General features: G+C 38.5%; 3 protein-coding genes across 12 annotated transcripts; 2 read left to right on the top strand and 1 right to left on the bottom strand.

Moving 5' to 3' along the window:
• Positions 1 to 7,861: 7,861 nt before the first annotated feature.
• LOC104608821 (agglutinin-like protein) lies at positions 7,862 to 90,601 on the top strand. Of its 4 annotated transcripts, none has more exons than XR_016078659.1 (9): positions 7,979 to 8,358; positions 38,684 to 39,035; positions 39,136 to 39,262; positions 39,439 to 39,796; positions 39,902 to 39,991; positions 71,297 to 72,025; positions 72,114 to 72,271; positions 76,659 to 76,959; positions 89,792 to 89,996. XR_016078659.1 is itself a non-coding variant. In XM_010274915.3 (9 exons), the coding sequence occupies exons 1-8, from the start codon at positions 8,335 to 8,337 to the stop codon at positions 90,174 to 90,176; spliced, it is 2,223 nt and encodes a 740-aa protein (XP_010273217.1). In that variant the 5' UTR covers positions 7,979 to 8,334; the 3' UTR covers positions 90,177 to 90,188; positions 90,286 to 90,601. The 4 variants fall into 4 exon arrangements, 3 of the variants coding, with proteins under 3 accessions (XP_088747867.1, XP_010273217.1, XP_088747869.1); XM_010274915.3 differs by lacking the exon at positions 76,659 to 76,959 and adding an exon at positions 90,286 to 90,601 and having other exon boundaries at positions 89,792 to 90,188; XM_088891743.1 differs by lacking the exon at positions 76,659 to 76,959 and having other exon boundaries at positions 89,792 to 90,601.
• A 5,247-nt stretch (positions 90,602 to 95,848) lies between these two features.
• LOC104608820 (WPP domain-interacting tail-anchored protein 1-like) lies at positions 95,849 to 107,259 on the top strand. 2 transcript variants are annotated; one of them, XM_010274912.3, is made up of 4 exons: positions 95,849 to 96,465; positions 96,579 to 97,786; positions 100,748 to 100,945; positions 106,889 to 107,259. In XM_010274912.3, exons 1-4 carry the CDS (start codon positions 95,895 to 95,897, stop codon positions 107,120 to 107,122), a joined length of 2,211 nt encoding a protein of 736 aa, XP_010273214.1. In that variant the 5' UTR covers positions 95,849 to 95,894; the 3' UTR covers positions 107,123 to 107,259. The 2 variants fall into 2 exon arrangements, with proteins under 2 accessions (XP_010273214.1, XP_010273216.1); XM_010274914.3 differs by having other exon boundaries at positions 95,849 to 96,450.
• A 4,026-nt stretch (positions 107,260 to 111,285) lies between these two features.
• Positions 111,286 to 120,925, bottom strand: EMB2739 (embryo defective 2739). 6 transcript variants are annotated; one of them, XM_088891033.1, is made up of 6 exons: positions 117,363 to 120,925; positions 116,716 to 116,771; positions 114,999 to 115,276; positions 114,817 to 114,909; positions 114,327 to 114,406; positions 111,286 to 112,258 (listed from the first exon to the last, which is right to left on the bottom strand). In XM_088891033.1, the coding sequence occupies exon 1, from the start codon at positions 120,430 to 120,432 to the stop codon at positions 117,382 to 117,384; it is 3,051 nt and encodes a 1,016-aa protein (XP_088747159.1). In that variant the 5' UTR covers positions 120,433 to 120,925; the 3' UTR covers positions 111,286 to 112,258; positions 114,327 to 114,406; positions 114,817 to 114,909; positions 114,999 to 115,276; positions 116,716 to 116,771; positions 117,363 to 117,381. The 6 variants fall into 6 exon arrangements, with proteins under 6 accessions (XP_088747159.1, XP_088747158.1, XP_010273211.1 ...); XM_088891032.1 differs by having other exon boundaries at positions 114,805 to 114,909; XM_010274906.3 differs by lacking the exon at positions 114,327 to 114,406 and adding an exon at positions 117,089 to 117,232 and having other exon boundaries at positions 111,287 to 112,258; positions 114,805 to 114,909.
• Between the last annotated feature and the right edge of the window lie 10,830 nt (positions 120,926 to 131,755).

Here is a 131,755-nt window from a genome sequence, read left to right on the forward strand (position 1 = left end):
GATTTTCAAAATAAAAGTACCAAAGTAAAAAGCATTTTATGTACTTTATACTTTAGTACTATTAAAAATACAAAAGTATAAATCTATCCAAATAATGCATTAGTGATGTAGCAGTTGTTTTTGTTTTGAAAACGAAAGAAAACATACATATTGTTGAGGTATGAGCACTCCAAATTCTTTATCTATCATTTATCTCAACCCATTGCTGCCCATGTCTCCCTATATTTGGATGGAAAATGGAAAATCACACTTTTTCTATAACATTAATAGGAGCTCGGATCTTCTGCCCACAAAAGTCCTATACACGTATACCCATATACACTACGCTGTACATTGGAACATCTTTAGTCTTTACATGTTACCGTAGTGTTCTGTGGGTAGATGTGTAGAGCAGTAGAGGATTATTGTGGGCAGGAGATTCGGAGTTCATTAATAGATATGAAAACGAATGCAAAGGGGGAAAATAAATTGGCCCTAGCTTACAGGCATTCTTCTACCCCTTGGAGTCCCTTTTCCAATGGAGGCAAGTCTCAGTTTTACACACAACAATGTCAAGTCCACACATCAGCCCCCCACAAGGGGGTGCCTCACAACATCCCACAATACACCTTGGGAACATCTCCTGATCATGCCTCATCATTTCTTGTACTATTATTGGGAGATATTCCTAATACACAGCTGGGATGTGCTGTGGGACATTATGGGGCTTCTCCTTGTGGGAGGCTGATTTGAATTCCTGCAATAGTGTAGTTGGACCAGGCTTGGGTTGGGCTAAAGTTGGGTTTTGGTTCAGGCCAAGTTTGGGCTACCTAAGGGTTAAGCCCAAATTTAACATCCAAGCTCAGTCCATATAAAATTATAAATTTGGTCAGTTCATTTTCAAATTGAATTAATACAAGTTGCATCATGCATGTATGTTTTGACTACGATGTAGGATTTTTCATTGTTCTATACTAAATAATATTAAGGCCCCCTTTGGTTCATGGGAATAGGGGTCTGGAATTGGAATTAGAATGGGTTATTCCGTTTCCAATTGTTTGGTTGGATGGAATCGGAATTCCATTTCCATTCCCATTTCCATTCCTGCTGGAATGACACCTGTCCTATCATTGGAATGAAATTCCATTCTTGCTAATTTCAATTCCCATTTTCATTCCTGTTTGAATCAAATCAACTATGGAAATGGACTATTCCAATTCCGATTCTAAAAGATTTCGATTCCGATTCCAACTGTAAACCAAACAGATCCTAATATTTTTAGAGAATCAAATTTGGCCATGTAATCGTTTTTGAGCCACATGTCTTAGCATGATATGAGATGCTAAAACTTCCAACGGCAAGCTTTGATGTAAATGTTATATCGTCCATATGCATGTTGACTTGGACTTTCAACTTCTTGCATTAATTATGGTGCAATAGGAAGCTATTTGCAAAATAAGTTATTTTATTTTATTTTTTCACATTTGAGGCCACAAATTTGTCTATTAAATGGGTTGAATTTATATCTCAAATAATAAATGAATCCATTTCTGAGGAATTTTATTTTCACAAATTTTCTTAGAACTCCACCCCCACCCCTCTCTTTTGCCATCCATTTTATATGAGTTCAAAGTTCAAAACATAAATTACATAATATATATAATGATAGTATGACAAATTAAAGCTCATGTAGAAATCGCATCAAAAATTAAGAATAATATTAAGAACTTGATCAAACAAATGTGATGCCCTAAAAGCTCAACAAAAGACATTTGTGTTATACATTTACATTTAAAAATTCAAAGAAAAATTTTGGATTATTTAACATATTTTGACCCCACTTTCTAAAAATCCATATTATTGATGTAATGCCAAATATTTTCCTTACATTCAACAACAATCCTGTTTCCCCATTTTTTTTTTTTAATTTTGGTATATGTCAAACTTCTTTCTTATCCAGAACTCTAGAAATTTTATTTCAAATACTCTCTTACATGGATGCAATAATTTCTAATTATCTTAATAATGCTACTTCTCAAATTGAGGTGATTCAACCAATTAGGCAAGTTGGACTATAGCAATGAAAATTAGTTTTTTGGTTAGCTTTGAGGGTATGTGCATGAGGGAGGAAGAAGTAGCAACAAGTGAACCCATGCAGGATTTTTTAATGGAATAATCACCTTAATGTCATGTGGGGGATGTGGAAAGAATTTATAGGAAGGAGATCCGAGCTATAGTCTCTTTGGTTGGTTGGTGGACAACCTTCCATTTTTTGCATACACAAACATGGTTATTTTGAAGAAATAGAACTCCAAAATTAAATACCCATACATATCAGTATTTATTTTGATGAAACAATAATTCTGAGTTTCAAGAGCCTTCTTCATATTAAAATAAACTCAAAACAATAATCTGAGTTTCTTAACAGCCATTTTCAGAAGGGGCCATAGCCAATGAACTCTAGTACCACCAGAAGAAAAAAAGAATTGATTAACTATTAATTTCATTGGTGAAAGGTGACATTATACACATATTGGAGGTGGCGGTGGGGTTGGAGTAGGTGGGAAGCTTATCTCGCCACCATCAAACGTTTGGTCGGCAGACCTTCTGGTTTTTATCCACATTTTCTTTTATCAATTAGTTTTTTTCACAGCCTCTTTCACAAAAGTTAGCCCAATCAGTGACCAGACCTTCATTTGAAGATGTCAAACTCTTGGCCATCCTGTATTTAAGATATTTCTCTAAAATAATAAATATAAATATATGAAATGTTTTTTATGTACGGCCAGAACACACTGTGACGTCAGTGTGAGGTGTGCTATGTGAAGAGCAGATCTATACTATCCTAATTCTTATGCATTGGATGTTTGTCACTTTGATGATAAGACAGGATGTTAGTATTTACATGCTGGAAGCCTTGTTTAATGGCCAAAGTGGCCTTGATCAATGCTTTGTGAAAACGTTGGGATTCAAATATTATGTTTAGTAATTAGTACAGAAAATGGATCGGATTTTGTCTTATTAGAATTCAAGTTCAATTTCTTTAAGTTTGATTTGGATAACCCTTTGACCAAAGTTCGATTGAAAGAAAAATGTATATGACTTGCTTATTAATTGAATTGATCCAAGTGTGTATGTAAAAGGTCATTATTTTGGCATTTAGTATAAGGTTCAGGATTTGGGATTTAGATAAATTTATTTTTCATTTAGATTATGTTTGGTTTGAAGGAAAATGTAGGGAAAGGAAAGGAAAGAAAAAGTAGGAAGATCTTTACAAATCTTGTATTGGTTTTCCTGTCTTTCCCTTTCTTTCTCTATCTTTTCCTTCAAACCAAATATAGCTTTAAAGTATGCATTTTTTGGTGAAACAAAAATCCTTAACCGGCCCCTTATACAAGATGATGATGAATTCAAATGGACTCCTCACGAAGTAAACCCCACACCCCTTCCCTTAATGCATTGGGAATATCTCCCGTACTTGTCATGGGGAGATGTTTCCAAATCACAGTGGGGATGGGTTATGGCTTGTAGCTAGCTGGTAAGTTGTTTCACCATTGTCCTATTCGATATAATTAGATTCAATTCAATTTAAATATACGTGTTAATATATAAATAAATTTATATTTTATCTATTAGTAACATTGATTTAGGTGTTTTGTTCTTACTAAATTTTCTAGGCTGAATTTTTATATAAGTAACTAGCGGGGACCCGTGCGATGCACGGGATTTATTAAGCGAAAGCTAAATAATAGAAAGGGTCATTTACTAAAATACCCCTTATAGTTTCATGGATTTAATAAAATCTACCATATAGTTCAAATTTTACTAAAGCACCACTTATAATTTGCAATGGATTTAATCAATCTTCCATTAGATATTAGTGGAAAATGACATTGTTGACCCTGATGTTCATTTAAATAAATTTAATCAAAAGAAAATAAAAATAAAAATAAAAATACCATTTTTGCCATTTATAAGACACGGACGACCACTCTATTGGCTATATTTGGTTAATTTTGTTTTCTATACAAAAAAAAGTATTAACGGTATTTTTGGAATAAAAAAACATGGGCCAAATGGCAAAACAATCACTCCTTAATGAAAGGTTGATTAAATAAATAAGTTGTAAAATATATGGGATGTTTTAATAAAATGAAAACTATAAAGTAGGTTTAAGTAAATATATAAAACTATAAGATGTGTTCTAGTAAATGAACCTAATAGAATCACATGAGAGTATACAATTGTTTTATATTTTCAACTTTTTAAATAATTAATAATTATTCATATTTTATATACTACTTTTAATATTTTGTTATAATACAAAATAACAATAATTAATTTTAGTTAGGTTTATTAATCAAACTGATGAAACCGATCAACTCGACCCAAATTGGTCGGTTTCCTAGTATTTTAGGTCGGCTTTGGTTCAAAATTTTCCCAATTCAACCAAATTGGATCAATTTCACTTTGGCCATTTATAAACCAACCAAAATCAAACGACCTAACCATGGATATGTATTAATATTTGTATTTTAAATATAATTTTTAATATGGAAAAGTTGAAAATTTCCCATATTTCTTAGTCTAAAATGTTTTATATCATAAATCTAATTTTTAAATTTATTTTTTAATAATTACACTATAATTTTTAAAATTAAATTAAAATTTTAAGTTTAAATCTTTTGAACCAACTGACCAAACCAAAAAATCGACCCAAATTGATAAAACTTGAGTGGGTCAGTTTTCACAAAAGGTCAATCAGTTTCGATTGACCAACTACCCAACTTGACTAAATGAATTTGGTTGGCCAAATAGCTTACAACCGAGCCGAACCAACTCATGACCACTCATAGTTTCATATAAATTAATAGTCTCATCCCTGATAAATAACAATAGTTTAATCTCCAATAATTATTGAAAATTTATAACAAAAATACACAATTATTGAAAATATATTGATAATGAAAAAATACAATAATTACAAAAATACAATAAGTACTAAAAATATATTAACTTAGTCAATAAATATTATAATCTCAAATAATAGTTTAATCTCTAATAAATATTAATCAATAAGTTATAACAAAACTATAATAATTATAATAAATACAATAAATTAAATTTAAAAAATTCACTAATAGTAGTTTAATCTCCAATAATTATTGAAAGTTTTCCATTAAATAACAAAACAAAATAAATTTATACATAATCATTGAAAATATATTTATCACAAAAACAATAAATAATTACTGAAATACAATAAATATTAATTTTAGTATATATAATTATATGATAAATACAGATTAAGAGTTTAAAATTATTATTAATAAATATTAATATTTTTAAAGTTATTTTCTCGAATTATTACTTGATATAAGTGAAATTAGTTATTTACAATATTATCTAAAAATATTAAATTATTATTAATTTCAATATTATGTTATAATTATTTTTTAACTTTTTAGAAATTTTTTAAATTTATTACATAATTTCTTTATTTTAACTATTTAAAATCTAGTTATGTTAAATATTCAGTTATTTAAATACTTAAATAATATGTAAAATATTTAAATTTTAAAATATTAGTTATTTATTGAATTTAATTATCCATAAAATCATAATTTATTCTATTATTAATTAATTTCATTATTAATTTTGTAATATATTAAATTATTATTAATTTAAATATTATGTTATAATTATCTTTCTGCTTTAATTTTTTTTAATTTATTACATAATTCCGTTATTTTAACTGTTTCAAATCTAGTTATGATAAATATCTAGTTATTTAAATATTTAAATAATCTATAAAATATTTAAAATTTTTTGTTATTTGAATTTTATTTATTTAAAGCTATTACATATTATTAAATGTTTGAAAAATATTTAAATCGATGATCTGACAAAACATAATTTAAATTGTTAGTACATAATTTTGTGATATATTTTGCAAAAATATAAAATTATTTATTAGATAATTTCGTTATTTTAACTATTTGAAATATAATTATGATAAATATTTAGTTATTTAAATAATATATAAAATATTTAATTTTTTTTGTTATTTGAATTTTATTTATTTAAAGCTATTACATATTATTAAATATTTAAGGAGCATTTAAATTGGTAACCCAGAAAAACATAATTTAAATTGTTAGTACATAATTTCATGATATATTTAGTAAAAATATAAAATTATTTTTTTATGTTTTTAATAAATATTTTAGTTATTATATAATTTTGTTATAATATTTAAATAATTCTTAAATTTTTTAATCCAAACTTTCTTTAGATAGATATAGATAAAAAGTAGGGGAGAGGATAAATAGGAATTAGGGATAATTGTGGAGAAAGTGGGGGAGGTAGTTTAGGATAAATTTTAGGAGAAGAGATTATTTAGGTTATTGGGAAAGTGCATGTCATTGGCTGTTTCAAAAATGACATGGAATAAAAAAACAAAAAATTCAAAATAAAAGGAGAAAATTTCTTGACCGCTTTGTTTATATATATATATATACATATATATATGTATGTATATAATATTAAAGTTATTTTTAGTTCACTTTGGTGTTTTTTTTTTTTTTTTTTGAAAATCACTTTGGTGTTGTTTGTCAAGTCTTTTATGAAGATCTTCCAATAGCTTAGGTGGCCAAAAGATGTGATGAGTTTTTGGGGTATTTTCTTTAAAGATCTATATCATTTGGTAAGTATGCTTATCTACCATGGTCTACAAAGTTGTTACATGAAATACTTTAGATGTAGAAAGACAAAAAAAAAAAAAAAAACTTGATTTTAAGCTTCTAGATATTTGGCCATTTTGGGCTTTTATGAACTTTTTAGGGCAGAGGTCTATTTGGCTTCTTATTTTTCATTGTCAAATGGAGAAATATCAAATTTTGGTCTTCCAAGCTTTAAAAAGACCAAAAGACCACATGAAAAGACTTGCCAAATGTCCTTGAGCTTTGAGGTCTAGAAAGACAAGAAGTTCCATTTGAAAATTCCAAAATTTTGGCCATTTTAGGCTTTCATGAGCTTTTTAGGGCATAGGCCTTTATGACTTCCCTTTTTCCATTGCTGAAGAAAGTCCAAAATTTTAGTCTTCCAAGCTTTAAAAAGCCCAAACAACCACATGCAAAGACTTGTAAAATGCCTCCTTTATTAACTATATTATATTTTGATCAATAAAATGTCCAATCAAACCCAATTTGATTCGAATTTGACATAAATGGGATGGGGGAATCTACTATACCGAATAGAAATGGTATAGCCTTGGGGTGTAAGAGAGCCAAGCCTATTCATGAGCTATTTGAGCTCACTAACTAAATACTTGAATTCAGTTCGCATTGAGTTCAAGTTGAACTCAACTCGGGTTGAATAATTACTTGAGCTAAGTTCGAGTTTCACAATACTTTGCTCAAATGGTTTATGAAATCCCCATTTAAGAGATTTTAATTCCCATTCTCATTCCTATTTAAACCAAACAGAATATAATAATGGACCATTTTAATTTCGATTTCAAAGAATTTCGATTCCGATTCGGACTACGAATCAAACGGACCCTTATATAGTAATTTATTTAAAATCAACTCAAGTCAAGCTGTTCCAGTCGCTCACAAGATTTATGTTAAAACGGATTCGGTTACGACCGTGTCCAAATTCGGCTAGACCCATTTACATCCCCTACAGATGCCGAGCAATACCGCTTGATTGTCAGATTTTGGTGTGTTAGGTCCCTCTGTCAAGTGGCAAAGCAAGATAAGAGCTATCACGTGGAATTCGCCGAACCTAGACAGAGACAGCGACCAGCAAAACAACGCCAACCACCAACTTCTAACTTTTCAGTGTTCCACCCGGCACTCCAAATGAGAATTCCAAATGAAGTCCAAATGCCCACTAAATTCACTCCAAATGAAATTCAAATCCAAGTCCAGCCAATCAGGTGGCAGTAATAGATCGACTATTTTAGACCACAACATGAGATATGCCACTCCACGTGGCATATGGAATTACCATTATCTCTACCCAATCACTTCTGCCCACTTCTGCCACGTGGCACTGCCTTCAACTCGATCCACACCCCCTCTCTCACAACTCTAAGCTTCTCTGGAAACCTCTGTTAACAGTTTTACCGTGCAAATCGAAAAAAAAAACCTACTGCGTTCTGTGTTCCTGCGCCTGTTCATGTTTTTATTTGTGATTTCTGTGTCCAAATTCGGCCGTTTTAGTTTCTGGATCGAGAAGAAGAAGATTGGTTTCTGTTAATATCTGTGGGTTCGGCGATGTTCGAGTCGGATTGCGAAGGTGCTGTGGTACTGGATTTTGGCAAAGAGATTTGGTACGTCTTCTTCAGAAATGTTTGAGTGGAACGAGGAAGAGGTAATTCTACTACCTTCCTTTGTTTTTTCATTTATTTCCTTTTGAATTTTAGATGAACAAGAAACAGAACAACACAGAGAACCAAAAAAAGAAAAAACGAACACAAAAACCACTACACAAAAATATAGATGAAATTACTAAAGTAGTTTTGAGTTAGCTCCATTTTGGTTTCCATTTTCCTTTTTTTTAATGTTCTTGATATATTAGATCTTATTATCGTCGCAGTCGTCGTTGTTGTTGTTGATTTATGTTAATCTCTGGGGCATTTCTTTGTTGAATTTTGGGGCGACCAAATATCTGGGTGTTTTGTTATTGACGGGTGATCGTGAATTTGCTATTGGTAATGAAAATATCAGACACAAGTGGTAATGTTTCAAGGGATCTTGTGTTTTTCTGTGGTTGCCAAAACATGACAAACTGTCTAATGGGAAACCAAACTGGACAAACTGAAGAGGAAAACAAGAAAGGTGATATGGACGCGTTTATTGGGAAGAAATATCGCCGCCGACAGCAGCAGTGATTTGGTGTTCTCATCGGATTCTAGCTAGTACAGTCCATCTTATCTTATCTGTTTTCAATAAGGATTAGTAGGAAGTCTGATCTATCTTAGGGAGTCTTATCTATCTTAAGTAGGGAGTCTTATCTATCTTATCTGTAAGTGGTATAGATTAGCAGGGAGTCTTCCTATAAGGAGGACTCTTATCTCTTGTAATCTCCTATTTAAGGAGCTGAGAATATTGAATAAAATCATCAAAAATTTCAGTCAAGAAAGAGCAAGGAGAGTTGGTGATCTCTTGAACAAATCACCATTAAGGCGCCAAGATAGGTTCCTCAAGAAAAGGGAGGAACAAGGGAAAACAGGAGGTTTTCCCCGTGACGAGATCCTATTCGCGGGCCCTTAACAATTTGGTATCAGAGCCAAACGTCATGGACGATCTGGAGCAGTTGACGTCCAGGGTCCACGAACTGGAGCACAGGCTCGTGGAGAACAGCACGGAGGTATGCAAAATCAAGGACGATGTCCGAGAGTTACGACGCTTGATGGATTTGTATTTCTCTAACAAGGAAAGGAATCCGGAAGGGGCGGCAACCACAAACAGCCGCCGACCAGACTTGACGGAGTCGTCCGATGAACAACAGGTCGTCGCCCCGGTAGCCGCGGTCGTTCCCAAGTACAGCAGACTAGAGTTCCCTTCTTACAACGGCACCGGAGACCCTTTGGGGTGGCTTTACCGATGTGAACAGTTCTTTCGCAACCAGCGGACGAAGGACAGAGACAAGGTTAGCGTAGCTGCATTCCACTTGACGGAAGAGGCACAACTCTGGTTCTATCGATTGGAACAGGAGGAACCTGGGCTTAGTTGGACCCAATTCAAATCCTACTGCCTCCTCAGTGCCCAACCTTTCTACCTTGTTTGTTTCATATGATTTACTTCCTGGACGTGACAAAATCACCCTAGCCGATGGTTCTCTTGCCTCTATCTCCGGCAAGGGAATCATCAAGGCTATAGATTCCTTGTTCCTACCTTCTGCTCTTCATGTACCTAGACTAAATACAAACTTGTTATCTATAAGTAGTCTAACTAAGTCATTAAACTGCTGTGTAACCTTCTTCCCTTCCTATTGTGTTTTTCAGGATATGGAGTCTCAGAAGGTGATTGGGAGTGGCCATGAGGCGAATGGAATATACCTGCTTGATACTCCCGGACAGTGCCCTGAACAACCTAGAAAAGTTGCTTTTGGGTCTATATCTATAGAGTCTATCAGTCGAGTCATGCTATGTCATTTTCGTTTGGGTCATTTTTCTTTTTCTGCATTGAGTCATTTATTCCCTGAACTATTTAAGGGAATTAGTTTGTCCAGTTTTCATTGTGAGTCTTGTGAGCTATCAAAGCATTGTAGAAACAATTATCCCTTGAGTAATAAAAGATCTTCTTCTCCTTTTAATATTGTGCACTCTGATGTGTGGGGGCCTTACCACTTACCCTCTATGAGTGGCTACAAATATTTTTTCTTGTCATTGATGACTTTTCTTGGTTTACTTGGATATTCCTGATGAAATCCCGTGATGAAGTTCCCAGACTTGTGAGGCAATTCCATGAATTTGTCCTAACCTAGTTTGATACCAGGATTAAAATTTTCAGATCTAACAATGCAAAAGAATATTTTGAGAAGAACTTGTCCTGCTATCTCTTTGACTTAGGGGTTATTCATCAAAGCTTCTGTGTTAGGACCCCAGAACAGAATAGAGTTGCTGAAAGAAAAATTAGACATATTGTTGAAGTTGCAAGAAGTATCTTGTTTGCCTCACATGTTCCTACAAAGTTTTGGGGTAATGTTGTTCTCACTGCTACCTACCTTATATGCCATCTAGGGTTTTTGGGTTTAAGTCTCCTTTCAGTCTCGTTCATCCGGACAATGAGCTTTTTTCTATTCCTCTTCGTGTCTTTGGTTGCACCTGTTATGTACATATTCCTAGTGTTCAAAGACATAAATTTGAACCAAAAGCCCACAAGTGTATCTTTCTTGGTTATTCCCCCACACAGAAGGGTTACTGTTGCTTTGATCCAAAGACTAGTACTCGATATGTCATAATGGATGTCACCTTTGATGAACTTTCTTCCTTTTATGGTTCCTCTATGGAGGGACATTGTCCAAAGGGGGAGGATCAAGGGAGGATCAATCATTCCACTCTTCCTGTCCAAGTGTTCCTCCCCCTTTACCTCCCCGTTCTCTCTTTAATCCTAGGATGTATCAAAGGCAAAGATCTAGAAATGAGCAGGTTGTTTCCCCTACAACACATGAGCCTCATGCACTTCCAGTTACAGATGAGACAACAGGTACTGTTTCAGCCCCTTTGGAGCCATCCTTCCCAGACCTTGATATCCCCATTGTTATTAGGAAAGGAAAAAGGAAGCGTATTGCACATTGCATTTCCAAACACCTTTCTTATAGTTTGCTTTCTCCTTCATATTGTGCCTACCTTTCTTCTGTTGCCTCTAACTCAATTCCCAGGTCTATGTCAGAAGTTCTTAATATTCCAGAATGGAGGGATTTTATGAGATTCGAAATTGATGCCTTGCACAAGAATGACACTTGGGAAGTGGTTGATTTGCTTGAAGGGAAGGATCCAGTTGGCTGTAAGTGGGTATTTACTATCAAATATCATGCTGATGGCACCATTGAGAGGTACAAGGCTAAGATGGTTGCAAAAGGTTATACACAGACATATGGGATTGATTATCTGGAGACCTTTGCCCCTGTTACCAAGATGACTTCTGTGAGAGTTCTTCTATCTTTGGCTGCTCACTCTGACTGGCCACTTTATCAATTGGATGTAAAGAATGCATTTCTAAATGGAGAATTACATGAGGAGGTTTATATGTCTCTTCCTCCAGGGATGTATGAAACAGATATGAAAGGAAAGGTATGCAAGCTGAAGAGATCTCTTTATGGACTAAAACAGTCCCCTAGAGCATGGTTTAAGAGGTTTAGGGCTGCCCTTGTTAACTTTGGCTATGTACAGACACAGTCTGATCATACTCTCTTTATGAAGAGGAGAGGGTTCCTGGCAATTTACCTGATTGTGCATGTTGATGATATTGTTGTGACTGATGATGTTTCAGGAATTAATGATCTCAAATCTTTCCTTCATACAGAGTTTGAGATCAAAGATCTGTGGTAATTGAGATACTTCCTTGGCATAGAAGTTGGTAGATCCAAAGATGAGATTCTTATCTCTCAGAGGAAATATGTTCTTGATTTGCTCTCTGAAACAGGGAAGATGGGTGCTAGACCAGCTGCTACTCCTATTGATACGAGTCATAAACTCTTTGCTTCAGATGGAATATTGTTAGAAGATAAAGGAGTCTTCCAGAGACTCCTTGGAAAACTTCTTTATCAATGCATGGCTCGGTCAGACATTGCATATGCTATCAGTTGCATCAGCCAATTCATGCATGCTCCCCGGGATACTCATATGGCAGCAGCAGAGCGAATCCTGTGTTATTTGAAGGACTCCCCTGGAAAGGGAATTCTGTTTTCCAAGCATGGCCATATGAAACTTGAAGCCTATACAGATGTTGACTGGGCTGGAAACATTGATGACAAAAGATCTACTTCTGGGTACTGCAGCTTGGTGGCTGGTAATATCGTCTCTTGGAGAAGCAAGAAACAATCTGTTGTTGCTTGATCTTCAGCAGAAGCAGAATACAGAGCCATGGCGCATGGAGTTTATGAACTATTGTGGTTAAAATCATTGATGGAGGAATTGGTGATTGAGCATGATAAGCCAATGATGTTATACTGTGATAATCAGGCCGCCATCAACATTCCTCACAACCCAGTACATGACAGAACTAAACATATTGAAGTTGACAGACACTTCATTCGAGAAAGAGTGGCTTTTGGTGAAGTATGTCTACCTTTCATCACCTCTGAAGGACAGTTAGCAGATTTTCTCACCAAGGGCATTCCCAAGGCTAAACTTCAGCATGATACTGGCAAGCTTGGCATGATTGACATCTATGCTCAGCTTGAGGGGGAGTGTAGAGAAGATGGGCCGAATGGCTCATAGGCTGTTTATCCTTTCTTATCTTTTATGTTCTTTGCTGTAATGGGCCTTATTTTGGGCCTATTCTTTCTATGTTATGTTCTTTTAATTTCTTGCCCAACTAAGGGCCTCTTTGTAAATTGTTAAAGTTTAACTTAATAAAATAGTGTTAGGGGTGTAAGAGTGGAGATTAAGGTTCGAAACTCTCTTACTCTGAACCCTTATTGCCGCCATCTTCTTCTTCATCTTCTCTTCCTTAGAAGAATGATTTCTGTTATTTTATTTTGATTTCTGCATCTGTTCTAAATAGTCCTTTATTCTCAAAAGACTGTTTTTCTTCTAAGTCTTCCAAGAACAACAAGGGCTTCCTCCAGAGAGAGTTCAGGACCATTGGATTCCCATCGTACCAGCCCTACTGGTACCCATACTATCAGTGCCAAGAAATTGAGCGCTTAGTGCAAGACCTCCTACAAAAGGGTTCATACAACCCAGTAACAACCCGTATTCTTCCCCCGTTATACTAGTGAAAAAGGACAGTTCATGGCAGTTTTGCGTGGATTACCGGGCATTGAATTCCATTACAGTTAAGGACCGGTTTCCCATTCCCTTGATTGATGAGATGTTAGACAAATTGCGGAAGGCCCGGGTTTTCTCAAAACTGGATCTCAGGTCAGGGTATCATCAGATCCGAGTCCACAGTGGTGATGTGCATAAAAAGGCTTTTAGGACTCACGATGGTCATTACGAGTTCTTAGTCATGCCATTCCATTTGTCCAATCCACCATCAACCTTCCAATCAGTCATGAATGTCATTTTCAGGCCCTATCTCCGTAAGTTCATTTTAGTATTTTTTGATGACATTCTTATCTATAGCTCTGATTGAGAGCAACATCTCCTACATTTGTCGTTAACCCTGGATGTGCTAAGGCAAAATCAGCTTTTGGCCAAGCTCTCCAAATGTGTCTTTTTGGGCAGGGGAGAGTGCATTATCTTGGTCATGTGGCGGAGGAAGGGGAGGTGAAGCCTGATCCTGAGAAGGTAGCTAGTATAAAGCATTGGGCCTGGCCCACTTCAGTTAGACAGCTGCGGGCCTTCCTAGGCCTAACCAGGTACTACAGAAGATTTATCAGGAACTATGGGCTGATGGCAGCACCACTGACCCAACTTCTCTGGAAGGAAGCCTTCTACTGGACGTCGGAGGCACAACAAGCCTTCAACTCCTTGAAGACAGCAGTTTCCACTCCGCCCACATTGGTCCTACCAGATTTTGAGCAGCCTTTCGTGGTGGAATGCGACACATCTGGTGCCGACATTGGAGTTGTTTTGATGCGAGAGGGTAAACCCCTGGCTTAATTCAGCAAAGTTCTCTCCCCTCGCGCCAAGGCCCAATGCACCTATGTTAAGGAGCTAATGGCTGTCGTCCTATCAGTCCTTAAATGGCGCCACTACCTTCTTGGACGATGCTTCATCATCAGAACTGATCAACAGAGCCTCAAATATCTGCTGGAACAGCATCTCCTTATGGAAGAACAACAAAAATGGGTGTCTAAGTTGCTGGGGTTTGATTATTTGATAGAATACAAAGCTGGAGCTTCTAATCGGGTAGCAGATGCCCTGTCAAGGCAAAATGAGTTACAGTTGATGGCGGAATCTAGACTCGTCTACCTGCTACTGGAGGTTCTTAAGCAGGAGATATTGAACAATGAAGATCTGGGGGCTATCAAAAGGAAGTGGGCCGAGGATCCAGTCAAAATGCCGGGCTACACTGTGAGGGACTCCCTCTTATACTATAAAGGAAGACTGGTTCTACCCTCATCATCTCCTCACATAACGGAGCTTCTACAGCTGTTCCATTCCTCCGTTGAAGGCAGCCATTCAGGGGTACTAAGGACCTATCGTCGCATTGCAGCACACTACTACTGGAGGGGAATTAGGAGGGTGGCCAGCTGCCCAACCTGTCAGTAGCAGAAATATGATACTCAACAACCAGCTGGGCTCCTTCAACCCCTCAAAATACCAAACCAAGTCTGGGACGATGTCACCATGGATTTCATCACAGGTTTACTGCCCTCCCAAGGCAAGACAGTGATCATGGTGATAGTGGACAGACTTAGCAAATATGCCCACTTCTCAGCCTTGTCGCACCCATTCACAGCAGCACAGGTAGCAGATCTGTTCGTGAGAGACATCACAAAACCGCATGGAACACCAGCCTCTATCGCCTTTGACCAGGATCCTCTATTTATGGGAAGATTTTGTCAGGAGTACATTAAAATCCAAGGAACACACCTGGCTCACTCCATGAGCTATCATCCCCAATCTAATGGGCAGACAGAGGTAGTTAACAGATGCATCGGGACCTACTTGAGGTGCTTTGCTGGGCAGAGACCAAAATAGTGGTTGAAATGGTTATCCTGGGCAGAACTATGGTATAATTCCACCTTTCATGTGAATACCAGGATGACACCCTTCAAGGCCTTGTATGGGAGAGACCCCCCTGCCATACTCCCCTACGAGGCAGGCTCCACAACAGTAGCTACAGTAGATGAGTACCTCACCAGCCGAGATTTAATCTTGCAAGAGCTTAAGAACAATATGCAACGGGCTCAGCAGGTCATGAAGGGTACCTATGAAAGCAAACACCGCCCCTCGGAATTCCAGCATGATGACATGGTTTACTTGAAGCTTCAACCCTACCGACAGACCTCAGTAGCCAAGCGAGCATGGCAGAAATTGGCTCCCAAATATTATGGACCCTTCAAAGTTCTTGAAAGGGTCGGGTCAGTTGCCTACAAGCTAGAACTACCACCGTCCTCCAAACTCCACCCCGTCTTTCATGTATCCCTACTCAAGAAGCAAGTGGGTCAAGAGCACAAAACTCAGACAACCCTTCCAGCTTTCACTGAGGAAGGAGTCATGATCATGGAGCCCCACAAGCTGATAGACTTCCATTGGGTACGCAAAGGAAAGTACTACATAGAAGAGGTCCTAGTTGTGTGGAGCAACCTGCTGGAAGAAGAAGCCACCTGGAAGGAATACTCTTGATTGCAGCAGGAATTTCCCCAAGTCAACCCTGAGGACAAGGTCGGTCTCAAGGTGGGGGGATTTGATAGGCACACAACTAGGCCCATTACCACTAATTGGCCCAGCAGCATGGTACCCATACAACCTTACCCTAAGACCTATGTGAGGGGACCACGTCAGCTAGTTAGTTACAACTGAGAGCATATCCCATGTGATGTAAGGGGCTACAAGTAACAGAATCGCAATAAAGAAAATCACCTTTTTGAGCACCAAAAATCATTTTCTCTTCTCTTTCTTCTGTAGGAGGCCTGAGCTCCCTCGAAGAAGCTCCTGAGGTAGGCAGAACCCTACCATCTTCTCTGATTTGAACTGAGTTGACATGGTATCAGAGCAGGTTTTTTTAACCTGTTCTTGATTGAAATCTGTTTAGGCCTGTGAGATCGACCCATCTATTTCAACTTTGGATCTCTTAGGTTGTTGTATTGATCAACACAACTCTGTTGTTCTTTCTCTGGAAGATCGCCATCAGTAATAGGGTTTCTTCTCTTTCTCTCAATTGGCTACTTCAAACACTGTGAAACTTCAGATCTGAAGTTGCCCAGGTCAGATTTATATAGATCTTATAATTTATTTCTGGTTCAGATTACATTTGAAGGGTGTTTTGCCCTTCTTCTTGTTCGACACTCCAGGAAACTTACCTTTTTTGCACTGTTATCAGTTCGAAAACTGTGCGACTGTTTTTTTAATTGGATTTTGCTTCCTCCTTGTGCTGTGTGATTGGACACACATATTCCATCAAGTTTTGGTTTCTTATGGACCTTCGGCTGCTCTACTTTCTTAGGTTTTTGTTTATTCATTGCTGAAATGGCCATGGAGAAAAGGGATATTCTACCAGTAAAGTTCAATGGGACAAACTATGCCTTCTGGAAATTCCATTTCCAGTTCTATGTTAAGGGAAATGGCCTATGGGGATTTGTGGATGGTTCCACATGTTAGAGTCGACAGTACAGGGGTATTTTGGTCTTTTGGTCTATCTAATTAGAAGTGAAAGGGTCTGCTTTATTCAAGTTTAAGTTATGTGTCCCATCTCTTGTAAGGGACAATACTGTCTTTTGTAATTCAACTTATTCATTATAAATACAAAGTGGGTCGACTGGGAAGAGTGACTTTTTCTCTTCTGGCCAAACCCTTTTTCTCTTTCTCTTTCTCTTCTTCTTCTTCTTCTTCTGGAACTGAATAGGATTAATCTACCTATTTTACATGGTATCAGAGCAATAAAAAACCAGTTGGTAGGATTAAATCTCATCGCCCTTCGTCTTTCTGGGATCGTCGCCGACCATATCAAATTTTTTTTTAAATATTTCCTAGACAGATTGGAAGTTCGGTAAGGGGCCAAAAAAGGAGTAGTCGTTTTTTGTTCTTGGAGGTAAATATGCCTCCAGTTGCTGTGGTGGTGGTCATTGTGATGGTGTACTAGAAACCCTCTATTCGATGGTACGAAGAGGGCTGGTTGTGGACAGGTGTGAACAGAAATCCTTATTCAGCTAGTAGTGGACTGTGGCTGCTTCCTTTTAGTCTGGATTTCATCTATGTAGTAGTATGAATTGATAGGTATGCATATGAGCCTCTTTTCCTTCTGTTTATACCTGGATATGTGAGTTGAAAGTAGGGTTTTCGAATTCTGAGTTCATGACAGCAGCAGTGTGGTTGTAATTATATTTTGTTGAGTAGTGTGTGGTGTGGTGCTGAATAGTAGAAGGTGACTACTTTGTTTATAATAGTGATTTCTTGGTGAAGTGAGGTGAACCGGTTAAGATGGAAGGTGACTACTTTGAATGGTGAGAACTATGTATTGTGGGCCAAATCTGTGGAGGTGTTTTTAAAAGCCACAAAACATGTGAGAGAGGGGAAACCCCCCTCTGATTCTCTAGGGTTTAGTGATTGGGAACAGGAGGATGCACAGATTATGACATGGTTGTGGAATAGCATGGAACTTAAAATCAGTGTGAATTTTATGTTCCTAGATACAACTAAGGAAATCTAGGACCATGCTAAGAAACTTTATTCAGGCCAAGATAATACCACTAGAGTATATCATCTTTACCAAGAGTACTTCAATTTGAAGTAGGGTAACCAAAGCTTGGAGGAATACTATGCAAGTATGAGGAATATTTGTAATGAGCTTAATGTATATCATATTTTGATACCAGATGTTCAGGTTCAGCAACAATAGTGAGAGCAACTTGATGTGACAAGGTTTCTAGTGGGTCTGAAGGCTGAATATGAACTTGTTAGAGCACAAATACTTGGGGGGTCTGTTCTCCCCTCTCTGGAGGAAGTGTTTGCCCGTCTTCGAAGGATATCTATTGATTCTACAGAGCCTTATTCTCTCTTAGACAGATCTAGCTTTGTGGTGACTAGAGGGGGAGGTTGTGGAAATAGTGGTGGTGGAAGTAGTGGCCGTGGGTTTCCAGGAAACCGAGGTGGCCCTACGTTTAATCGTTCTGGTGGTCGCGGTGGAGATCGAGAGTCAGGGGGAGGTCATGGCAGGGGAAGAAGTAATGGAACTAGAAAATGCACATACTGTGGATTAGAGAGGCACATTGTTAATTTCTGCTATGATTTACATGGTCCACCCAACACTTGGGCTAACCATGTTGTGACTAGTGGCAGTGGTACAGTTAGTGAAAATCAGCAAACTGATTAGACTCCATCCACATCTACTGGTTCTTCTGGGAAGGAGATGGTGAGTGTACCACGTGAGGTATACGAGAAGTTCCTTCAAACATCCTCTCAGCAGAACATAACTACTCTTGCCCATTTAGGAATGGTTTGCTTGGCTTCCAAACCTTCACACTGGATCATTGACTCTAGAGCCTCGGATCATATGTCTGGGACTCCAAATGTGTTCTCTTCACTTTCTTAGTCTTCTACATCTCAAACAGTTATCCTTGCTAACGGATCTACCTCTCCCATTTGTGGTGTTGGTGATGTTGATCTTACTTCCTTATCTTTATCCTCTGTTTTATATGTCCCCAAGTTCCCTTTTAACCTTATGTTTGTTAGTAGATTAACCAAGTCACTTAATTGTTCTATAACCTTTTATCCCTCTTCCTGTGTGTTTCAGGATCTCAAGACGGGGATGAAGATTGGTGGAGGGCATGAGGCAGGTGGATTGTATTACCTTGATGGTGGTGGCCCGCCAGTAGCATTTCATTCATCTTTTACTCCTCTTAAATGGCACTGCATACTTGGTCATCCATCTCTCAAGTCATCTTCCATCATTGGATTGTGAGTCATGTCAGCTTGGGAAACACCATGGAGTCTCTTTTAGCCCAATAGTGATAGTTGTGTCTTAAGTCATTTTTCTTTAGTTCATTCAGATGTTTGGGAAAATAAAGTGGTGTCATACAATGGTTATAAGTATTTTGTAATTTTTGTTGATGACTTTTCAAGGATGACATGACTTTATCTTATGAAAGATCGCAGTGAATTGTTCTCTATCTTTCAAAAGTTTTATGCTGAAATACATACCCAATTTGAAGTTCATATTAAAATTCTTCGCTCCAATAATGCAAAAGAGTACACCTCAACACTATTTCAACAATACATAGAGCACCATGGGATAATTAATCAAACTTCTTGTTCCTACACCCCACAACAGAACGATGTGGCTGAACAGAAAAACTGACACTTGAAACTGCTCGGTCCATTGTGCTTAATATGAATGTCCCTGTAGAGAAGATGGGCCGAATGGCCCATAGACAGTTAGTTCATGTTATGTTATGTTATGTTATGTTTCTCTCTGTTGTGGGCCTTATTCTGGGCCCATACTCTGTATTATTCTGTTTTTTGTATTTTCCTGCTCTCTCAAGGGCCTCTCTGTAATTTGTCAAAGATTAACTTATTAATAAGATGTTTAGAGTGTTAGAGTGGGGTTATGTTCGAACCTCTTACTCTCTAACACTCATTGCCGCCAGCTCTTTCTTCTCTACTTCTCTTGTTTGTTCTCTTTTCTGGTTTGCATCTAATCTCAAACAGTTCCACACATCAAGTGGGCTGTTTTTCAACTTGGTATCAGAGCAGGCCATTGCTTGGCGTGTCCCTCATGTGGTTCTAGTTCAGCCAACTACATGAGGAGGTTCTAGGGCTGAAGTTTACAGTCATCCGCCTGGTTCTTGGAGGTCATTGGAGGGTGCCCAAGTTTCTATACACTTGGAGAAGGGTTCGGTGACCAGGAGGAATCAGAGAGCAAGTTTTTCAGCCTGATTTGAAATCAGAGAAAAGGGATTCCGAAGCTAGATTTCGAAGCTAGCTCAGAGAAAGTGTTCGGCCTGGTTTGAAGTTCAAACCAGAGATACTGTAAGTTGTTTTCTCAGTTCTTTGCTGAGTTATTTTTGTTATTTGGGAGGACTGTTAAAGCATTCAAAGCACACCTCCATTCGGCCCACTGTTGCTGGACTGATTTCTGGGTTATTCTGGAAGTGTGGTTCGGCTGTTATTGGGCTTCCAAACTGCTAAAAACTGATCTAAATTAAGTGGTACAAGCCTCTACTTTAGTTCAGCTGCTTCTTGGACTTAGACAAAGTGTTCTTGAAGTGATTTCTGCTTGTTAACAGTGAAGTGTTGACTGTTGCATACATAGTGTTTGTAAAAAGTCCTCTTAGGTACTGTGGACTGTTTTTCTTTGTTCTCCTTGGGAAATTATTGTTGGGAACCAAGAATACATATTGTTTGGAGGCCTACTACTTTTTCTTGAAGGCTGAATCAAGGTTTCTCCTCTTTGAAAGTGCTGCCACCGAACTTGGTTCTCACGGCTGTCAGTTCTGAACTGAGTTTTGTGTGTTGTTGTGTTTGCTATTGTTCAACTCAATCTGAGTTCCTTGAAATCAGATCACTTTTAAGGGCCTGCTGAAACCCTAATTGAAGTTGTTACATAATGGACTTCTCAGAAATTGAGAACAAGAGCACTGCTGAATATGGACATAATTTGGGAACTACAACTGATTCCTTGTTGGCTGTAACTACAGTTAAACTGGATGGAACCAATTATTTGGCCTGGTCACAATCCGTAAAAATTCATATTTGCAGTAGAGGAAAGTGGGGGTTTATCTCTAGGAGCAAGAAAGCTCCCCCAGAGGAGGATCCCTCTTATGAGAAATGGGTGCAGGAGAATTACACAGTGATTGGGTGGCTTGTGAACTCAATGCAGCCACAGATTAGCCAACATTACCTGTGGATGAACTCGGCTAAAGAAATCTGGGATAGTGTTGCAGAAACTTACTCCCAGAAGTTGAATGTTGCCAGAGCTTACAAACTAAGAAGTGATGTGAAGAATCTAAGACAGGGGGAGAAGTCACTTGCAACATACTTCTCAGCCCTAAAATCTATATGGCAAGAGATTGATTTGATAGAGGCCGTGACATGGGATACCCTTAAGGATGCTGAAACATATAGGAAATTGGTTGAAAGGAATAGGGTCTTTGAGTTCTTGACAGGACTGAATTCTGAATATGACATTACAAAGCAAAACATCTTGTCCAAGGAAGATGTTTCATTGTCTCAAGCATATGCCTTGGTCAGCAGTGAAGAAAGCAGGAGGCAAGTGCAGGTTCAAGGGGTCAGTATCAATGATCATTTTGCAAATATGGGAATCAAACCCAAAGGGGTTACAGGAGCCCCCAGTGGCACAGGAAAGGAGGTAGTGTGTGAATATTGCAAGAAGCCGAAACACACTAAGGACAAGTGCTGGAAATTGCATCCCAGTCTTGGCCCTATCCGATTCCAGAAGAAGAATGACAGTAGAAAGACAGGAAGTGCACATACAGCCACAAGTACAGATACAGAGTTTGAGTCTGCAAGTGCACAATTGGCAGCCATGAAAGCTGATTATGAGAAGTTTGGAAGGATGATCAGCCAGCTTGAAGGTGTAACTTCATCATCCAACCCTTCTGGAAGTCCAGCCACCACTGCATTTGCTCACTCAGGTATAAGGGCTTCTGCTAACCATGCATCTACCTCAGGTAATCCCAAGACCCCTTGGATCATTGACTCAGGTGCTTCTGATCACATGACCAACCTTTCCACTTTGTTTGTGTCATATGATTTGCTTCCTGGTCGTGACAAAATCACCTTAGCTGATGGTTCTCTTGCCCCCATTTATGGCAAGGGAACTGTCAAGCCTACAGACTCTTTACTTTTATCTTCCACTCTTCATGTACCAAAGTTAAATACCAACTTGTTATCTGTAAGTAGCTTGACCAAGTCATTGAATTGTTGTGTAACCTTTTTCCCTTCTCACTGTGTGTTTCAGGACCTGAAGTCTCGGAAGGTGATTGGGAGTGGCCATGAAGCGAATGGAATATACTTTCTCGACACCCCTGGCCAATGCTTTGATCATCCCAAGAATGCTGCTTTCGGTTCTACTTCTTCAGAGTCTGTCAGTCAAATTATGTTGAGTCATTGTCGGTTGGGTCATTTACCTTTTTCTGCTTTAAGTCATTTGCTTCCTAAACTGTTTAAGGGAGTCAGTGTGTCCAGTCTCAGTTGTGAGTCATGTCAGTTGTCAAAGCATTGTAGAAAAAATTACCCTGTGAGCAATAAAAGATCCTCTTTTCTTTTTCATATTGTACACTCTGATGTGTGGGGACCTTACCACTTATCCTCTATGGGGGGCTACAAATACTTTATCCTGTTTATTGATGACTTTTCTAGATTCACTTGGATATATTTAATGAAATCCCGAGATGAAGTCCCGAGACTTGTGAGGCAATTTCATGAGCTTATTTTGACTCAATTTGGTACCAGAATTAAGGTTTTCAGATCTGACAATGCAAAAGAGTATTTTGAGAAGAGCCTATCCTTGTATCTCTCTGACATGGGGGTTATTCACCAAAGCTCCTGTGTTAGAACCCCTGAACAAAATGGAGTTGCTGAGAGAAAAAATAGACATATTGTTGAAGTTGCAAGGAGCCTTTTATTTGCCTCACATGTTCCCACAAGATTTTGGGGTGATGCTGTACTTACTGCTACCTATCTCATAAACCATATGCCATCCAGGGTTTTAGGGTTTAAATCCCCCTTCAGTCTTCTTCATCCAGATAAGGATCTCTTCCCAATTCCTCTTCGTGTGTTTGGTTGTACCTGTTATGTTCACATTCCAAGTGTGCAGAGACACAAGTTTGAACCAAAAGCCCACAAATGCATCTTCCTCGGTTACTCCCCCACACAAAAGGGTTATTGTTGTTTTGATCCAAAGACTGGCACCAGACATGTCTCTATGGATGTTACCTTTGATGAACCTTCTCCTTTTTATGGTTCCCCTCAGGAAGGACATTGTCAACAGGGGGAGAGTCTGTCACAAGTTTTTGCTCTTCCCCTTCCTGTCCCAGTTCAGTCTCCTGACAAATCTGTATCCTCACAAAATGAATCGAAGGAGGATCAGCCACTCCATTCCTCTTGTCCTAGTGCTCCTATTTCTTTACCTCCTCGTCCTACCCATAATCCCAAAGTGTATCAGAGGCAGAGATCCAGGAATGAGCAAGTGGTTTCCCTTACAACAGATGAGGCTCATACCCTCCCAATCACAGATGAGATACCAGGTACTGCTTCAGCTCCCTTGGAATCCCCCTTCCCAGATCTTGATGTCCCCATTGCTGTTAGGAAAGGAAAGCGGAAGTGTACTGCACACTGCATTTCCAAACACCTTTCTTATAACCTACTTTCCCCTTCATATTGTGCCTACCTCTCTTCAGTTGCTTCTAACCACATTCCTAGGTCTATATCAGAAGCTCTTGGGATTCCAGAATGGAGAGATGCCATGCAGGCTGAAATGGATGCTCTACATGAAAATGGTACTTGGGAGGTGGTGGATTTGCCTGAAGGGAAGGATCCAGTTGGATGCAAGTGGGTTTTTACCATTAAATACAGGGCAGATGGGACTATTGAGAGGTACAAGGCCAGACTTGTTGCAAAGGGCTACACACAGACATATGGGATTGACTATCTGGAGACTTTTGCCCCTGTTGCTAAGATGACATCTGTGAGGGTTCTTTTATCTCTGGCAGCTCACTTTGATTGGCCTCTCTATCAGTTAGATGTAAAGAATGCATTTCTGAATGGTGACTTACATGAGGAGGTCTACATGTGTCTTCCTCCAGGAATGTATGGGAAAGATATGCAAGGAAAAGTATGTAAACTGAAGAAATCTCTTTATGGCCTCAAACAATCTCCTAGAGCCTGGTTTGAGAGATTTAGAGCTGCACTTGTTAAATTCGGCTATGTTCAGACACAGTCAGATCATACTCTTTTTGTGAAGAAAAGTGGGTCTCTAGCAGTGTATCTCATTGTGTATGTTGATGACATTATAGTGACTGGTGATGATGTCTCAGGCATTCTGGGCCTTAAGTCTTTCCTCCGTACAGAATTTGAGATTAAGGATCTGGGGGAGTTGAGATATTTCCTTGGCATAGAAGTTGCCAGATCCAGGGATGGGATTCTTATTTCCCAGAGGAAATATGTCCTTGATTTGTTGTCTGAAACTGGAAAATTGGGTGCAAGACCAGCTGCAACTCCTCTTGATATGAGTCACAAACTTTCAGCTTCGGATGGAACTTTGTTGGAAGACAAAGGGGTCTTTCAGAGACTTCTTGGGAAGCTTTTGTACCTGTGCATGACTCGGCCAGATATTGCGTATGCTGTCAGTTGCATTAGCCAGTTCATGCATGCTCCTAGAGATACCCATATGGCAGCAGCAGAACGGATTTTGTGCTATCTGAAAGGCTCTCCAGGAAAAGGAATTCTATTTGCCAAACATGGTCATCTGAAACTCGAAGCCTATACGGATGCTGATTGGGCTGGAAATATTGATGATAGAAGATCTACTTCAGGGTATTGCAGTCTGGTGGCTGGTAATGTTGTCTCTTGGAGGAGTAAGAAACAAACAGTTGTGGCTCGATCCTCCGCCGAAGCAGAATATAGAGCCATGGCACATGGAGTCTCGGAATTGTTGTGGTTAAGGTCATTAATGGAAGAACTTGGGGTAGATCATGACAAACCCATGATGTTGTACTGTGATAATCAGGCTGCCATCAACATTGCTCACAACCCGGTACAACATGATAGAACCAAACATATTGAGGTTGATAGACACTTTATTCGTGAAAGAGTCTCCTCCGGTGAAGTGTGTCTTCCATTCATTACTTCTGACGGACAACTGGCAGATTTTCTCACCAAGGGCATTTCCAAGGCAAGGCTTCAACATGACACTGGCAAGCTGGGCATGATTAACATCTATGCTCAGCTTGAGGGGGAGTGTAGAGAAGTTGGGCCGAATGGCCCATAGACAGTTAGTTCATGTTATGTTATGTTATGTTATGTTTCTCTCTGTTGTGGACCTTATTCTGGGCCCATACTCTGTATTATTCTGTTTTTTGTATTTTCCTGCTCTCTCAAGGGCCTCTCTGTAATTTGTCAAAGATTAACTTATTAATAAGATGTTTAGAGTGTTAGAGTGGGGTTATGTTCGAACCTCTTACTCTCTAACACTCATTGCCGCCAGCTCTTTCTTCTCTACTTCTCTTGTTTGTTCTCTTTTCTGGTTTGCATCTAATCTCAAACAGTTCCACACATCAAGTGGGCTGTTTTTCAACTGTCCCAAAGCGTTTTTGGAGTGGTGTTGTCCTAACATCATGTTTCCTCATCAACTGGATGCCCATGTCCATCCTTGGAAGTCAATCCCCTTTCTCAGTATTGTTTCCCACTCTGTCTCTGTTTCCTCTTACCTCGAGAGTCTTTGAATGTGTTTGTTTTGTTCAAAATTTGGGGCCTGGTTTAGACAAGTTAGATGCACGTGCTACTAAATGCATCTTCCTTGGATACTCCAGAACTCAAAAAGGGCATCAGTGCTATAACCTTAACTCTCATAAGTCATTTGTGTGTTCGGATGTCACTTTCTTTGAGCCAGTCCCATTTTTCTCGAGTACTAAGGTCCCTTCTCCTTCCCCCATGGTTCCACTTCCTATTCCAGACTTCCAGTTGAGGACCCTCTTCCTGTGGTTCCTGTTCCGTTTGCGGATCCCCCTCCTGTGGTTCCTGTTCTATCTCCTCCCTCTTCCGTGCAGGTTATTACTGAGAGGCCACCAACTCGATAAGTGTATACTCACAGAAGAGCACTGGCCCCTCCTCCAGTTCAGTCCTCGTTGACAGATCCTGTGGTTGCACCTCCTCCTTCAGACCTTGATCTTCCTCTAATACCATGATTTCCTCCTACATAGGTACAATATCCACTTGTGGATTTTCTATCATCCACAACACCTGCCTAGTCAGCATCTGTGTAGACTTCCACCTTCAGATGATTGTGTTTGTTGAATAGTAACCCTATTCCTAGATACTTTTTCAAATACCTAAGAATCCTCTCTGCTGCCTCCATGTGTGGTCCCTTAAGGGAATGCATGAATTGGCTTAGGACCCCAACTGAGTAAGCATGTTAGGGCGTTTCGTGGACAAATAAAGCAACCTTCCTACTAATCATTGAAACCGTTTCACATCTTTTAGTGGTTCACCATCACAATTTCCCAGTTTGTAGTCAACATCCGTAGGGGTGTTGGCTGGTTTTGCACCTAATGAGAGGCTAGGAATTCCTTCAACTTTTGTATTTCTGTGCTCCAGTTTCCTGTAATGATGATATCATCTACGTACACTATCAATACAACCACTTGTTCTTGACATCTCTTCACAAAGAGAGTGTGATCAGACTGACATTGCTTGAACCCCACTTGTTGAACCACCATATGAAATTTACTGAACCACGCTCGAGGAGATTGTTTTAGACCATAGAGAGACTTTCCTAGTTTACACACCTTACTTTCACTTCCATTGGCACAAAAACTAGGGGGTTGAACCATGTACACCTCCTTCAGATCACCATTTAAAAAGGCATTCTTTATATCTAGTTGGTGCAATTTCTAGTCAAGGTTTGTAGCCAATGATAGAAGAACCCGTATTGAATTCATCTTAGCTACTGGAGCATATGTCTCATCATAGCCAACACCATAAACTTGGGTGTACCCTTTAGCTACCAGCCTTGCTTTGTACCTTTCAACTGTCCCGTCTACCTTGTGTTTCACTATAAACACCCACTTACACCCCACCAGGTCTTTCCTTGTTGGAATATCGACCAACTCCCATGTTTGATTCTTATGGAGGGCATTGATCTCCTCCTTTATAGCATCTATCCATTCAGGGTATTTTAAAGCCTCTGCCACATTTCTGGGTATGGGAATACTATCAATTGCAAATAGGAAGGCACGGTGAGAGGGGGAAATGTGGTCATAGGACACATACTAGGTAATGGGGTGTTTGGTAGTGCATGACCTAACCCCCTTTCTATGAGCAATAGGAATGTCAAGGTCATCCACAACCAAAATGGGGGCTATGGGATCGATAGGTGTTGGACTTACCTCCTGGGAATCAGACAGTGTTGGTTGCTTAGTGTTTGGTGGCTCCACATCTTTGCCACATTGCTGATGTCTACCGCGTTTGACATTGGAAGACACGAAAAGGAGTGAGATCCAGAATAGAAGGAAGGGAGACTTGACGAACTTGGGCTTGCTTCTCCTCTTCCACATTACTCTCCCTTTGAGGAGAAGCAGGGAAGAATGATTTAGACTTAAAAAAAGAGACATCCATGGAGACAAAGAACTTATGACTAATGAGACCAAAGCATCGATAACCTTTTTGCGAGGAAGGATACCCCAGAAAGACACATGGAATAGACCGAGGATCCAACTTACCATGGGACGGGGACAAGTCATGGACAAAAGCACGATAATCAAACACCCTCATGAGAATGGAAAATAAAGGAGATTGAGGAAACAACAACTGATGAGTGGCCTTGTAGTTTAACTCTTTGGAGGGCATGCGATTTATGACATAAGCAACAACAAGTACAACATCAACCCAAAATCGTTTGGGAACATTCTTATGTAACATCATCCCTCGGGCTACCTCAAGGAGGTGTCTGTTCTTTCTTTTTGCAACACCATTTTGTTGTGGTGTTTTTGCACATGAGCTTCTATGAATGGATCCATGGGAAGCAAATAACTCATTTAGCTCACCACAGAAATATTCCTTCGCATTATCGGATTGAAAAATCTGAACTTCAACATGGAACTGTGTAAACATCATCCTTTGGAAATATCTTACGATCTTTGGGACTTCGTCGCTGCTACGCATGGGAAAAGCCCATGTATAGTAGGAGAAATCATCAATCAATGTAATAAAGTACTTATACCCGCCCTCCGAAGTTATGGTAGTAGGCCCCCACACATCAGAATACACAATATGGAAAGGGAAACTTGATCTTTTATTACTTGAAGAAAATATTGTTCTACATTGCTTTCTCAATTGACACATTTGACAAAGGAAATCTGACACTGAACATGACTTAAATTAAAAAGGAAACAAAGACTTTATTATTTCAAAAGACACATGACCTAACTGATTATGCCACAAAAAAATTTGTCAGACTATGAGACTCTGGAGATGACACTGAGAAACCAGCCTTGTTGTCGAGAGTGTAGAGACCATCCACTAAGCTTCCTCTACCAATCGTCCTCCCAGAAGTTAGGTCTTGAAAAATACATGAATCAGGAAAAAAGGTTACATTGCAGTTTAATGAATTTGTGATACTACTAATAGAAAGAAGGTTGATAGGAAGCTGAGGGACATGCAAAACATTATTCAAGTTAAGTCCTTGAGGAAGGGATATTGATCATTGGCTTGCAATGGAGGAAAATGATCCATCTTCAAGTCTCACCTTATCCCTTCCTGACAAAAGGTTATAAGAACTGAATAGGTTTGGCTTACCGGTCATGTGATTAGAAGCCCCTGAGTCAATGATCCAGGGGGAATCAGTGGCTGTGGAGACATGGAAGGCAAAAGCTGCATTACCTGATGCAGACACAAATGAAGTAGAAGGGTTACCGGTAGTTGATCTGTCCATCTGGCGCAAGGCCCTACCATATGATTCCAAGTGACTATGGAAGGAGTTCATAATGTCTTCCTTGGGGTCAGAACCAATGAAGTGTTCTCGAGTAGTATTAGTTGGCACCCCAACAAATTGAGTTTATTGGGTTACCATATTTGCTGCATTGTGTGTTGTATTAGTCTTCTTCTGACTCTATACCTTACCCTGTTCTTGGTTCTTTACAGCCCACTTTGGTCTCCCATGGAGCTCCCAACATGTGTCACGTGTATGTCTTGAAGGACGGTAGTGGGTGCAGAACAACTTATCCTTATCATCAGCTTTCTTGGAACCATTTTTCTTTCCCATATTATTTCTACCCATTGCAGCTAATGCTACCTGTCACTCTCCCTCAGTTGTAATCATCACACTTCGCCTACTTTCCTCAGATTGAACAAGGGCATACACCTCTTGAACCAAAGGCAACTCTTTACTTCCTAAAATCTGAACCCTAAGGGGTTCATATATTGGGTTTAGTCCCAACAAGAAGGCGAAAACCGCTGCTGAGAAACCGTCTTCTTTTAGGCTCTAGCATCATCCTCATGTTTCCATTCTATATCTTGATAATGGTCCAATTCCTTCCAAACTGAGGTAAGGGCTGAATAATAGACTGGTAGATCTTAGCATAGTGCCTTTGCTCAGAATAGGTGGTTTTGGCCTGTCCCCATATCTCATTTGCAATATCTGCCCACATAAAGTTCTTTTTCACATCAGATTCCATGGCTGCAAGAAGCTAGGGCATCACCATACCGTTTTCTTGGTCCCACCGATCATGTTCAGAAGTCCCACTCTTGGGTTCTTTCACCCTTTCATTTATGTAACCAACTTTTTCCCTTGCTGTTACATAAAGTTTTACACCTTTGGCCCACTCCAGGTAGTTCAGACCATTTAAAGGGGTAATCGGCATAGGGAACATCATACTTTCAGTCCCCATACATGCTGTACCACGGGTTGATGTAACCCCAGATGAGGCAGAATCATCATTCGCCATTTTCAAAGGCAGGTCTACAAGTCAAAAACAAAACTGCAGGTGCACAAGACCAGTCCTCACACTAGTACTACTTCTAACTGTCACAATTAGGGCAAAACTCCACACACTGCTTCTGAAAACATGTACACACTACTAAAGGGCTACTTGCAGCAAATAAGTCCAGAAACAGTCCAGAAAGAAGAAGTATACTGCTGTAAACTCTACACTTCACACACCAATTTAAACACAGCACATACCTGGACAAAGGGGATCACACACCCCTGTACAGCACCTGTACGAAGGTGCAAAAAACACAACTAGGCCTTCACAATATCAGCCAAAGGTAAAAAAGGAAGCTTCACAGCATCGGCCTCCTCCAACTATGGTTACCTTGGTGCTACGACCAAGGAAGAACCCAGAAGAAGCAACAAAAGGTATTTCTGATCAGTCCGCTTAGATTCTTTTTTGTCTTCACAGTCCAAGAAATCTGGTGCCTGGGTTGAATGGATACTTCTCAGCGGAAAACACAACTCCTATTGCCCAGAGTTGTGCTCTGATACCAATACCATGTTATCTTACAAGAAAAGAGGAAGAAGAGAGAGGAGAGAAGAAAGGAGAAGAGAAGAGGAAGAAAAAAATATGTGAGTCAAAAGAATAGTGCTGGTGACGCCCAGCATCTATTTTATCTTAATGTGTTATAACAAAATAAAGAATAAAGAAATTACAAGTATGTCCCTGGTGGTACACCCTAAAAATAAAGAAAAACAACCAAATTACAAGTAGGTCCCTGGAACCCCACACTAACACCCTGTTCTGCTCACAACAACCAACCCGAATCTGTCAAGGCCAGAAGAAAAGAAAAACAACCTGGCTGAGAATCACCCTTCACTATTCCTGATCAAAACTTGCACTCCTTTACTTTGCCAACCAGTCTAGGGTGTGAGAATAGGGAGAGAATGGATCTGTACACACAGATCAGATTAAACACTAGAAACAAGAGAAGGAGGATGCACAAAACATGTCACTCGGGCATCCCATGACTTGCTGGAACACTCCACAATGGTGAACACCACCTGCAGGTCATGAACAGAGAAGAAACCTTACTAAGAAGGTTTACATGGTCCATGAACAAGAACTGGAAGCATCTCCTTTGATTCTATGACCAAGGACAAAGAAAAAAGTGAAGAGAATGAAAGGTTGCTTCGATCAGAATCATCAGATCAGGCTATAATGCTGTTGTTCCATGTATGATGAAGAAATCCAAGAAGAATGAACAGTGCATAGTAGAAAAAAGAGTCCAATCAATCAAATCTGGTGCTCTAATACCATATTTTCAGCAGCAGAATCTTTAAGAAAAGGGAAGAAAAGAAGAAATAGAGGGAAAGTATTTGGAGTTAAAACGAATAATGGAACAGCAGTCCTTAATATTTATACTAGGACAACCATAAAAGAGGGAAAAAAGACAGATCTGCCCTTGACACTAAAAACGTGGCTTAAATTTACATAAACAACAATTATCTTATTAAATAACTTAGACATAATGAGCCTATCTCCCCAATACCTTCCCACACCTCTATTAGAATACCATCTGGTCCTAACGCTTTTCCCTTCATCCTATTTAGCGCCTCTTTCACTTAAGCAACTCTGATTTTACGAAAGTATATGTTATTTCCAACACTATTAGTATGACTAATCCCTCCTTTGGTAGTGCCTCTACATGTTGTTCATTTTATAATTTTTCAAAATAGTTTATCTATCTTTCCTTAATTTCTCCATCTATTATCAAGACACTTTGATCTTCCTCTTTAATACACTTAACATGGTTTAAATCTTTGTCTTTCCTTTCTCTCATTGTTGTTAGCTTATAATTTCCCTTTTCTCCTTCCTTAGCACCTAGTTTATGATAGAGTTCATCCTTCATTGTGTGCCTTTAATTTACCTTTCTTTTTAAATTCCTTTCTTATGGTTCTATATTTTTTCGAAGTTTTCTCTATTTTTAGATTTTTGTTACTCTTTATAACATGCTCGTTTAAACCTGATTATATTTTGAACCTTTTCATTCCATCACCAAGTTTCTTTAGCACTTTTCCATTTCCCTTAGATAGTAGCTGTGAAACACACTTGCAATAATTCAGAAATAGAGAAAAGAGAAGAAAAGAAGAGGAGAGAAGTTTCAACAGAAGTTTGAAGGAGATGAGAGAAAAGAAGAGTTCAATCTCTTTCTCTTTAGCCCTATAGGTCTCTTTTACTTCTTTTAATTCTAATCTAAGTACAATTCCATGAGTGCCCTTAATAGGGCGGTCAACACTAAAGAAACAATAAAAACAAGTAAAAGGCCCATAACTAAGGTCCACTACTTAAAGAACATAAACAAAAAACACGACTTAAATAAAATAAAGAAACTAAGGTGTAAAGAGACTGGGCCGAATGGGTCCTAGTATCTTCTTTTGTAATATTTTTTCTATTTTCCTGTTAGCTAATGGGCCTCTCTTAATGGGCCTGTTATTTCTTTTTGTTTGATCTCTTTATGTTACTGCCTAGCTGGCCGCCCACTTAAGGGCATACTTGTAATTATTTTAACATTAATTTTTAGTAAAAGGGATTAGAGAAGGGAGGGAAGGATTATTCGAACCTTACTTTTTCTTCCTCCACTCTTCCCATCTTCTTCTCTTGTACTGCTGTTCTTATTTTTCTTCCTCTCTTTTCTCTCTAACTTTTCAAGTTTACACCTATTTTTGAGGACTGGTTTACATCTTAAGGCCCATTCGGCTCATTCTCACTACACTCCCCCTCAAGCTGAGCATAGATATCAATGCCCTGCTTGCTTACATAGTGTTGAGGCTTTGCTTTTGTAACTCCCTTAGTTGGAAAATCTGCTACCTGCTCTTATGATGCAATAAAAGGAAGGCACACCTCCCCTAAAGCCACTCTCTCTTGTATTAAGTGTATGTCTACTTCAATGTGTTTAGTTCTATCATGCTGAACCAAGTTGTGAGCAATGATAATAGTTGCTTGGTTGTCACAGTATAACATCAGTGGCTTATCACACAAGATATCCATCTCATCAAGGAAATATTTAAGCCATAACAACTAAAAAACCCCATGGGCCATAGCCCTGTACTTTGCTTCAGCTGAAGATCTAGAAATCACTGATGGCTTTTTACTTCTCCAAGCTACCATAGCACGATAGTCTGATGTGGACCACTTGTCATATATATTATTTGCCTAATCAGCATTTGTATATGCTTTTACTTTCATATGATCATGTTTAACAAATAGTATACCCTTCCTGGGAGTTCACTTTAGATAGCATAGTACCCTTTTGCAATAGCCATATGTGTATCTCTAGGGGCATGCATGAACTGGCTTATTACACTTACAACATATGAAATGTCCGGACGAGTCATACATAAGTACAGAAGTTTCCCCAATAATCTCTGAAATACTTCCTTATCATGTAAAAGTGTCACCGACCTAATTCGTACAAGAGAAATCACAAGAGAACATAGTAGAATTCTGGGGTGCCTAACTAAATGAGTTGACCCCCACCCCAAAGAGCCTAAATATATATTAATTATATGTATTTACAAAGGAGCCCTTGAAGGGCTAAAGGAGAAAAAGAATAATTACAAAAAAGGGCCCATGGAGGGCTGAAAGATAAAAAGAAGACAAAGACTATAGTACAACAGAGACCATAGGACTATAGTACATCAAGTGCCTCCTCACTCCCCTTCAAATTGATGCTGAGACATAAGCATCAGTTTTCTCACACGATATAGATGTCTAGATCTCATCATAGGCTTCGTAAGTATATCAACAATTTGCAAGTCAGAAGCTATATGTGGAAGAAAGATAGAGCCAACAAGAAATAGATCCCTAATAAAGTGACAGTCCACCTCAATGTGCTTGGTTCTCTCATGGAACACTGGATTAGATGCAATCTTGATAGCGCTTGTGTTATTAGCATAGAGAGTAATAGGAAAATGGAGGTGAACACCAAGATCAACAAGGAGGGAGTGAAGCCAAACAATTTCACTGCACATTGATGACATAGCCCTGTATTCGGCTTTTGTAGATCACTTAGAAATTGTTTGGCTTCATTCCCTCCTTGTTGATCTTTGTGTTCACCTCCAAGATCAACAAGGAGGGAAGGAAGCCAAACAATTTCATTGCACACTGATGACATAGCCCTGTATTCGGCTTCTGTAGTTGACTTAGAAATTGTTTGTTGTTTCTTGCATTTCTAGGAGATAAGGGAGTCACCCAAAAAGACACACCACCTTGTAGTAGACCGTTTGGTGTTAGGGCCACCTGCTCAATCTACATCAGCATAAGTCCTCAACTGAATAGGAGAGGAAGAAAAAAAGAGTAGTCCCTAAGATAAAGTGCCATGAACATAACAGATAATTCGGTGGACAATAATCATGTGGGGTTGACATGGGGGTGAAACAAACTGATTAACTACCTAAACCACATGAGAGATGTCTGGGCGAGTCGTGGTGAGATAAATGTGGGACCCAACCAATTGTCGATATAGAGTAGCATCAAGCAAGGTCCCATCAGATTTAGACAACTTGACATTGAGTTCCAAAGGTGTATTAACTTATTTGGTGTCTATAAGACCAGCAAGCTTAACAAGATCAGATGCATACTTGTGCTAACAAACAAAGTAACCTTGGTTACTACGATGTACTTCCAACCCCAAGAAATAAGTAAGAGAACCCAAGTCTTCTATATGAAAGGAATTGTGAAGAAGAGACTTGAGTTCTTGAATTCCATCCTTATCATCCCTTGTCAACAACATGTCATCTACATACAACAACAAGATAGTAATGCCTTGAAACCTTTGATGGAAGAAGAGAGAATGATCAGAGGCACTCTGATGATAGCCAACAGCAACTATGACATCTCGGAATTTCTCAAACTTGGCTCGAGGAGCTTGTTTGAGACCATAAAAGGATTTTTTAACTGATAACCAAGGGAGGGATCACTACTATATCTAGGAGGAGGCTTCGTGTATACTATCTCCTTCAGATCACCATGAAGAAAAGCATTCTTCACAGCTAATTGATAAATGGCCCATGAATGCACAACAGATAAAGCTAGAAGGATACAAACTTGACTGTATAAACCCAACGACTTCCAATGACTAAAACATCTAAGGGAGAATTACCAAATCCCAAGTGTCATTCTCCTGTAAGGCATGAATTTCTACATCCATAGCATCTCACCAATGAGGACTGGTGGTGGCTTGTTGATATGAGCAGGGAATATTTGTGACAATAATACAATAGACAAGGACCTATTGTTTGAAGGAAAACCATAGTGGTTAGGAGGTCTAGAAATATGAGAGGAATGATGAAAATATGTGGTAGGAATAACAACAGAATTTGAAGGAACATCACTTATAGGAGCATTAGTGGGAGGATGATCTAGGTCGGGAGGAAGTGGGGTTGTAGGCGTAGGATCTAGGGCACATAACCTTTTGCGAGAGAAGACGAGGAAGTCCTTCACACCAGCAGGAGGAGAAGTATCCTGCGAGTTAAAATTCTGCAAAACAGAAATAGATGGAGCAGATAGCTTTGCAACAATAGCAAAAAAGGAGATATGCTCAAGGAAAACAACATTCCGAAAAACCCGAATATGATGAGTAGATGGATCATAACAAAGAAATCCTTTATGATCTGGACTATATCCCACAAAGGCACACATAACAAACCGAGTAGATAACTTGGAACGTTCACGAGACAGGAGATGAACAAAGCAAAGACATCCAAAAACATTGAGGCTAGATAAATCTGGTGGACGACCAAACAATTTCTGGAAAGGGGACATATTAGCAAGAGTGGATGAGGGAACGCAATTAATCAAGAAAACAATAGTACTAGCGGCCTCTACCCAAAATGAAGGAGCATGAGATTCTTGGAATAGGGTTCCCGTAACATTGAGCACATGGCCACTCTTACGCTCAGCCACTCCATTTTGTTGAGGTGTATCTGGACAACTTCGTTGAACTTGTATTCCACGACTTCTCAAGTAGGATAAGAAGTCTCTATCAGTGTATGTTGCCCCTGAATCTGAATGGAGAATACATATATGAGATTGAAACCGGACTCATATCATAGCATGCCAAAGCTAAAATGTAGGATATACTTCTGATTTATATCTCAAAAAGTAAATCCATGTATACCTGGTACAATCATCAATAAACAAGACAAAGTACTTGTATCCAAGTCGATAAACAATAGATGAAGTCCAAACATCACCATGTATAATTTCAAATGGTGAGGTGGCATGCTTAGATGTGTGAGGAAAAGATAAAGTGCGGCTTTTACTCAAACGATAAGAAACACATGAGGTACCAAAAGTATTTAAAGATGGAATTTTATTTTTAATAGAACCAGAGTCGAACAAAAAGTTCAACTTTTCAAAATGAGGATGTCCCAAACGTTTATGCCATAAGTCCCAAACATTATTTCTTTGCCCAATAAAAGATTCAGAAGTAGATGAACTAAAATATGCTAATGATGTTGGTGCTTTAGAATTCTCGAACTCCAATGCAAATAAACAGCCCAACCTACACCCCTTCCCTTTTACCTTCCCAGTATACTAGTCCTAAATCAAACAACAATCATGAGAAAATGTAAGAGTATATCCTCCATCAATAAGTTCACCAACAGAAATCTGACTTGTAGTGAGGTTAGGAACAATAAAAGTTTTGGTAAGAGGTAAACAGGCTATAGATTACAGCTTAAGGGATAGGTCATTGCTACCAATGATATTCAGTTTTTCACCATTGGAAGTAATGATTTGTTTATGATGGGTTTTAGAAATGATATCTGGGGGTTTAGGGAAAGCCCCTTTCGTGTGATTAGTTGCTCTGGAATCAATGATCCAAATGTGAGATTGAGAAGAACAGTAACCAGAAAACTCACTAGATAGACCAATAGCAAAAAATGTAGAAGAAATAGAAGAGGATACCAGTTGCCGAATTCTGTCCTTATCCATAGATGCAGATGTAGAAGCCTCACCCTTGGAAGAGGAAGTATCATGGTTTGACCAATTGACCCTTAGTCACCTGATATGCATGCACCCTTAGTCACCTGATACCCGGTTGTTGAGCACTAGAACCTAAGGGTTGACCATTTCGATAATTATGCCCTATGGTAGACTCTTGGGCATATTTCCTCGTCTTCAATAGGATGCTTTCCCATGGATACAGATATTTGTTTCATTAATTCAGTCATAGAATCTTTAAGGGCATTTATATCTGAACTAAGGGTTTGTATCTTCTCTTCAAAAATTGCTTTTGTTTCTTCTTGGGCTTTGGTTAAAGCTTCTTGGTTCTTAGACAAGGCTTCTACCCTAGCAGAAAGTTCAGCATTGCTAACCATGATGATTGGGTATTAATGAAATGTTAATGGGATGAAAGTAAAAGGATGCAATGCCAATACAGACAAAATATCACAAATAAGTAATCAAAATTCTAAACTAATGCAAGGCACTCTTAGAAAATCTAAAATTCCAAAAAGAAACTATGCTAGGTTCATGCAAGAACCTTCCTTGGGCTTCAACTAGGGATGAAAAGACTCCATTAAGCCTCTCCGAAAACCCTCCCACTGGGCTACATAAGCTGCTAACTAATCATATGATCAGTTCTCCATACACACTGTGTATGGGCCAAGAAAGGAGAAAAAAAATGTTAAGGTGAGAACCTGCTCTGATACCAAGTTGTGGAACACACCTATAATAATCCAGAAAATAGAGAAAAGAGAAGAAAAGAAAAGAAGAAAAGAAGTTTCAGCAGAAGTTTGAAGAAGGAGATGAGCGAAAAGTAGAAGGGAAGAGAAAAGCAAAGAGTTCAATCTCTTTCTCTCTAGCCCCATAGGTCTCTTTTATTTCTTTTAATTCTAATCTAAGTACAATTCCATGAGTGCCCTTAATAAGGCGGCCAGCACTAAAGAAACAATAAAAACAAGTAACAGGCCCATAACTAAGGCTCACTACTTAAAGAACATAAACAAAAGACATAACTTAAATAAAATAAAGAAACTAAGGCCCATTCAGCCCATTCTCGCTACAATAGTTAAGAACATATTTGTTTTCTGCCAAGGATGTGTTATATAAAAGTTTTTCTAGGAAGTTCTAATACAAATTTTGCAATCTTGCTTTATGTTAATTGCATTTGGAATCCAGAGTTCCTACTTTTTAGGTCAAAAGTGTAGAGATATGGGGCTCTGGTTGTACTTTAGTTTTATTCAGGAAACAATATTGAAAAGTATTATTTGAGTATGGATCTGGTTAGTTGGATCAATTATATGGTTTTCTATCTGGGTTTGATGTAATATCTAGCCAAGTTAAATAATATCGCATATGGGTCATAGAATCTGGGTTAACATGTGTTGTTTGACTTTGGTTTGTGTATGGTCTTCTATTCTCTTTGAGTATGTGGTGAGTGAGAGGGAGTAAGGGGTTTCATTTTGTCTTCCTCTATTTACTGAACTAGTAGATTTGTGCAGCTCTCTCCTGTCAATGTAGGCCATCAAGCAAAACCATGTTAAATTTTTTCCTCATTTCTTTTTTATTTTTTTCTCCTCTAAAGGCTTATGCTTATATTTTTCTTTAAAGTTATGATTTTTTTATACTTCATTTTTTGTCTTGTTTCCTCTATAAATTCAATCCAACAGTGCCTCACTTGTTAGGTTAAGTGTTTCCAATTATATTGATACATAATACACTTCTGTTAACCATTCAGCTTGCAGACATAATATGGGGTGACGCCAGTGAGGATGGTAACCAAATTGTGCCCTACCCCAAGGAAAGTGAAGAGAAATCAGTGGTTACGTTTGGAGATGACAATAAACAACAGAATGAGGATTATAGCACTATTAAGCCTGCAGAGCAAAACATATCAGAAAATAAAAATGTTGTTCCTGACTCTAAGCAGGGAAGCAGTTCTGACTTTGAGAAAAGTGGCCTATCAGCTCCTGGGTTGGACATTGATTCTTGGCCTGATTTACCTTTATCAATTGGTGTGTGCAATAAAGCGTATTCAGGCATAGATGCTCAGGAGTCAATCGGTGAAATTACAAATAATTCAGAAAGAGGTAATACGATTCAACAGTTCTTTATATTGTTTAATTGGAATGCTTTGGAATTAAGTTAAATTTGTCTGAAAATATTTGTTCTCTCTCTCTCTCTCTACAGCTGATGCATCTCAGGTTGATAATGAACCCGAACTGTTTGGGACTAATGAAGATAAAGAGAAGAATAGCTTTCTTGGTTATGGTTGGGATAACATTGGCAGCTTCGATGATCTTGATAGAATCTTTAGGTAATAGATTTCTATATGCTTTTTTCTGAGCTTTGAATGAGTTCTCATATTCATGGCATACGTTTTGCTTGTTAGTACTTTGACTGAAAGACAGAGTAACAATAGTTTTATTCTTCTTTTGCACAGTCAAATGGCATATGTCTGACCCATTATTCTCACAAGTGATGATTTTGCAGAAACGATGACTCAATATTTGGCCGTGGAAGTCTTGTTAATGCAGATGAGCTGTGGCCATCTTCTACAGATGTAATTAGCAGCCCAGGAAAATCTTTTCCCCTCTCTGCAGGATCCCCAAGTTCAGGGTTGGGAGCATCGAGGAACACGCCAGAACAGTATGGAATTAATATAGAAGTTTTGCCACACATTAGTGAGTCTCTTACCCATGGAAATGAGAAGATAAATGATCCTGTGGCCTGTGGTTTACAAAATGTACATCCAAGTGAGGATGGCATTCCTGAGAAACAGCACAGCTCATCTGCTGATGCAATAGTTGAATCTGCTGGAGGAAAAAGGAAACTTTCATTGAAGGAGAAGGTTTGGAATTTCATTGCAAATCATGATAAAATCAAAATTTGCATATTCTGTGATTCAAATGTTCTGGACAAAGCATAGGAAATTCTTACTTGTTTGCTTTGACAGACAACTCCTGTAGCAACTGGGGAAACAGCAGCATCTAGCTCTCAGCTTGCTAGTGAAAATAGTGCAGCGCAGAATGATTGTGCAGACAAGGTACTCTCTTGACTAACTAATCAAAAATAGAAAAAGGCACCCTCTTGAGTCTTGAATAAAAGTACAGAATCCACAATCTGGCTTGGTTATTTGTTCAAGTCAGTATTTATGCTCCTCAAGGACAGTGGGGACTCTTGGTTTTTTGCTATTTGAATAAATAAAATTTTATCTGTAATCAGAAATCTTGAATACAAAAGCTGCTCATGTGCTAGCCCAAAAGGACAAATTTTTTTATGATGTGCCATTGGTGGAATAGTCCATCTGACTAGATGGAAAAATATATTTGTAATATTTTTGCTTGTTTAGTGATATTTCATTTATCAAAAAAAAAAAAAAAGACATTGGGTACTCTGCCTAGATGGGAGTTCATATTATACAAGTACTGTAGGACAACTGAGTGAATCTTGCACTTGATTCATATTTGCAACACTAGACATAGGATCTCTTTATGTCTCTATGCTCTTATCTACCTTTAATCTTGGAATATTTTCTTCATGGAAAACATATGAATATATAATATGCTTATTTTATGCCTGTTCACATATTTTTATTAAGGAAAGGTACCTTGTATAGTACTTGTCAAATATACCACAAAGTACTTGTAATTGTCAAGAAAATAAAATATGCTGAAAATGTTGATTTAAAATGACATGATGTAAGAGATATGTATTCTAATTTAATTATTTATAAGTTCATGACTATTTATCTGTGTTTTCATTTTAAGTAGTGTGAAGAATCCTGATGTTCTACCTTATTTCTATAGTCCTTGTCGTACACTATCATGTATTCTTTCTTTCTTATTTTCTCTTCTTTGCCCTGCAAGGGCGTTTCTGTAAATGCTATATATATTCTGACTCTCTAGGGTGGGGTTGACAGATTCCTGTTTTCACCCTAAACTGGTTGTGTGGCATGGTATCAGAGCAGGTTACTCCATAAACTGTGTTTGTTCCATGTTCACTCATTAACCTCTCAAACCTTGCTGGTTTCTGGACTCATTGACTGAAGCTAGGGCTGTTTCAGTCAACTCTAATCCTGGTTACTCTGTTCTGTGATTTCAGCAAGGGAAATCTTCATAGAACTCCTTGGAGAAGCATCTGTTCAAAGTGAAACTTTAACTGGTGTGTTGCCCAGACCTGGTTTACCTACTCAGAAAATCTCATCATGATTGGACAAGTATTTGGGGAGTTCTGATCTCTCCTCTCTTGGATGGAAGTTTCTGGAAATCTGCATATCAGGTTGGTGAATCCAACCTATCTGCTCAATAGGATATCCTTTGTTTCTGAGAGCCCTAGTTTTAGTGTTGCCCCAGGGTACTCTCACTCCATAAACCACTCAGTTGTATTTCAGATTCAGTTCTGGAGAGTATTTTCTCCCTCCAGTTCAACAGTCCTGAAACTCTGCTGGCTTGGACAGTTATCACTTAGAACTATCAGATTGGATCTGTTTTGGCATTTTCTTCGAAGGATTTTGGTTCCTTCATAGCTTGGCATATCTCTGTGGATTGCATAACTGAGGTGAATGACCATATATACCTGCTGAACCTGATCTCTCTGCTATTTCTCGACTTGTGGGCAGAACATGAATTAGTTCACATTGAGCCATCTGATTCAGCGGAGTGTGTTAAGTATCTACAGAAGCACTTTGAGAGGAGGAAGGTGAACCATTTCCTCATGAGACTGAGACCTGAATACGAGATTATTCAGTCCAATATTCTAAGTAGGGGTACATTACCAGATTTAGATTCCGTGATGGGAGAGTTGCTGAGAGAAGAGACTAAACTTATGGCTGCTACAAATCTGGAAGGAAAGCAATTTGAATTTGAGGCTGAAACAGTTTTTATTACACAAGGGAGTAAGAAATCTGGTGGAAAGGATATGTTTAAAACCCAATGTTATGAATGTAAAGGTTTGAACATATTGCTTCACACTGCAGGAAGAAAAATGTTTGCACATATTGTAAGCAACATGGTCATATCATTCCAGATTGTCTTGTTCATCCCTCCAAAGGTAGTATGAAGAAGAATCAGACACAGGCTTACCAGGTATCTGAAGGACAGATGGCTGGTGCACCCAGTGCACCTAGTGTCAAAGGTGAATCTTCTGCTCCTATGAACAGGGAAGAGATATGGGAACTTGTATCCTTTGCTATCTCATCTGCATTTTCTGCTGTTGTCCTATTTGGTGAGTTCTTTGGTTATTATTCCTCTTCCTCACATGTTTGGATAATTGATTCTGGGGCTACCAATCATATGACTGGAACCTACCCCAAACCTTCAAATAAATCTTTGGAGACCCATCATAATCATATTGTTATTGCCAATGGTGAGAAATTGAATATCAATGGGAGTAATGACTTGTGTTTGAAGCTCTCACCCTCGTCTTCCCTTTCCCTTACCAAAACCTTCATTGTTCCCAAACTTATTACTAACCTTATTTCATTTGGTCAATTGGATGATGAAGGTCACATTCTAACCTTTTCTTCTAATGGTTGTTTGATTCAGGACCGGTGCACTAGGATGGTGAAAGGGAAGGGGCATAGACTGGGCCACTTGTTTGCACTGGACTTCGAGGGATCTCAATCAGCATAACCGTATGCTTATTTTAGTTCTTCTTCATTTAATTCTGGTTTGGGTCAAAGAAATAACATTTGGGATCTATGGCATAAATGTTTGGGTCACCCAAACTTTGAAAAACTTAAATTTTTGTTTGACTCTGGTTTCATTAGAAGTAAAATTCCCTCTTTGCAAACTTTTGATACATCTTGTGTTACTTGTTTCAGTAAGAGTCATACTTTACCATTTCCTCACAAAGCTAAACATGCTACCTTACCTTTTGAAATTATACACAATGATGTATAGACTTCCTCTGTTGTTTTACGTTTGGGGTAAAAGTATTTTATATTGTTTATTGATGACTACACCAGGTACACTTGGGCTCTACTTCCTCAGACACAAGTCAGAAGTTTTTCCAACCTATCGGTTGTTTCACAAGGTTTTTAAAACCGACTGGACAACGAACCGGTCAAGGGTCTGGTTCCCGGGTCGAACGGTCGGCTCGTTCTGACAAAAAATAAAAAAGGTCAAAACCGTTGAGCGGTTCGAATGGTTTAACTGCCCAGGTCAGCGGTTTGCTTACCAATTCAACGTTTTTTGGCAAAAATCCGGTTTTGGGGAAAAACAGAACCGGTCAGGTGGCTCGTTCCCGGTTTTTCCGGTTTGACTGTCTGGTCTGGCCCGGTTTTGAAAACCATGTTGTTTCATGCTATGGTTCGAGTTCGGATTCAATCTAGTTTTCGTATCCTACCCTCAGACTTAGGGGGAGAATACAATGATGGTGAATTTCTGTCCTACCTAAGAAATCTTGGGATACGAGTTCAACAGAGTTGTCCAGACACTCCTCAGCAAAACGGTGTGGCAGAATGCAAGAATGGGCATATTCTCAGTGTTGTGAGAACTCTTCTTCAGGAGTCTCATGCACCATCTTTGTTTTGGGTGGAAGCAGCTAGCACGGTTGTGTATCTAATTAATTGTGTACCTCATCTGTTCTAGCTAACATGTTTCCTCATCAAAAACTATTTGGTTCTCCTCTCAATCTCTCTAACCTTCATGTTTTTGGATGCTTATGTTTTGTACTTCTTCCCTCTTGGAAACATTCCAAACTCAGCTCAGTCAGTTATATGTGCCTTTGTGGGGTATAGTCCCAGCCACAAAGGATTTCTTTGTTATGATCCTTCTGCTCATCACACCCATATCTCTTGGAATGCCATTTTTCATGAGCATATTTCTTTTTTTAAGGAGTAACCAAGTTATTTACACCTTCTGTCTCTGTTTTGTATGACTTTGACTCACTAGATGCTCCGTCTTCAATGGCTTTGAAGGATCTCCTCGTCTTCTATCGCAAGCGAGTTCGGATCCAACACCTACGCCTACAACCCTCCTTCCTCCTGGTCCAGATCCCCATTCTGTTATGGACACACCGCCCGGCAGCGCACTGCGGCACAGTCATAGGCAGCAGCACGCACAGCAGGCCGCACAGCAGTAGGCACCGCCCGGCAGCACTGCACAGCAGCACGCACCGCTCGGCAGCGCACAGCACGCACCGCACGGCAGCAGCACGCACCACACAGCAGCAGCACTAGACAGCAGCACGCACCTCACGGCAGCAGCACTGCGAGACGCGCGCACCACCCGACAGCAGCAGTAGGGCGGGTTCCACATGACAGCTCATCAGGGTGGGTCCACACTTATCTTACCACATCAGCTCTGCCCGCCAACTCGCCGCCAGCTACACCATTCCTCATCCCTTATACTTATCCTTATCTTATCTTATCTTAAGTAAGAGTTGTGTTACCTTTAGGAGTAGGTAATTAGGAGTTTGAGTTTAAGTTGGATTACCCTAGCCTAGCCAAATTCAACAAGGAACCCCCTTTTGTAATCTCCTATTTAAGGAGCTATGAGTTGAAATAAAGGGATTCAGTTTTCCAGTCAAGAGAAGAGTGAGGAGAGTTCGGGTGGTCTCTTGGACAAATCACCCATTCGGAGAGTTCGGGTGGTCTCTTGGACAAATCACCCATTCGGAGAGTTCGGGTGGTCTCTTGGACAAATCACCCATTCAGTTTCCACAATAGGGTCTGCACGCAAGGGAAGGCGCAAGGGAAAGCAGGGCTTTCTCCCCGTGGACCAACCTGTGACGAGATCCTACGCGCGGGCCCATAACACATTCTTCCACCGATAACCCCGTAAGTGATACCTCTATTCCTTTACGGCATTCTAATCGTGTTTCTAGACCCCTTGATTACTATGGTTTCCCTTCAAACCATAGTTCAATTTTTGCTGTCTTGCCTTCAATAGATATTCCTCGTTCTTACTAGTAGCCATTAGCAGTCCCCACTGGGGAGATGCCATGGATGCAGAGATTCAAGCCTTGCATGAGAATGACACTTTCGACTTTGTTCTAGCTCCTAATGGCTCTATTATTGGGAGCAAGTGGGTATATTCTATCAAGTTGAAATCTGATGGCTCCTTAGATCGATACAAAGCCTGTCTTATGGCTTAGGGTTATATACAAGAGTATGGCATTGATTACGAGGAGACATTTGCTCCCATGGCCAAGATCACTACAGTTCGTTTCCTTTTAGCTCTCTCTGTTGTGCACTCTTGGTCTATCTATCAATTAGATGTGAAAATGCCTTTCTACATGGACATTTAAAGGAAACAGTTTACATGAAACCCCCTCCTAGGTACTGTAGGGATTCGTCTCTTGTCTGTCGCTTGAAGAAATCTCTCTATGGGCTGAAGTAGGCTCATCGGGCATGGTTTGTGAAGTTAAAAGACACTGTGGATCCGGGTATAGTCAGAGTGATTCTAATCATTCTCTCTTTGTTAAGAAAAGGCCTCAAGGTATTACAATTCTCCTCTTGCATGTGGATGACATGTTGTTGACTGGAGATGATGTAGAAGGAATTCAAGACCTCAAGTTTCTTCTTGATAGATCCTTTCACATGAAGGACTTGGGATCTTGTCAAGTCCAAAGAAATCATTGAGGCTATTTCATTTGACAACACAAATATGCTTCGGATCTTGTCAAGTTAGCCGGTCTTACTTATAATGAGCAGGTTGATACTCCCTTGGAGTTGAATGTTAAATTATCCAAGTCAAAAGGACCTTCCCTCACCGATGCCTCTGTCTAACGTCAATTGGTGAGGTTCCTTATATATCTCACTATGACTCGACCTGACATCTATTGTGTGGTTCAGGTTGTCAGTCAGTTTGTATCTACTCCTCATTAACCCTGTTTGACTGTTGCCCGTCGAATTATCCGTTATGTTCGTGGCACTTTATCACAAGGACTATTCTTCTCCTCATCCTCTCCTATTCTTTTTGAAGGCCTATGCTGGTGCTGATTGGGCAGGTTGTCCCGATACTCATCGCTCCACTACTAGGTGATGTGTTTTCATGGGTGCTTCTCTTATCTCATGGAAATGCAAGAAACAACAGACTGTCTCCAAGTCCTCCATAGAAGCTGAATACAAGGCAATGTCGTCGGTATGCAGTGACATTGTGTGGCTTAAATCCCTTCTTATTGACCTTGGTCATCCTATCTCTACACCTATCCCTTTGTTGCAGACAACCCAGTGCTATAAAGGTTGCTTCCAACCCTGCCTTTCATGAAAGGGCGAGGCACATTGAGATGGATTGTCACTTTATTCAAGACTTGTTTCTTGCTGGCTCTATCTCCCTTACTTATGTGGCCTCAGATATGTAGATTGCTGACATCTTCACCAAGGCCATGACGACATTGACGAGATCCAGACATCTATTTCTTGTGGGCAAACTAATGCTAATGCACTTGCATCAGTTTGAGGGGGAGTGTGAAGAATCTTGATGCTGTACCTTATTTCTATAGTCCTTGTTGTATACTATCATGTATTCTTTCTTATTTTCTTTTCTTTGCCCCACAAGGCCCTTTCTGTAAATACTATACATACATATATATATATATTCTGACTCTCTAGGGTGGGGTTGACATATTTCTCTTTTCACCCTAAACTAGTTGTGCTCTCTTGTTCAAACCGGTTGTGTGACAAATAGTATACATGCAAATTTTATAAAGGAAAAAATAGGTGCTCACCTAGGAAACAAAATTTTATGAAGGAAAAAATAGCAATGCTCTTTACTTACAACATTAGTTTTTTCTTAAAACATGGAAAATCATCATATCTAAAAGATAATAGCATTTTAAGTGATTAATTTTAATATTTCAAACACAACATTATGATATTTCATCATCATCATCCAAGCCTTATCCCAACTATATGGGGTTGGTTACATGAATATTGTCTCTCTATTCTGTTATGCCATATCCATTGTTAAACTATGGGTGCTTAAATCGTTTCTTACTAATTTGACCCGTGTCCTTTTTGATCTACCCTAGCCCTTCTAGCCCCTTCAACCTACAACAAATTACTTGTTCTTACAATTTTTGTTGGTGGTTTTCTATGCACATGACCAAACCATCTTAGCCTACTTTCTATCATTTTGTTACCTGTTGGGGTTACTTCTAGGTTCCTTCAAATGACCTCATTTCTAATCCTATCCTTCCTTATTTTTCCACTTATCCGTCTCAGCACAAGAATTTTTTCTACACTCATTTTTTGGACATTATTGTTTCTTGACTATTCAACACTTTGCTCCACACAGCATAGCTGGCTTTGCAACCGTTTTATAGAACTTTCCTTTTAATCTAAGTGATATTTGCCTCACATAAAATTCTAGATGCAACCCTCAATTTTTTGCATCATACTCTAATTCTATGGGCGACATCCTCATCAATCTCTCCTTTGTTATGAATCATTGAACCAAGGTATTGAAAAAGGTTTATCTTTTGGCCTCCAATCCTAAGTGTACCTTGATTTCTACTCCTATTATTATTAAAATGACATCATATTTCCTTTTTAATCCTACTTATTTTAACACCTCTTGTTGCATGTTAGAAAATAACTGTTGTTAACAGTGCGAGGGCATTTTTGTCCTTTTATGTATATTTGTATTTGGGCACCTATTCAAAGGAACATTTGTAATTTTGCTTGTGAAGTAAAATGAAAAGTCTCTTGGTGTGAACAGTAACACACTAAGCATTCTCGATACTTTCTTCTTCTTCTCTTTTCAACATCTCTAAACCTTCCAACTTGGTATCAGAGCATCACACGATCAAGGAAACTATTTGTTGTTGGTCATGACTCACAGACAAACCAACTAACGTCAGCACACCGCCAGTTGATGTCAGCAATCCATACAGTCGGTGGCATCCTTATGGGTTTTTGATGGTCGTTGATTCACCCTGATTTTAGGGGAATTTTGGTATAAGTTTCATGGTGGTTTGAAGTTGATTTGGATTTTTCGGATGAAACTTGGCAAAAAATCCAGATCTGGAGTTTAGGGCTTGCATGCTCATATGATGGGTTAGTTGCTACTGAAACCTCTTGTGTTTGAGTCGTGGTAGACCCCTAGGACTACATGTAGTCCTGAATTTTTTGGAGCCCTAAAACATTTTTGGGAAATTTCTTTCCATGTTTTGCCGCTAGTACCAACTTTTCCTAGTTTTTTAGATGTAACTCGTGTCTAACCTTGAGGGAAAGGTGTTTGGGAGTTCAACGAGTCTTGGAATACTATGGTGCTGGTGAGAAATAATTTTTTTTGGAGGTGCTGTGATTGATGGACTGACACAAAGACGTCTGCATACCTACCTATGTTCTCCTAGGAAGCAATGACAATGTTGGAGGGCAGATTACTACTGTAAAACTTGATGGAACAAATTTTCTTAAATGGTCTCAATTAGCCAAGCTTACAATTGGTGGAAGAGGTAAGCTTGGATTTATTACCCGTAAGGAAGCTAAGCCGGATGCTTAAGGGAAATCCTCTTGCTTTGGCATCTACTCACGACACCTCTGATGTGATGGAAAAATTAAGAGGCATCTTACTCCAGTTTGAAAAGAGCGGGTTGCCTACATCTACCGGTTCAAATGCTTTTTCTAGTGCCTTTGCAAAATCATGTACTGCACTTGTGTGCCATGCCCCACCCTCTAGCTCTTGGACAATTGACATGGGAGCCAATGGTCATATGATTGGTATGCCTTCCTACTTTACCACCTATAGGCTTTTTTTAGGGAAAGGTAAGATTACCGTTGCTGATGAATCCCAGACCCCAATATCGGGTTTGGGTGAAGTTAAACTTACCAATAACCTTTCTCTGAACTTTGTACTCCATGTTCTACAATTGCATAGAAATCTCTTATTTGTTAGTTCTCTTACAAAGTCTCATAATTGCTCTATAACATTCTTTCAATCTCATTGTGTCTTTCAAGGCCTGAGTACAGGGAAGACGAATGGTAGTGGACATGAAGCCGATGGAATTTTATCTTCTTGATCAGTCTCCAATTTTTGGGTTGTTGTGTTAGTTTGAGTCTTGTCATGATGAGAAACCCAGTCAATTGAAATTGTGGCATCACCGTCTTGGGCATGTGTCTTTTGGTTCCTTGAAGATTTTGTTTCCTAGTTTGTTTGAGTCCTTATCTAGTTCTGGTCTGCAATGTGAAGTCTGTAAACTATCAAAACAATGTAGAACCTCCTTTTTTGCAAGTAAGAAAATAAGTAATGTTGCTTTTCATTTAATACATGCTGATGTTTGGGGATCTTATTCTATTCCATGTATAGGTGGCTATAAATATTTCATTCTCTTTGTTGATGACTACTCGCAGTATACTTGGTTGTATTTGATGAAGAGCCGAGATAAAATTCCTTTAATTGTGAAAGGCTTTTTTAGTATGGTGGGGACTCAATTTGAGAAGAAGATCAAGATTATTAAATTTGACAACGCCGAGGACTACTTTGAGAAGCACTTACAAACATTCCTTGAAGAAAAAGGAGTGATTCCATATGCATGTTCCAAATCGGAGAGGAAAAACAAACATGTGATTGAAGTTGCTAGAGACTTGTAATTCCTTATGCATGTTCCAAATCGGTTTTGGGGGGATGTTGCTCAAACAGTTGTATATCTTATTAATAGACTTCCCTTGTGGACCTTGCATCTCCAGTCTTCTCATTAGCTTCTTTTTCCTGATAAGGATACATTCCATTTTCCTTCCAAGGTTTTTGGGTGTGTCTGTTTCGTCCATGACACGAGTCCTTCTAGGTTGAAATTTGATCCAAAGTCTATCAAGTGTGTCTTCTTGGGATATTCTTCAGTCCAAAAGGGGTATCATTGTTATGACCCTTGTTCTAGAAAAAGGTATGTATCCAAAGATGTCACATTCTTTAAGTCTACTCCCTTCTTCTCCGTCTCTCGTCCTTCTCTTCAAGGGGAAAATGCTAGTAAAGATCGGACTCCCTTTTGTATGCCTATTCCTGCAACTGATGTTGTCAATCCTTCTCCTCTTCCTCCTTGTGGTGGTAGTAGTCCTCCTCCTGTTGCCTCCTCCTATTCCTCGGTCTTGGCATCAGTGGTTCGTCAGACGAGAAAAGATGATGACTCCAAGGATTGAATGTCCATTACAATTTGACCTCCCGAACTCAGGTAATTTGGATTTTGAACTTCTTCCTCTTTCCGATGCCTATGTTGAATCTGTTGTTGAGCCTCCTATTTTAGATTTTGACCTTAACCTTCCTATTGCAATTCGTAAAGCAAGACGGACATGTGCTAAGTATCTTATCTCAAATTATATCTCTTATGATACTTTATCACCCTCTTATTGTGCCTATATCTCTTCTATTGCTTCTATTTTTATCCCTCACAATGTTACTGAGGTAGTGCAGTTCCCTCATTGAAAGGATGCTATGAACCAAGAAATGGAGGCACTTGAAAAAAAATAGACATGGGGAATTGTTTCTCTTTCAGAAGGCAAAGTTCATGTTGGATGCAAGTGGGTTTACACAGTGAAGCGTAAAGTTGATGGCTCAATTGAAAGGTATAAAGCTCGACTTTTGGCAAAAGGGTACACTCAGTCTTATGATATTGATTACCAGGAAACGTTTGCTCCAATAGCCAAGATGAATTCAATCCGAGTTATCATGTCTCTTGCTACCACTATTCTTGGCCCTTATATCAAATGGATGTTAAGAACGCCTTCCTTAATGGAGACCTTTAGGAAGAAGTTTACATGGAACTTCCTCCATAAGTGAACATCCCTGGGAGTGAAGGAAAGGTTTGCCGTTTGAAGAAATCCCTTTACGGCCTTAAACAGTCCCCTAGAGCTTGGTTTGATAGATTCAGGAAAGTTGTCTTAAAAATTGGTTTGACAGTCCCCTGTTTATTTGGAGAGCAAATGGAAAAATAACTTTGTTGATGATATTGTTAGCACAGGGGATGATATCTCTGGGATTGCTGAACTGAAGTCTTTCCTTGTTACTGAATTTTAAATTAAGGATTTTGGAAATCTCCGATATTTCCTAGGGATTGAAGTCACAAGGTCAAAGAGGGGCATTTATATTTTGTAGAGATAGCTGATAAGCTATTAGTGTGTGTGGGGTTCCAACCGTACATTTTACACCTGCTGTTTATTTTATTTTTTATTTAGAATAGTTGGGCCGGCTGGGCCTTGTTTGTCGTTCTTTTATTTGTTTTAAGTAAGGGTATTAGGGTAACTAGTCATTGTAATAGATTACAATATAAATACAACTTAGTGGGTGGCTAGAAACATAATTCTGCTGAACCCTTTCTTTCCTTCTCCTTCTTCTCTTCCTCTCTTTCTTCCCTCTTCTATTCATGACCGTTCTTTCTCTTTCTTTTCTACTGATTTAAATCAGAAAACAACTATTTGTGGGTTTAATTTATTCAAGTTGGTATCAGAGCCAAAACTAGAGCAGTTTAGGGTTCTCATGTGAGCCTAATCCAGTCGGCAGCATGAGAAGTTATTGAATCTGATGTCTTGCATCTTCGCCTGATTCTTGGAGGATCACTGGAGTTTCGAATTGTGCCAAAGGGGTTACACGACCTTTGGAGAGTGCTCGGTGACCAGGAAGGGTCAGAGAAGTAAGGTAAGTCAAAGATTAGGGCTTAATCTAAAGGTTAAAGGTGGCGATCAATTTCTTTCTGAGAAAGAACTCATCTTTATTGAGATCGACCTTAAATGGAGCAGTTTTTAACCTTCTGGAAGCAGTGGTTAATAGAATTGTCTCCCTTTCCATTTCTTTAGGATTTCTTGACAGAGATTGACCTTAAAAGGAGTAGTTTTGACAGTTTTTTGACAGTTCTGATTTAAGTCTATTATTGCTGTTAGTTTTCTGGCAGAGATCGACCTTAATTCAGTAGTTTTCTGATATATCTGCTAGTTTCTCTGAGTTTTTTGTGAAATCCCACTGTCAACTATTGCTCCCACTTTTTTCTGCGACTGTGACTGGTTCTTTGGCAACTACAGTAATCTGATTTTTGATTTCTGGGTGTTTCTTGTCGACTGAGGAGTGTTTCTTGGAAGTTATTACTAATCTGAAATTGATTTCTGGGTAATTCTTCCTGACTGAGGAGTGTTTCTTTGTGGTGATTCTCGGCTGTGAGTTTCCTTTTTTTTTTCCGATTCAGCAGAGACCTTTTTTTACATAAAAGAGGCTTCTTTGATCAAAGTACTGACTGTTAACATCCTCTTTAAAATGGAGAAGGTTGGAAGTGAATTCAAGACTCCAGGGGAAGGTATTTTAGGGGCTAGAAGTATGACTGAAAGTTCTTTTCAAATTGTAACTGTTAGGTTCAATGGAACAAATTACTTGGAGTGGGCACAATCAGCTATGATGGCTATTGGAGGTTGAGGTAAATTAGGCTATGTAACGGGGGATATAAAGAAACCAGCTAAAGAAGACACATCACTTGCCAAATGGGTTCAAGGGAACTATTTGGTGATGGCATGGCTATGCAATTCAATGCAACCCCACATTAGCCGAAATTATTTATGGGCTAAAACGGCTAAGGAAATCTGGGATAATATGAAAGAGACCATTCCCAACCCCTTAATGTTGCTAGGGCTTATGAACTCAAGTGTGAAGTGAAAAATCTCAAGTAGGGGGAGAAGCCAGTCTCCGTTTACTTTGCTACTTTGAAATCTCTGTGGCATGAAATTGACCATTTGGAAACCATTGAATGGGAGAGTTAGAGAGATGCAACTTCCTGAAGCAAGCTTGTTGAAACAAACAGAGTTTTTGAATTCCTAGCAGGTCTGAATTCAGAATTTGACATAGTAAGACAACAACTACTTACCAGGGATAGTGTGACCTTGTCTCAGGCTTATTCACTAGTGCACAGTGAAGAGAGTAGAAGAAAAGTAATGTTACAGGTTCAGCCCATGGAATCAGCCCTAGCAGCAACAAAACAGAAATTTGGGAGAGATCAGGAAAAGGAAATAAAGAAGGAAGATAAAAAGGAGATGTTTTGTGATTATTGTAAGAAGCTCAAGCATACTAGGGATACTTGTTGGAAGTTGCATCCCCATCTTGTTCTAGCTAGATACAGAAATAAGAAAGGAAGTGCTAATATGGCAGTCAACACTGACAATGCATCGTCTTCCAATAAAAGAACCACATCTCTAGATGCCTTAGCTGCTGTCTGGGCCGCCTTGACACAATTAGAGAATGAAGCTAGTATTTCTGGGTCATCATCTCAGTCTTCAGCTGCCACTCCTGTCATTCCTACTTCAGCTTTTGCTTCCTTAGGTACAAGAGCTACAGCATATCACACTTCAGCCCCAGGTAACACTAGACCCTTCTGCATATCCTCTGGCAGAGACAAAGTGTCTATTGTTGATGGCTCTCTTGTTCCTATTTCTAGCAAGGGAGACATCAGACTGTCGGATGTCATCTCCTTGTCCTCAGTTTTGCATGTCCCTAAGCTTAGTGCTAACTTGCTTTCAATTAGTAGTATTACTAAGAACCAAAACTATTCAGTGACTTATTTTTCCCAATCTTTGTCTTTTTTAGGATCTGGAAACAAGGAAGGTGATTGGGATTGGCTGTGAGACAAATGGAGTCTACCTGCTTGAGCATCCACAGGGGAAGGAAAGTGAAGTTGGGAGATTGTTTGTTTCTCAGTCTTTGGGTCAGATTATGCTTTTGCATAACAGATTAGGTCATTTATCTTTTGGGTCTGAAGAGTCTGTTTCTAAGTTTGTTTGAGTCGGTCCAAGTGTCTGGTTTGAGGTGTGAAAGTTGTGAACTTGCAAAACATTGTAGGTCAACTTTTTATTTGAGCAATAAAATAAGCAATATTGCCTTTGAAATTGTGCATACTGATGTTTGGGGGCCATATCATACTCCTGCCATGGGGGGGGGGTGTACAAATACTTCTTGTTATTTATTGATGATTATACCCATTTCTCGTGGATTTACCTTATGCACTCTCGAGATGGGGTTCCTTCACTGACCCAAGCTTTCCATCAGATGGTATTGACCCAATTTGAAATCAAGATCAAAATTCTCAGATCTGATAATGCCAAGGAGTATTTTGCAAAACCCCTGGCATCATATCTTCTAGACCATGGAGTTATTCATCAAAGCACTTGTCCTCGTACACCTCAGGAGAATGGGGTTGCTGAGAGAAAAAATAGACATATTTTGGAAGTAGCCAAAAGCATTATTCTCAACTCTAATGTTCCCATACGCTTATGGGGCAATGCAATCCATACTGCTGTTTACCTTATTAACCGAATTCCTTCACGGGTTTTAGACATAACACTATTCAACCTTCTGTATCCAAACAAGGACTTGTTCACTATTCCCCTTAAAACCTTTGGGTGTACTTGCTTTGTTCAAATCCTGGGACCTCATTGCTCCAAATTTGATCCCAAAGCTGCTAAATGTATTTTCCTTGGGTATACACAAAATCAAAAGGGGTATTGCTGTTATGGTCCTGTTTCGGGAAGGCCTTATGTGTCCATGGATGTCACCTTTTTTGAGGATATGCCCTACTATCATAGGGCTTCTCCTCAGGGGGAGAGTCGTGAGGAAGGGATTTCAGCCCCGGAAGTTCCATTACCTATCCCAACTGTTGAGGGGGAGTGCCGTGAAGAGGGTTGTCAGAAGTGTAGGGAGTTGAGAGTGTATCACAGACAGTGGTGGAAGTAGGTTGATTCTCGTTCATAGCAGTCCAAGTCGATTCCAACACCTCCTACAGCTTCAGATCCAGGCATTACACCCATTGTTGAGCCCACTGTTGCAGATGCTTTGCTTAACACTGTTGAGCCTCAGCCTCTTCCTTCAGATGACCTTGATCTCCCAATTGCAATTCGTAAAGGGAAGCGTCATTGTACTTCATCCACTGCTCATTGTATCTCCCAGTTTTTCTCTTATGGTTGTCTCTCAAAATCCTACAGATCATTTCTAGCATCTATTGCTACCATTTCTATACCCAGAACAGTGCAAGAGGCCCTTCTGATACCTGAATAGAAGGAAGCAATGCAAATAGAGATGGATGCACTTGTTAAGAACAACACTTGGGAACTAGTTGACCAGTCTGAGAGGAAGAAACATGTTGGATGCTATAAAGAGACTGTGCCGAATGAGCCCTAACAGCCTCTCTTGTAATATCTTTTATTTTATGTTGATGGGCCACACTTAATGAGCCTGTTATTTATTCTTGTTTATTTTCTTTATGTAACTGCCAAGCTGGCCGTCCACTTAAGGGCATTCTTGTCATCATTAAATTTTAGATCTTAATAAATAGGGTTAGAGGAGAATGGAGAATGATTCGACTCCTTCTCTTACCTCTTCTCTTCACCATCTTCTTCTCTTATACAGTTATTCAGACCTGTTTTATTCTGCTAACCACTAAGTTTAAACTTGATATTAGAGGACTGATTTACATCTTGGTATCAAAGCAGGTTTAGTTCCTCTTCCTTTTTCTTCGTTCCTGTACACTCTAAAATCAAGAGTGTATGGAGGGATAGGTTCTCTATAGTATAGAGAATCACTTGCCTAGTTGGTAGAAGGGTTTGGAGAGTTTAGTTCTGGCTAGATTTTGCCAAGAAGTATTGTTGTTCTACTGCTGCCCGAAACCCTAGCCGACTAGAGATTTTCAAGGTTACCAGGAAAGGTGATGCTCGGGTGTGGCGCTCTGTGCTTGGAAGGTGTCTTGTGACTGCTAAAGGAGGGCAGTTCAAGTTTGGAAGAGTTCGAGTTAGTCTGGTAGGTGCAGCAGCATCTTCTCTCTTCCTCCCATCTGCTGGATGGAGTAAAACCCTAGTTTTTCAAGCACCCAAGTTCTGGTTTGGCTTAAAGTAAGTTTACATAGTCAAAATTTCTATTCTTTGATTTCCGTTTGATTAATGGAGACATACGGAAGTGAGTTCAAGCAGGTGTCGGTTTCTGGACTTGCCTCAGTAGTTTTCGTTTTGACTGGTGTTACCACAATTAAGCTAGATGGGACGAACTATCTTGCTTGGGCACAGTCTATAAAAATCTATGTGTTCAAGCAGGTGTCGGTTTTTGGACCTGCCTCAGTAGATTTCGTTTTGACTGGTGTTACCACAATTAAGCTAGATGGGACGAACTATCTTGCTTGGGCACAGTCTATAAAAATCTATGTTTGTAGTAGAGGAAAACTCGGGTATCTCACAGGCAGTAAGGTGAAACCCGAAGAGACAGACCCTGAATTTGAAAAATGGATGCAAGAGAACTACACTGTTATAGGATGGTTAGTTAACTCTATGCAACCCCATATAAGCCAGCACTATCTCTGGATGTCTTAGGCTAAGGAGATATGGGACAGTGTAACTGAGACCTACTCACAGAATCTGAATGTAGCCAGAGCGTACAAATTGAAAAGTGATGTGAAAAACCCGAGATAGGGGGAGAAGAGTGTAGCAATCTACTACTCTATACTAAAATCCCTATGGTAGGAAATTGATGTTATGGAGACAGTGGTATGGGAGAGTTAAAAGGATGCTGAAATGTATAGAAAGCTGGTGGAGAGAAATAGGGTGTTTGAGTTTCTCACTGGACTCAACCCTGAGTTTGATATTATCGGACAAAATATTTTGGCCAGGGATGAGGTTACTCTTTCACAGGCATATGCTATGATAAGTAGTGAGGAGAGTAGGCGGCAGGTTCAGTTGCAGAGTCCACCTACAGAACATTTTTCACACGTGGAAATGAAACCAAAGGGCCCTACTGAGAAGAGAGAGCAGGTGTGTGAATATTGCAAGAAACCACGGCATACGAAGGACACCTACTGGAAGCTTCATCCTAGACTTCTCCCTGATAGGTTTAAGAACAATAATAACCCTAAGAAGGGCAGTCAGGTGGGAAAACCCAAGACTGCTAATGCTGCTACAGTACCTGAAGGGGGAAGTAAGGAGAGTGAAGAGAAATCAACCATTGAACAGTTGGCTGCAATGAAGCTGGATTTTGAGAAGTATGGGAAGCTCCTAAATCACCTGGAAGCTACAGTTTCTTCAGCTCACTCTTCCAACAGTACATCATCTTCATCGCCTTTTGCTCACTCAGGTACTCGTGCTTCTGCAAATCATGCTTCAGCTTCAAGTAATCATAAAATCCCTTGGATTATCGATTCCGGTGCATCGGACCATATGACCAGCCTATCTAACCTTTTTTGCTCATATCACCTTCTCTCTGGGAAAGAGAAAATATCCCTTGCCCCCATTTCTGGTAAAGGTGATATAAAGACCTCTGACACCCTGTTCTTATCTTCTGTTCTTCATGTCCCTAAGCTTAACACAAACCTCTTATCTGTTAGTAGCTTAACAAAGTCCATGAATTGCAGCATAACTTTCTTTCCCACTCATTGTGTTTTTCAGGATCTGCAGTCTCAGAGGATGATTGGGAGTGGCCATGAGGCGAACAGAATATACTTGCTGGACACACCGGATCAAGCTTTGGGACCACCTCATGGAGTTGCCTTAGAGTCAGTCGTGTCAAAGTCTGTTTACAAAATTTTATTATGTCATTTTCGGTTTGGTCACTTGTCTTTTTCTGCTTTGAGTCATCTGTTCCCATATATGTTTAAAGGAGTGTCTTTATCGAGTCTTCATTGTGAATCATGTGAGCTGGCAAAGCATTGTAGACATTCCTATTCAATTAGCAATAAAAGATCACTTTCTCCTTTCCATATTGTTCACTCTGATGTGTGGGGGCCATATCACATGCCAACCATGGGGGGTTACAGGTACTTTATCCTTTTTATTGATGATTATTCACGTTACACTTGGATTTATCTCATGAAATCCAGGGATGAAGTACCAGCTATTGTGAAAATTTTTCATGAACTCATCCTCACCCAGTTTAATACTCATATCAAAATATTCCGCTCTAACAATGCTAAGGAGTATTTTGAGAGAACCCTCTCCACTTATCTTGAAACTTTTGGGGTTATTCATCAAAGTTCTTGTTCCTACACTCCACAACAAAACGGGGTGGCAGAAAGAAAGAACAGGCATGTGGTTGAGGTTGCCAGATCCCTCTTGTTTGCATCCCATGTTCCTGTAAAGTTTTGGGGAGATGCTGTTCTTACCGCTACCTTTCTGATCAACCGTATGCCCTCCCGGGTCCTTAGCTTTAAAACTCATTTTAGTCTTCTCTTCCCGGATGAGGATCTCTTTTCTCTTCCTCTTCGTGTTTTTGGGTGTACTTGCTATGTGCATATTCATAGTCAACAAAGGCACAAGTTTGAACCTAAGGCTCATAAGTGTGTTTCTGGGATATGCTTCCACATAGAAGGGGTATTGCTATTTTGATCCAGTTCGTGGCACCCGCTTTGTATCTCGGGATGTCACCTTTGCCAAGTTGACTCCCTTCTTTAGTATTCCTTCTGAGGGGGAAAAATCTGATGAGCCCTTTGCTGTGTCTCCTGCCGTTCCTCTTCCCATCCCTTGTGAGTCCGATCATGGGGTGTCCACCTCTTCCACTGGACCTACCTCTGATATCCCTGCTCCTCCTCCTCCTTCTGCTCCTGCTCTCCAAAGGTGGTACCAAAGGCAGAGATTCAGACATGTGTAGGTTGTTTCCACTCCTTCAGAAGAGCATCTTGCCACTCCCATCATTCCTGAGGAAACAGGTCAGCCCTCTACTGACCCATCTTTGACTGTCCCAGACCTTGACCTCTCTTCGCAAGGGCGAGCGGAAGTGTACAGCCCATTGTATCTCCAAACACTTATCTTACAGACTTCTCTCCCCTTCCTACTACTCCTTTCTTGCCTTTGTGTCTTCCCATGTGATACCTAGGTCTGTACCAGAAGCATTATCTCAAGCTGAATGGAGGGATGCTATGATGACTGAACTTGATGCATTGCATAAGAACCATACCTGGGATATTGTGGACTTGCCGGAAGGGAAGGAACCAGTGGGTTGTAAATGGGTGTTTACCATTAAGTATCATTCTGATGGCTCTGTTGAGAGGTTTAAGGCTCGGTTGGTTGCTAAGGGTTACACCCAAATGTATGGCATTGACTATCTTGAGACATTTGCTCATGTTGCTAAGATGACTTCAGTCAGGGTTTTACTTTCTCTAGCAGCTACTTTTGACTGGCCCCTACATCAGTTTGATGTTAAAAATGCCTTCCTGAATGGAGACCTGCATGAAGAGGTCTATATGTCTCTACCTCCAGGAGTGTATGGGAAAGAAATGAAAGGCAAAGTGTGTAAACTACACAAATCTATTTATGGTCTCAAACAATCTCCTCGGGCTTGGTTTGAGAGATTTTGGGCTGCTCTTGTCTCCTTTGGCTACATTCGAACACAATCTGATCATACACTATTCTTGAAGAAAAATGACTCTCTGTTTATGTTGATGACATTATGGTCACAGGTAATGACATTGAAGAGGCCAGCAAACTGAAAGGATTTCTCAACTTTGAATTTGAAATCAAAGACTTGGGAGATCGTCGGTATTTCTTGGGCATTGAAGTTGCTCGATCTAAGGATGGTATCTTCATATCTCAGCGCAAATATGTCCTTGATCTTCTTGCTGAAACTGGTAAACTTGGAGCTAAACCCATCTTCACTCCCATTGATCCTAATCATAATCTTTCTGCCACAGATGGTGAACCTTTATCTGATAAGGGAGTGTTTCAGAGACTGCTTGGGAAGTTGTTATACCTTTGCATGACTCAGCCAGATATTTCCTATGCAGTAAGTGTTATCAGTCAGTTTATGCATATTCCCAGAGATACTCATCTAGCTGCTGCAGAAAGGGTTCTATGCTACTTGAAAGGTACTCCAGGGAAAGGTATTCTGTTTGCTAAGCATGGTCACATGAAGCTGGAAGCCTTTACTGATGCAGATTGGGCAGGATGTATTGATGACAGAAGGTCCACCTCTGGTTATTGTGCTCTGGTTGCTAGGAATATTGTGTCTTGGAGGAGTAAGAAACCATTAGTAGTTGCTAGATCCTCAGCTGAAGCAGAATACAGGGCAATGACTCATGGTGTGTCAGAATTACTATGGCTACGATCCCTTCTAGAGGAATTGGGGGTGGACTACGAGAAACCAATGATGCTCTATTGTGACAACCAAGCTGCTATCAACATTGCACATAATCCCTTTCAACATGACAGAACTAAGCACATTGAGGTTGGTAGGCATTTCTAAGAGAAAGAGTCTCTTCAGGAGAAGTTTGTTTACCATTCATCACATCAGAAGAGCAACTGGCTAATATCTTGACCAAGGGAGTTCCAAGGGGGAAATTGACACACTATATAAGCAAGCTGGGCATGATTGACATCTATGCTCAGCTTGAGGGGGAGTGTAAAGAGACTGGGCCGAATGAACCCTAACAGCCTCTCTTGTAATATCTTTTATTTTATGTTGATGGGCCACACTTAATGGGTTTGTTATTTATTCTTGTTTATTTTCTTTATGTAACTGCCAAGCTGGCCGCCCACTTAAGGGCATTCTTGTCATCATTAAATTTTAGATCTTAATAAAATAGGGTTAGAGGAGAATGGAGAATGATTCGACTCCTTCTTCTCTTACCTCTTCTCTTCGCCATCTTCTTCTCTAATATAGTTATTCAGACCTGTTTTATTCTGCTAACCACTAAGTTTAAACTTGATATTAGAGGACTGATTTACATCTGATGCAGATGGGTGTTTACAGTGAAATATAGTGTTGATGGCTCTGTAGAGAGATACAAGGCCAGATTGGTTGCAAAGGGCTTCATGCAAACTTATGGCATAGACTATATGGAAACCTTTGCACCAGTTACAAAGATGAACGCAACCAGAGTCCTACTATCTATGGCTGCAAACTTCTCTTGGCCACTATTTCAAATGGACGTCAAGAATGCTTTTCTAAATGGAGATTTGTAGGAGGAGGTGTACATGGAGTTACCTCCCGGCTTTTACAATACAGAAGCAGGAAAGAAAGTTTGTCGACTAAAGAAGGCTTTATATGGGCTGAAACAGTCTCCGAGAGCTTGGTTTGATAGGTTTAGATTGGCATTGGTGGCTACATGTAGGCTCAATCAGATCACACTCTCTTCTTTAAGAAGACAGACTCCTCTTTGACCTTTCTTGCTGTCTATGTGGATGATATTGTGGTGACCGGAAGCGATATTAATGAGATAGATGCTCTTAAGCAGAATCTTCACAAAGAATTTGAAGTAAAGGACTTGGGAGAGATGCACTATTTCCTGGGAATTGAGGTAGTTCGATCTTAGCATGGCATTTTCATCTCTCAAAGAAAGTATGTCCTTGACTTATTGGAAGAAACTAGAAAGTTAGGAGTAAAGCCTGTTGACACACCCATTGAGTTGAACCATAAATTAAGTGCAGAAGGTGGAGAGCCTCTTGAGGACAGGGTTATGTATCAAAGGTTGGTTGGGAAACTTATTTATCTCTGCCTAACACGACCAGACATTTCATATGCTGTCAGTGTTGTCAGTCAGTAAATGCATTCTCCTAGGACCACTCACCTTCTTGCGGTGGAAAGGGTACTTGCTTACTTGAAGAGATGCCCAGGGAGAGGCTTACTTTTCAAGAACAATAGACACATGAAGATAGAGGTGTATACAAATGCTGATTGGGTTGGATTCATTGATGACAGAAGATTTACCTCTGGGTATTATGCATTTGTTGGGGGGAACCTTATTTCCTAGAGAAGTAAGAAACAAAATGTTGTTGCTCGCTCTTGTGCTGAAGCTGAATACAAGTCCATGGCTAATGATGTTGCAGAAGTGTTATGGCTGAAATCTTTGCTGGATGAACTTGGAATTGACTATGAGAAACCTTTGATGTTCTATTGTGATAATCAAGCAGCAATTAACATTGCCCAAAACCCAATACAGCATGACAGGACTAAACATATCGAGGTGGACCAGACATTTTATCCAAGAGGGGGTTGCATCTCAAGAAGTGTGTCTTCCCTCTGTTACCTCCGACATGTAGCTAGCTGATCTCTTTACTAAAGCAGTCACAAAATTCAGGTTGGAGACACATTTACGCAAGTTGGGTATGACAAATATCTACTCCCAACTTGAGGGGGAGTGCAGAGATAGCTGATAAGCTATTAGTGTGTGTGGGGTTCCGACCCCACATTTTATACCTGTTGTTTATTTTATTTTTTATTTAGAATAGTTGGGCCGGCTGGGCCTTGTTTGTCTTTCTTTTATTTGTTTTAAGTAAGGGTATTATGGTAACTAGTAATTGTAATAGATTACAATAAATACAACTTAGTGGGCGGCTAGAAACATAATTCTGCCAAACCCCTTCTTTCCTTCTCCTTCTCTTCCTCTCTCTCTTCCCTCTTCTATTCGTGACCCTTCTTTCTCTTTCTTTTTTGCTGATTTAAATTAGAAAACAACTATTTGTTGGTTTAATTTATTCAAGTTATTTCTCAGAGGAAATATGTCCTTGATTTGCTTCAGGAGGTAGGAAAATTGGATTTTAAACCGGCCGAAACTTCAATTGATCCTAATCATAAGTTGGGAGTTGATGATAGAGATGTCCTTCCTGACAAGGTGTGCATTAGAGACTTATCGGTTGCCTTCTCTACTTATGTCTGGCTAGACCAGATATATCATATGCTATAAGTGTGGTCTGCCAATACATGCAAAAGCCTAGATCATCTCATATGCAAGCAGTGAATAGAATACTTGCATATTTGAAGGGATGTCTAGGAAAGGGGATGTTGTATTCCAATCATGGGCATCTAAAGGTAGAGGCCTATTCTAATGTTGACTGGGCAAGTTCTATTGATAATAGGCGGTCTACTTCTGGTTATTGTACCTTAGTGGGTTGTAATGTTGTATCTTGGAGAAATAAGAAGCAATCATTTGTGGCTCGATCTAGTGCAGAGGTAGAGTACTGAGCTATGGCACATGGAGTCTTAGAATTGTTGTGGCTGAAGAATTTGTTGACAGAAATGGGAGTGCAGATTAATACTCCAATGACGTTATATCGTGACAATCAAGCTGCCACAAACATAGCCCAAACCCTGTACAACATGATCGTCCAAAACATATAGAGGTTGATCGACATTTCATTAGAGAAAGAGTTGCCAGTGGAGAGATTTGTCTACCTTATGTGACGTTAGAAGACTAGTTGGTTGATTATCTTACTAAAGGTGTTCCCAAATCAAAGCTCAACAACAATATGAACAAGCTGGGCATGATAAATATCTATGCTTAGCTTGAGGGGGAGTGTTAAGAGTGTGAGCGCATTTTTGTCCTTTTACGAATATTTGTATTTGGCTGCCTATTCAAGGGCATCTTTGTAATTTAGCTTGTGAAGTAAAATAGAAATTCTCTTGGTGTGAACAGTAACACACCAAGCATTCTCGAAACTTTCTTCTTCTTTTATTTTCTTTTCAACATCTCTAAAGCTTCCAACTATAGGGGTGAGCAAAAAAACAAGTAGAAGGTCACCATGGTGGTTGCTCCATATAAACCTCCTCAAGAAGGTTACCATGAAAAAAGGCATTCTTGATATCGAGTTGAAACAAAGGCCAATGATACATAGTATCTAGGGATATCAAAACGTAGACTGAGCCAATCTTAGCAATAAGAGAGGTCTCTGTGTAGTCAATCCATATAACTATGAGTAACCTTTTGCAAGCAACCGAGCTTTTAACCGCTCTACACTACCATCCGGTAAATAGTTGACAATGTTTACCCACTTACAACCTACAACATTCTTGCTAGGTGGGAGAGTGGTGAGAATCCCATGTATGATTATGAGCTAGAGAAGAGAGTTCTTCCATTGCTTGGCACCACCTTGGAGAGGTAAGAGCTTCTTGAACATTCTTAGGAACAAAAACAGAAGATAGCAGAGAAACAAACTGTCAATGGAAGGTAGAAAGATGAGATACAAAAACAATAATTAGAAATGGAATGAAGAGTGTTATTGCGTTTACCTTTCCACAAGGCAATAGGAAGGTCAAGGTCAGATAGAGGGGGTGAGGTGGTCGTTCAATTGGAAGCTACATCGAAGGTGAAGGCTTGGTCACAACTAGAACAAGAGGAATGGACCCCTCAATAGGAAGTAGAAGTGGAGGTGGAGAAAGAGGAGATACATTCGACACAGAGAAAAACAAAAGACTCAACAGACGTAACATCGGGACAAACAAAAGAATGTTGGGAACTAGGGTTATGACATTTATACCCTTTTTGGGTCCTAGAATAGCCAAGAAAGACACACTTAGTAGATCGTGCATCTAATTTATCCATTCTAGGTCCAAGATTATGAACAAAACACACACCCAAAAACCCTTGGAGTGATAGGAAAAGGAGACAAGGTGGGGAACAAAACAAAGAAGGGAGAAGGACTTTTAAGGATAGGCATGGGCATCCGATTAATAAGGAAGAAAGATGTAAGCACATCATCACTCCAAAAACATTTGCATACATTCATATGGTGCAAAAGGGACCGAGTAGTCTCTAAGAGATGGCAGTTCTTTTTCTTATCCACCCCATTTTTCCGAGGGGTGTAAGTACATGAGGTTTGATGGATAATGCCATGTCGTTCTAAATATTCCCGAAACAGTGTATAGAAATATTCCCGATCATTCTTAGAATGAAGAATCTTAATGTGTATACCAAATTGAGTGTGAATTTTAGCATGCAACTTTTGAAAAATAGAAAACAATTCATTCATTTCTTTCATAAGATAAATCCATGTCATCCTTGAATAATCAGCAACAAAAATTACAAAGTACTCGTAACCATTGTATGCCATTATTTTATTTAGACCCCAAATGTCTGAATGGACCAAAGAAAAAGGATTCAACATACGACTATCAACCCTAGGACTAATGGGAACACGATCGTGTTTCCCATACTGACACGACTCACATTCCAAAGTAGAAATATGACTCAACGATGGAATAGGTTAAGTGCCTTAATAGATAGATAATTAAGCTTGCAATTCCACTTGAGAGGAGAAATGGACGATTGAAGAGTTGTTGACAAACCACCACCATCAAGATAATACAGTCCACTAGCTTCATGCCCTCCACCAATCTTCATCCCCATCTTGAGATCCTAAAAAACACATGAAAAAGGGTAAAAGGTGATAAAGCAATTAAGAAACTTGGTCAATTTTCTAACATAAGGTTAAAAGGGAATTTGGGAACATACAAAACTGAAGACAAGGATAATGAATCTATGTCAAAATTACCAATACTACAGATGGAAGATGTGGAGCCATTAGCAAGAGTAACAGTGTGTGATGTAGAGGACTAAGAAAGAGAAGAAAACACATTTGGAGTCCCAGTCATATGATTGGACTTCATATTCGATAATACAATAGGAGGGTTTTGGTGCCAAATAAGCCATACCTGAGTGGGCAACGGTAGTTGTATTCTACTGAGAGGTAGCTTGGAGGAACCGTTCATAATCATCACGTGGGACACTCATCATCTCTTTCTCGGAGACAATTGTAGATGTAGAATGTATCTAATCAACTTGCTGAATTTCATCTCTCGTACCACCACCACCACTAGCCACAACATGATTTGCCCAAGTTGAGGATGGGCCATGTAGATCATAACAAAAGTTGATAATATGTCCCTCCATTCCACAATTACACTTCCTCGGACCATTACTATATCCTTTACCACGAGGTTCCCTTGAATCTCAACCTCCAATGCTCCCACCACCACGATTGTACATGGGACTACTACCACCATCACAACCTAGCTGAACTCCCCGAGCTCCTCCTCTACCTCCATGACCTCCCCCTCTTTTCACTGCAAAAGCAAACCTATCAGAGATGGCAGACCCACCTAGTATACGTGTTCTCACCGGTTCATGTTCAAACTTCAACCCTACTGAAAATTTGATTACATCAAACTGCTCTCTCTGTTGTTGCTGATTTTGGCATTAGATGTAAGGGGATGATGCACATTCAACTCATTTTAAAGATTCCTCATGCTAGTATGGTTCCAAATCTCCTTGGCTATATCTAAGTTCACACAACCCTTGATAATCAACTGGGGGTTTTTCTTCTTTTACATGCTTCACGTTCTTCTTAGCCCTAAGAAAAACTTCTACAGACTTGGCCCAAGGCACATAATTCTCATCATTTAGTTTAATAGAAGTCATCTACACATTCAAGTAATTAGGGGGAATCATAAAACTAGATTATGTTCACTGCTTTCTCCTATAGCTGCTATGATAAAAAGAACTTTTCACTTACTAATATGTCACATCACCTCACTTATTAGCCACCACACTGCACACTAATGGCTAGTTATTGCTGTAAACATCTGTTGTCACAGTTTTCAGCAATAATAGTCACTGCTGTTCTTCACTTTCAACATCATAAAACCACCTGAATACACCCCACACACATGGCACTAGGTCTGCAACCAATCAATACCTCACACTGTAACACCCATGCAACTCACCTATTTGAACCACACAAATCTGTCCTGCACTAGTCTGTCCACTACACTATCTGAAACAACCCTCTTCAATCCATCAATTAGATGGTTTTCTACCAACCACCTGAAATGATTGCTGCACCACTAACTGGAGGCATGAAAACCTCCAGAAGAAGAAAATGATCACTCCTTCCCATTCTAAGTAATTAGTTCAATCAAACTTGATAGTAGTGATATGAAAGGTGTTGTTTGGCAAACTTCCAGCCCCTAGTACAAATCCTTCGTCTTTGACATTTGATTCACTCTTAGTTGTCTCCATGATAGATGCTAAGGTAGTTTTTTCCCAACCGATCAACTATTAACAATTGTTGAGATTTTAGTAGTTAATGATTTTATTTTTTTAATTTAGTGTTATTGGGCCCAAGGTCCAATATTTAATGTTTCTTTAAGTTCTGTTTATGTTATTGACGGCAGCCAACCTATTAAGGACATATTAGACATTATCTTTTTTTAATCAGTGAATATATAAACTAATGAGTGGGGCGGCTAGACATTGGCTTCTCTCATCTCTTTTTCTCATTCTTCTGTTCTCTTTTCTCTAAGAAACCTTTCTTCTTCTTTTCCTTTTATTTCTGTTACAAATCAGTTTATTTTTCTTAGCTTTCTACTTGGTATTAGAGCTTTTCCTAGGGATTCTTGAGATTCTCCCATGCATCCCTAGATCATTCAACCGCATGGGGAGATAGAGAGCTGATCGAAGACTTCAAAAGGGCCCAAATCTTGGAGTTTTTCGTGGACCTAGAACCCTATGTGTTTGATCTTGGGTTGATCATTAAAGTCAGGAAGAACTAGAGGACGAAGAATCTTGATTGTAGCAAGATTCTTTGTTTTTTATCTAGGAAGAGGTGCTTAAATTTTTTTTTGATTCCTTGAAGTTTTTTGCAGGGGATGATTCAATTTATGGAATTTTCTGAGTAGACAGAAATATCTTTGGGTAAAGGGTTTTAGTTGTCAGATTTTTTTTTTTTTTTTTTTTTTGAGGTTTCCAAAGGGGATCAATCTATTTCTAGAGGTGTTTTCTTGTTTACAATTGAAGTTTTAAGCTGTTTTGGGAACTATGACATTGTTGGACAATATGTTCTTTCCCATGATAGTGTAACTCTTTCCTAGGCATATGTTCTTGTGTTTGGAGAAGAGAGTAGGAGTGTTATGATGAGGAATCTAATCATTGAGTAGCCGGCTATAGTTAGCATAGTAAAACCTAAGCCTGGTCGGGATAAGGGTGATAGTGAAAGTAAAAAAGAGGACAAGAAGGATTTGATTTGTGACTATTATAAGAAGCCTAAGCATACCAGAGACATTTGTTTGAAGCTTTACCCACATCTTATACCAGTTCGGCTTAAAAATAAGAAAGGGAATCTTATACTAGTTTGGCTTAAAAATAATAAGGGGAATGCTAATATGGCAGTAATTGAAGACTCATCTGGACCTCGTACACTAGCCTTAGAGTAAATTGTATTAGCCGCAGCCAGGGGTGAGTTGGAGAGATATTGGTAGCATTTGAGTAAAAAAGATATAGCTAGTTTCAGTTCTTCACCTGGTGGGCAGCAAGGTACAAGTAGCTCAAGAGCTGGTCATACTACTTCATTTGCTCATATAGGTACTTCATATGCTACTACAAATTATGTCTCCACTACAAGTAAGGGGTGACCTCCCTGGGTTATAGGCTCAAGAGCTTCTAAACATATGACCAACATTTCCATGCTTTTTTCTTCATATTCCTAGACTACATACTAATCTTTTACCTGTGAGTAGTTTAACTAAAATTTTGAATTGTTCAGTAATATTTCTTCATGGTCATTGTGTTTTGCAAAGTCTAGAGTCAAAGAGGATGATTGGGAGTGGTCATGGGGTGAATGTAACCTACCTACTCGATGTGCTTCCTTGTTACCAAAATAATCAGTGGGTCAAATTATGCTTTGGCATAATTGGTATGGGAATCTCTCTTTTGGTTCTTTACGTTTTTTCTTTTGTTTCGAAAGTTATTTGTTTGTTAAGTTGTCCAGTTTAGATTGTGAGGGCTACCAACTTGGAAAGCATTTCAGCATTCTTTTCAATCAAGTAATAAAAGAAGTTCTTCAATTTTTTATATTGTTCACACTGATATTTGGGGACCATACCATGTTTCTTGTATGGGTGGATATAGTTATTTTCTTTTATTTATGGATGATCATTTTCGATATTCATGAGTATATTTGATGAGATCTCGTGATGAGGTGACCATTTTAGTATGACAGTTTCATTAGATGGTTCTTACGTAGTTTGGTGTGCGGATCAAGGTGTTCAGATCAGATAATGCTAGGGAATACTTTAAAAAAAACCTAGCATTATATTTATTAGAGCATGGAGTGATTCAATTAGAGCAGTTTTTTGTATACTCCCCAATACTTTAAAAAAAAACCTAGTTTGTTTTCTGGTTTGACTTCAGATCAGCCGCTGTTTTTTCTATTCCTTTTTCCCTTCTTCTTTTCCTTTGCTGAGTTGTCTAATGCCCTAGTCCTGGTCATGGTTTATTGAGTTTATCCTAGGGTTTTTCCCTTGGGAGAAGGTCCCGGGAGAGGATAAAAGATAGGAAAGCAAGAGAAATAACAGAAGGATTGGAAGCAATGGAAGATTGGGTTAGTTCTCTCATGGAAGACTGAAATAGAAGCAATATGAGTGGAAGCTTGGTTATCACAAAACAGCCTAATTCAAAAGTTGTATGTGCCATAGCTCTATATTCTGCTTCAGCATTGGTTCTAGCTACCACACTATATTTCTTACTTTTCCAAGTATAATAACCTATGGTAGATCTCCTGTCCATTGATGATCCTACCCAATTAGCATATGTGTACCCTTCCAGGGTTAATTCCAATCTGATCATACCCTATGTGTTAAGAGGAGAGATTCCTTGGTGACCCTTATGATTGTCTATATTGATGACATTGTGGTTACTAGTAATGATACTCAGGAAGTGATTCAGCTCAAAAGGTGTCTTAACACTAAGTTTGAGATTGAAGACTTGGATGAACTCAGATATTTCATGGGAATTAAAGTTGCTAGGTTTAAGGATGGTATCTTCATTTCTCAACATAAGTATGTCCATCTACTTGTAGAGACCGGTAAACTGGGTGCTAAACCAGCATCCACTCCTATAGACCTCAATCACAAGCTCTTAGTTATTGATTATGAACTGTTGGCTGATAGGGGGGTGTTCCACTACTTGGGAAGTTGTTATAACTTTGCATGACTCGGCCAGATATTTCCTATGCAGTTAGTGTTATTAGTCAATTCATGCATTCTCCTAGAGATACACATTTAGCAGCTGTAGAGAGGGTTTTGTGTTACCTGAAAGGGACTCCAGGAAAGGGTATCTTGTTTACTAAGCATGGACACATGAAGTTGGAAGCATACATTGATGCTAAACTAGGCTAGATGTATTAACGATAGGAGATCCACTTCAGGGTGGCAAGGAACATTGTGTCATGAAGGAGTAAGAAGCAGTTTGTAGTGGACCTAGTGGCTAGATGGAATTTCAGAACTTTTGTGGTTGAGATCACTTTTAGGAGAATTGGGCATTGACTGTGAGAAGCCAATGATGCTATACTGTGACAACTAGGCCGCTATCAACATTGCTCATAATCTTGTTCAACATGACAGAACTAAGCATATAGAGGTTGATAGGCATTTTATATGGGAGAGAATTGCTTCAGGAGAAGTTTGCCTGCCATTTATCGCTTCTAGAGAACAATTGACTGATGTTTTGACAAAAGGTGTTCCTAAAGGAAAGCTGATTCACTATATAAACAAGCTGGGCATGATTGATATCTACACTTAGCTTGAGGGGGAGTGTACAGAGACTAGGCCGAATGGGCCCTAGCCCATTACTATCTTATTGTTAGTTCTTCCTAGTTGTTTTGTTTACTAATGGGCCTTTAATTCTTTTCTATGCTTTCTTTATGTATGAGGAGCTGGACACCCACTTATGGGCAGACTTGTAATTTGTTCAATGTTAGTAAGATTAATAAAAGATAAGAGAGGTGGAAGAGGAGACCATCAAACTCTTCTTCTTTTTATTGGACTGAATCACATCTAAGGGTGTAATGGTTGCATAGGATCGGACTATGGAAGCAAACAATGTTGGGGGAGGATCCTCAGGGGGTCAGAGCCACCACAATCTCTCAACTCATCTCAAATTAAGTATTCAGATTAACTAAGTACAAGCATGTAGAACTACAAGAAACACTGTTTTGGAAGTATCAATCCTCATTGATTGGATTGCAATGATTCATTATTGAAATTATGATACAGTTCAACATAACTTAATAATATGGTTATCAATGGTAGGTCTTCCAGTCTAGTTATCATGGTGTTGGTTTGAGGATGAGAATATCTTTTGTACTTTGTGTGATTTTGGCTTCCTAGCCATGGTTTATGTCCCTTTGGCTTGGGAGGTCCTACATTTTCTATGTACCTTCATCTTTGGTCATTGATAAATTTTCTATTTATGATAAAAGAAAAGGATACCCAGTGTGCAAATTGGCATATCATATTGGTATAGACCAAAGCTGATATGTATCAGATATATGTATTTATTGATATTCAGTTAGAATCCAACCTGCACATTAAACTTTCAGGATGAAGATGAATCCGACTGTTTCATCCAGGGCTATAATTTAGGCTGTAAGAATATGCTATCATTACTAGTGATGATACATTTGAATGGGATGGACTTGTAACACTGATACTTTATAGCAGTCATATTCATCATTGCAACTATCTCAATTTCCATTAAATGAATAAAGATATATGGGTGTTGAAGGATTGCATGATACTAATAATGAGATTTCTCAGGTCTTATATTGTACTAAATCCTGCCTATTTTATGTAATGAAACATTTTGTATTATTCTGTAATTATGAGATTTTTTGAGTCATATTATTTCCACATATATACAGGCAAATAGGCAAAAGAGACTTTTGAAATGTCGGGTAAAGTCAGAAGAAACAAATGGAGGATTGACACAAGATTTGTACAGTGCCTGGTCTCCTTCCTCAAATCAGTATCCGCAATTTGGAAACCCATTTGCAACCTCTTCTATACAAACAATTCCATCTTCAGTTCTCAGTCCACAACACCTGCTTGGAGAGCCCGAGTCTTTGAGATACATGCACAACTCCAATTCTTGTTTTGCCCCTGGGTACGGATATTCTGCACAGTATTATCCTGTAATGCCATTGTCACAGCAAGTTCACACTGAAGGAGATAAGCACCAACCAGTCCTTGTCAGCTATGAATATTCTCCCAGAGCATCTAAGCAAGGAAATTCTTTAAAGAAGTCAGTAGATGTCACTGCCAATACTTCAACCATGACACCTCAGGAAAAAATTGAGAAGTTAAGACGACGGCAGCAGATGCAAGCAATGCTTGCCATTCAGAAACAACAGCAGCAGATTAGTCATCAGGTCAGTTGTACCAACCACTCAATTGCCCAATCTTGCCTACAAGAGGAACAAAGCGAAGATTCGGTGGCAACTAACATTGTTGATGAAAACATAAAAAATTCTTTGTCCCTGGAACCAAGTTCACCTGTAGAACAAGATGATTCCAATACAGTCCCTATGATAATTAATGAGTGTTCACTGGAGGAAACAATACTTGAGCAATTTCAAGATGTTATTGGAAAGGTATATGTGATTTGCATGTATAACCAGTCTATTGTGAATTCAATTACATTATGTGAGAGAAATGCTCTTACTTTTCTCCATTTTGCAGTTGGATATTAGAATAAGGCTTTGTATTCGGGATAGTTTGTCCCGTTTAGCTCAAAGTGCAACACAAAGGCATGGTGCTAGTGATACAAGCAGTACCAACAAAAGCAGCAATGATGAAAATGAGGTTACTGAAAAAGAAGAAATAAACAACCAGAGCAGGTATCTTATCTATAAGGCAATTCTGATGTAAAAGATCGATAGAAGTTCACCTAAAAGGTTAATTGTGTTGTCTGTTTGTGTGTGTTGTATTCATCTCCATTACATCTAATGTTGGTTTGCTTTAGAGGCCAATTACGTAAATGGCCTGCCCATTAACTCAAAATGCTTTATAAATATTTTGAATAATAGAAATTCATTCAAGAAATTGTAACAGATAAGTTATCGTTAAAAATGGATTTAATTTGGTAAAAATAATTTTATTCACTAATTTTTAATTATCTAATTACAATAAAAAATGAAAATCAAAATAATTTAGGGTAATTTTTATATGAAGCACTTGTGCAATTTGTCATGTTCGGTGGTTACATATACAATGAGAAAGTATCTTACCAAAAAAAACAAGAAAGGAAAAAGACAATGACCTAAAATTAATTTGATGAACCATTTGACTAATAAAAAACAAGAGATGTTATGTCAATATTTCCCTCAAATGTAATCACCAATAAACTGAAAAGGGAATGGTACTAAATATTTTTTTTGCCTTTCTTACTTCTGAAAGGCAAGCATAGTGAAAACTTTTAGGATGAATAGACCCACTATAATAGCTTCCTAAGTAGTGAAAAATTGAAATACCACTAAAAAACTAAAAACTACAACCTTGAATGAGATAAATAATCATCTCATATCTTCATTTTTGTTGTAAATGAAAATTGTTGTAAAGGTTAAGCATCTTGTACTGGGCCTTCTTTTATTTTGTTATGTTACTTAAGCTGTATTAGTGGGCCTGGGCCTGTTTTTTATTTGGTTCTTGCTTAGTTGTTTTAGTGCTGGCATCCTACTAAGAGACACTAAGCTGCACTCACCCCCATTTTACTCAGTCTTCTTCTTCCCTTCTTGCAATGTACAAAAATAAACTCAACCAAGCCTTTTCCTAACTATATGGGTTGGCTTCTCGTGGTATTGTCGTTCTTTGTTTTTTTTTTTGAAGAATCAAATAAAAAATCATTAAGAAAAGATGAAGTACAGAAGGAGGTGATAAGACATCACCAGAAGCAAGAAGCACCCACAGAAAACCCAAAAAAGATCCTAAAAAATCACACCTTGTACAAAAGATTACCCAAACAACTCTGATAAAAGATCACGAGACAGACCCAATACAAAAACCACAAAAAAGCTAGAAGCCACCCCCAATCTAATCAAGAACAAAAACCCTTCCAGATTCCCACATCAGTCTTCATCTGTGAACTCATCCTCTTGATTCGAGAGTTCCTCATCCCATTTCATGTTCCTTTCCATCTGTGCTTTTTTCTTCAAATTCTCTTCCTCTTTTTTTCTTTCAAATTCTCCGAAAGCCTTCCTAGAAAATTTCTCTTCCTTGTTCCTTTCTTCAATTTCCTAGACCCAAGCTTTTCCCAACTGTGACCTCTCTATCCACCAATTTTTGTATGTCTACCTTACCTGAAACTTCATCAACATCATTTTCCTGCCTCAGCCGTATCGAACCAGATTCAGGGTCAACATCATTCACCTTGTTTTCCTGTTGTTCCTTAAACGAAAGGGGGTCCTGTGACTTAGCTTGCACTGTTACCTCTCTATGATCATTACCACTTGTCCTGTTACCCGTCACCCTTTTCCTTCTGTACACCCATTTATATTGTTTTGTAGGTCCTGTCCCTGCCAAGCTGAATTTTAGTCTTGAAAAGATCTTTGCCACATGCACTATATTACGGGTCCTCACATTCCATGATTTCTTGCTGTTTAACCCACTAGACTGATCCTTTTCCTCTGTTTTTCTCCTTCGACCCAGATCAACACCCAGTCTTCCAATTTCAACCTCCTCAAAAATCATGCCATCTTCGACCTGACTTTCAGCCTGTCCATCACAGGACTCACCCATGTCCTTTTTAATGGGTTCAGTGCTTTGTTCAGCTTTGTAAAGTGCTATATCAATTGTTAATTATGGCCCCTCAAATCATTTCTCACTACAACCCATGTCCTTTTTAACCTGCATCTTAATCCTCTACTCTTCAAGTGATTAATAGTCAAAATTCTACCCAAGAGAACCACTCTTTTTTTTTTATTTTGAAAAGGTAAGGTAAAATTATATTAATAAAAAGGATAAAAGCAAGCAAAACTGCTCACTGTACAAGATTTTGTACAACTGAAAACAGCTTTAAGATCCCTCAAAAAAATTTACAGCCACACAAGAAGCCAGAACATCCCCCTTGAAAAGCAAATTGGAACTCAGCCACCCTCTGAGGTCATCTACAATTAAATTTATCACACTTTCAACCTGAAGCTGTTTATGGTCAAAAATCCTCCTATTTCTTTCCTTCCAAATTGACCACAGCACTGCTAGAGGAATTGCTTTCCACAGAATCCTGCCTTTTCTGCTCATGCCCCCAACTTTCTAGAAGGGTCTTTACCAAGACAGGCAAGCAAGAAGAGCACTGAATAGCTTTTAAAAAGTGGGCCCAGGTTTTTGAAGAAAAATCACAGTGGAGAAACAGGTGGTTTGAAGATTCTTCCTCCTTCCCACATAAAGCACAGATTACATCTGATAGCACTACTCCTTTTTCTAATCAGCATTACCTTCGTCAAACACTTTTCTTCAGCAGCCACCCAAACAAAAAACTTCACTTTAGATGGGGCCACACTACCCCACACTAAATGACTGGAGAAAGAGCTAAGGGAAGCAGGCACCAAGCTGGAATAAAAGGATTTCACTGAAAAGACTTCAGCCTTTGACTAACACCAAAGCACTGATCTGGAACCAAAGAGTTTATCTTGACGCCCTGCAGCCTTCTTAACAGATCTATAACCTGAAGAATTTCCTGAAACATCGAAACCTCGGCCACCAAATCTTCTTTATCAGTCTCCAGCTGAAATAGATCAGGAAACAATTCTTTCAAAGAGAAATCAGTGCACCAAGGATCAGACCAGAAATTCATCCTGGAACCATTCCCTACCTTATAATTAATTCCTTTCAGAAACTGTGGGTAGGCTTTGTAAATCGCTTTCCACACCAACACCCATAAGAGAGGTTGGACTCAGCCGGATCCCACCCATTACTGTGGAATCCATATTTCTGCACTATAAATTGTCTCCATAGTTCGTTAGGCTCCTGGAGGAACCTCCAAAACCATTTCCCAAGAAGATCCAAGTTGAAGTGCTTCAACTTTCTGATTCCCATACCACCACAGTTGACTGGTTTACAAATCCGATCCCAACTTACCAGGTGAAATTTGTTGGAGTCTTTCCACCTCACCCAAAGAAAGTTTTGCATGATTTTCTCCAATTTTGAAGCTACCTCCGCAGGCAATGGAAACAAAGACATGAAATACAAAGGAATACTGGCCATCACACTCTTTAACAGCACTAACTTACCTCCCTTAGACAATACCTTGCCTTCCACGTTGCTAACTTGCTTTTCAATTTCTCCACCACCGGGGACCAAATGCTTTTGGAGTTGCACTTTGTCCCTAAAGCTGCCCCATATAGGAGGAAGGTAAAGCACCCACCCTGCAACCCAACAAGTCAGCCAGGGACTACAGATTAACGACCTCTCCAACAGCCACCATTTCACTCTTTGCCAGATTAACCTTTAAACTTGAGACCACTTCAAACCAACATAGAATGTTCCTTAGGGACAAAACCTGCTCAGCTTTAGCACCACAGAAAAATAGGGTGTCATCTGCAAATCGGAGAAGAGGTATTTCTTCCCCATTTGGAGATATTTCAAAGCTTGCTAAACAGCTACTCTCCACTGCTCTAGCAGTCATCCTACTTAATTAAACCCTCCATAACACAAAGGAACAAAAGAGGGGAGAGGGGATCTCCTTGACAAAGACCCCTAGAGCTTTTAAAATTACCCCTTGTCAGATCATTTAAAAAGATTGAGAATCTAGGAGTAGTCACACACACCTTCATCCAGTTCCTCCACTTTTACCCAAAGTGAATCCTCTTCGGCATGTAGTCTAAGAAAGCCCAGTTTACATGGTCATAGGCTTTCTCTAAATTGATTTTGCACACCAGACCCTTCTTACCACTCCTTTTTCTTGAGTCAATTAATTTGTTAGCTATGAGTACACCATCTTGGATATGTTTATTATGAATTGTAGTGATACAGTGGACCAGACCTGATATATTTACTTGTGGTCCCATGCATTCAGTTATCTTGTTGCTTATTTTTTGCTTTCTTCTTGTTTTCTTGTACTATTATAAGCATCAGGGCACTTCTGTCTTTTTACTTCATGTTATGTTAAAAACATATAAATAATACTGTTTAGGGCGGCATCAACATAACATTCTGCCCCCATTTCTCTTCTTCTTCTTCTTCTTCTTTCTGAATTATTTTTTCACCCGAAAACAATTCTGCTAACTTCAGTAACTTCAAGTTGGTATCAGAGCAGGTTTAGGTCTGCTCCTGAATCTCATTTAAGCTCTTCCCAGCCGGCTGCACGAGATTTTATTAGGGCTGGAGATTTAGCTCTCTTAGTGGCCTGATTCTTAGAGATTGGTAGAGTTCGAAGCTTTCCAACAGTTCTGTTCTTGGAGATTGCCCAGCAGTTAGGAAGAATCAGAGAAATTAGGTTCGAGTGAGATTTAAAGCTTAAATCTCATATTGAAGGTACCGCCCAGAAATTTCTTGGTAGTTTTTCAACTTTCCTGAAGACTTGTAACAGGAGGTAGGGTTCTTGGAATCTCTGTAAGGAGCGGTTGCTCTTTTTAATTTTCTCCAAGACTGTTCCTAGGGTTTTTCTCTTAAAACAATAAATCTACTGGATTGTTGTTCCTATTCTCAGTTTTGGACGAACTTTTGTATTCAAAAGGGGGAGCCTACTGTGTTCTTTTTCTTCGCTGTGTTGAATCTGTAGAGAAAATGGTTGACCAGCTTGTGGTTCCCACTTGTTCATATGTTTTTACTTTGATTATAGTGCTGTTAGAATACTCTTTTTCTGTTGTTTCTAGTGGCAGGGGTATTCCTGTCATTGTACCCCTTATTATTGAAGACCTATTTTAAATATCACTTGGGGTGGCAGACTGAGCCAGACCGAACCCCTCTTTTCTCTTCTATTCTCTCTTCCTCCTCTCTTCTTCCTTTCTCTTTTCTTTCTTCTCTTCATCTCTGTTTTCTTTTCTGTTTACTAAACAGGTCTGAACCTCCTTGGTTTCAGACAACTGAATCCAGTATGGAGTTCTTTGGGAGTGAACAGAAATCTGCTGGAGAAGGTGCTGGAGGGGCTGTTAGTATGACTGATAACAACCCTTTTCAGATTACCATAATGGATGGTTCAAACTACTTGGAGTGGGCTCAATCTGCTATGATGGCCATTGAAGGAAGGGAAAAGTTGTGCTATGTGACTGGAGACACTAAGAAACCAGCCAGGGAAGACACTAATGCAAAATGGGTTCAAGAGAATTATCTTGTGATGACATGGTTGTGCAACTCGATGCAACCCCATATTAGCAGAAATTACCTTTGGGCAAATACAACCAAGGATATTTGGAATAATATGAAAGAGATTAAATCATAGCCACTTGATGTGGATAGGGCTTATGAGTTGAAAACTAAAGTGAACAATCTAAAATAGGAGGAGAAATCTGCATCAATTTATTTCTCTTCTCTGAAATCCTTATGGCATGAGATAGATCACCTTGAAACAATTGAGTGGAAAAGCAATAAGGATGCAGCAACTTATAACAAGTTGATTGAAAGAAACAAAGTTTTTGAGTTTCTTGCGGGTCTGAATTCTAATTTTGACATTGTTAGGCAATGACTTCTCACTAGGGAAAGTGTTACCTTGTCCCAAGCCTACTCCCTAGTGCATAGTGAAGAGAGTAGGAGGAAGGTTATGTTGCAAAATTCTCAAATAGAGGTAGCATTAGTAGCTGCAAGACAAAAGCATGGTGGTGATAGGGAGAAAGAGATGAAGAATGAAGGAAAAAGGGTGTTTTGTGAGTACTACAAGAAACCTAGGCACACAAAAGACACTTGTTGGAAGCTTCACCCTAATCTTATACTAGAAAGACTCAAGAATAAGAAGGGAAATGCAAATGCAGCTATTACATCAAATGGTTCTTCCCTTCCTAGACCTCGATCTAATTCTTTGGAGGCCTTAACTACAGTCAAGGCAACTATGACACAATTAGAGAATGAAGCTGGATTTGCAGGATCATCTCAATTTACCTCTACCACTACTTTTCCTCCTTCCTCTACTTCATCTTTTGCCCACTCAGGTACAAGAGCCATTGCTTTCCATGCCTCAACTCCAAGTAACACTAACCCTACTTGGATTATAACTCCAGTGCATAAGATCATATGACCAGCTTGTCTTCATTATTCACTTCATATAATTTGTCTTTAGGCAGAGGTAAAGTATCTATAGTTGATGGCCTATTTCTAGCAAGGGAAACATCAGAGTTTTTTATGCCATTACCTTATCCTCAATTTTGCATGTACCTAAACATATCACTAATTTACTTTCAATTAGTAGCATTACAAGAAGCCAGAATTGCTCAGTAACTTTCTTTCCTGACCATTGTATTTTCTAGGATCTGGTGACAAGGGAGGTGATTAGGACTAGCCATGAGATGTGTGAATAGATCGATTAACCCTAGTTTAGTTCTAGGTCTAAAGTCTGTAAGAAGAAAAGAAGGAGAAAGAGAGAAAGAGGAGAAGAAAGGGTTCGGTCAAGGAGAAGAAAAGTCACATCTCCCAGCTGACCCACTTTGTATTTATATTCTATGTGTTGGATTACAAAAGACAATGTTGTCCCTCATTATGGGACACACAACTTAAACTAGTTGTAGAAACTAGGGTTTCAAGAAAGAAAGAAAGAATAGAAGAGAAGAGAAGAAGAAGAGAGCAGTGTGTCGAGAGGTGTGTGATGTTCATAGTTCACACCCTCAAAAATTTACATTATAATTTGGAAAAATAATAATTACAAGAAGGCCCCTATTTGGGTGTCCAAATACTAAGAGAATATAAGAAAGGAGAAAAAGACTAGAAACACCCCTATCTAACCATTTTTAACACTCCCCCTCAAGCTGAGCATATATGTCAATCACGCCTAGCTTGGCAAGGTTCTTAGCAGCAAACTTTGGTTGGTGAACACCTTTAGTGAGGCAATTAGCTAGTTGGTCTTCTGACCTTACAAAAGGAAGGCAAATCTCTCTACTAGCAATTCTTTCTCTAATAAAGTGTCTATCCACCTCAATATGCTCCATACGATCATGTTATCATGTTGGACAGGATTGTGAACAATATTTATGGCTGCTTGATTGTCACAATATAGTCTCATTGGAACATCTACTTGGATGCCCATATCAGTCAATAAGGTCTTCAATCAGAATAGTTCAAACACTCCATGAGCCATTGCCCTGTACTCTGCCTCAGCACTAGAACGAGCAACCACAGATTGCTTCTTACTTCTCTAGGAAACCACATTGCCTCTAGTTGAGGCACAATAACCGGATGTAGATCTTCTATCATCGATGGATCCTACCCAATCAACATATGTGTAAGCCTCAATCTTTAGATGGTCGTGGTTGGAATATGTAGTCGTATGAAACTACTAACAGCCCAAGCTGTGGTGTATAATCAATAGGAAATTAAGAGGATGAGAGGAGAGAATGAGAGGAGAAAGAGAGAAGAAGAGAAGATATAAAAGACAATTAAAATCCTAATAAAAGACTAACAACTAATTGTGGACTGACTTAAATAACTAATAGTTGTATACGAGTACAATAGAAAGAGGTGGGGACCACATCAGTGGTTTCTACACTCCCCCTCAAGTTGGGAATAGATGTTTGTCATTCCCAACTTGCATAGATCTACTTCTAACTTCTTCTTTGAAACTACCTTGGCGAGAAGATCAGCAAGTTGCATGTTGGAGCTGATATATGGAAGACTAACTTCTTGAGATGCAACCCTTTCCCTAATAAAATGTCGATCTACTTCAATGTGCTTGGTTCTGTCATGTTGTACCAGGTAATGAGCTATATTAATAGTATCCTGATTATCACAGTACAACATTAGAGGTTTTTCATAGGTAATATCCAATTCATCAAACAATGATTTCAACCATAGTATTTCAGCCACACCATTTTCCATGGACCGATATTTGGCTTCAGCATTGGAATGAGAAACAACATTTTGTTTCTTACTCCTCCAAGAAACAAGGTTACCTCCTACAAAGGCACAATATTTAGAGGTAGACCTTCTATCATCAACACAACCGGCCCAATCTGCATCCGTGTAAAATTCTATCTTCATGTGATTATTATCCTTAAATAGTACACCTCTGCCTGGATACCTCTTTAAATATGCCAATATCCTCTCAACAGCAAGTAGGTGGGTAGTTCTAGTAGAGTGCATATACTGACTAACAACACTGACTGCATAACTGATGTCTGGTCATGTAAGACAAAGATAGAGTAGTTTACCAACTAATCTTTGGAACATAGCTTTATCTTCAAGAGGCTCTCCACCTTTTGCACTAATCTTGTGATTCTGTTCAATAGGTGTATCAGCTAGCTTAACACCCAACTTTCCTATTTCTTCTAACAAATCAAGGACATACTTCCTTTGAGAAACAAAGATTCCATGCTTGGACCGAGCTACCTCAATACCCAAGAAATACCGTAGCTCTCCCAGGTCTTTTACCTCAAATTCTTGATGGAGAAGTTTCTTAAGAGACTCAATTTCACTGTTATCACTCCCTGTTACTACAATGTCATCCACATATACAATAAGTAGAGTCAAGGAAGTATCCACTTTCTTAATAAACAAAGTGTGATCTGATTGAGCCTGCACATAGCCAAACTTTTCAAGGGCTTGTCTGAATCTATCAAACCAAGCTCTAGGGGACTGTTTTAGTCCATATAAAACTTTATTCAACCGACAAACCCTCTTACCTATCTCTGTACTATAAAAACCAGGAGGTAGTTGCATGTACACTTCTTCTTGCAAGTCTCCATTGAGGAAGGCATTTTTAGTATCCATTTGGAACAAGGGCCAAGAGTAACTGGCTGCAAGAGATAATAACACTCTGATAGTGGTCATTTTTGCTACTAGTGCAAAAGTCTCCAAGTAATCTATACCATAAGTCTGAGTAAATCCCTTTGCAACTAACCGAGCCTTATACCTTTCAATGGAACCATCAACATTATGTTTCACAGTAAACACCCATCTACATCCAACTGGTTTCTTCCCTTTGGGTTGATCAACTAGCTCTGAGGTATTGTTTCTCAGAAGGGCATCCATTTCTACCTTCATTGCATCCTTCCACTCAAGAATGGTCAGGGCTTCCTGTACTGTTCTGGGAATGGGAATATCAGCAATGGATGTAAGAAAGGACTTGTAAGAGGGAGACAGGTGATCATAGGACAAGAATTGTGAGATACAGTGGACTGTGGATGAGGTGCAACGGCGTTTGCCTTTATGGACTGCAATGGGAAGGTCAAGGTCATTCAATGGAAGTGAGGGCTCAGAAGATGGAGAAGGCTCAATAGCAGAAGGTTCATCTGCAATGGGAGCTGGAAGAGATGTAGTACCTGAATCTGGATCCTTAGAAGGAATTGGGGCTGGTCTGGACTACTGATGATCGAAATCAACCTGCCTTCATCATCTGTAATAAACTCTCAAGTCCCGACATTTTTGACAACCCTCCCCATTACACCCCTCTTCACTCAATAGAACAAGTAAAGGAACTTCTGATGTGTTAACCCCAACCGTACTACTCTCCCCCTAAGAAGAAACCCTACAGTAATAAGGTACATCCTCAAAGAAAGTAACATCCATGGATACAAATCTCTTTCCTGAAGTAGGTTCATAGCAGCAGTATCCCTTTTGAGTTTGTGCATAGCCAAGGAAAATACATTTTGAGGCTTTAGGGTCAAATTTGGAACAGTGAGGGCCAAGAGTTTGCACGAAGCAGGTACAACCAAAGGTTTTAAGAGGGACAGAAAACAACTCTTTATCAGTATATAAAAGAGTGAATTGAGGTTTCATGTCAAGAACCCGTGAAGGAATTCGGTTGATGAGATACACAGCTGTGAGAATGGCATCTCCCCAGAAATGTATAGGCACATTGGAGTTAAATATGATACTTCTAGCTACTTCCAATATGTGCCTATTCTTTCTCTCAGCCACCCCATTCTGCTAAGGGGTATGAGGGCAGGTACTCTAATGGATAATCCCATGGTCAAGAAAATAAGAGGCTAGTGATGTTTTAAAGTATTTTCTCGCATTATCAGATCTGAAAATTTTGATTTTTACCCCAAACTAGGTTAAAATCATCTGATGAAAGGTTGGGTCAGGGTAGGGACCTCATCTCGAGAACGCATCAAGTAGACCCAAGAAAACCGGGTGTAATCATCGACAAACAGCAAGAAGTATCTGTAGCCCCCCATAGCAATGATGTGATATGGTCCCCAAACATCAGTATGCACAAGGTCAAAAGGAACACTACTTCTCTTATTACTTAATGAATAGGTTGTTCTACAATGCTTTGCAAGCTCACAACTTTCACACTTTAAACTAGGCATCTGGATAGATTCAAATAAACTAGGAAACAAGCTTTTCAAAGACCTAAAGGATAAATGACCCAATCGGTTATGCCAAAGCATGACTTGACCAATAGATTGAGAAACAAAAGACCCTCTAATTTCACTGCCTTCCCACTGTGAACTTCCTCCAAGCAGATAGATTCCATTTGTCTCACAGCCAGTCCCAATCACCTTCCTTGTCTCCAAGTCCTAAAAAACACATCGATCAGGAAAAAAGGTTACTGAGCAATTCTGGTTTTTAGTAATGCTGCTAACTGAAAGTAAATTGGTGCTAAGTTTAGGAACATGCAGAATAGAAGATAGGGAAATGGCACTAGACAACTTGATGTCTCCCTTGCCAAAAATGGGAACAAGTGATCCATCAACAATAGACACCTTGTCTTTACCAGAGGATAAGTGATAGGTAGTAAATAGTGAAGGTAAACCAATCATATGATCAGATGCACCTAAGTCTATTACCCAACAATGTTTAGTGTTACCTAGAGCTAAAGCATGATAAGTTGAGGCTCGTGTACCTGAATGAGCAAATGCTGAGGTGGGAGGAGTTGATGTTGTGACTGGCTGAGATGATGATGTTGAATTGCCAACCTCCTTTTCCAACTGAGTCAAGGCAGCTCGGACAGCAGCTAGAGTGTCTAGTGGTGCTGCTCTTGTGCCTGATGAGGTTGCACAATCAGTAGTAACAGCTGTATTAGCATTCCCCTTTTTGTTCCTGAGTTTTGCTAGAACTAGATGAGGATCTAGCTTCCAACAGGTTTCTTTGGTATGCTTAGGTTTCTTGCAATGTTCACATATTAGGTCCTTCTTGTCTTCCTTCTTCATACCTCTCTTCTTATCCCCCCCAAACTTAGGTTTAGTTGCTGCCAAGGCTGATTCAAGTGGCGAATGCTGTAACATAAATTTCCTTCTACTTTCTTCATTGTGCACTAGAGAGTAAGCTTGTGATAGGGCCACACTGCCTCTTGTTAGAAGCTATTGTCTCAGAATGTCATACTCAGAATTCAGACCAGCTAGAAACTCAAATACCCTATTAGTTTCAACCTGCTTTCTGTAGGTCTGTGCATCCTTCTGGCTTTCCCACTCAATTGTTTCTAAGTGATCAATCTCATGCCACAAGGATTTCAAGGTGGAAAAATAAACCAAGACTGGCTTCTCTCCTTGCTTAAGGTTATTTACCTTACATTTTAGCTTGTAGGCCCTAGCAACATTGAGGGGTTGGGAGTAGGTTTCTTTCATGATATCCCAAATTTCTTTAGCTGTTTTTGCCCATAAATAATTTCAGCTGATATGTGGCTGTATGGAGTGACACAACCATGTCATAACCAAATAGTTCTCCTGAACCCATTTGGTATATATTTGGTCCTCCTTGGCTGGTTCCTTGACATCTCCCAGTAAATAACTTAGCTTTCCTCTACCCCCAATAGCCATCATGGCTGATTGGGCCCACTCTAGGTAGTTTGACCCATCAAATTTTACAGTGGCAATCTGAAAACTGTTCTCAGGTATGCTACCAGCATCACTAGCCCCTAAACAGTTTTCCCCTTGGCTCTTAAACTCCATTCTTTGTCAAGAAAAGATTAACGAATGCCTTTTGTATAACTGAGACTAGATAATTACACCCAGAATTTGCTTTCATCCGAACCTACTTTATCCTTCTAGGTTGGCAATCCACCCAAAAAGGTAACCTTCCAAGAACAACTTAGAGTGCAGGGCTAAGAGTGCCTGATACCATGTTGAGCAGGAGACCAAGAAGAAGAAGAAAAGAAGGAGAAAAGAAGAAGAAGGAAGAAGGAGAAGAGGAAGAAGAATAAGAGGCAACTGAGTTAAGGCCTCGACAAAACTTAGCTTCAGTCGAGTGAAGCTTTCTATTTATACTATTCTGGCCGAACATAACAATATGTCTACAGAATTACGAAAATACCCCTGCGGGTACCAAGTCTGTGTGCAGTACATATAATACACCTGTTAACAAAGACCAAGTTGGATCCTAGGGTTACGAAAGGAATCTTTCTAGGGTACTCTCCTACACAGAAGGGTTACAAGTGTTTTGATCCTATTACCAAGAAGAAATACGTCACAAAAGATGTGGTATTTTTTGAGTCTCAATCCTATTTTCATTCTTCCCAGAGTCCTCTTCAGGGGGAGACTAGTGGGACGGAAAAGGATTCTTCTTCCCCCTCCTTTTTTGTGCCTCTTTCTGCCTCGGGCCTTCCATCTTCTCCTCCTGATCCTCCTAGTTGTAGCATCCTAGGTGAATCTAGTGAGGCTCCCATTGAACCTGTTACCACTCTTGATGCTGTAGATGTAACTGAGGACACTAGTAGGCAACAAAAAGATATAAGAATCACCTACAACAGAAGGAAAAAAGACCCTCTAACTCATGGCAGCAACCAATCGGACTCGGATCAATCTGTCTCAGCAACTCCAGGTAATCTTATCACTCATACTTCTGATTTAGATCTCCCTATTGCTCTTCGTAAATCTACCCGTTCTTGTACTATCTGACACCCCATTGCTGAGTTTGTTTCTTACTCACGTTTATCTCCTCGTTATAATTCCTTTGTGTCTGCTCTCTCTTCCGTGCATGTCCCTACTAGGTACTCAGAGGCTGTGTCTGACCCAAGATGGAGAGAGGCTATGAATGAAGAAATGAAAGCCTTAATGAAAGCAAGGACTTGGGAATTATACCAGAAGGGAAGAGCACTGTGGGATGCAAGTGGGTGTTCACTGTGAAGCATAGGGAGGACGGGTCCATTGAAAGATACAAGGCCAGACTTGTGGCAAAGGGGTTTACTCAAAAATTGAATACAAAATTTAATAATAATAATAATAAAAATAATAACAATAACAATAATAACAATAATAATAATAATAGTAATAGTAATAGTAATAGTAATAATTTTTATTGTAATTTAAAATTTCCACATGCAATGCACGTGCACATTTACTACAAGCATTTGAGCTTATTTTTAATCATATTGTTACTTTTGTTAATTTCAATTTTTATTGTAATTATGATATATCTAAAATTCAAGTAATTAATATGAAAAAAATTTCTCACGTGCAATGCACGTGCTTAATTACTAGTCCTAGAAAACACAAAAATCAGAAAAAAAAAAAAAGAAAAAGGTTAACTGCAATTCAAGGATCTGGTAATGCAATTAATAGATAAAAGGTTGGTAAGAAATTTGGGAACATGATAGACTGATGATATGCTGAAAACAAATTAGGCTTACCAGTCATATGGTTGGTTGCCCAAATCAATGATTGAAGGGTTGGAGGATGAAGTAGAAACATGAAATGCAGAGGCTTGGTTACCTAAAGTGGACACATGTAAGGTAGGAGTGATAAAAGTCTCCTCAAGTTGATGGAGAGTCCTACCATATTCTTCCAACTAATCACATAAGGAATTCAGCAATCCCTCCTTAGGGTTAGAACCTATAGAGACACCCACATAAGATGAACCACCATAAACAACATTAGTCAAACTAGAATTCTTCCTAGAATATTGTGGTTGCTTCTTCTAGAAGGACTGAAAACTCTTCGGCTTCCCAACAAGATCCCAACATGTCTCTTTAGTATGTTTGGGTTTACCATAGTGAGTACATCTTATCTTTATCAACTTCCTTTGTCTTTTTCATCCCTTCACCACCCTTTTTATTTCCATTGGCCTCCCTGGAAAAGAGAGAAGCTTGCTGCTCCCCCTTTGGAGGATTCATGGCTATCCTCCTACTTTCCTCAAGCTAAACCAAAAAGTACACTTCTTGAAATGATGGGAGTTCCTTATTCCTTAAAGTTTGATCTTGAATGGGCTCATAGCTAGGGTTATAAGACCAACTAAAAAGGCAAATACTTGCTGCTGATTCACAAGTGTCTTGTACTCTTTTGCATTTGACTCATTATTCTAGTCAACAGTTTGATAATAATCAAGTTCTTTCCACATGGAGGTAAGGGAAGAGTAGTGGCATGACAAGCTTTTCTCCCCCTATTTACAATTGGATGACTCAACTTATAGCTGATAAATACGGGCATAGTGCCTCTGTTCAGAGAAAGTGGCCTTAGCTTGGTCCCAAATCCCCTTTGTTGTTTCAGGCCACATAAATTTCTTTCTTAGGCTGGTGTGAATGGAGATTACAAGCCAAGACATAATCAAATAATTGTCTTGATCCCACTTATCACAGGCTGTACCAGCCTCTTTTGGTTAAGGAACATCCCCAAACAAGTGCCCATGCTTTCCTCTGAATCCAACATACAGTTTAACACTTTTAGGCAATTCCAAATAGTTCAGTTCATTAAGGACAGTAATAGTAATAGGAAAACCCTAGCTTTCAGCCTCTGGACTGACCATATTCTGACCTCTAGTGACTTTGGATATGACTGAATCATAAGTTGACATTGTCTATGCTCAGTAAATATAACAACCCACAAGTAACTTGCACCAGAAAAAGGGAACAAAATCAACAAGAGAAGAAACCAGGTCTGTTTTCCAATTTACAGTCCACTGTAAGCAACTAAAAATGCACAGAACTCCTTCCACAAGAAGTAGATAGAAATATAGAATACCTTTAAGCAACCCCAAGCCAAAAACAAGAGAAAGAACCCTTCAGCTGAACTTCACAGGTTAAACACTGCAACATCTTTGAATTTCAAGTAGAAAAAACACTTCCAGCACAACTGAAGGCCAAAAAGCAGACCTGGATATGAGAGATCCAAACAACAAGGCTTACCACTCAGCTGATTGGACCTCAAACCACACAACCATGGAGAGCACTGAGAGTCACCTCTCCACACACTCAAACCTCCATCACAAAATACAAGGGAAACACCCAAGCAATTACTTAAAGAGAACTGAAGGATTAGCTGAATATAGGCCCATAGTCCATGGTGTATTAGAGTTGTTGTGGCTTTATTCTCTACTTAAAGAGAACTGAAGGATAAGCTATATGTGACTACTGTCTTGTACTAAAGAAAATCCTAGCCTCGTCTGGTCATGGGAGCTCAACTCTGTGCATCACCTTTGCTGTGCACTTCTACCATTCAATGAGGAATTTTTAGTAACGCATTATCATCATTTTTTTTTTTTGTATTTTTCTGTGGATTGTAAGGGGTGGTATTGTCCTTACTCAGATAAGCTAGAAAGCAAGAAAAATTAGCCATCAATTTTGATCTTTCTTCCTTTTCTCTCTCATCTTGTGGAATCCAGACATGATCTAGATTCCAGATAGTTTTTATGGGAGAAGACCTAAAAGTCATTTGTGCAAGCAAACCTAGTTTGACAGGTCAACTAGGACATGTTTCAATCCATATTTCAAGCATTTTCTTTTTATGTTTTTTTTTTCTGGTTCTATTTTTGCTATTAGCTTCCAGCAAGTGATTTTATTTGGAAAAGCCCTCTCGGGTCAGTTTCTGGTATTTTTTAGGAGCTTTGATCTCCTAGAATTTGTTTGATTTCAATTCTCGTAAGCAGTGTTGTCTCAATGGCTTTGGATGAAACTGAGTTGATATCAGTTTGGTTTGATGGACTGAACTACAGCATGTGGTGTTTTTTGGTTTCAATTTTATGTGAAAGGAAAAGGACTTAGGGAGAATTATTGGGGAGCCACATACTACACAGGCTATGCTTAAAGGGAAAAATGAATCAGAAGTGGCTTCTGTAGCACACACAACCAAAGGCAAAGGGGATGAATCATGAATGTATGTGATTTCTCTTGCCTTCATTGTCACGAATGCAAAGAATTTGATTGTATTGCATTTGCCTCTCATTGCAAGCAAAGGCATTGTTCTGTGTCTTGCAAACGTCATGGACACGTAGTAACTGAATGTAGAATCAAAGATCCTCTCAAAATTCTGGTTTTATTTCTGAATATAGGATCATATCTTATATATTGAATGAAGGTGGGGTAGATTGCAGAAATTCCCTTTCCATAGGCACCTCATATTTTCTCTCCTTAGACCAGTATCCTAGCCATTTCCAAGTAGACCATATATTCTTTGAATTACCTTGTGCCAAAGAGAAATTGATTCTAAAAGGACCCTTCACAATAATTTTCGAAGGAGAGTTTTTGTTTTCATCTTACATCCTCTCCACAACCATATTTACAGAGTTGTGTCTTAATAGAAGAGTGCCAACTAGTACTATGGCTACTCAACCCATAGAACCCACCTTACCTGTTGTTTGGGTCAAGAGCTTGTGAAACATAATAAGTTGAGGTGGCAGGCTCTTCTGCAAACACCAAACAGGGGTCTTTTATCAAGACCAGACAGCTTAGTAGGAAAATTAAAAATGGACATAAAAAAAATAAATTTTGTTCGAGTCCTGTGCCATTATGTGCATATCCCATGGGAGAATCTATGTTTGCAGTGCTACTATATTTACTTCCTCTTTTTATAATGGTTTGTGGTTATTGAACATGATTAGTTTATAGTCAGCATTTGTATATATTGTAGTATCTTAGACAGTACTCTTTTTTGCTTGAAGATGTCACATGCACCCAGAATCTTTGTTTACAATGCTACTAGATTTCCTTAATCTTTTCTATAATGTTTTATGGTTTAGTTTATTGAACGTAATCAATTTTGAGTTACAATTTGTATATATCATAATATCCTAGAATACTCCCACTGATAAAGATGTCACTAATGCTCCTAGAACTTAATCTTCATTTATTGTGGAAGAATCTCCCTTACTCCCATCATAAGATCCACCTTCTCATTTTATTGAAAGATTTTCCTCCACCTAAGGATATTCTTCCATGTTGGCCTAAGCCAGTCAAAATTTGTTCTGTTTTGCCATGGAAAACATTACTCCCTTAAGAATCCCTGCTCAAAGGCCAGGCTACCGTTATAGTTTTACATTTCTGCAGTTACAAATAGTTCCTAAAACTAACCCAATTGGATTGTTTTTTTTTTTTTGGTAGAATAACCCAATTGGATTTATGTTATATTCAGGCCTACAAGAGTAGCAGATGCAGAAACAGAGACGAACCCCATAGACAGAACTGTTGCTCATTTGCTATTTCACAGGCCCTTGGAAATACCTGCAAAGCATGCCCAGGATGGTGAAGTGCTTAAATCACCCGTTTCTACTAAGCTTCCATCTGGACCAAAAATAGATGATCTAGTGAACCTGCCCGTGGGATCCCTATCAGAGAGTTCAACAGAAAAACTAAGTATCTCTCACCAAGGACCTAATTCATCTTGTGCATTGGCTAAGCCCCAGCGTGGGGATCAATTTATAAGCAGGCCCTGCATGAACACTCCCGAGATTGCACCCAGCAGTGAACCAGAAAGTGGTAAAGCTTTGGAGGCTGAAGCCTCAAAAGAAGGAAAATGAACTGATCTATGGGTAATTCCTTCCTTTATCTCTTCCATACATATTGGTTTCCTTTTATTCATCATTATACGGATTTGCTGGTAATGAGGAATTTTTCTTTCATTGTCAGCGAACTGTATCTTGGTAGATTATGGATTTTGGAGGCGCAAACATTACCTACCTCAACAAGGGAAGCGTTCAACTTTATGCATGCAGGAAATGATTCCTTGGCATGTATTTCTTATGCATAATATCTATCCGCATCTATGTCTGTTGTCTTCTATCCAAAAGATTGGCATGTATGTGTGTGAAAATAACTCTGTTGCTGATTACACTTGTAGTGAATTCAATATTTAGTATATCCAAGGATGTAAACAGGGGAGAACATCAACTTAATAAGGATTTAGTGTGTTTTGTGTAATAGTATGAGCGACTTTTTGGACTAAGCTTTTGTCTGTATGCAAGCTGATTATGCAATGCATCTAATCAAAATAGTTCTCTTAGTAGTAGTGTAATTGATTGATCAAGAGATCCCTATGCAGTTTTAGAAAGTAAAAAACCTATCCCTATACATCATTCCATTCTTACATTTTGTGCACTTTAGATTACCTTCTCTTCAACAAAACATGGAATCATGGATTGCTAAAATAATTATAACAACACGTCTAATATACTCATTATAGTTTGAGTTAATTATATATTATGTTCATAATTGTTTTCTTTAGTTTTCATAATAAACAAATAAACATAAACACTATGTAAAAACTATAGTTCAACCTGAGTCGGGCCCATGAATGAGTGCGAACCAAATGAAGCCTTTGTTTAATGGGAAAGGTTCTTTACCACACATAAGGCCAAAGATAACCGTATGAAAGTTGACTTGGCAAGAGTCTTTCTCTAACAACCTGCATCTCTACGTGTAATTTAACTAAATATAAATACTGTGTATCAGGCTAATGTTTCACAACAAGCAGAGAATCGGAATCCCATTAATTTGGTAAAACGTAGGGGTTAGTGCTCCATACCTGAAATTTTAATGTTCCCTTACGCTGTGTTCGGTTTGAATGAAAAGGAAGGGGAAGGTTAGTACCCCAAACCTATACTTTTCTTTCAAACCAAAAACCACCTTAATTTTTCTGTCAAGCCAAAGCCCATGATTGGCCCATACCCAATTACCCTCCCAAGTTGCACCTAGCCAAGTAAAATCTTTATTTTGTGATGAAGACCCCACTAAAACATTTCATCGGTAATCATGGAGTGTTTAAAGGCATAAGCCCCACCAAATCCTGTGAAGTTTGAGGTTTCAGACTTTCAGCACTGTACTTAGAGTTCCATTCTGCTGACCAGAAGACATTATTGGCCACGTTCACTCAACTATACATAGGGAACATCGGTTGCACTTGAAGGTGGCCAGAAAGGTGTTGTGGTCAGCAGATCCAAACTCTTTGCTTAGTATTCCATCATTACTCCATAGTCATGGAATATTTTTTTAAACATTTCTAAAACTTCAAATTATTATGATACCATTTTTGTCCTTTTAAATTTATAAATCCTAATTCTCACATGTTTATCTCAACATTTTTTTTCAATAAAATCATCTTGATAACAAGACAGATCTCTTCCAAAGGAAAAGCTGGCACACACACTACTGGGAATATCTTCCTATAAATTTAAGGGTTAAATACTTAAAAGTACCCCTATCATTTAGCAAATGGGCAAAAACGTATCCTACTGTTTGAAAAAATTGCTTTAGGTACCATTAAGTTTTTTGACAATAGACATCGCCAGCAAGTATTGATAGAAAATAGTGAAATATCAAATTTGTCCTTCATTATTTTTTAAATTTCCAAAATAAAATCCAACTGATAAAAAAATCAAGAACTGTAAGAGAGTCTAAAACCCGTCTAATACGTCATCATTCACTAGAGAATCCCCACCTACCCAAATGGCTTCCTCCAAGCTTAGAAGTTCTTTCTCCTTTCCCAATCTCCTCCTATCATCCCTCAGTTTCATTCTGTTCATCCTATCAATAGCCTCATTCCCTCCCATTTTTCTGCTGAAAAATCCCCCTTCTTCGCTCGGTTGGGCAATGGGTGAAAATTGATTTTGAAGGCTAACGTAAATTTATAACAAGGTGTGGCTATGTGATGAGGTATTCCTTCATTTGGGAGTCACTATGGGGCGGCCATGGGAGAAGGTTTCGAAGTACAAGTACTTTTTGTACATTTTTTGGTAATACTTGTATTCAAGTATATGAAGCCAGTGCTTTATGGCTTTCCATATGCTAATGTAAAGCTTGAGTTGTGTGTGTTGTTGATGTGTGATGAAATTCGTATCTTTGTTTTTTCTTCAACGTACTCTCACGGGTTCTGTGATCTATAATTGCCGCTCTTCAGTGATGTTTATTTTGTTAGTTCAAATGTAGCCACTATTTGAGAATACATTGCAGTTGGGTTTTATTTTGAAAATTTAAAGAATAATGAAGGGCAAAATCGACCATAAAAATGATAATTTTGGAATTAAAAAAATTATATGAATCACATGACACCATAGGCAAACGGATTATAACAGTGCACTAACGGTAAAGAGGATTTTCTCCATTCTGAAAAAACTTAAGGGTCTTTGGGTAAGTTTTTTGTCCATTTGTTAAATCATATGGGTATTTTAAGTATTTAACCCTAAATTTAATATACATATACAAGAGAAATTCTTAATGTGTGGTGGGATGCCATGTGTACATTGTCTTTACTTGCAAAAGATCCTGGCTGCTGGAGAGCACTTCCAAAATGATCAATTCATTTTAAGACCTTAAATACGATTCATGCTTTAAAATAATTATTGCCGAATTTGCATGCGTGCCCCACAGCACATCCAAATCGTGTATTGGGAACATCTTTTATACCACAGGATGTGCATTGGGTAAGGGTGTCAATGGACCAGTTCTAGATTGGACCCCATCTAGTCCAAAATCAATTTAAACAGATTGGATGGACCAATAAGACACACTGGATTGAACCAATCCGGTCCATATTTATTAGATTGGACTAGACCTGGTCCGTCCGTAATAAATTTATATTGGATTGGGTTGGATTAAGGCAATATCTGGTCCATTGACATAAGATAAGAGTATAGGTGTCAATGGACCGGTTTTGGGTTGAAACCAATCTAAAGTAAAACGAATTTGAACAAATTGGACAATCCAGACATTGAATTGGACTGGTCCAAAATGGTTCAAAATATTCATTGGATTGGATTGGACCTGGTCCATTTGTGATGGACTCACATTGGACTGGATCGGATTGGACTAAATCCAGTCCAATTGACACTCCTAGCATTGGGAATTTGGTGGATGTTCCCAATGCATGCTGAGATGTGCATCTGGGGCATTGTGGGGGCCAATGTAAACTCATTATTGCCCACTAATTTTTTTTTAAACAAACAACAAACATCAACTTTTCATTACTAGACTTAAAAACTTTGTACAGGTATTCCCTGCTCAAGTATATGAACATATGTCTTTCTTTCTTTTTACAAGCTGGGAAAGCAAGTTGATGTGCCATAATATTTTCATTCCTATTTACATAGACTATACGACATATATCAAAAAAAGAAAGTTCAAAACATGTTCTTTTAATATCCTTTTAGACCATTGACACTCCAATTGAGGTTGGTTAATTTGCATGATAACGATTTCAGCATCAGAAAACACAACAGTCCCGAGCAAACTTCAGAGCTCGTACAACTGCCCACCATTTAGTCTCACCATTACTCTTTGCACAACAATGATAGTCAGAGGCAAAAACAACATTATTGGTATTAGCATAGTTTTAAAAATCGAATTGGAAATGGAATTGTTTTGGCCACTGGTTTCTAGGTCAGTGGTTTGACCGCCCAAGTCAACTGGTTCAAATATTTTAAGAGTAAATCATATCCTATCATTTAGATTGGACTATTAAGGTATGATGAATATAAATATTATGAGAAAGGAGATAAGAGTGATAATGAGAGGAGGGTCTGTTGGCTGAGAGAAGAAGAAGAGAGGAGGAAGTAGAGGTATGGCCATGTGGGTGACCTATAGCGGCAATGGCGACAGCGACTTCGCAGCAGTGATGGTGACAGTGTCTTGCAGTGACAACGGATCTCTCTCTCAAATCGCTCTTGCAGATCTGTAATGTGATCCCCCCCCGCTAGATCTTAGAGATCAATCTGTTTCTCTGTTTTTTTGTTATTTTATTTTTTTGAAAATTTTAAATAAAGTGTATTGGATTGCAAACCATTTCCTGAGTCGAACAGATCAACGGTCTGACAATTCGGGTCAATGGTTTGTTTACCAATTCAATGTTTTTTGATAAATTAACGGATTAGCATGAAAACAAAAACAATGTCTTAATCGATTTCCAGACTGAACGGTCTGACTGTCTGGGTCAAGGACAGTTTTAAAACCATGATTAATAGCATTTTAGATCATCAATGTCGTTGCAGCATATCTTATTTCTGGTTCATACAAGCCATCAACACAATTATTATTTATTATTATTGTTATTATTTGGGATGAGCCTTTTGCAAGGAATTCTCCCAATCACTTGACAAGATTGCTGCAACAACTTGTTTTGAGTTTGGTTTTTAATTATGAAATAGAACTCTATTACTCGCATCCCATATGGAGCACAAAACTGTAGTTTAGCTTCTCCTCTTCGTTAGTCGTTAGAGTCATTAATTTTTGCTGTACACCCATTTATCTTCCCCTAGGTTGAGACCTAATTTTGTAAGGGCAACCAAATTGGTCAAGTGAAAAACAAATGATTGAAATTCATTGCCATCTGTTTACAACAAGATTTATATCTTCCTCTTCTTCCAAGAATGTTAAGGACTCCCTCCCCAAACTCCCAAGGACTTTCCACATGCTAGTCTTCCATATTTCATTCCAACTTACTACTTGTTTAGAAGTGGATGGGTATTTGCTTATGAAAATCCTATAAGCAAAATTAAGAGTATTTCCCTTCCACAAAATCTAAATCTTGGTTCAGCCTTGCATGCAAAATATGTTTAACAGATTCCTCCTATTCAAAATATATTAAGACACAGCAATCGTGTATTCAACAAGTCCTTTACCTTTTGGTGGAATTTGGATCATTGGATTTTGTTGATGACGGGAACTCCTCCATGCAAAGTGGGAACCCACAGGTCAGTTTGTAGGAAAATCTGTTCTTCATTTTTAATTTAACAAAATAGACTTATTTTGAGTTCATCCATGATCCAACACTTAACTTTGCTTCCACCAAATAGAATCCGATGAAATCTTTGTGAGTGAAAAAATTGACTTATTTTTAAAATATTTCTGTCTAATGACCCGAACCCAAACAAACTCCAAACATATCTTTGTTCATTTCGGCCATCACCTGTCCATCACAAATTAGTTGTTTGTACTTAGTTTCCATGTAGTTAAAACCAGGGAGGCAGGGAGAGGGATCAAAATGAGATTGAGACGGTTGTTGATTTCGAGTTCGGAGATTTACACTTGTCCAAGAGCAAATCTTTCTCCTTTGACAAATGGCAAGTGGCCAAGTGCTAAGTAGGCGTTTTCAAATTTCAATAACCGGGCTATCCAAAAACCATTTTGTCTGCCGGTTCTCGGTTCGATCCGACTCCGATAACATTGGATGAAAAATTGTAAATTGAAAAACAAAGACTTCTTTTCAGTTTTCACATTTCAGGGTTTGAGCGAACAGCGAAGAAGCCATGGCCGATGATGCTACGGATACGGAGCACAAAATTATTGCAGTTGAAGGTGTTGATGCTGGAGATGTGGAGGTGGAGCCGGAGAATGTTTGTTCGAGTGGAGAAGTCTCATCTAGTGGCGAGGCGGTGCGGGAAGTAGGAACAGGCGGAGAAATTCTGACCAGAGTGGAGCTTGATTTGGCATATTCGTCTGAGAAGTTGGTGAACTTGGACATGCTTTTGATGCACGTCGCCGCTAGGGAAGGCGATTTCGAGGCTTTTTCTGTAGAGAATGATGATATTGAAGCTGACTCTGCTAAGAAGGCCTTGGAGTTTCATCTCTTGTCCGGAATTTTAGATTCAGAGGTTAGAGAATTGGATGGTTTCATGGATTCTCTTCAGTTGGAGATTGTGGATGCTCGTCGGAGAATATCTTCGTGCGAGCACCCAGGAGAATTTTTTCTTGAAATGGAGGCGAAGTTGCACGACTCTGAAGAATCTTTGAAGCAGTCAAAAGATCAGGTGCGTGAGATGATTGAGCAATCTGCGAAGTTCCAAAGGGAATTATCAGCTTTTGGTGAGCAAAAAAATTGTAAGTTTGATAACTTAACTTTCGAGAGAATTGCTGGAATTCAAGCATAAGATGAAGATATTGATAAGGAAAGCTTAGTTTCTGATTTTCCTCTTGTTGATTACTGTTGACAGTGGATGATGGCAAGGGTGCAGATTTTCCTGAAAGTGGTCAACTTTCGGACATGAATGCAGAGTTAAAAATGCAGACTGCCGAACAACAAAGGCATATCCTTAGAATGCTGGAGAGATCTTTGGCGAGAGAGCTAGACCTTGAAAAGAAGCTAGCTGAGTCAAGACAAAATAAAGAAGAGATGAAATTAAAACTGCATTCTACAGAACAAGAACTACTATGCATGGAAGAAGCAGAAAAAATTACTTCTTGGAGGTTATTTGAGGCAGAAAATGCCACCGAGGTATTAAAGGGAATCACGAAAGAACTTATGGGTCGACTTCAAGTTGTTCAATTCAATCTGAATGGTTCGATTCAACGAGAAGGTGAAGTCAGATCTAAGCTTCAAGACTGCATAGAACAGCTGAAGGCCAAGGAAAGTGTTTTGCAGAAGCTTGAGACCAGCAATGCAGAGCTTGACAGTTTCCTACTCACAGAAACAAACCGCTTAAAAGCCATTCTGAAGGAGGCTGAAAATAGATATATTTCTGTCAATTCTGAAGCCTTTACTTTGAGAGAAAAGGCAAGTGTGCTAGAGGAGCAGCTAAAAGAATCTGAAATCCAACTACACATCGCAAAGGCTGAAATTGAAGCAAGTCAGGAGCAGCATGATGCTTTATGTTCTGAACTCAGTGAAATGGATAACACAATTGAAGACCTGAAAAAAAATCTTTCTAAGGCTGTGAACAGAGCTGAGAGTGCAGAAGCCAAGTGTAAATTGTTAACAGAAACTAACTTGGAACTTAATGAAGAGTTGGGATTTCTTAAGAGTGGTGGTAATAACATGGAGAAGAAGAACTTAATTGAGAGGCAGCTGAGAGAATATGAAGTTGAACTACAAAATGCAAAAGCGTCTGCTGAAGCAAGTCAGAAGCAGCAGAATATGCTGTATTCTATGGAAAATTTAATCAAGGATCTGAAGTCCAAGGTGTCAAAAGCTGAAAGCCAAACTGAGAGTGCAGAAGCTAAGTGTAATCTATTATCTGAAACTAACATGGAACTTAATGACGAGATTAGTTTTCTGAGGAACAGAATGGAATGTTTGGAGTTGTCTTTGCATCAGGCTGATAATACTAAAATAGCAACAGCGAAGGACATTAGCATTAGAACCAAAGTAATAGTGGATTTGGTCATGCAACTAGCCTTGGAAAGAGAACGTGTCCAGAAGCAGGTATTGCATTTCTCTTTCATAGTTTTTAACTGTCTATAACTTGCCACAGTCCCCTTATTCCTGCCTTGCATCTTTTATGTGCTGTGATGTACTGATCTCTTACTTTATGATATTTCATTTGAAAGAAATACATTTAAAGGGATACAAATTGAAAAGCCAATTAGAATTGGCTTAGAAAAATAATAAGGTAATAATCAAGTCAGGACTTGGTAAAGCAGCCAAATGAAAGAGGAGAGCCAATTCAGATTAGAGAAGTGGAAGGAAAGGCAAAAATCGTATGAATTACCATCTTTGTTGTACATCATTTTCTGGCCTACACCTTTAAGCTTGTGAAGGATGACATGCTGCTGGTTAGTGGTGTTATGCTGGAGAGGGGTAGTCATGTGGAATTTACTTTATTATTGAAAAAAAAAAAGACTTTTGAGTTATGATCTTCACCCAACTAGTCTTATTGTAGTGCATACAAAATTATTAAAAAGGTAAGTCTCTCATGCTGAAATCAGTTTTACAAGTTGTTAGCCCTATGCAAATGGCTTTTATAGAAGGAAGACAAAGAATAAGAAGAATGAAAAATCTTGGATGGTATTTTTATAGAAAGCAAATGGGTTGACTCTAGATTGAAGTGTGAGGAACCAAGTCTGATTTGTAAAATTCATCTTGAGAAGGCATGCAATCACATTGAGTGGGGATATTTTCAAAGAAGCTCTATACATAATGGGTTTTGGAGAAGAGTGGAATTGGACATTCTCATGTGTTTCTTCAGTTTTATTCTAACTTTTGTATATGGGTCATTTAATGAATTCCTTTGAACATCTAGAGGCATTCACCAAGGTGATCCTCTATCTCCTTTTTTTATTCGTTTTGGTGATTGAAATTCTTAGTGGAAAATCAAGTTAGGGGAGAAATTGGACCATTGAAGAATTTAAGCTGGGTACAGATAGTCCAATTATTTCTCATCTGTAGTATGCTGATGATTCACTGGAGTAAGCTTTGAAAGTCTAACAGGCCTTAAGGTGAACTTGGGCAAGAGTGTCATGTTAGGAATGGAAGATATTGATGATTATATTTTTGAACATTTTTCTGTTGTGTTGATGATGTAGGATAAATAACCAACATTCCTAAAATCACATGGTGAATGTTGAAAATAGAGTGTTGTAAAAAGGAGGAAAAAGAAGACAACTAGGATGATGATTGGACTTGTGCATAGGAAGATTTGGGGATAGGTCTAAATAGCTGAAGATTGGTGAAGGAGACTAGGATTTCATGGAGGGAGAGGAAATATTCTAAAATCCTACATATTCAGAATTTTAAAGAGTGAGACAGAAGGATTTTTGATGTCTTAAGGAAACAGGATGGTTTGAAAAAGTAGGCTAAATGGAGTTTGTGAATGGGTGAGAGATACTTGGGGAGTTAAGACACTTCAGCTCCCCTCCTTTGTAAGCTTATTCCTATTTAATGAAATTTGCTGTATTGATAAAAAAGGGTGAGAGATAGATGGGGTTGTCCTGTAGAGTGGTTTTGATGGAACCTTTCTAAGGTCTCATCCCAACACTTACATCAATTACTTTTTATATCAATAACAGAAACTCATATTATTAAAAAACATGACTACATACAGCACTCCGGGGAAAGATAAAATGACTTAACTCTCCCCAAGAGAACAAGAAAAAGAGATTACAAATTAGCCCAAATCATTTGATCCCTTCACACCCCCTGCTTTGCCAAAGTATCTGCAAAGGCATTTGCAGTTCTCTTCACCCAATGAAACTGAACTTGCAATCCCCTGGATAACCACTTAACCTCCCTCCTCTCATTGGCATATTTCCAGAGTCCATTGTCGTTCCCTAACCAGTTTAGAACCAGCTTTGAGTCTCCTTCAACAACTAGCTTTTGAATATTCAGCTCCTTTGCCTTCCTTAATCCTTCCATTAAAGCATACATCTCAGCTCTAAGAGAGTCACCGACCCGACCCCAATGGGACCTGCGTACACTGCAACCACCTTTCCATTTACATCTTTGAAAACACCTTACTCCTGAAGGTCCTGGATTTCCCTCACTACTACCATCAAAGTTTAACATTATAAAACAAGAGGCCGGTGGTGACCACAGAGGGCACGCAGTTGAATGAGCTGGTGCAGAATTTACCACCTCCTTCCCACTGCTAAGCAGCATACTCGTGGAGACATCAGCAAACAGATCCAAAGATTTTAGCCATTGCACCATCCTAACTGTTACAACTTCAATTATGTCTTCTTACTTTCCTTTTCAGAAAAGGTCCTTGAATTCCTTTCCTCCCATAGAGTCCAACATATGGCATCTCACACACATCTCAATTATAATTTATTATTTTATGCATTTTGTTGAAACTCAGATTTACCAAAATACTAAGCATGCAATGGTCTAGATTGCCCATCCCCGAATTGCTCTACCAACAAATCTGGACTGCTGGACTTGAAGCTGAGGCTTTGTTTTGTTTTAATTTTAATTTTTTTTTTTACTTTATTCCCAACAAGCAATATGTAGATCAAGTAAAATAAGTGATCACAAATCAAAGTCTAACATTTCAAAAAGTTCTACTTCTACATATGTCTCGATCTAACACGTATGTCCAACACACATGGTCCTCTGTGTAGATACACTAGGACTAGTGTTCTCCATAATTGCAAAATTAGATATCTAGGACTAACATTGGGTGATAACTTCTTTTATTTTCATCAAAGAATTTGAGATGCAAACACAAGGTTATACTTTCTTCTAACTGCAATAACTTCATTCTTCCATGCTTTTTTTTTTTATTTTGAAAAAATTATGAATAGATTTCTTATATGATTTTTGTTTTGTTGTAATAAATTACAGCTTTGAGAATAAAGAAATTAACTATTGCATTTGCATTTTCCTGGGGTTTTTTGAGTGTCTAAGTTAATGTTTATAACTAAAATATGAAGTATCCATTATATGCAGTTAACTTCATTGATGGAGGAGAACAGAATTTTGGCACAGAAATTACAGTATAGAAAGAAGGATGTGGCTAAGGCTATGAGCTATGATGTGAATGGAAATGATAGAAAAATTCTATTTTGCAAGGATAGTTTGGTTACAGATACTTCTACAAAATCACCCAAGGAAGTAATAATAGAGTCTTCAGCTGCTAGTTTCCAGGTAGGTACTTCTGTGGATCTCTTATAACTTTGTGGTGAAGCTACAAATCCAGTTTTTTCTTCTTTTTTTCTTCTTTCTTTTTTTAATGAGTGGTGCAAAACTATAGTACCATGTTGCAGAAAGGACAACCTCAAGAGGTACATCAAACTTTACGTGGTTGATGATTTAGAATGATGTGTATTTTACATGTATATCCATATTAATGAAGAATCGAAAATTATATTTTCACATCTCTTCCTTAAGTGGTTGTGGGATAATCCTTCAAAATTTTTAGGAACTATGCCCAACAAACTGGCATTATCTTGGTCCTCTCAATCAAAATAACAGAGCCCTTTTACCTTTAAAATTTCAGTTGTTTCTCTCTTTCCATATGCACTGATACAAGGTGAAAGGAAAATGGTTCCTCCTTCACTGAAGCCCTTAGCCATGAGGCAATCAGAATAGGAATGAATGGCACCACTGAAAGATCAGTGTTTACCAATATACCTTTGGCAGACTAGAAATCTGACCTTCATCAATACTTAGGAAAATTCCTTCTCAATTCCAATAGATAAAATATGAAAATATAAGATGGAAGTTTTGTATTATTATACCATAAAAAGGATATTAATCATGGTTTCAAATGTCGCGAAATTTCGCTAATGTTGCCCGACATATGTCGGTGTCGAGGCTCACCGACATGAAAATGGATGGTAATATAAAAATTACATTATTTCAGTCGACATTTCCTATATTTCGGAAATGTCAACCAAATCGGTCCAAATAACCAAAAAAAAGACAGTTTTTCCTATTATGTCGATAGGATGTTGACTAATGTACACTAATAATATAATATATTAGTATATTATATTAATATAAATTATTCCATTAATAATTTATTTATAAAAAAGAATTCACAAAAAATAAAAACAAAAGAATAGATTAATTACTTTATAATATAAAACATAAAATATTTTTCAAGTAATAAAATATTAACTAGTTAGTATTCTTAAAATATTTATTAAAATCAGAAAATGTTTATTAAATTTTAAATAAATCATATTCTAAATTAAATATAAAAAATGAGAATAAATTTATTAAAATTTATACTAAAACATAATTTATTCTAAATTTAGTATTAAAAATCATAATAAATTCATTAAGTTTTATAAGAAATCAGAATTTAGCATAATCTTAATACTACAAAAAGGAGAATCAGTGTATTAAATTTATAATAAAACATAATGTATTATAACTTTAATATTTAAAAAATCAGAATAAATGTATTTCTATTTACTAGTGTGAAATAAATATATTAGAATTTATAATAAATCAGAATTAAAAATAAGAAAAGAAAATATTGGATAACCTTGTAAAAACATCAAAATGCATAATAAATCAGTAAATCGTCATTTACTAATTTGTTATTGATCTTAGTTTCTTAGCTTTATATAATGGTTGGGAATAAGATAATAGTCTAGAAATATGCATGAATGCTTCTTTTATCATTTTACAAAATATCATTGCATATTTCCCAAATGTCTCTAATTTTTACAATATTTCCCCTCGACATTTCCAACATATGCCCTATATTTTGGTAAGCGACATTTCCATTGACATCGACATTTTAAACCTTGATATTAATCTGAATTTGTATTGTTATGTAAGCTATCTTTGAGCTAGCTACATGTACATTATGTAGAGGTGGGGCCACTACTCGTGAGTTTAGGAGATCAAGGTGGGATGTAGAACTGATTTTGGGCTTGCCAAATTTGAGCCAATTTGGGTGTATTAGCATGATGATGTAGGAAAAGTAGTCCTATGGGAGCTAGGTAGACTGAACAATTAAAGGAATGACTCTATAAGGTAAATTTCTGCTTTAGGAGAGCTTATGAGAATTACATAAGATGTATAATTGGACCCATAAAGATTTCTGGATCAGATTTGACAATTTATTGGACCCTGGAGTAATGGAATCTGCAAAAACCAAGAAAGTAGGTCTGGAAATGGAATTTTTCTATGAAATTTTGCATGCAGATTTAGGATATTAGAAATATAAATGAATCCATCAATGATCTTTTAAACTCATTGATCTAACAACAATTTAACGTGTCTTGTAGTGAACTCTCAAACATTATTTTATGTATTATTATTAGTAAAATTATTGCATGATATGTTCTAGACTCCCAATATTGTGGATTGTAATGTATCTCTTCATATAAACCATGAAAGTTTGCATTTCTTATGTGTTTATACCTTATCCATAGTTATTTCAACTTTAGATTTATCATTACTAACGTATTTGTGGGATTTGTAAGAGTTTCCTCAATGTATCTAAACATATACAAAACATATTGCTATGTATCCATATCCAAGCTTATTGATATGATACACAATATGTCAATACCAATACTTATAATTTGAACCTTGCTATAGGGTTGGTACAAACATTTAACCACCGTACAAGGGGTGTCTCAGCTAGCTGGGCCTAGGTGAGAATGGCCCTTGGACCAGATATATTAGATATACATCCTACCTAGTGGACCTAGCCTGTTAGCAACTATTGCGTTGTACAGAACATTCTTTTAGATTCCTAGGGCTGAAGATTTGAGACAATCCCAGAAGCATAATATTAGTTGATCACTTGATCACTTGTTATGTGCAGCTACAACCCTTCAGAACTGTATGTATACACATTCTGCAGTCTTAGGGTTAAGATTTCTCCAAGATCCACAAGCAAGAAAAATAACATCTGGATATTTAACATATCAAACCCAGTCTTTTCCCAAGATAAAGATAAAACATAATCTAATGTAACTTGTTAGGTTTGACAACACATTATCATTGTTTGTATCATGTATAATCTGTTTTGAACATGGATTTCCTTTAATTGCTTTTGTTTGAGCTATTACCGTTCATTTCTGAAGTTGGTTTCAGACATTGAATGAATTGACAAGTGGTAGGCAAATGGACTATAAAACAGGGAGTAGCATTCCCCAAGACCCCTATACCCCCCACCCTGATGAATGCGGGACTCAATCCCAACTTGTTGAGACACAAATAAAGGGAATACAAGTGTACAAGAAAAGGCCACGCCAGCCTTTAAAGAATGTAACTAACAGCCAACAACTAGAACAAATTAACTAACAAACTGGACAAGTGGAGAGGCGGGTATAACAAAATTGTAACAGCAGTATATAAATAAGGAAAGGAAGCTAGGAGGGGATTATCGATTTGGGAATACAATCTCTCTTTCTCTCTCTCTCACTCTATCTATCTCTCTCTCTCTCTCTCTCTCATTCAGGAGGCAGACTCCCTCGAAAGAGTCCCTGAGTTAGGCAGTTCCTAACAAGTTGGTATCAGAGCCAAGATGCCAAGCACAAGGTCATCCGCAATGGAGAACAGAGTCGACAACATGGAAGGAGAAATGCAAAGAATATCGGCTGACGTCAAAGAAATCAAAGAAAGCTTCGCATCCTTGCTTGAACGACTGGCACAGGCACCACCTGCGCTGAATCAGGAAGAGCGCAGTGACACCAGTCATTGAAGCGGATCAAGAACAGCAAGAATCGAGTTTACCATCTTCGCAGGGGGAGATCCCACATCCTGGCTTCTGCGAACAGAAAGATACTTCGATTACCACGACACATAGGGACCTGATCGTGTCCCATTAGCTTCTGCACACCTGGAAGGAGAGGCGATCGTCTGGTACCAGTGGTACCGGCGATGGCACCCAAGAGCCACATGGGCAGACTTCACCAGCGCCTTAACCATGCGATTTGGAGTCTCGGTCTTTGAGAACTATGATGAAAGCCTCGCTAAGCTACGACAAACCGGCTCCGTCCAAGATTATCAGATGGCATTCGAAAGATTAGCTGTGCACGTGCAAGGCTGGCCAGAAAACACGCTTGCCGGCAGTTTTGTTGGTGGACTCAGGGAAGAATTGCGGCTGGAGGTAAAAGCCATGCAGCCCACCACCGTTCTTGAAACAGCACCATTAGCTCGACTACATGAAGACAAACTGAATCAGGCAAGAAGGATTAATCAACCTCTGGGAGCTGCGATTATACCAGGTATACCGAACCCAGAACCAGGTATCTTGGGTAAACTGGAGCCCAGATCAGGAGTAGGAATCACAGGCAATGATGCAAACTCTGGTTCAGGCCCCGGCTTAGCCAAGAGGTTAACTTGGGTTAAGATGCAAGCCCGACGGGAAAAGGGCCTTTGTTATGCATGTGGAGACAAATTCGGGCCGGGCCATCGCTGTAAGATCCCTCAAGCTTTCTTCCTTCAACCTGAAACCGAATATGTCGAGCAATCAACAGACACTGAAGAGCCAAGGGAGAACCAAGAATGGGGGCAATGGACAAAGGAATACCCGAAAGTATCCCTGCAAGCCTTGACAAGTCTTGCTTCTTCTCAAACTATGAGAGTAACCGAACCGGTACAAGGACACCATGTGTCAGTTCTGATAGACAGTGGCAGCACTCTCAACTTCATTACCCAAACATTGGTCAGACAACTAGGGATTCCGGTCCAACCATGTACAGCCTTCCGGGTGCACGTAGCTAATGGGAGCAACCTGGTGTGCGACAGTACGTGCACAGAATTAAAGATGAAGATACAAGGACATGAGTTCGAGGTAGATCTGCACCCCCTGGAAGTCTGTGGAGCAGATGTAGTTCTCGGAATCCAATGGTTAAGGAAACTAGGGCCCGTGATATGTGATTGGGCACGTCTCACCATGGATTTTCAAGTGGGCAGCTCACAGGTGCATATTCAAGGGCAGCTGTCCAAGGGTCCAGGACCTATTAGTCTCGCCTCCCTAAGGAAACAGGCAGCAGACCCAGCCCACATCGTTTTAATGCAGATAGACTCCCACGGGAACAGCTCCATTCTAGCCCAAGGAAGCAGATCTGAAGAAGGTCGCACACAACTACAGCAGCTACTTTAGAAGTTCTCAGTGGTCTTCCAAGAACCTAAGGAACAAATTTCAGGTGGATACGCAAAGGGAATCACATCGAACCAGAGGCATTGGTGGTATGGTCAGGTCTCTCAATTGAGGATGCAACTTGGGAACCTTACTTGGATTTACAGAATAGATTTCCACATCTTGACCTTGAGGGCAAGGTCGCTTTCAAGGGAGGAGGGACTGTTGAGACACAAATAAAGGGAATACAAAGTGTACAAGAAAAGGCCACGCCAGCCTTTAAAGAATGTAACTAACAGCCAACCACTAGAATAAACTAACTAACAAACTGGACAAGTGGAGAGGCGGGTATAAGTAACAGCAGTATATAAATAAGGAAAGGAAGCTAGGAGGGGATTATCGATTTGGGAATACAATCTCTCTCTCTCTCTCTCATTCAGGAGGCAGGCTCCCTCGAAAGAGTCCCTGAGTTAGGCAGTTCCTAACACAACTCTCCAGCTAGAATTTACTAGCAATGGCATCTTGCCACAAGCCTATTCTTTCTGATCTATGACCAGGGTTGCTTGGTATTGATGACAAAACCCCTGCCTGACAATCTTATGCCAACTTTTGAATTCTGATTAGCTAATTTACTGTAAGGTGCTTGGTTTCAAGCAACTTTTTGCAAGTAATTATGCTGGAATCAACTTAACCATTGTATTTGGGAGAGAGCAAGCAGGCAACTGTTGAATTATCTTGAACTTGGTTTTACTTTTTTCAAGATTTCGCCATTATCCTGGGTAAAATCATCAAAAAGGGGACTGCAACACTCTGCACAATTATAATGCTACTTGTCATTAGCCTAAATTTCCAAAATGGAACAACTTAAGAAACTAGGCAACGTGATGATTTGACTTTCCAGGAAGGCATGAAGTAGGTAGGTGGTCAGTGGCATTTTTGGTCCAAGGGTGTTGACAGTTTTCAAATATTCATACCACCTTATCTGATTCAAAAGAAAAAAAAATGTATATTTACTCCAACTTGTGCTCTTTCAGGTGGAGAAGCCAGCAAAAGCAACATCTGTAAATGAGACTGAAGTAGACCCTGCCTGTTCCACAGGGAATGCCACTAATGAAGCATCCAAGGTCGACACTGTGAGAACAATAGAGGCAGGGCAGCTCAATTTCAAGTATGTTTTCATGGCAGTTTTCATCTTACTAATTTCAGTACTAGCTGTATATCTGTTCCAACAAGATAGCTGCCCATTTTCACAACTCAAGAACAAATAATCTTTGCTTAAACATGCGGGACTGTGGCAATAGATGCAATATCTACATATTCCAGTTAGAGACATTAGTTGTGACCTTGTGACTTACACAGTTTTTTATTCTATTAAATTTCATTCCTTTTCATGATTTTGTCGTTATACTGTAGATTGCCAAAATATCAAGTGGGCATTTACAAGCCATATGGAACTAAAAATGTCAGAATTTTTAGAAGCGGGCATTTTATTAAGTCATTTCACTACTGACTACCCCTTGGCATTTGATCATCCAAAAATGTCAGAATGTTAATGTAACATAGAAACGATTTCGTTTTTTGAGATCCTAAAGCACCTTCATTGAACTTTCTTTCTATTTTATTTTTATCGGGGAAATGAACCACGTTGGTTCTTACAGTTTCAAATGTTTCAGATAACTGAAATGATTTCATTCCTTGGGTTTCCAATTGCCCCATAAAACAATAGATTTTTAACTTTTGTAAAAGGTAGCGATCTCTTTTCTGCCAAATAAAGAAACTTATTAAACAATAGGGAAAAGTAAAAAATTGACAAAGAGAAGCAGTGAAGCATGTGGGGATATTATTCATAAACCGTTTTACTTAGTGCCCATTTGGGAGGGCATTTACGCAGCGGCTTCTGGCATCATGAGCTGAGAAACCCGGAATGCCCGTAAAGTCATGTTCCATAAAAAGACTAGAAATGTACTTACATGAGCTGTAAAGTCGATTTTCCAAGCGGCTTATCAACACAGCTCGAACAATGCAGTGCAGATTGAAATGATCTCTCAGCTCCCAGCATTACTGAATAATCCTATCCTTAGTCTCCATGGAGGATCGAGTTGACATTGCAGACTTGAAATCAGCAGCTTTGAGTCACCAGATTCAACACAATTCCATGACATCGAAAGAATCTATCTTGCTGACCCACTTACAACTTTGCAACTATAATCCCAACAGTCCTCTACCAAATGGACCATTTAGGATTGTGACAATCAAATGCCACAAGTAAAAATAACGCATGGAGGGTGAAAGGGATCTCAAGTCAGTCTTAAGTTTTTAATAGCAACCCGGCCTTATGTCAGAACTCAGAACTATTAACTTGTGAATTATTCTTGAATTTTGGCCTTTTTTTAAAGAAAATAGGAATATCATTGATCAAATAGAAAAGAGTACATGCTTGAGCTTTACAATCCAAAAGAGCCATAATGTGGGCTGATTATACTGCCTGTTTACATGGACAAAACATATTTGATAAAAAAAAGTTGATCAAGTTGTTGATGATTCCACTCCAGTTGTTCAATCCACGTGTTAACTATTGATACCACTTACATTATTCACAAGACTGATAAGCTGGGCAGAGTCATGATGCACAATGATCTTGTTATGTTCAATAGTGAGTCTGCTTCAACTTCAGCTAAAAGGGCTCTGATTTCGGCATTGTAGCTATCTTGAGCCCAACATTTAATTCCTTTGACATATGTTGTCGTTAGCTAGCTGGCATAATTAGTTAGAGATTAACTCAAGTACGAGTCTTCTAGAGTTCAACATATGTAACTATGTATATTACACGTTTCATGAATGAAATCACGCCTGTTTCTTCCCGCTCCACTCTGTCATGGTATCAGAGCCACAAGCTCTGTAAATCTGAGTTTCTTTCAAGATTTCTTGAAGCTTGTCAATTGCGGAAATGATCTGAAATCACCGTATTTTCTCCATACTTCTGACAACCCAGGTGCCATCCTTGTTTCAGCACCGTGAACTGGCGAAAGCTACTCAATTTGGTGGTGCTATGCAAAATGCTCTTCAGGCAAAATTAAATTTGTCTTTATTGACGGATGGTGATATCATGGTTGTTCAACTCTTTGGCTTCTGGAAGGATCTTGAGGATTGTTTCTTTCAAGGAAACGTCCCAAGAATACACCACCTGAAGCGTGACATCGCCATTCTGAATCAAGGTTCACTAACTGTTTCAGCCTATTTTACATTGAAAGGGCTCTAGGACGACCTATCTGTTCCGTCTTCTATCCCTATTTACAGCTGTGGTGTGGCCAAAGAATTCATGGCCAAACAAGAATGTGAGAAACTACATCAGTTCCTCCTCATGGGATTAAATGGCAACTTCAACACGATCAGACCCAACATATTGAGTACTGAGCCTATACCTGATATTAATCGAACATATGCCTTGATCGTTCAAGAGAAACGCCATTTGTTACTCATTTTAGAACCGGGACTCCAATATCTTGATGCTGCTGCAATGTTCGTTCATAAAGATCAAACCCACCTCTGATCTAAATTCACGAGCAAAGATATCATTGTGACCACTGCAAGAACACCCACGCCAAAGACCGTTTCTTCAAATTGGTTGGATACCCGGCCAACTGGGACAAAGGACGTTGATCCAAGAAACACATGTTGCTCCGACTCCAAACACTAATGATCAAGTTGTTTCGTGTCTAACAACTCTCCAATTCCAAGATTTACGTGATCAATACAAACAATTACTGTCCCTCCTAAATGGTGACAAGCCAACTCTCAACACAACCAACATTGCTGAATTGTTGTTGCTTCTCTTATTTTTAATTCACATACATCTTGGATTGTTGACAGCGGGGCATCAGATCGTTCTTGACTCATTTACTAAAGACTATTTGATTCCTCAACCCAACTCCCACGTCCATCGTCCACGCCTCTTTTGTTCCTCTTCCCTCATTTGATTACATGCTATGTACCAGCGTCTGGAACATGCTTCCCCCAATGCATTTTTTCTATCTCATTTCTCTTTGGGTCAACTACTCATGAGTCATGGTATTTCATGAAAGATCATGTCTTGAAACTCCGCAACAAAACGGAATTACTGACCTTAAACATAGACATTTGTTGGAAATTGCTCTTGCCCTTCGATTTCAAGTTGCTCTTCCCATTACATTTTAGGGTGAGTGTGTATTAACTACAACTTATCTTATAGGGGTGTTCACATTAAATGTCAAACTGACCAAACTGGCCCAACCCAACTCAAGTTGGTTGGTTTTTTAAAACCACCAGTCGGTTTCAGTTTGTATAAGAAAATAAACCGACAACTTGATTTGGTTTTGGTTTTCATAAATCAAACCAAACTGAACTGATCCTATATGCTTAAGTAATTAGTAATTAGTCCCTACCTTATATGTTAAATATTGACATATTTTATTTGTGTTTTATTTGAACTTTGAAAAAAAAATGGTTATTTATGATAAAAACTAAAAACACAAAACCAATACAAATATAACACAATAGTATAATATTTAATTCAGTTTTGTATAAATTTAAATATATATTGACAAAAAAATCAGTTTTGCATAGAAAACTAATCAATTTAAATATATATATATATATATATATATATATATATTGGTTTTGCATAAAAAAAGAAATAAACTTAAATATAAATAGATATTTAGATATAGATATTTTAGTTTAAAATATATATAAAACCGACTAAACCGATAAACTGACCCTTCCTGTTTGAGTTGGTTTTGCTTCAGGGTTGGTTGGCTTCGATTTAATCAATAAGTAAACTGAATAGTTCAACCCAATCCATCAACACCCCTATTACCTTATCAATTACATGTCTACATCAATTTTAACAGGCAAAGTGCCTATTGAGGTATTATTGTAGAAACCTCCATCTTATTCGTATCTCAGAATATTTGATTGTCTATGCTTTGCCCGAAATACCTCACCTTCTCGGGACAAATTCATGTCACAGGCACACAAATGCATATTTGTGGGTTATTCATATGTGCATAAAGGTTTCAAGGTGTATGACCGTTACCTCAGCTAAATGATGAGTCCCATTTCCCCTTCCGATCCCAAGCCCATCAGCCCCAATTAGAACCCGTAATACCATTACCTTAGCTAAATGATGACCATTAACCCACAACTACGCCCACATCTAGAGTTCAAACAATAAACTATGACAATAACGCACAATGTGAACCAAAGAATTTTGCAAAAACAGCATGTAATCCTAGGCTGACGGACTGGTGTATTTACCTTCCACCAAGAAAATGGGCCATTGGCTCTAAGTGTATTTACAAAGTCAAATACTAGGCTGACGGAATGGTGTTTATTGATACATATGCTCCTATGGCCAAAATACCGATTGTATGGTGTTTATTAACAGTTACATCAATCAAAGTCGGATCGCTCCGATAATTGGACATTAACAATGCTTTTTTGAATGGAGACCACCATGAAAAAGTTTACATGCACATATCGCAAGGATTTGAAAAAGTCTTCCTATAAAATTTGTTGGTTGTGCTTATATGGCCTTAAACAGGCCTCTCGTATGTGATTTGAAAAATTCACAATTGAACTCAAGGAGCACAGTTTCCAACAGCCCACAGATGACTATTCTTTGTTCACAGATTATGGGAATAGACCATCCGACTCTGATTCCAATTGCCAACCAAACGGACCCTAAATGGATCACGATGTCGATTGTTTTTTCAATTGTAATGATTGAATATTGATTCAATACAATCAAATACATAATTGATACTGCTGGGTATTGGCCGATTCCCATGGATACAGGTGGAATGATACCAATGACAGGGCCAAAGACCTCACTCGAGACCAATCTCACAACTTACCCAAAAACCTTACTTGAAAGTTGAAACCCAGCAGATGGACTTAACCCGTGGACTTGATCTTCCACAACTTCCTCAAAAACGTCACTCGAAACTAACCTCTTGTCTAGAGATTCTTCAGATTTTACTTCTGCATCTTGTTGTCTTGAATCTCAACTCCTTTATCAACAACTTGAAATTCTAGGAGATCAAGCTCCTTGACCTTAGAAAAATTACTTCAGACTTCTTAATAGGTGAAGAAATCTAAGAGAGCTGGATCATCAAGATTTAAGTCCACGATTCTGTGAAAGTCGATCAAGCTCTTTGACCTTAGAAAAATTACTTCAGACTTCTTAATAGGTGAAGAAATCTAGGAGAGCTGAATCATCAAGATTTAAGTCCACGGTTCTGTTAAAGTCTACTGTTGTTCCAGCCTTGGGAGGAGTCAATACTTCCATTCTGCTCAACATTCTTGGACAGGAAATACTGAAAGAAAGATTCCAGTTACTTGCAAGCAAATGAAGATCAAAGACCCTGGAACACCAACAACATCAAAGAAAAAAATTGATTAATAATGGAGATGCTATGTATAAAATTCCTTTTTTGAAAATTAAAAAAAAAAATCCTGTTTGATTAATTTTAGCAATATCATTTTTTTCTGATAAGTATGTTTTGCAATATCATTATAACTTTTAAGAAGCAAAAAGCCCTTCGAAGAAAATTTCCAAGAAAGATAACTTTCGAATGATTTGCTTTATTGGATTTTTTATTTTTAATTTCTTGTTTGTTAATGTGTTATTTAGATTCCATGTTGTTCATTAATACATAGAAGGTAGATTTCCATACTCAACTGCAAGCAGCAATTGCACAATCATATTTAAATTAGCCTACATGATCTCCTAGGTGAAACCTATTTGATGGTAGATCTTGTTCCTCAATTATATGTAATAATCTACAATTCAGAACTCCAGATATATTACTAATTAAAACTACACATTAGAAATCAAAACGATTAGCAAACTTGGGAAGGAAATATGATTGAAACAGCAGGAAAACTGTCGACTTTTTGACAACAATGTACCAGGCATTTGGTATATCATTCAAGGTAAACAGTCTCCTAGTAACATATTAAAGAAAGGAACCTAGCTCTTCTTGGAAATTGGTTGTGGAGGTTCCCCTTGGAGATGGAAGCGTTGCAGACAAAAATCATCAAGAGCAAGCACGGAAGACATGCCAATGGTTGTGTATGACCTCTTTATTGATTTTGTAAGATACCAGGTGGGAAATGGGAATAGAACCAAATTCTGGATTGATTTCTGGTGGGGAGAGGACACCCTTGCAAACCCCTACCCTAGAATTTTTAACCTGTCCTGCTCCAAAGAAGCCACGGTAGCCTATAGCCTCAGCCACTCTCCCTCAAGAACCGATTGGAATCTGAACCTTAGAAGGCCTTTAAGTGAGATAGAGCTTGCTGAAATAGCAAACTTGCTAAACTCTCTGAGTGAGGCTTAAATCTCTCCGGCCTCCCCTGACCAAAGGATCTAGAAACTTAATCCTGCCGGCAAGTTCTCAACTAACTCCCTTTTTAAGGCTCTAGTTTCAGAAGATCAGATCACTCCCTTCCTGGTTAAGAACGTTTGGTGTTCACATGTTCCCTCTAGAGTTTCCTTCTTTGTCTGGGAAGCCTGCTTAAAGAAAATAAATACTTGTGACTTGATACAGAAAAAACTTAGAGGAAGGTTATGTACTCCCCTCATGTTTGTCCTCTTTGCCTTGGTGATGGTGAGACAGCTAATCACATTCTTCTCCACTGTCCTGTCACTAGGAAGGTTTGGTGTTTCTTCCTAAACTAAGTTGGTTACAGCTGGGTTTTCCCTGAGAAGGTGGTGGACCTCCTGTGGCAGTGGAAAGGCAAAGATCTAGGAAAAAGAGGAAGGGTATATTGGAGTACACTGACGCATGCAGTCCTTTGGGGTATTTGGGAAGAAAGGAATAACAGAACCTTTAAAAACAAATTCAGAAATGTGGAAGATCTAATCTCCTACATAACTTTCCTCTGTAACCTTTGGGTGGTTAATTCTGAAGCTTTCAAAGGTCTGTCTCTAAATGACCTCCAAAGTAACCTTCCAGCCATCCTGCAGTCCTCTCCTAGATCTGAATCGACCATGAGAAGCCTTGTTAGGGAAGATGGTGGGATGACCCTAATCTTTGATAGCAGTGCCCAAGGATCTACCAGCCAAGCAGGAATTGGTGGTGTCTTCCGTGGGGAGAGGGGGATCAGCTGGGCTTATAGTGGTCCAACTGGGAAGGCTGATGCTACAAAAGCAGAGGTCTTGTCAGCACTTATCAAGAACTCGGCTTGCTAAACAGCTAGGCTTTTGCTCCTTAACTATAAAAGGGGACTTTGCAAATACTATAGCCTGGCTAAGGGAGAAGGAAGGAGGGCCTTGGAGACTTGCACATCTGCTAGCTGAAGCTCGAGATATCTTAGAGTCATTGAATGTAAATCTGGTCTGGATTCCTAGGGAGCAAAGCACTGTTGCAGACAGCCTTGCAAAATCAGGGGTTTTTAGGGAAAGCTTGTATAGTGACTTCTGCTTACCTCTATAGTTCTGCCTCAGCTGCTTTAGCTTTCAGTACATTCACTCATGTACTTTTTCCTGTTTATTCAATCAAAGTTACCTTTGCTCAAAAAAAAAATCAGCATATTAGACATCCTTAAAAGGGTCAACACATTATCAAAAAAAGAAACAATTGTTAACCAAGCCACATAATAAAGTTTGCACAGGATCAACAATTATTTTTTAGCACAACAAAAAAAATAAACAGAATGCATCTAATGTTCTTTCTATGTACCCACATTTTGTTATTAATAAAAGAGAAAAATCACAATCTCAACAGAAAGATATTTAACATTTGTTACTCAAACCACATAGTATTCAACATTCATGTTGGGCAGACAAAAGCTTTAAAGAAAATCTACATGGAAATATTAAAAGGCTGAGATCTGCCAAGACTTCTTGAAATGAAAAGCCAATATATAAAGAAATAAAAAATACAAGTGGGAAAGAAGATGATACCAAAGAACTCACTATGGCTGCCAAACCAGTGATGATATCCTTACAAATAGTTCTAGAGTCCATGAGAACACTTCTGGTCTTCTTCAACCAAACAGAAAGAGAGCACTGCAGAAAGGAAACTACTTTTATTTACCAGACACCATCCTTCTGCCTTCCTTACCAGCAATAAGAAGTAAGAAATGCAGAAACCTTACCTTGCCCTTGTCAACAGGGATGAAGTGTTGATTGTACCAACAAAGATGAACATGTTATTGACCTCTCTTACATATTTTCCTCTCTAGCTTTGATTTCCCCTTTCTCCAATTTCTCTCTCCTCTTTCCTCTCAGGAAAGTTAGGTTTCCTTGGCAGAAATGTACTTACCAAGAATTATCAAGACTTTCTTGTGTGACGAACTATACTCACAAGATCTGAGATTCTGAGTTGACAGTGTTGACACTGGAAAACATGTGAGACAGTTAGGAGTGGTTTGACCTGCACATACATGTATAATAATGTGAGCGACCAACTGAATACCACACACATCTATACTATTTACAGACAAACTGAGCAACCATGTCACCCACCTTCCAGGAAAACCAAGTGGCCATGTATGTCGCCCACTCATTTACTATAAGATTATATATAAGATAACAACACAATTTTCAGTACTCTGGACAGTTTCACATAGGAACCATTTGTACATTTCCACATCAGCGGAAAACTTCAAGAGTTCATAAACATCTCAGTCACAGATCATCTCATATTTCTCACTTTCCACTTAACACCTCAGAACAGTTCATGGATGCACGACATATTGTTTTCTGTTTTTCTGTTTTATTTTTATTCTTAATGTCCTATAGTTAGGTCCTGACCAATTTAGTTTTCTTTTTTTTTTATCAATAACATTAAGCTTTATTCAAGATAGACCAATTTAGTTTTCTAGTGTACTCTGTAAACTTGGATAGGACCAAAGGAAAGGAAACAGAAAAATTGAGCCCAAAACCATTTTGAATTTCTCTCCCTTTCTGAAAAACAATATCTCTCCTCATTGTTCCACTCGTCATCTTTTGTACAAAGTTTGAGGGTACTAAGGTCTGAATGCTGATTTCTTATTTCTTGATCAGAGACCTCTTACATTGTAGTAAGCTTTCTTACAACAGGTGGTATTTTTCCTACCATGAACAAAACTTTATGTTTTCCTTTTTTTTTTTCGAAAAGATAAAATTTATAGTGTTCAACTAGTAAACTTCAAGATATTCCATTGGTCTGCCATACAAGAACCAGAAACTCAGGTCAACAACAGCTTCATTTAAAGATATGTTCAACTTAAAACAAAATGAAAAAAGGAAGAAAAAAATAAAAACTGATTCGTATCATGTTGTTCCAATAAAAACAATGTTTGAATTTCATAAGCAGTCAAAATATTTCTACAATTAAATAATATTACAGTTTATCATCACTTTTTCCTTCCTTAAAATGCCAAAGCAACACAACCAAGAGCAATGAGACCAAAAGAAAATGCAACATATTACAAGAATGGATAAAAATAACACTTTGTAGTTTTGTGAGCTTTTAGAATGCTTACATCTTGAGGTTCATGCTTGCAAATATAATCACAAAGCCCACATCTTGAGGCCCCTTAAATCAGGAATGTACATCTCATATAATAATAAAGAAGATACATCAATCAAAATATTTTCTTACCTCTCTTTTTTTAGCATTAGTTTCTTATTACCCATCAGAAAAGTATTAACCAAAGTAGTTTATCATTATGAGATTGAACTTGACATAGAAAAGATGCTGAAACTTGTAATGCAATTTGGATTAGACATATGCCTGATTGCAGTTCCAAAAAGTAAGGGAGAGAGAGAATTAAAGGAAAGCAGAATACAAAAGATGGAGCCAAAATGTAGGGCTTATCTGAACCTCACCTAGAAAGAGAAGGCATAACATTTCTTAGAGTCGATGAAAGTTTCTCTAATTGCACCTATTTAGCAATTCAAGATATGGCAAAAGTCAGGTGAAGCAAAAGTTAATCTTTAATTCCACTATTTATCAAAAAAAAAAAAAGATTCAATATAAATCAGTTACCTAGAAACAGTAAAACGCATTTTAATATTAAAAATCTTAGATCCACCATGTATTTTTTTATGCACATGGACTGTCATAATTTACTTAGCACTTCTTTTTAAACCCTTGATATATTATCAAATCTTTTTCTTCTGGTCCCATCAGTATAAGTAACAATTTTGCCCATATAGGATTGAGAACAAAGTTCAGGAAAATCCAAGAAGGAGAACATACAAGAAAAAGCCTCCCCAGAGACATCCTCTCTAAATCATATTGCATAAGAATAATTACACTCCTGCCAAATGCTTTTAAGAATATGTATTTGGTGAGCAACAGCAATCCAAAGAGCTTTATCAAATGCAGAAAATAGTAGATATCCTACATCCAAGAGGATGACTATGAGAAAACAATACAAATAATTACCACATGAACAGTGCTATTAATATATCAAAATCTTGCAAAAATCTGAAACTGATAACATCATGAAGAAATCAGATCACACACTCACCCTTTTTCTGGTAGAAGCATTATCCACTTTCCTGTGCCACTGATGCAGCTGTTACTATTGCTCTTATTTCTGGAATGCTCACAAACTCCTTGTTTGGAAAACTTATGCTTCTCATCCCCTCTTTATTGAGAAAACTCAACAACTTCAGAATGGAAGAATGGTTTATTCTCATCCCACCTGAATTAATATGAGCAACATCTTCATTCTTGTTATTGGCTTTCTCCAAACAATTGGCTAAACTATCAAACAGCATCATGGCATTTGAGACAGCCCAACTGGCCAAAACTGTAGCTGCAAAGTCCTGGAAAATACCATTAGGCAATGAAATCATTGTGCCAACAAGCTCAGGTGTTGGAGCACAACAACTACATAGCATGAGAAGGCCTCCTGCTGCAATGGAATGTACTTTTGGATCTAAGACACCTGAAGAGAAAAAGTCCAAAACAACTTTATTGACCTGCAGCTTGGAGACTGCAAATTCTGATCTCATCAAAAGCCAAAGTTTCTGCTGTTCCACAAATCCCCAACTTAGAGAGCTCTTGACAAGGTGAGATATAATATTACTGTCCAGTCCAAACATAAAGAATTTCTTCAATCCAAGATCAAATTGCATGCCAACCACATCAACATGATCCAACTGCTCCACAAGTAATTGAATGATATCTTCCTCACCAGTAGATAAATCAGAAAGATATGAAAACGTACTGCAGAAAAGGGATTTTAATCGTTTCCTTATCCACCCACAACAGGATTTTAAGTCAGAAAAAAGGAGTTTACCTAGAGCTCCATCTTCTTCTTTATGTAAAATGTTTTGCGAAAACACAAGGTAACATCTGTATGCAGAAAAAGCATCTTCTACCAAACTAGTAACTAATCCACCATTCACTGTAGAGATAGAAACAGGGGCATCAAGAGAGCCTTTTTGTACACTGCTCCTAAAAGAAACATACTCATCAACATGACATTTCAATAAAGATATCTCTGGACCACTTAAATCAACAGAATTATTTGTATCTATTGGATCCATTGTGCAACCCATCAAGTTCACCTCATAAGCAAGTCTTGATGCATAAGATAGTAAGCGTGCCCCCACAGGGCAATCATTTTCTAACCAAAACAAAATCATTTTTTGCATCCTTTCATTCTGAGAAAATATATAGTTACGAATAACTACTGCTGTTGCAGATTCGATTTCATCATCGAAATTGGAATCAATTGATGGAGAATCAAGAGGAGAAAACATTTTATAATTCTGCAGTTTGAATGCATCAGTTATTCGACATGCTAATGCTTCCACAGTAAGAACAGAATCACACCTGAAGGCAATATCAAGCATTTCACTACCAAGATTTGCAAATAAAACAAGTATCTTATCCAGAGTTTGAAGGCCAACTTTGTATGACTGTTTAATGGACTCCCCAAGATTCTGAACCAAGTTAAATATGATGTCATCCTGACTTTCACTACTTTTAACAACTGTGCTGCAATTTGAAAGTGGACTATCTAAAACACAACTGTAAGTGTCAATAACTTTGTTCTTCAATCCTTCTTCTCTAGTGGATGCAGGTGTCTTCAGCTCCTTTGACAATGATAGCTGGCTTCTTGTGTTAGGTGGGCTTGGCAAAGTCAAGGGAGAAAGGGAACAATGAGGAAGGCAAGCTGGATTTAATACTTTAGAAGCCCCCGATTTAGAACTAGGGAAGATACTTACAAGCCTCTCTTTGAGAAGGGGAGAAAGTGCATTGCAAGAGATTAAAGTATCCAAAGAGTGGACAACACCTTTCCTGATAAGTGTACCAAAAGCTATTGAGACACCACGAACTATGACATCCTTCCGTGCAACATCATAGTTATCCACAAGCAGGAACAGAAATTCAAGAAGGGTGTGAGTCATGTCAACGTATTTGGGTATAGAGTTTACCATCAATAGGATCCCTGGTTCAATATTCATAATATTATCTACTCTCTCATCAAAGAACAGCCAGTCAAAGAACAAAGCCAACTTAGCATTCGCTTCCACATGATTCTTCCTACAACATTTTAGTAGCCAACCAATGATGGCCCATCTTTGAATGATATTTGATTGGATAATTTCATTAGGAGGGTGGTGGGCACAACATATAAACCGAATAAGGTCAGGTATAAGAGTCTCTCTCTCAGGCCCACAGAAGAACTTTCTGGCAAACCATGCCTGGTACCGCTTCTGACTCCCCCATCTCACATGTGTTAGTAAGAACCGTAGTTGGGTCTCCATCTCTGGTGTGATCCGGAGTAAAAGATACCTACTTTTAGTCCTTAAGTGGTACAGGTGAGTGATATCCGAAAATCCTGGAACCCTAAATTCATCTGGATTCAACAATAAGTCCTTCCATATTGACCGGAACTCAGGAATATTAAACAAGTCCTGCAGAAGACGAATCAAATCCCTTCCAATCTGTAAGCACAAATTGAAGTGTTCCCTCAAAACTTTAACACAAAAATCAATCTCCATACGCTTCAATTTCTCTAATTTTGGATGACCCGACAACCTATAATGATCAGCTAGTAATCGAAGATATGTAAACAAGGCACTCGTTAAAAGTAATGGTTCACCTAGTAACCAATCCCAATGCCCCAACAAAACCTTAAGCATCTCCATAGCCAACCACAGGTTTACGTCACTAAAATCCCCACCAACTATCTGTCTCAACAGGGAGATTAACAAATTATCAACCCCAGTCGCCGAAACATCAACCAACTTCGAAGTAACCCATATCAACTGAACCCTGACGGGTTCGAGAAGTTTCGGATAGGACTCAGTTACCAGCTTCAGAACCAAGCTAACGAAAAAGCCATACCCATCAGTGACAATGGCATGTAAATGAGTAGAATGGGTTTTCGCGAGTTGGGGCTCAGTTAGCAGTCCAAAAAGAATTGCCCGATTGAGCTGCAAATACTCTTCTGGAGAAGGGATTGTTAGAGGGAATGGGGGTTTCAGCTTATGCTTTAGAAGCTCGAAGTCTTCCCGTAGTGAGACTTCGGTTAGGTTTTCGGCTTCATGGGCAGCAATTCGAAGTAGTTTAGATGACATTATTGGATCACCAACAATTAGGGAAGCAAACCAGAAGAATCGATGTACAGCCGAGGCAAGAAAGAATGAACGACGACAATTTACAATTGTAACTTACATAAGCAAACAACTAAATGGAGTGAAAATGCGGAGAAGGGTACCGCTGAGTCCGAAACGTTTGCCGGGAAATTCAAACCTTGCTAGGTCGCTGCGACGTGACCTCTTGTTTTGGAGAGTCTAGAAGCGAGAAGCTACAATGAAGGGCCTTGACCCGGGAGTCCGTAACCGTGAGTTAACATACCAGGTCCGTGTTTATAGACTTAAATTACGGCCTACCAACTTACCCAGTTTGTAGTGACCTTTCCTCGACTTTAAAAGAAGCTCCTTTGCGGTGAAGAGTCAAGCATCGCGCACCATCGCCCTTAATTTTTTTGTTTTCTTCAAGCCAACCAGCCCAAATTGCACACCTAATGCTCATCTTGAAACATATATCATCGATTTTCTAATACTCTTTTCTTTAACAATGTGTAAGATCCAGAAAATGTTTTGGCTGTGATAAAACAAAACTGAACCAAAAAAAGGTTGAGTCTTTGGTTACAGGTGTTGCTTGTCAAACCAATATAAAGCCAAAACATTTTCAAACGCATAGCACAAATCCTTCAACTTATTCAAACTTGTAGGAATGGCAACGGGGTGGGGTTGGGGCGGGGCACCCCCTCTGCCCCTGTCCCCAGTGCAGGGCATCTATTTTCCATCATGATGGGGAATTCTTAAATTTTCTTAAGGTAATTACTTAAAAATTATCTATTTTGTGAACAATTTATATATAAAATATAAGAATTTTAGGGTATTTTAGGAATTGAATTAAAATACTTTAGAGGTACTTAAAAGTAGAATTATGAGATTCTAGTTTTTTAATAATTTAGGGAAAACTTAGAGATATTTTAAATACTAATATTAAACCTAAAGATGTTTTGCTAATTTACCGCGGGTTCAAGGAATTATATACAAAAACCATCCCCGCCCTCATCCCCAATTTGAAGAAAAATATTTTCTTTGTCCCCGTCTCGTCCCCATTTAGGACCGGGGAAAACCCGCCCCATTTGGGGCGGGGCGGGCCCCCGGTTTTATGGGGGAAATTGCCATCCCTAGCGATCTGGTGCTCCCTGTTGGTAGATAGCTCGGACGTCGGACTAAGTAGGTTGTGTGGTCAAACTGCAAAAAGACAAATATCAAAGTGTTCGGGTAGCTTGACCTAGGGTGGGAACTCTGATGCTTAAGTCAACGAACTGGTAAATTGTTTGCAATAAAGCAAGAGAGCTTAAAAAGCTAAATTGCGTGTACCTTGTGAGGTTGGAAGTGAGGCCCTTATATAGGGGAGCTACCGTGAGCCTCCCGAAATGCATCTAGCATCTTTGGCATGTCTGGTTCGGAGGTGCTTTCAAGCCTGGAGGTGGACTCCGCTTAAATAACCCCGCCCTTCCGACATGGCATCCTGATCCTAGGGAATTTGGAGGCGATAGCCCACTTAAGGGGGAGGTTGCTCGGCACGTTAGGTAGGTCGCTAACTAGAGTCGGGTTAGACCGGTGGAAGCAAGTCGCTTCTTATGCCGACCTGAGGTCTTTTTTGGCTGTTTCGCAATTTGGCCTACCGGAGTGGTGCCAACGTTGTTGTGACGGTTGTGAAGTGTCTAAAGTGCTCTTGGGGTCTGCTTACATGGTGTCGAGGTGTCACTCTACTATTCTATAATGTCACATGTTATGATATCATTTAAGGACCAAGTTACCTCTCATCAAAGGGTATGTTTGGTTTATGGTCAAAATTGGAATCAAAATCTGTCTGAATCAAAATCAAGATCTATTCCTCCTACTTGTTTGGTTTAGATGGGAATTGGAATCATAATTGGAGTAGGAATCGACTGGAATGTAATTTTCATTCCACAGGAGGGAGAGGGAATGACCAATGACCATTCCCTTAAATGGGAGAATGTCACTGCACCAAGATTGAGAATCATATTCCTATTCTATCCAACCAAATACTTGGAATCGGAATAGACCATTCTGATTGCAATTCCAAACCTCTATTCCCATGAATCAACCAGCTGAGGGGTGGCTCAGTTGGTATGTTTGCTTGTTCACTCCAACATAAACACAGATTCAATTCCTACAACCACCAAATTTGGGGAGGGGAGTTATTAGTGGTGTGTATCACCAAATACCAAAAAAATCCCTTGAACCAAACAAACCCTAATAAATTTGAGGGTTTTTTTTAATATAAATGTGGTTTACAGGTGTTGAGAAGAAGTCTTTATTTTTGCCCTTTTGGTAAAAGTTCTTGAAAAGGATTCTCAAGATCGATAAGCTTGATTTGTCTACTAAGTACTTTGGCCTTTGTTTTGGAAGAAAAGCCAAGCTTTATCTCACACCTTATTGTTGTAAATTACTTCAACTCATTGTATCTCTATTGTTTAATTCTCTGGAAAAGGTTTTACAATCACCTAATTTAGATTTTTTTTTGGGGGGGATCAAAAGGTGCAAATATGCATAGTTTCGAAAATACAAAATTGGTTTAGTTTTGCATTGATATATTCTGTATTCTTACTAAATGGTTTTGTTGTGATGGGTACAAATTATGGTTTAAAATGTCCCTAATTTTCCTATTTCCATGACACATTTCCATTTTCATGAGTAGCAACACAAAATTTTACCAGAATCAGCACATTCTCCAATGAACATTACCAGTGCTATGTGGAGTACAAGAGATATCTTTGACAACATATTTCTATCTTTATTTTCATAAGTAGTGACATTAAATTTTACTAGAATTGACATATTCCTCAACAAACACTGCTAGCAATATGCCGAGTGTAAGAGATAGTATTATAACATAGGTTGGTGACAATTTTATAGATATTTGGAGTAAAAATGTTATTGTCTGCCTATCTTACATGATTACCACTTTGAGTTAGCTCAATATTCATTGTAAACATAAAGCATGAAGTTAAATATTAGTTTTTTTGTGCAATAGATTATTTGATTGATCTATTACAACCATTTACATTTTCTATGAATTCAAATTTTGTTAACTCATTCTATCATGAAACTTTGAATCTTAAGGTTTATAGGACAACTTTAGAATGTATTTGTTTTCCTATAACCTTAGTTTCTTAGCTTTGTTTAATGATTTGGAACAAGATAATAATTTAAAAGGATGTATTTATGCTTCTTTTATCATTTTATATTTTACATATTTATAATGTTTCCATCATGACTATAATTTTTACAATATTTTTGACATGTTTCCCATATTTGGATAACTGACATTTCCACAGATACCAACATTTTAAACCTTGGTACAAACATGAATTCTAAGATTGAAATCCACCTTTTAACATTAATCAACTTTGAGTGCAAAATTTGCATTCAACTTTATTCTCATTTTGAATATAAATATGTCTTAAAATATGTGATTATTGTCATTTTCAGTACACAAATGCCTATAAAACTGAACCAGAGCACATATATTTATCCACTAGTATTTGCATGTATATGCATCAATAATTTAGCTTGTTAACTTTCTATGAACTCAAACCTCGACATATGGAGCTTGCCTTGGATGGAAACTGGTATGTTTCTCCTATATGGCTTTCATCACTAGCCCAAAAGCATCTCAAGTTGGGAATTTAATTGATCAATAATTTGATGATGAGATGAAAAGTTCACTTTCAAGAAACTCATGATTTTAATTTCAAAGACTAGGAAAAAATATTCAATTATATGGTTGGGTGCTAAGTTTGGAAAATTTTTGATGAAGTAATTTGTTTTTAAAATTCGGTGGAATAGAAAGCAAAAGTTACACCCTTGTTTAGTGAAATGTTTCAGAATCATTCGAAAATTGAAGGTTTCAACATAATTATAGTCTTTTTCTTGTGAAGAATTTGCAGAGATTTTGTGTGTACAAAGGAGAATATTGCTGCTAGGGGAGTGTCTATAGAGTAGAATTGTGTCCTTTGTGAAACTCATAGTGAGTCACCAATTCTACTATAGAGTAGAATTTTGTCTTTGCCCTTTTGCTAAAGTTGTTTTATTTGCTGGTCCTTGAGAATAGGAATTCAGAATTGTTCACATCAGTCGTTTTTAAGGGTTTATTTGGTTCACAGTTGGAATTGGAATTGAAATCTTTCGGAATTGGAATCACAATGGTCTATTCCCATAGTCTATTTGGTTCAGACAGGAATCAGAATGAAAATTGGAATAGGATTTTGATGAGGGATAATTTGGTTGACTTGTCACGGAGCGATACGTGGCACATCCAAACTGCCCAGAAGCACATCAGCATCATGTACCACGTGTAACCCGACCTAAGGAAACCAATGGGACAACAAGGCAACACACACTACCTCAGTAAAGAAGGCTGACAAGGCCCGATGTCCCTGGATGTCTCAGACACAGGATTCAGACTTCAACGCCTATATAAAGGACTCAACTCTCATTCACAAAGGTATGTGCAATTAAGTGCAAACTAGCTCCCACTCTCTTGCTCTCTACTCTCAATTAGCTCGGCTGATTTAAGCATCGAATTGCTCACCCCGTGTCTAAACCCTCGGACACTCTGATCTAATTCTACTTTTACAGATTGGCACGCCGATCTCAGCACGTTTTGTCTGAGTTGTTCTCCAACAGGGAAGCAGGCAAATCTGCACGTCATCATATTTCATTCCCATAGGAGGGAGGGGGAATAATGGTCATTCCCTTAAATGGGGGAATAATGGTCATTCCCTTAAATGAGAATGGAATTCCGATTCTGCCCAACCAAACTGTTGGATTCATAATGGCCCATTCTGTTTCCAATTCCATATCTCTATTCCTATGAACCAAATGGGTCCTATTTGGTCTATAGAAAATTTTATGAATAAAATAATTGAGAGATTCTTTTGGTCACAATTGGCCTTATATTTTGTTTGAAAGGTGTGTTGATAAAATTTTCAAGGATTGAAATAAGTCTATTTTGTTGGTATTTTCAAATCAGGTTTGTTTTAACTTGTGCTCAGGTTCCTACTAACACCAATTTTAGTATTCAGAATCTTTCTTATAGTCTTCGTTCTTCCTGTGGAATGAATAGGCAGGTCAATATAGTCAATCTATCGAAATTATATGTGAAAAAGGAGTGAAGGGAAGAAAAGGCAATTGAAAATCTTGTTCCCTGGAAAATCTAACATAGTCAATGACTGTCTTGGGATGATCCATTTAAAATACATGGAGCAGCATGTTCTTTAAATTATATATCTTTTTCACTGAAAATGCTATTTGTTTTTCATGTTTCATTCCCTTTGCTCAAAAAATAGAATGCCTGGCTCAATTGATAAAGCTAATCATATTGGTTGTAGTGGATATGTGAGATTAAATATTGAATTTACATTTGTTGGGAGTGATGTAAGGATTATTTCAAGTTTTTTTTTTTTCCTTTTTTTGTGCTTGTTTTGTTTATATATTTGATAATGTTTTAAAAACTGATTCAGAAACTGATTTGTTAGGTCACGGTTCAACTATTTAGATCAAATAGATCAACCTGTGGTCTTATGATTCTTGAACTAGTATTATCATGACCAGGTAGCGTGTCAAATGGTCTGAACAGACACATCAACAATGGGTTGGAAATACTCGTGTATAGTAATGTAGCTTTGGGCCTATAGGGGTGAGGTGCTGTTATACACTAGACTTTGGATAGTGAAAGTAAGGTAGCATTAGGGGTGGGTCAGGTTGGGTTGAAGTTAACCCTAATCCCTAACCCTAAAACTTGGGCAGGCTGGGTTTGGATTAATTAGTCTCAGGTTGGCTTGACTTCGCTATTTTTCATGTTAATTCAATATTTGCATTTTTATGTGTACATGGCAACTTGCCTTTAGACTAAAAATTGTTAACATATAATTAATATACATGCACACATACATGATATATATATATATATATATATATATATATATATTCCTTCAATGAAAAAAATACATAAAATATAGATATATACATATATGGATGCATAGTTGCATGTACTTAAATGAATAAATACATATTTATATGATATTTATACATGCAAATATGAAGTTAAGTTGAGTCCGGGTTAGTCAATGCCTCAACCCTAACCTAACCCAAAATTAAGTTAAGTTCATACTTTTCAACCTTAACCCAATCTTCAACCCAATCCAATCCCTACTTTTTCATGGATTCAGACTAACCTGGCCCAAGTTGCAACCCTAGGTAGCAAGAAAACATACAAAGCCAATTTTCTTAGTTTTGAGCCTATGCCTCTTCATGAGTGAGGGATGCCTACTGGCCACCTAAACTATACAGTCATTGTTGGGTTACCCCAGGGGTGCAAGTTGGATACTTGATTTGATATCAGCCTAAGTAATGTGTCCATTCAAATTTTAACAAATATTCAACCCCAGCTCACCAAGTTGCATATTGCACTTCTAGCTACCCCAATATTTGCAATCCATTTGACTAGCAAAGAAAACATCGATTGTTGCTTTGAGTAAAAATTAGCTTTGCCTAAAAAATATAATCGAATTTTGATAATCTGATTTATTTATTTAATTTGTATAAATTCTTTGAGATAAGAAGGTTACAAAAATTATTGATCTAATACAATCCCTAATTAACAACCTTCTAGAGTTCCTATTCCATTAACTGTATGGGCATTAACTAATCCAATTTGAAATTTGGTGGGTCTAAGCAAGGTTTTTAAAATCGAACCGGACAATGAACCGTTCAGTGGTCTGGTTCTTAGGTCAAACGGTCTGCCTGTTCGAATCAAACGGATGATCCGTTTTGACAAAAAAAATAAAAAATGGCAAAAAACTGTTGAACGGTTCGGATAGTTCAACCGCTCGAGTCAACGGTTTATTGACCAAATCAATGATTTTTGGCCAAAAAATGGTTTTAGGGTAAAATGGAACTGGTCAGGTGATCGGTTCCTAATTTTTTCGATCCAACCATCCGATCCAGTCCAGTTTTGAAAACATTGGGTCTAACCATACCCAACTTGCAGCCCTAATTCTTATACCATGTCGTGGTAACTTGTTTGATGGCAGTCCTCTTCTACTTTTTCTTTATACCATGTCCTGGGGCTTTTTTGTTTCAGATCCTATAATTATTATGGTGATGACTCTTCCATTCTTTTGAGATATTGGCTCTTTGTGATCGATTCAGCCTTTAGTTAGAGATTTTCTTAGTAAGATTGCTTTTTCTTGGAAAGTGAAACATGTCTTGCGTCAAACAAAAAGAATGGTCTCTGCTAGGAATATCTTTTTTTTCCATACTAGCAACTTTTTTTTAAGGTAAAATGATTCACTAAAAACATCAAGGATACAAAAGTAACCCCTTTCTACAGAAAGTCTGATAGGGGGTATCTTAGTAGCAGAAAACGTATCTCTTGTTACAGCCACCTTCTTAATTAGTTAGGCAATGAGCAATATTTACATCTTTTCTATTTACATAAAGTATATTTATATTAACAAAAAGAGTAAGAAGGAGTTGTGCTTGATCCAATAGAGCTTGTTCATTCCATCTGGTGTTTTCAGTGCTTCCTTTTAGTTTCTCTAAAATTTCTTTCACATCAGAAATGAGAACTGCCTTCTGGATACCTAGAATGAGGAGCCTTCTTAGACCACGGATGACAGCCCAGAGTTCAACTTTTGTGGAATTAGTTATCTGGCTTGGTTTTCCTTCTGCAATGCAAATATTATGGGTAGAGACCATACTAGCAACTTGGAACTTGAACTTTTCTAGTAGCTATTGCTTTTGGCCTTGAAATTATTCAAAAATTTTCAGCTTCCATATGCCATGTTTTAAGATATTTTGGGATCAATGATGTTAAAATCTATATTTTGGTAAATCAGGACTTCATGATGAATACATTATTCACAACTCATATTTATGCCTTCTAGATGGACTAAAAACTGAAATTATCATTAGGAAAATTTGCTAACTTTTACAAATTTAGTTAATTAAATATTTTCAATGTCTCTAAGGTAATATATATCATATTAGTTCACCTCTATTTTAATGATTTACTTCTTTTAATTGCTTGCCATCCAAAGAAACAGAGGACAAACCTTCAGATTCCTCAATGGCACTCTTTCTGCTCATTCCATTTATGTTTCTCAGACCATCCTGCCCCTTAGAATATGACTTCTGGTCAAAATCCAATGTTTGAAAGTAAGCCTAACAGAAGATCCGTTACACTGAAATACTACAATTATTTTTTAGAAATTCATGCTGGAAACTGGAATAGTTAAAACTTCATAAGGAAACTAATATTTAGAAACAAGACTTTACATTTTTAGCATTTAAAGATTTTTTTTTTCTAGTTGTTGGACTTTATAGGAAGAGAGAAATCAGAGGGTTTTTTTTTTTTTTATTTCTCTAAATAACTGATGTAGTAACAGTCACCAATATTCAAGCTTCTGGTGTTTACGGATTCACCCTATATCTCATTCCTAAGTTTTTGAAAGATTATAGTTGACATGTTTCTTGAACCAAAACTTCTGATAATTTTGTTCTTCATTTGAGATCGGTTTCATTCTTTTACCTGGTTATTATTATTCTTATTACCATTTTGTTCTTCATTTGAGATCAGTCCAATATGAGAATTTTGGTTATTGGAGGAGCTGGGTTCATTGGTTCTGTTTCCTACAATATCTTGAGTTAGACACATAACCTGTTCCTTTTGTACTCCTTTGGGTTTTGTTTGCACTATTGTTTATCTTAATTGGCACACTGAACATGTTAGGACTTGCCAAGCGAGTTGGAGCAAGGTTTAATTAATTCTGACCCCTCGCAATTATTTTGATTTATGCCATAGTTACAGTGCATATTTTCACTCCATGTTTGACAATCTTCCAACAGGGTTTTGTTGACCTTAACTTCAGAGATTTATAGGGACCCCCTTCAACATCCTCAGACTGAAACATACTGGGGCAATGTGAACCCTATTGGTATATTCATGTCTTATTTGTACCAAATAGTACTTCAATATTAGATATAATACATAGATGTCTTTACATGACAACCATTTCAAGGTTATTAATTTGGGATATATCTACCTTTTCAAAAAGAAAGCAGAAGAAAATCTTTTAATTCCATTATTCGATTCCTCTAAGCAAAACACAGTAATCTTTTAGCATTTCTTTTATAAAGTTTTCTTTGAGGGGGAAAACTACTACATTCTTTTCTATTTTTTTTATATATGTTTATTTTCTTAGTTTATGAAATATCATTTTGCATATTCCAGGGTTTTGAATACCAAGTTCTCTGAAAGTAATATATATTTGCATCCAGATACTGGATGCTGGAACTTTAAATTTCAAGTTCTCTTTTGCCAGAACTCAGAGCTTTCATTAATTATTTCTTTTTTCATTTTTATCATTTAAGCAATTTAGTGCTTACAACAATTGCTTGATATATATCTGCTAGGATGAGAAGATCATCTATTCTACTTTAACAGGGTGTTCTGTTAGGAGTCTGAGCAATCAGATGTGTATGAATTGATCTTATGACGATCCCTCAAATGGATTCCTCTTTTGCACTCTTGGCTTTCATGGGGATTGAACACACTCAGAGACACTATGGCATTAGGCGGTTGCTACTCACTCAAGAAGATCACTCATAACCACATTGTGACTAAATGGGACCATTGTCGACGTCTTTCTCATCTCCTTGTTAGTTCAGCTATACATACCAGCCCACAAAACTAAAGTTTCAAATGCTGTCAAAAAAAAAAAAAAAAAAGAATGAAACAAATTACAAGTTTATTTAATAGCTGAATGGGGAGAATAAATTTTAATTTGGATGAATGGGGAGAATAAATTTTTTGTATTTAATTTTTAATTTGGATGAATGAATGAAACAAATCACAAGTTTATTTAATAGCTGAGACTTATAACAAATTACAATCAAATTATTAATTATTTATAACAAACTCCAGTTATTTTGGCAGGTAAAAAAATTAGAGATTGCTTGGTTGCCACTATAAACATCTAGTGGCAGTCGGTGCACCCCTTTTGCGGGTAAAACCGCCGCTGAGAAATTGCCCTTTGGTGGCAGCTTTTAACTGCATCTTGATTTCTAGCAGCAGTTATTAATGTTTAGCGGCAGCTTGGCGATAGCCGGTAATACCTTTAGTGGCAGTTTTTAGGACTTTTAGCGGAATTGATAAAAGTCATTTTGCTGTAGTGAATTGATAATGACTATAAATTCGAATCCCAGCCTTACACACTCGATAAGTTAGTTATCACCAGAATTAAACTTTGAGACCCTAAATGATAACCCATTCATGCAGCCTCTGATTATTAGTTACATGTATTGTGTTAAACAACAAAAACCAATATTTGTGGAAGTCATGGATAGCATAGACCCTAGGTCCAGTTATTAAAAAAGAATATTTATTACCATGTTCAATGAGAGGTGGTTTTACTTTTACGCCTTCAAGCTCCTATCGGCAATCTCTCAGCCATGAGAATAAGATCCATCTATAAAGTGGCAAAATTGCATGCCACACAGACTCTAATATTTATTTGAACCCAATCCTCTGATCCAAAGAAATTAGTTTTTTTACCGATATCAACCCAACTAATCAAGCAACTTCTCACCAAAGCATGAACATATCAACATAAGTATGGTTTTTTGAACTCTATCACATTTGACATATCCATCAAAAACTATTCAATTGTAGGCTCTAATTTAACTAGATTAAAGTGATTCCTAAGTTTTTCAAGAAGTTTCAAGCAACAAAAAAGCAAAAACAATGTGTTCTTTACATATGGTCCCTCTCTTTTGTTCATTTACAGCATTTGTGCATTCAAATGGTAACTACATCAACTCATAATTATCGGTCCTCATCTGCAAGCAGCAAGTATAAAGTAAATTGAAAAAACATTAGAAAAAAATTAAAATATAAAATGATCATAAAAGGAAAGAAATAAAAAACAGTCATGGAAGCGGAATGGGATTGATAATTTGGCATAAGTGGGGGCGAAATAAGTGAGGAATTCCTCTCTTCTTGTTGCTCTAGAAAATGAGCTCCTCACTTGGGGTTTTGACAACCTATGGTTGGTTTTGGTGGCATGGCTATGCTATTTCCGGTATATAAGATGCTGAACCATTTCCTAATGCTGGAGCCTTAATTATCTTATTGGAAGCATAGAAGCTTGTAAAGAAAGTGTTGAAGATCAGAAGTCAGAAGAAGCATGGCACCCAACCATTTGATCAGAAAATCTTATATATTCCAAAAAAGAAAAACATTTGATTAACATATTGATGAACTCCCGAACTTGTGGGTGAGTTG

Source organism: Nelumbo nucifera, chromosome 7 (genome assembly GCF_055504915.1).
Source record: "Nelumbo nucifera cultivar China Antique chromosome 7, China Antique-T2T, whole genome shotgun sequence".
NCBI classification, from domain to species: Eukaryota; Viridiplantae; Streptophyta; class Magnoliopsida; order Proteales; family Nelumbonaceae; genus Nelumbo; species Nelumbo nucifera.

What these genes read in the sequence shown, in the direction of transcription:
- LOC104608821 (XM_088891741.1), top strand. Translation starts at nt 20,874, where the DNA reads ATGGACTTCTCAGAAATTGAGAACAAGAGCACTGCTGAATATGGACAT.
- EMB2739 (XM_010274909.3), bottom strand. Translation starts at nt 120,432, where the DNA reads ATGTCATCTAAACTACTTCGAATTGCTGCCCATGAAGCCGAAAACCTA.
- LOC104608820 (XM_010274912.3), top strand. Translation starts at nt 95,895, where the DNA reads ATGGCCGATGATGCTACGGATACGGAGCACAAAATTATTGCAGTTGAA. An exon ending in TTTTGGTGAGCAAAAAAATT is followed by an intron (nt 96,466 to 96,578) that starts GTAAGTTTGATA and finishes TACTGTTGACAG; the next exon opens with TGGATGATGGCAAGGGTGCA. An exon ending in CTTCAGCTGCTAGTTTCCAG is followed by an intron (nt 100,946 to 106,888) that starts GTAGGTACTTCT and finishes GTGCTCTTTCAG; the next exon opens with GTGGAGAAGCCAGCAAAAGC.